The following is a 144,179-nucleotide window of genomic DNA, read 5'->3' as shown; positions in this document are numbered from 1 at the left end:
GAAAATCCCGGCTGACACACCTACGAATACAGAAACGGTCTCTTCTGCGAGGTTCCCACTGATTCTCCTGACGGAACAAAGAATAGAAGATGTTCAGCCTCCCTTCCCATCTTTTCCTCATCCCTCTATCTGGTTCTTTCATATCCTCTCTGTTCATTATTCATGAGCTCATTGCTGTCTCTGCTGCGGTTAATCATATTCTGTAGCATCCAACAAGGAAACGTTTGAGAAAAAGCTTTAGGGGGAGGGAGAAAATTGCAAACTTGCAATATAGAGACACTAAAATATTATGTGGGGTGCCGTGCTGTGTTCTTCATGAACAAACTCATAGAAATACACAAGCGCAACCGGATGAATTGAAGCTGCAATGTCACGACTTCCTCCCACTTTTCAGTCACTTATCTTGATGGACTATTTGGGATACTCAGTCTTCCACTTCTAACTCCTGTTCCCCCTGTTTGTTGGGTTTGTCTCAATTTCTGATCCCATACCTGCTATTCTTTATCTGCCAATGCAGAGTCTGTATCCCACCTGACTAAATTATCTGCATGTACAACTGCATCACATACAACTGGATATTCTCTTGGTCGAGTATTTGAATTTACTTCCTCCATGTAAGGTGGGTTTACCTCTCTGATATACACCTGTTTCTCTATCTACAGATTTGTCATAATTATTATTGATATAAGCTCAACAGTCTGTGCGAGCTAACACCCCGAGACAAGATGCATCAGCTTGGCATGCCTCCATAAGGTGGCGGAGACAGTCATGTGAACAGCAATGCACCGAATACATCCCTCATAAAGCTTATGTTTATTTTACACATACAAAGCAGACAAGCACGCGACTGCCAGACAGGTTAAGCTTCTTCTCTAAACAGTCTGAATACAATTTCTGTCAATATTTCACCAGACTAAACACACTAATGCTGTATGATAATGTGATGCAGTATGTATACATCATATCTGATCTAAAACAAGCCCATTTTGACTTACCTATTAATTCCACGTATCTTGACACAACCAAAATAAGTCTCACTGATAACCTTGCCCCAAAAGGTCCTCCACATGCGGTTTATTGTTGATGTTTAACACAACTCGTGTGAACATGCTAAAACTCTTTATTGCAGCTTTGTGGTGTTGTTTTGGTTCTGCTGCATTTTCCGGCTGTTTTGTTATCGGATCATAGTGTGATATGATGGAGTCTGTGGTTTATGTTATTGACTTGTGTTTCCCGTGGCAGGAAGTATGGAGAATATTGAGTGGAGTGACAGGGATATTGATCGATAGGGGCTACAATAATCCAGCAGTCTGTGCGGTACTTCAGCCGACTGTAGCAGCGTAGATCTGTCAGCTTATGAATATGAATGTAGAATTAAAGTTATTGTACTGTATGCACTGGACATCAACAAATGTAATTTAGCTCTTTATGGAGAGCATAAATCATTTTCTGAGTATGCAACTATATTGTTTACAATACTGTTTGATGATCTCATTCTCCTGCTCTGCTCCACATTCACTGAACCACACAGGGCCTGTGAGTCTCTGTGTGATTGATAGTACCAGCAGGGCCGGTTTTTCTTACTTGTACGGCTCTATAATGCCAGCCGACTTACAGATACACACCTGCATGTTCACAGATGAGTTAACTGCACTGGGGAAAAATTTATTTATAGGATGAAGCCTACAAGGAGATGATAAATGGCTATAATTACTGCACATGGGTCTCTGGATGCCTTTTCATCTGTTGTACGAGCTCACAGAAACACCATTACTTTTTTTGCTATTTGTGAAAATATCCACTTCGAAACTGAACCTATATCTGTCTGTGATGTTGATTATAATTATCTTTCTCCTCCTCCCAGGTTTCCTCCCTTCCTCACCTCACTGACCCATGAAAGAAGCCATGCCGGTTCTCACAGCTGAAGCGGGTGAGATAAGTGGGCACAGATGCTCAACACATACTGTCCCATACAGCTTGAAGCTTGCTGTGCTCCATCTGCTAATAGTAATATACATACTGGTTTTTCCCCATTCCTCTCCTCCGTAGGGTTACATGAGACGTTGGCCCTGCTGACCTCTCAGCTTCGGCCCGATGCCAATCACAAAGAGGACATGGTCTTCCTCAAAGACGTCTTCAGCGAGCGGAGTTTGGGATATCTCATGAAGGTGAGGTATTGATCACATGATAAGTCTGATTCCACAAGATATTTACATGTAGATGTAATATTTCAGCTATGTGCCACTGAATGTATGTACATGATTTCAGAATGTTTCTTTATTATTTTAGGATAATATGCTGAATGGAACAAAGGAACTTTCTATCAAAGAAGTGTGTTTATGTCCTCTTTGTTTATTTTCTTTCTATTCAGATAGCAGGAATATCTTCAACATAAGAGATGATTTCAGAGATGTTGCCCAAGGAGAATTCAGCTCTTGGTGCAGATCTCAACATTTTTTAAAGGATTGTTTATATTTTCTCATCCAGTCTTTATTTGAATGAATTAAAATAGGAGAGAAAAACAATAATACTTTGCAAGGATTGGGCCATTTTAATAGACACAAAAAAAGTTAAATTAATGAAAGTGCCTATGGTTTAATTCCAGATGTGCTAGGGAGCAGCAGTTTTCTAGATGAGCTGGTCCCTGTTTTGTCTCTTGCATGCGCATCAGGACACATATTCCTGCTAATGGATTCATATTATTCCACTAAACTGTCGATGGCCTGAGGGCACCAAGCCACGCAGCAGTACCCCAGGGATAAAGACTGTTTGCTAGTGAACATGGATGTGAACAATGCACGATTGGTTAGACCTCAGGGATTCCCACAATGCATTTTGATGAGTAACACTGAATCTAAGCTCAACCTTTGTTTGTTTACAAGCAAACTCCAGGAGGCCAATCTAACCTTCAGCTTGTCCTGTCCATTCCCTCTTCTCTAATAAACTGTGTGTGTGTGTGTGTTACAGATTCATGAAAAGCTGAGACAGTATGAGAGACAGAGCCCAGCACCTGTCCTCCACAGTGCCTCTTCTCTGGCAGAGGAAGTAAGTTCATCACCCCCCCCCCACACACACACACTAGTTCATCACCCCCCCCCCCCACACACACACAAGTTCATCACCCGCCCCCCCCCCCCCACACACAACCTAAATTACTTTTCCACTTGGGCACAGCAGTCAATAACAATGAGTTAGCTCCGACAGAGAAGCAATGCAGGTATCAAAAGTGAATTTTAATGTTCTCAAAGTGCTGAATCATCCCGATGCTTTTTTAATGAAACTCCACATCCTGCTGCTCACCAGTTATCAGCGAGGAAACTGCTGAGCTTAGCTGCTCGCTACTTATTTTCTCCTGTGTGCATGTCTGCTGTGGATCCATCTGCAGTAAAATGCAGCTTGCAGTACCGGTGATGTGCTCATGTTCATCCCAGGGCGGGGCTCATGTGTGTTCTGTGACAGGTGGCAGAGGAGCTGCAGAGTGGACCAATGAGCACCGAGGAGAAAGAGCTGCTGCACCTGCTGACGTCACCACACCTCAAGGTAAACACCCGTCTACTTGTTTTGGGCCTTACAATAGTGAGATCATGAGGAGATGACGCACTGGTGTGCATTCATTCGGCCAATTTTCCTGTCCGGCATTATAATATAATTTAATTTGCCTTGAAATTCATCTTTGAAGCTGGTAGACCGTCAGCTCAACATCAGCACTGAATTTCAGCTCGTGTGTTTTCTGTGACACCAGGCCGTCCTCTCGGTGCACGACACCGTGGCGCAGAAGAACTTTGATCCCGTGCTGCCGCCGCTGCCGGATGACTTTGAGGATGAGCTGGACGAAGAGTCGGTAAAGATTGTCAGGCTCGTGAAGAACAAGGAGCCTCTGGTGGGTTGTGAAGGATGCGAGTGAAAGGAAAACTGAATGAAAGAGGAAGAGATTATATGAGACCTCGTGTTCTTCTCTCTTAATGATTTTGTATTGTCTATCCTCACTCCAGGGAGCCACTATCAGGCGGGATGAAGCCACTGGGATGGTGATCGTGGCTCGAATCATGAGAGGAGGTGCAGCCGACCGAAGCGGTACATTGTGCTTCTTCTCCTTTTGTCCCTCTAGGCTTTCTTTAAGCTGTGTCAGACTACTAAACTACAAGTACCTGCAGTTCCCAGCCTTGGGGTGGTACACCGATGAAGGGCACTGAAATTAAAGTCATAATCTGAGCAGAGAAAATCATTTTTTGATTAAACTCCTCCCATTCGGGGCTGTAGCCATCCATTTTTATAAATATTAAGGTTGTGAGTTAAATATTTTTCTTTGCTGAAGAGTTCATATAATAGGAAAGACTCGAGGATGACATGAAACAAAGGTTGCTGTATGGAAGGCAGCCAGGGCTTTGCAGTAATGTAGCACAGCCCTCAGGAAACTGAGCTCCAGGAGGCTCCTGGTTTTTACTGCGGTTTGACGGCATTTGTCTTCTTGCAAGAAGATTGAAGATTGGTGACACTGTTTCACACAGAAGATATGCAGATATGCAACAAATCAAACCGGATACTGTGGTGAGTGATATCAAAGCCACAGTGATAGAGATGCAGCAGCCGCAACAGCAGGAGGGATAGTGCGGTTGTTGCTGAAACCTAAAGCTCACCACAAGCCTCCAGAGACTCAATCACACAATAGATACTCAACGAAGATCCTTTCATGGGCGTTGCCATGGAAATATCATCCCCATGCAGGTGTATGCGTGTGTGTGTGTGTGTGTGTGTGTGTGTCATCATTGGAAACACGCATGCTGGCAAAGTAAACCAATCAGTGTTTGCATCTGTTAATCTTTGAGCTCAGGCTCCGTTTTCTTGTTGCAAGTGATGAAAAAAATGTAGACAGAAGCTGAAGAGAGAGTTCAGAATAAGCCCCAGTTTCTCTTGGTGAATTCATACATTATATGAGTATAATTCTCAATTGTGTCTCTGCTATATGTGCTTCTTGGTCCTAAGGGGAAAGTATTGACCCGGCTGCTATCCGCCTTTTATATAATTGTTGCGGCTGCAGCAGAAAAGATCACATCTGATGATAGACGCGACTCGTATCTGTAGATTTGACAACAATGCTGATGTTAAGATGTGAATCAAATACCCCGAATACCCAGTCTAGACTCTGTCCTTGATGTTTTTGCCCACTCGACAGGTTTGGTCCATGTAGGAGATGAACTCAGGGAGGTCAATGGAGTCTCTGTGATCCAAAAGAGGCCCGATGAGATCAGTCAGCTGCTGGTAAGACACACAGTTCAGCTGCAGATTCGGAGAAATACTCATTAAAAAAAGTCAAAGTGTTTTCTTAAATACTTTCAAACCGCATGGAGAAACTTGCTCCGGCTTTTTTTACCAGAGACGTATTGGAATAGAACATATAATGTTGGGTAAGCAGAAGTTAGGGACCAGCATGAGGTATCCAAATAATAACTTGTTGCACCCAAAAAGAAATCTCTTTAAAGAAATATAACCTAATAAATCAATTACATATTATTTGCTTTGATCCAGTATTTTTAACTGAACTAAATTAAATGTGTTGATTTATGTTTTTTTCTTTGGGATAAGAGTGCGAAAATGCTCTTGCCATGTTTTGCTTCACTGTATTTGCCCCAGACAGAAGCAGTGCTAATTGTAGTGTTTTTTAAACTAGAAACTCTTTAGGATCCAAAGCCTTTAGGGATCACGATAGAGGGGATTCGTCAGCTACAATGTTCTTTCCATCTTTTATTTATTTAGAAACAGGGTACACTGATAGTCCAGTAGAATCAGAAACGAGAGTGTTTGTCTTTAATCTCACTCTCTCCCCTTCTCCCTCTATCCATTTGTGATCTAGTCCCAGTCCCAGGGCTCCATCACTCTCAAGATAATCCCCGCCATTAAAGAAGAGGATCGACTGAAGGACAGCAAGGTGAGATGAAGCGTGAGTGACTGAGCATAAAACGAGGAAAGGAGATAGTGTTAGTCTTATTTTCAGCATTTTTGCTGTTACATTTCAGATGAATTGTTCCTTAAATGATGAAAAAAACACTGATTAAAATGTTTTTTTCTTCTTCAGATAAAAAGTTGTGTCCATGTTTATATGCAATGATACATGTCTAAATATGGAGCTCCTTGTTTTGGACTTCAGGTGTACATGAGAGCCTTGTTTGAATACATCCCGTTGGAAGACAAGGCGACGCCTTGCCAGGAGGCGGGACTTCCCTTCAAGCGGGGAGACATCCTGCAGGTCGTGACCCAAGACGACCACACGTGGTGGCAGGCCAAGCGCGTGGGAGACAGTAATCTGCGGGCTGGACTCATCCCATCCAAACTGTTCCAGGAGAGGTAAGAGCACCCATGGGTGGGCGGTTGTCACATCATGTCTCCCGTAGTGTAAACTGATTAGTGGCAGCACTGCACTAGTCACGCATATTTATTTCATCCAGCTATTTGTAATCTGTCAAATCCACATTCGTGTGTTCCACTTTAAAAGGTCACTGTGATTAGATGGAGCATCAAAGCAGTGTGGAAAAACATAAATGGAAACACAGCCATGAATAGACGCATGCTGATACTGTGAGTGTCATAATCCGTCAGGAGGATGATCTCAGCTGGCTGGGAGATCCCTGATGAACACCGCAGCGTCTGTTAGATTAATAACCACGGTTTAAACACAGAGAAATATGCATGGCACAGCAGTGTCTGACCTCTGGAAAGCTGGCATGCTCTATTTTGTAGGTTTAATTAATGTTTAGTACGATATATCATTTCTGCTGCTGCACTCCGGGTTAAAACAATGAAGAATTAAAAAAGGATCTTTAACTGCATCGCTCCGACTTTATTAACGGCGCCAAAGACACATAATACTACAATGGGCACTCGGTAGAGCGCATACCTTCGCATATCACAAGATTGGGCATTGAATTATGAACATTTTGGCATTAGTTGCATGCCAATTGGATACAAATTGACCGAGCTATGGTAAAAAGAAGATTTTGACCTTTTCATGACCTTGACCTTTGACCCGATCGATCCCAAAATCTAATCAAATGGTCCCCGGATAATAACCAATCATCCCACCAAATTTCATGCGATTCGGTTAAAAATGTTTTTGTTACGCGAATAACACGCATACAAATAAATTAATAAATTAATTAATAAATACACGGCGATCAAAACATAACCTTCCGCATTTTCAATGCGAAGGTAAACAACTCCAGAGCGATGCAACACTTCCTCAGATTGATAGAAAATGACACAAAATGACCACAATGCAGACATAAAATATATTACAAATAGATGGAGATGACACCAAATAGACACAAAAGAAGACAAAACATCCACAAAGAGACATTTAAAGACCTCGCAGAGATGAAAGAAGAAAGGATCACAAATAGATAAAGACAACAACGATGGCACACAACAATATCCCAGAGCCTACGAGAAGACATCGATGGTGTGGAGGTATTTTATAACAAAGAAAAAAGTGAAAGAGACGCGTTGTTTGTAATTGTTTTGTAGTTGTTTTGTGTCTCTCAGCTTGGGTTTCTTCTTATGGAGGAGGGATGGCGGCTCAGTTGGTTCCCGTTGTCTCATGATCTCATAATGTCTCATCTTCAAGGGTTTTATGTCCCTCTCCATGTTTAAATCTTCTGTTCCACCGCTCTGACATGACCTCCTCACCTTTTGCTTACTGTGTATTACTGACTTGATGATTCTCCTCCTGCCTCCATCCTCTCTGGCTCTTTGTTTGCTGCTCCTTTCTCCAGGCGACTGGCCTACAGGATGAAAATGGGAACTCTTCCGAATCCAAAATCCCCTCAAAATCCCATCTGTAAGTTTCTGCTTCCCAGGATTCCTCTGCATCTTCAGCATTATGTCATCATCACAGTTACTTGCAGCATCTCTCCATATCACCTCCTCTTTCACTCCTAATGTAATTGGTCGCTGTCATTATCGGACAATAATATCCCTGCTGGATGTTTTCATTGATATTTATTGACCTTTTTATGCTGGTAATTGGCATTTTCAGAGGCATTAGTATTTCATGTCTGTCCTCTCCATGCCACGATGTAGAAATGTTTTTCAGAAGGGATGAGAGAGATGGAGGGGCACAGAGACGGAGGGAGGGATCACAGATATGAATTAATCTCTTTCATGTCCATCTGGCCAGCGGGCAGCTTAAGTACATGCAGACAGCGTGACAAGCTGCACCCACTGAGCAACACAGCATCAACAACACAATACACTTCCCCCTTCCTCACTTGAGGCCGGAGACGCGGCGCGTAAGCGGCCAGGTGAGTGGATAATGGGAGGGGTGGCACTTCGTGGCGCGACGGCTGCAGGCGATCCGATTATGCCTGAGCCGCGGGGCGAAAACAAAGCTTAGCGGGACGGCAGCGAGCTCTGTTACAGGACGCCACGCAGCGGCAAGCCTGCGGGGACTCTTCGGTGTCGGCCTCCCTCCACGCTCCTCCAACCCTCGGATTAATTCCCCTAAATCCCAGCAGAGGTCCTTTTTTGCCAACACATCTCTTCAAATGTCAAATCCTCATTTCGTCATTCTGTTCAGTGCCATCTACAGCACAATGACCTTAAGCATGACCTCTTTGGCACTACCTCCTCTAATGTTTTACGCTCTCCTCCGTTTCTTCTTGTTGCAAACTCTAGCTGATGAGCCAGGATGTGATAAAGGTGGGTCCGTGTGCAGAAACAAACACGATTCAGAGAGAACACATCCTCAAACAGAGCAAATGTTCATAGAGGCCTCAAAGCCTCAACATGTGTGTGTGTGTATGTGTGTGTGTGTGTGTGTGCTTAATTCCCCCCCTCCTGCTTTTAGTGCACCAGACTATGGTGGAGATTGTTTGCCGAGCGTGTGTGTGCGTTTGCACCAGGTGATGCAGAACAGCGTCCCTAGAGACCGGCCCGGCCATGCAGAGCTTGTTAAAGATAACAATAGCTCCTCTTTTCTTTTGTGTCATCCTCAGGCTCTGTTGTCTTTTGTTCCGTTTCCCCTCGTTATCTTTCAGTCTGCTGCAGCTTCAGCTGCACTTTTCAATGTGGTTTTCTCCTGTTTTTATTCAAATTTGACAGAAATCGGTGTTAGGTCTGATGAAGTAACCGGATCAAGTCAATATAAATCTTGTTCTTTCGTTTTGGAATTGCGGCTTTGTAGTTTTTACCTGAGCTGGGAATCTTTGCGGAGGCGTGTGTGTGTGTGTGTGTGTCTATGTGTGTGTGTGTGGGTCACAGAGACTCTGCTCACAGCCGGCTCCTTACCAGAGGAAGGAGAGCCATCTTTCTCCTCTCTTATCTTCTGCTCTCCTCTCTTCATGAAGCCTTTGTTAGTGTCCGTTACCTCCAACAACGTTTCTTCGATATCTCTGCCCGTCCACCCTCGCCTCTTGCTGTCTGCCTGCCTGCTGCCTGTCTGCCCCGCCCGCCCTCTTTAACGCCCCATGGCCCGCCCCCACCCTGTAACTCTTCCAGCTCCCCTTCCTCCTTGACTCTTCCAGGTCTCTTACCCTGTGCTTACCCCCTCTCTTCCCCGCTTGCCTCCCTACAGAGGACTGTGACTGTGAGAGCTATTTCAATGGACAGTACATAGGTGAGAGGTGTACATCTTTCTCCACCTCCTTCTCCCTATCTGCTTTTTGCCTGCTGCAGCCTGGCTGTGCGCTGGTTCCCCGGATGCTTCTGCGCTTGGGGGTCAACATGACTGCTTGTGTCGGGTTGACTTGCCCATGACCGGGGTGTTGAGGGATAAAAGGAAGGGGCCAAGGGTCCAGAGACGGATGCCAGAGGAGGAAGATGGATGAGGGGAGACGTGTGCAGATGTAGAACAAACATTACAAGTGTTTTGTTTCAAATGTGAATGGAAATAATGAAGACATAAATGTGTAGGAAGTATGGACTCACACTTCTGAAGGTGCCAGGAACAGATCTCCCTCTTCATACAGTAATGAGAGATGACGGTGTCCGATATCACAGTACAAAAGAAAAACAAACATAGAGTCTATGACATCAAAAGCAAGCAATGGTGGATTTAAAGAACTGAAGTTTCACTGGTTTATGAATCAAATTATTTCTCAGGAAGGTTCCTGATATTAACTGTCTTTTGGTGCTATTTGGGGTAAAGTGTTTAATTGGTACACTTCATTTGTACACTTAATGCAATACATTCAAAATAGTTGCTAGCACATGGAGTCTTTTAGTAAGTGCACTGCATGAATATGAATCTGTGAAAATGTCCTTGGGTTGAAATAGAGCTGTTCTTTCAAGATAATTCCTAATTTAGTAAAACATAATAATTAATCCAGGGTACTGTATTGCAAATTATGATGGTACCCGATTTTCTCTTGCCGTAACATGCTTTAAATGAAATTGGGTATAGCCCTTTTATTCTCCTCCCCTTCCACTGGCCTCCCCTCCCTCACTCCTCATGAGCCCATCCTGACTCCCCATTTACTCCCCACACGTCCTGTGAGCTGCTGGAATGATGACGAGCACAAGGAGTGAAAAAAGCTGATCGGCACCTTCTCCCTGTAACACAACATCCATTATTAAGAGTATCTGTGCTTTCCATCATGCACTCTGCTTGGAGCTGTACAACCCTCACCCCCATGCCTCCCCCCCCCCCCCTCCACCTTGCAGTGTTCGGATCCTCGTCAACCTCCCTTGCCTCCGGCCCTGCATCTAACTAATTGCCCCGGCTGTTGTGCTGTGGCCAGTGCATTGCTTCTCTTTCCAAAATGCCCCCCCCCCCCCACGAGGGCCCTGCTGCGTTGGGCGCACTGCACACTCAACCAGGCACGCTCGCTGCTCGCTCACCCTGTGTGGAGGTGTGAGGCTGGGCTGTGTGATTCTCTAACGCCAGTTATAGTCTCTCCTAAGTGTAAAGAAGTGGCGCCCTCCTGTGGCCAGGTGTTTTCCTGGGAATTTTATTCAGGTACAGTGGCCAGCTCATTCCCTCGGGTACACACCACTGAGGGGGGGGGGGGGGGATGCACAGTCCTGGCCATGGGAGACCCTGATTTGCTGTCACTCTCTGCTGATGTGGTGTTTCTCAGGGCCGGGCTGTCCTGTGTGTCCCGCCTCAGCTCTGTAGCCTCTTTCAGAGCAGCATGCCTTGTTTGGACCGTATTGTTGGAAACAACATGTCTGTGTCTTCTTTGGAGCTTTGAGGATCTGTTTGAATCCCTTTGAAACAATTTGCTTAATAAATGGTTTGGTTAAAACAGCTTCACCTGTCAGCTGCATGTGTTTCTATTTTTAGTAGAAGCATGACGTCTAAAGGTTCAGCTAATATCTCACACTATCAAGTATTTACACTTCAGATAAGGGGGAGCTATTTTCATCCCTGCGCACTATTTAAAAAGGCTTTTAATGCATGATTATCAGCGGTTGGTTTTGACTTAAAGCGTTTGCTCACTGCACAGATCTAATAACAGTTTTTTTTTTTAGAGAAGAACAAATATATCCTTATCATGGCAGTGAGATAGTGAACTTATTTTCGTGTCTGGCTCATGTCACCTCACGAAACACCCTTTTCTTTCTGCTCCTTTCCCCCTTGTATCCCCGGCCTCGCTGCAGCGAGTCTACGGAGGAGTTTCCGGCTGAGTCGCAAGGACAGGCAAGGATCCTCCGGAGAGGGTTCTGACCTCGGGGACTCCGACTACCTGACCTATGAAGAGGTCACCCGCTACCAGCAGAGGTCAAATGAAAGGCCCCGGCTGGTTGTTCTGATCGGTGAGACTGAGCCGCTGAAAGACAGACATGTTCTCTGTGATGACGGGGACCCCTTGTGGTTCAAAGCGTGTGTTACAACCTACCGATGCCCCATTTCCTGAAGCTTTTCGATGATGCGCGTGCAGTTAATTATTTTCTTCTCCCTTTAAATACACAATCCCACGAAGGATCTCTCGGAGCACGAATCAACGAACTCAAACAGCGGGTCATTGCTGAAAACGTAAATCGCTTTGCAGTGGCCGTACCACGTGAGTCCCGACGCACACACACTGAGCCAACACAACTCTATAGGCTACATACAAGTAAACTCCTCCTTTGGGTTTTCCCAGATACTACCAGGCCCAAGAAGCCTCAAGAGAAGGAGGGTGTGGAGTACCACTTTGTTACCAAACAGCAATTTGATGCAGATGTTCTGAACAACAAGTATGTTTACACGTGCAGATGCTAGTGTAAACACACACGATTTACTTCCCCGCTCATTTAAAAGTGTTGTCGTCTCCCCACAGGTTCATAGAGCACGGGGAATACAAGGAAAACCAGTACGGCACAAGTATAGAGGCCATCCGCTCTGTACAGGCCAAGAACAAGATGTGCGTGGTGGACGTGCAGCCCGAGGTAGGCGTCACGGCACAACGACGACGATCAAAACGCATCGCACATCCGTATCGTGTTGCGTAACACAGACGCTGCAGGCGGCAGAGTGAGGATGAGGGCAGCCAGTCACATCCCATCTGATCGCCGCGTGGAGTGTCTAACGTATCAGTGTTGAGCCTCTCCCATCACGTCTGATTTGTGGCCTCTGTTTTTGCTCGGTTCTGCGTTCACCCGCCGTCCCTCCAGGCCCTGAAGAGGCTGCGGACAGCGGAGTTCAAGCCGTACGTCATATTTGTCAAACCTCGCGTTCCTGAGAGCAGACGTCGTCGCAGTGCTGCAACTTCTCCAGGAGGGGCGGAGCACGGCCGCGTTACAGTGAGTCCGACTTATTCTCTATACTGTTTAAGGGGGCAATTGATTCAGAATAAGCATAATTAGTCAAGTATGTACATATGCAAGGAATTTGACTTCAGTGTTACGATGCTATTCATTAAAGAATTAAAATTTTTCTTCCATCACTTAATTGCTTTTGAAAGATTTGCTGGTTTTCTGTCTTGCATTCTGTATCCATCATTTTGCTTTCCACGACAGGACGAAGACCTCCAAGAGATGCGTCAGTCTGCGGTTCAGATTGATCAGCAGTACGGACACCTGGTGGACCGGGTCCTAATCAAGGAGGACTCGGCCAGCGCCTGTGCAGAACTTCGAAGTATCTTGGAAAGGCTGGAGCGAGAATCATTCTGGGTTCCTCTCAACTGGGTGCGGACCTAAACTTTCCTCCCTGCATCTTCCAGAAGAACTTCACCACCACCAACAACCCACCCAAATCCTGCCCCAATCCATCACCCCATACCCCCCTTCCTCCCCCTCTTCAGAGCTGGTAAGACAGCCATGAGCTGAGGTCCGCAATGGAAGAGGATGGTGTCGGAGGAACACCTCGTCTTACTGACTTAAGTCATTGGTTTCATTTATTTACTGACTTAAAAACAAGCGTCAGAGGCCAGTTTGTGGTGAAAGGAGTGTATTATATTTCTCACACTGCCACAGCTGCATCGTTCTTGAGAGGTTTGGGATCCCACTCGGAGGATCAGCTTTATTGTGGAGTACCTTTTAGGACCACGTTTGGTTTTAGGTTTACAGTTATATTCAACTCAAATCCAATCTCGGAATGTTTCCTGATAATTCGTACTGCTCATGCATCCTGTACAAATTTAGAACCAATCATCCATTAAGCTGAACAGGAGAAATAGATATGTAAAGTTGAAGTGAATACCATTTTAAACTGTGTTCTTTTTGCTAAATCTAGTTTACAAATACGGACAGAAACTAAACGATATGGAAAGTGAGAATTTTATTTTCGACTAAACTATTTGTTTTTATGAAACGCATGACAACTCATGATTTAATCTCAGATGTACATATTGTAAATGTTAACTCCTCATGTGCCAACGAAAGATCTCGAAGCACTTCAACGCAACCTGTTTACCCTTTATCCCTGGGAACCCACATCTGTTTGTATGTGTAAAAATGCGGCGCACAAAGTACGTGTGGATGGACGTCACAGTGTGTGTTCGATTACAACGACCTGCGACGCTCCTTTAAGTACAGGAATGGGTTTCGTACAGTTTCCTTGCACATATCTGTACTTTTGATTACAGAAGAAGAGGCGGGTACTAGATGTTTTCTTTGATAATAATGGTTTTGCTTTGTTGTTTTCACAAACAGTGATGAGGTGGGAGATATAAAACATTAAATTAGAATTGAAAGAAAATTTTAGAAAATAAGTCGGCAAATCTCGGCTAATATTTTGTGATTGAGTAACATGTTTATTTATTTATCAAGCAAAAATGTCAAACATTCTCTGGTTACCGCTTTTCAATAGCAAAGATTTCTACTTCTGTGTTGGCAAACTGCACATTAATACAGAGACAAGTATTTGCATTTGAGTATCATATCAAGATAGACTTGATACATATAGATAGATAAACGATCACCTCCACACTGACATTTTCTTGTGTGTGGTTAAAATGAAGCGGCTTCCAAATCACTTTCAAACATGCATTTTAAATATGGATCTCTTCTTGTTCTGTATGAAGCCAGGATGTTGAGTGTGTCATGTGACCTGTTCAAAGTGCCATAATAAAAAGCTAGCTGAGTCAAATGTTTGATCTCGGTGTTTGCTTTACAACGTTTGCCCTCCTCCTCGGCAAGCCTGCACGTCAACAACATATTATTGTCTCCATGTCTCATGCTTGTGTTTTTACCCCTCAGCGGTTCCCGGCCTCAGTGCAGTTCATTTAAATGCTTCTAAAACGTGGCTCGGGTACTCTGACTGCGTGTACACAAGCTCTGCACTCGGCACATCTCGATCAACATTGTTCAGCGGAGGGTCTGCACCGGGGAGAGATTATTGTCCCGCTTATGGATTAGTTGAGAACAAATCGAAGCTCTGGAAATAATTGAAATACTCTTCAGAAAAAAACCAATGCTTAACTTCAAACTACATCCTTTTTTTCATTAGTTTTAGTAAAACAACTGAATTATTGCTCTTCAATGCAATCTAGCTTAATAACACATGAGTAATAAACAATCACAATCTTAGAGTGTACTTTCACTTTTTTTAATCACACATTTTCTTTAAAATACATCTTAATATGTATTATTTAAAAATAAAAGATAATACACATGAGAACACACTCCCTGTTCATAGATGGATGTTGTGATTACAGTAAATCTCTGTTGAGTCTAAAAACACATTGCCTCTTTGCTGTAGTGAACATCTATTTAGACTGCGGGAATTCTTCATCACTGCCCACATTCAGTTTCTGTAATTGAAAAAGATAGGAAGCCCATTATTCTTTGGCGAGCAGGTTTTCGTTGTGTTTTTTGAGGCAATTACCTCCCGCGACTCCTGAGACTGCCGCTGACAGACAATTACACTGGGTAACAATCATTCTAATTAGTGATGCTGCTCCACTGAGCAAAATCAAATAAGTTAGTGGGAAGGTGTGCGGCGGCAGCTGATCCTCTGACAATCATTATGACCCAAATGCTCACGCACACTTAATAATAGAAGCATGCTGGTAAGTATCAGCTTTGTTTAAAGTGGCAATCAAAATTTGAATACATTTCTGTTCGGTCATTATCGTTTGCCGACGGAGGTAATACTATTGCAATATGCTCAATACTTATGTATGTGTAATATTACAATGTGGATTCTGAGCTGGGTCTGTGGCAACATTATTGGGGGAAAAAAGCTTTATTACAGTTTTTCAAATTGAATAGATGAAAAAAATAATGATGCACACAGTTCTGTAAAAGAGCTAAATAGCAAATAGTTAGTACAGCCTTTCAGACTCAGCCCAAGACATCAGACTACTCAACTCATTCCATTGTTTTCACTCCAAGATTAATCATATCCATCAGGACTGAAATCTTAGTTCCTAATACTGAAAACAAACTATTGTTATGGTTTTTACCAGTAGCTACAACACGTTGAGCCAGAGTGCCGAGAGCAGGCAGAAGGGAAACTGAATCACTTCAGCTTTAATGTTCATTATCTTTTTAGATGTGAAATCTAAATCCACAATTATGTTTCAAATTGGGGTTTTAACTTAAGAAAAAATTAAAAATGACTTATAATAAAGATATTAGATAAGTACAAATGTGTCAAACAGAACATTTTCCTGAATGTCAAAACAAAACAAGACAAGAGAAGACAAATAGCAAACAAATATAGCAAAGAGTGGAATCATATGTGTAATATGTTGTGTACTTATTTTAACTCAATGATTAAAGGCATTTTCAAAGTTTCAGATTGGCTAATTGGACAGACTCTTAAAGAGGCCTTGTTGAACATTTTTGATTACGGCAATCAAATGGTGGTTTAAGATGTCAACATTACTTAATACAGAGAGTAAAGTAGTGAGAGAGTGTGTTTGAGGCAGGGACAGATGAATAATGAACAAAGATCAACATTACCCTCTGAGGTAAGTCTTTGAACTCATCTAGGCCATGGAGGCAGCAATATGATGATGATATATTGAGCTATAATTGAATCACAAATTCAATTACTGCTATATAGTGTTTGGCAAAGCAGCCCTCTGAATGAGTTCGGCCGGATGTAATTCAGCTTTAGGACACGGGCAAAAGATATAGTGGAATTCATTGGCTCTCGTCTGAAGACTTTTGATGAGAGTTGAATGGATGACCTTCAAGATTAAATACTGAACTTCTCTCTCATTGGTTGAATTATGGGGTCGAGATGAAAATCCCTTCAGAATGAAACAGTTTGTAAATTTAAGAGAGTTCTGTAGAGTAAAGGAAAATAATCTCTTTGAACATCTGGTGAATATTGACCTCTATAAATGGATGCACAACAAACTAAAAGGTGATTTATGAACTTTTAAAGACAAAAAAGTCTTACCTTACCGGATATATTTGTGTGGGTATTTGATTATTATTTTTTTACACTTTATTTTTTTCACCACAGGCAGAACATATGTATACAGAAGTTAAAAATTAATAATAAAAACAACAACAAAAGCAAAAGCATGATACATCCTGTGTTCTTATCTTGCGTTATCGTTGACGTGTAAACATCGTCCATTTCTCCCACTTCTCATGACATCGCTCCTCTTCCATTTCATATACTGTATATCCGTCACGATGCTCAACCATCCATCTTGTGATGGTGGTTCCATTTCTTCGTAGCAGTTGTTTTATTAGCTGCTAGCAGAATTTTCAGCAGACAGCTGTCTTCCCCTCACACATATGACCAACGTAGAGAAACATAGAGGACTTAGGTGTGTCATTGCCCCGATTTTTGACAATAATCATCAGATTTTGATTTAGAGTTGTAAGCATCTATTATGGTTTTAATGATCCCATTGTTTCCCAAGTTCACCTCATGCTTTATTCCTCTGTCCAAAAAGTCTCTTAATTGTATTTGAAGTGGTCCTGGTTATTTAGTGAATATTTGTCTTTCAGTTCCTGGAAACTCACAACACTTCCTTCTTTAATAACTGCATATTGCTGTTATTCCAGATGGGATCCATTGTTTAAACTTCTGATAAAGAGTACCTGGAATAAATTGTCTGTCATAGGCTATCCACCGTAGAAGCCTGAGCTCTTCTTCTAATTGCACCAATTTGAAGAAGAGCGTAAATGACACAATCCATCTGTTCAAATAGACCTTTTACTATATTTCTGTCCCCAAAAAGGCTTTCAATTTCCCTTCCTTCTACATATCGTTCAAGGTTTTTCTATTTTGCTTCATAATCATTGGCACACAGTAGATTTCTGGTCTAATTTGAGCTGCATGCCCTACGGTTTGATAATGACATACCCGCGTTATTCATCTTTGGCCGTTCCATATAAATCTTGAAATGATTTAATCCCAGGCTCTGAATTGTTTCTTGGGGTTCTCGATTGGTAGCAATTGAAAGAAATAGAGGAGTCTTGGAAGTATGCTCATTTTTATAATATCTATCCGTGAACTGAAATCTAGTGGGAGACCATCCCGTCTCTCCATATCTCTCCTAATGTCCTGATCTACTTTAGTATAATTGACTTTATATAGATTCTCAACTCTTTTGGTTATAGTTACCTTGAGGTATGTCATTATTTTCAAACTCCAATTTCGATTGAAATTTTTAAAAATAATTTCGGATGGTTTATATCATTTGAAAATGTCCCCCTACGCCAATAGGCGAAGAGATAATATAAAACAGTAAAACAACATGCTCAGAGCATTGCAGTATACACCAAACGGTTTGAAACGTCACATTTGTGGACGTAAAATAAATCACGCTTTAACTTCCAACAATGTCCCATTAAAGAAATTACAGATCAGCAACATGAACTAAAATATTGCTTACGGCTTCATACCTTTCTGCAGTTTTGGTCCTTTGTTTGTGCTTCGTTCCAATTAAAGAAAATGTAAAGAAATAATCTGATGATTTTTATCATATAAAGCCACATTTTGGATACTAATTAGAAAAGAGGCATTGTGTCTGTTTAGCCATTAACTGTCTTTACAATCATTACCTCTTTCAAAATACATCTGATTTCAGTATGTCTGCCATTCCTGCAATGGAATGGCATGGTGTACCACACACAAGGGACTTGTTGACTGTTTCAGACAGAAACCAGGCCTGGATGTGACAGCAGCACAATAGATTTGGCATAAAATGCTCAACAATCATCGGATGAGGGAATACATACTTTTATCTGTGTACAATAACCAAAAATCAATCTGGGACACACTTCAGCTGAAGTTTAGTGGCCGTTACATAAAAGACATTGTCAGAGAGAACTGAGCGAGCTGCTCCAGCGCCACTAGATGGCACAAGCAGAACACGAGGGAGCACATATGTGAGGAGATGATGTTAAAGAAGTTTTCACCCCAAAATAGTTTTCTTATGATAATGTCAACATCCTTATTCTAATTGCCGCCAGACACCGAGAGCCACCGCGTCCCATTCCATTTAGTTTACTCGCTTTTGCTTCCGTGAGATATGAGATGTAATAAACACCGACTCATTTCTCAGGAGCAATACTGGTAAAGTCCACTTGTTATTGAATCAGAACTCAACACCTGGTCATGCTGACACGGTGCGCCTCTCCACCATCAGCCAATCACATGTAATCTTTCTGCCTCTTGGGTAGAGTAAGGCCTCGAGGACACGCAGTAATCTCCCCAGATGACTACTTTTCATAACGTAACCTGCACTAAGTAGATTTTCTCAGTGATGGATGAGTCGGAGAACAAATGGCTGCCCTGGTGGAGGCTCCTGTCGAAAGGTTTCCCCCATGGCCTTGATTTCATTGCCTTGGCCCAGATCTCCCCTCGCAGGCAGCATTATCTATCACTAAAGCTTTTACTGAAGAGCGTGCACACACACAATATAATACACATCTGCTCACCCGTTGTGAATGTGATGGCATTGGGTATTGCGATTTAGTTTATTATTCATTCGGCTAATTTACATTTTTAATCAAAATCACAATTTTCACACAGCCTTTTTTGTTAGCACTGGCAAGATTGAGGACGTTTTTGTTTATCACGTAGTTTAAGTTGAATAATGTGCAAGTTCTGTGAAGATGTGGGAGTCATTTCTTCACTTATTATCCATTTTAAGGAAAAGAAATGAGGAATCTATTCCCCACAGATCTTTGTCTTCAGTTAAATAACATTTCAAATTGTTTTTTCATCCCGATCATGTACGTAGGCTGACAGACCCACACACACACACACACACACACACACACACACACACACACACACACACACACACACACACACACACACACACACACACACACACACACACACACACACACACGAATGGAAGTTTCGGTCCATTGGTCCTCCTCTGAAATATCTCAATAACAAGCCTATTATACGGACTGCCAAAACATTTTGGACAGACACCCTTTGACAATCAGAGGATGAAGTCGATTGCCCCTTATTTATTTTATATCCTCATTAATCATGTCATGACCTCTCAGGTTTCATCCTTGAATCAAATCAAGCCTCAAATCCCAAAACACAAAGATCTGAAGCGTTCATCACAAATTCAGCGTTACAACTACATGCCAAGTTTAATCTTTAATGATGGAATATGCAGCTCTTCAGGCTATGGCTTTTTGATGTTTGCATTGTTGTTTCAGTTATTGTTATTATTATTAATATTATTATTATGATAGCACAGAGAGATTCTCCTGGAGGTTCTCTGGATTGTTGACATACCAACATCGGTCAGGTGTTGTTTCATGAGCCACGTTCACTATTACAAAGCCACTGATTTCAACAGGTAATTCAATATGATTCAGCCCCCAGTAACAGTCAGCGAGCAAACACAGGATATAATATCACACAGGAACATCATTTCATCTGTTATATCAGCCTGGTTGAATATTTTAAAGGCACCTATTCACATATGTATTAGAGGAGCACACTATTTTCTAATTTAATTTAGTAATATACTCTGTCAGTGCTGCTACGGATCATATTCAGAAAGATAAAGTCAGCAGCTCTCCACCTTTGCTGTCTGTTTGGAGTTGAGAATTAAATTATGTTGCTAATTGTGCTTTTCTGACATCAAATTAGCAGGATTAATAATAATAGACATTCAAGTTAACGGCACAGTTCTTTGTGTGGCTGACTGAGATGAAGATTTCCCAGAGATCATGCTGGAAATAACTTCCGTAGGATTGTATTAGAGGATGGAGAATTTAATGGAAAATCTAGCGTGTCAATGGTGAACAAGAGGAAATGAAGCTGCTGGGTAATAAGTCTTTCTCCCTGACATGCTCTATATTTTCTTCATTCAGCTCTCCAGCGTCCGTCTTACTCTCAATGTACAATGTTCTCTTTGTTCAGACTATTATCTCCGATGTTCTCTTTATTCTTCTCACTGGCTGTATTTATCTCTCTGACACGACGGAAGAGTTATACGCACGTGATGATTAACCGCAAATGTTGTGAAGATGAAATCAAACTGGACGTTCGACTCTGTTACCGGTGAACGTGTTGTCGGTATTCATGGAGGGAACTCATTGAGAGATGCGATAAGAAACCGTAATGCAGAAATTAGTGGTTAATGTAATAAACATAATTAAAAACTCATGATTTTAATAACGACACACACTAAAGAGCCTTTAGAGAGCAAATATCACGTTGCTTTAGAACTACTGAGAACAATTTAAAATGCCAAATATAATTTATAATTGAGGAGATCTTGGAGTAGATCACATGCAGCTGTCATGTGACTTTGGTTGAAGTTGCACAGTCTGTCCTAGAGTAATAGAGTAATATATAAACAATATATTTAGACAGAAGGAATGGAACCGATTAAACTTTCAACCAATAAAGACAGGAAATAAATGATGTGCTTCTGTCATTTTCTTTCCTGCTTATTCCTTTAAAATCTGTTACGGATTCTTTTTAACCTGCCAACCAACAAATATCCGTATCTGAAAGAAAATGTTGTTGCACTCATATTTAAATAGTGTTAGATTGATTTAAATTCCTTTGCACTGGAGCTGCAGTGAGTTGGTCGATTGACAGAACATCAATGAACTATTTAAATAAGTTATTTTCAAGGAAAACATATACTGCTACTGACATGTGACTCTTTGCTAGTTGTTTATGCTCCTCTATGATATTCACATATATTTCTGAGTTTAAAAGTTTTGAAGATAAAAACTTTTGACATTTTATGGATCAAACAATATGTTTATTAATGGAGACGAATACCTGACAGATTAATTGGAAATGAAAATATTAATTAGTTTCAGCTTTGATTTTATATTATAATGTGACATTTTTTATGAAGCATTTTTTAAAATAGATATTGTGCTGATTAGATGTTTGTTTCCATGGGAACACAGAGGGTTTTGGGCTTCTTCAGCATTGAACTTCCAGGCTGACTGTTGAACTTGACACACCTCCTCTTAATCTTCTTAAAATAAACCCATCTCCCATTTGTTTGAGCGCAATGCTCTGCAATATGTGTTTTTTTATCCACCCCCAAAGCATAAATTACCAACCGAAAGGATCTTTTTCAGACAAAAGCTCGACCATTTATAAAGAGAAAACATCTCTTTTGTGTTAATAAATCCATAAAGCCAGATTCTGGAGTAGCACGAGTTAAACCCTCGAAAGTCTAAAAGTAAAAGGTTATAAACACTGACACTAAACAACACATATTTAATAGAGAATCCTGATGGATTTTGATGCAGAAACTCTTGCTGGCCGAACTTTGATATTAGTTATGAAGCTCCTGTCTTATGCTGAGCATTTTTTCTCCTCTTGATTCATTGTTTTTGATCTCATTGTTTCTTCAATGCTCTTTGAAGTACTTGTGAAGCTTCGGTTGAGCACTCTACCAAAGCAACCAGTACATTTATAACGAGTTGCTGATGCACTTTGGCTGACCTGCAGCCGATTTCCTAAATATCTACGAAGTGAACTGAGGCTGAATTTCCTGAGTCTCTGGCGATGTTTAGAACATTTATATAAATAGACCTAAACCCAGGGATACTTTTCAACAATGGTTAACTACAATACATTTCACTGTTGCTCTGAAGTTAAACTTAACCACGAGTCCAGATGAGGACAATCTCCACATTCTTTATACATAGCTATTAAACATAATCAGTTTTACTTATATTTTTCTAATAGATTTTTGGGATTAGAATGTAATCCATGAACATCTCCTCTCCAGCCTTTTGTGGAACGCTGTACGAGGCCAACAGTAAATAATGAATCTAAAAACTTATCATGGACCCCCTGGCAGAATATGGTGTGCATTTTTGAGCGAGAGGTGAATTAATAAAACAAATCTGTTGCCAAGGAGGTTGGACAGAAATAGCGCTCTCTGAGTGCCCAGTGCTGCTATTGGAAAGCAGATTTTTCAGCTGATGTTGCCCCCATGTTGCCCAAGCTGCTGCAATCATTTTATGCTGAATGGGGGAACACTTCAACCAATATGAAGTGCACGCAGCGCGGATGTCAGAGTGAAATTGCACCTCGCTTCATTTGACCCAGCGTGGCTTGTTATTCTCCAGGTCTTTTCTCATTCTTTTGCAGGGGTTGTTATTCTCTGTAAAGTTGAAAATGTCCGTGCGTCAGTTCAGGGGGCAAACCTCCCAAGAAATTACACTTTATCAGAGGAAGACTACACACTCACTGCTACACACTCACTCACTCTGACTCTTGGTTTTCCTAAATTGAGGCATAACACTCTCCAGTTTACCGACGCATTTTGTGAGAATAAATTTGCAGCTATTCACACCTCTCACTGCAGTTGTGCTATTTAATTGTTCTGTTTATTCAATTTGATTTAATACTAGCTTATTCATAGCTTCCGTCTTACTTTTAGTTATTTCTATTTTGCCACGCTAGCGACGAGGTTCTCTGAGTTTGGTCCAGACTGAACTATCTCAACAGCTATTGGATGGATTATCATGACATTTTGGACATACATTCATGGTCCCCAAAAGTTGAATCCTGCTGGAGATCAGCTGACTCTTCCTGTAGCATCATGACGCTTCATGAGGAATTTGTTTTTGACAAAATACCAACAAAATGTATTTAATTGCCACCAGTCTCACCTGTATTTGTGTCGATTGTGAATTATAATATATTGTCATGCTGACACTAAGGTGGTGAACATGGTAAACATGTCAGCTGCTAGCATAGCTGTAGACTCTTTGGGTTATTATATTGTTTCTTTGTCCTACGTGAAGCAGTTTGAATCCTCTTCTTTTGTAAAGGTGCGATACAAATGAACTGGCCTCGCTCGGCCTTGCCACAACAGGACGCCAGCGCTGCAAAACAACTTTTTAATTTAATCGTTTCACATTAAAAACACACACTGTATGCTGCATCACAAAATGAGAAAACGCTGTCCTGCGGAAACAATTGAAGCCAAAGTAGAGACGAGAATCGGTCGTTCCCACCAAGAGACGCGAGACGCGTCCGTCTCATACCCCTGCAGGTCGGCTGAAGAGCGTGTCCGTCTGAAGCCACGACATAAGACAGTACACACAGGCAGCAGGTTGAGCCACAGATGGGAAATCATAATTCAAATAGTCTCACAAAGCACTTGAATTCATTCCTACCTGTAATGCATATTACCAGGTTGACAGAGACCAAGCGAGCATGATCACGGACTCTTATGCACTACATTTTCCACATCATCTAACACAAGCTTTTGGTGTGAAGCCGTATCTGTAACTCTTGTTTTCTGAGGACACTGAAGGTTCAGAGAGACCTGTATTGAAGAGGAAGTCTGGTGCTCATACAAAAGTGTTTCCTTTATGGCAAGCATGACATTCAACTTCCCTCGTAATGCGACTGCCTCCTGTTACGTCACATTTTCACCTAAAGAGTAACATTATGGAAAAACAAATTTCACAAATATGAAGTCACTTCTGCACCTGGAGTGAATGTTTTACTGAATTTCTTTTAGATTAAATCTGATTCAGATATGCGTGGTACCCGTTTCTACGACAACCCCATCCCCCCCACAGATATTTACACCACATCGTAGCAGACCATGTACTCCAAAAACAAATCCAAGATGAACCCTCCTCATGGTGCTTTGTTATCATTTATATGACCATGAAAATTGTTTTAAATTTTTGTGTTTTTTTGTTTGTTGGTGAATGACGAAATGATGCCACTTTTAATAAAGTGGTAATGACATTCTCTAAATGAAATAATGGGTTGACAACAGTCTGGGCATATTCATTTGTAGCAGTGTTTTGTACATGGCTGTCTGACAAGCAAATAAATTCACATTTACCTCTCAGCTGTGTGCTGGGTTGAGGTGCAGCAGCTAGAAGCAATTTATTCATATAAATTGACAGTAGGAGTATGACATCCCTTTAAAGATGTCTGTAGGGAACAGCTTAACACTCCTGAATTCACATCGCAAACATGCCTTTTAGTAAACCGACTAAACCGAAACTGATGCAAAATTCATCCTGCAAAATATTAAAATGTCCCGGTTTTTAGTGATTACATTGAATTGTTTTCCCCTCAATGATGGTCATACATCATCAACCCTCTTCCCCTTAAAGGACAACAAACGAAGAAATCATGAATTGCTCTTCAGAATAAATTTTCATCTGCTTTTGTATCTGAACTATGATTTTAAACAACCATAAATTCAATCTGTACATTCGAAGTTTGACATCTCACCTGGGCCTTCGTCACAGGCCTGCCCTGCAGATAGAGATAGACACATTGCACACGTGTACAGTAAAGCAACACTGCAGTCCAGCATATGCATCAGCAAAGAGAGCAAAATAGATTGACGCATGCAGTTCAAAACCAAGTTTGTACAGTTCATTTGGCAGTGAGCGACATATTAATGTGTTTGTTACATAGATATGCTGCACAGGGGATGGTCCCCCTCATAGCTGTCCCGCACAGTCTCTGATTTTCTATGAGTGTGAATGTGGAGACACAGACCCCACTGCACTGGTCTGGCACAATGGAGGCCACCCTCCCACCACAGTACAGTGCAGGCTGACCGAGAAGGCAGATAAGTCCAGCTGACAGCTCCTTAATCCCCATTAGTGCCTCAGACAGGGCGGGTTGACAGAGTGCATGGCTGTCCCGAGGCCAGTCCCTGTTCTTGTCCTCCCCTCCCCTGTTAGGGACCTGCAGGATGCCCTAACAGAGGATGTGGCGCCACCACGTGGAGGCAGCCTCTGGTTGTGCGTGGCTCTGAGGGACAAAGGGGGGAGGGCCTCAGCAGGCAATCTCCTCCAAGGTGCCCAGCGTTGTCTGCAGGGGGACTGTCACCGTGTGGCTGATCGACTCCGAGTGGTTTGCTACCGGGTCACAGGAACTCTGGGAAAAAAACACAGTGAAAGAGTCTGAGTGCTTGTTCAGACTAGAGCGTGGCAAAGGAATATTCATTTGGACATCCTTGTTAAATAGGTGTTTCTGGTACTTGTGGAGCTAATTGCATCCTACTTTGGCTGGAGAGCGAGCCACTAACACACGAGTGCATCATGCCAGCACAACCCAGTCACAATAGACAACAAGTTAACACGATTTATTCAAAAGATGTGACTATGACCATCGAGTTCTGTACTGGAGCAGTTTATACGAATATGCTTCAATATGATTCATAACTTCCAGCAAATTTATTTCTTTATTCATGCTTGTTCAGGAGTGTGCAGGGTGCTGTCGCCGCCGCCCCCCCATTGAGAATCCTCGTCGTTGTTTGGAAGTCCTTCAAAGAGCTGAGCACTTGTTGCCAAATTGGCTCCTGTCGGTGTGAACAGTCTCAGGTTTGCTCGGGTCCTCTTTCTCCCCGCTCGTGTGGAGGGGTAATGATCGGGCAAGGTTTGATATGCATGGTTAGAGTGCGTGAAATTGCACTCTGAGGAAAATTGACATGTGGGAGGTTAAAGGCCACACTTACCACATCCTCTCCATGACTCTCCTCTTCCTCTTCTCTGCTCAGTAAATCCAGTAGTCTGTCTTTCACTACCTGCAGAGTGGTAAATAAAAGAAAGAAAAGCATCAATTAATAATTACAAGAAGAGAGCTTATATGACAGTTGTGGAACATTTGACTTCAAAGCAGAAACAAACTATTTGGTGGCATACGGCAACAAACTACACCATTATTTGAGCCTGCGTACTGTTAACGGTAGCTTTAGAGGTGCTTATGTCAGCGACATGAGGGGGACATTACTCTGTTATGGCTATTAAAATAAAATACAATGTATTTCGACACCCCTCGGGGAGACAAAGACTACTTTGCCAGAACCCTGCACAGCTGAAAGCAGCATAAGAAGCTCTAAAGAGAGACACACAGTAAAGCAAAGGTAATGGAAAAGCACCAGCACACAGACATTCATCTCAGGCTGGTTATAAAGTAATTATATCTATTTGTATGACATCTGCTTTTTGTATGAGGAACATCGCTTTTGTTGACAGCTTTCATGGTCAACAGATGCTCTGATCTAATATAATCTACTCTTCACTGAAAACCCCCAAATGAGAGCCATCGGTGTTTATCGCATGGAGTGAGACCCATTAGAGGAGTGATGTGTTGCTGTATTTAGATGTTTCAACAGTAACGTCAGAACTAAAGTGTGAAATCAGCATCTTAGGACCGACCTCATAAGCATAGTCAAACAGCTCTAGGATGGTGAGGATGCTGGCTCCAATGAACAGACCCATCTGGCCTCCAATGTCACCTGCAGACGAAGGCCACAGTTACTCAGAGGGAAGCAGAATAAATTACAGGAATACAACGTTAAACCTGAATCCGGTCCAAAGAAACAGCTTTCCAAAGATTATTGCTGTTGTCAACGGGTCTATACTGAAACAAATGACAGCAAAACACTAAGAGATGAAAACAAGCAAGTGCAATGACCGCGTTTTGTTCAGTCAAAGATTGTAAAGAGGCACATTTCAACTCTTCATCTGTCGAGGCTGTGGCTTGACTGACAATATAGTAAACAGATATCTCTCTGCCAGGAAACATCATGCATCACAGTGCTGACATGTTGTCATCATGACCTTCTCATCAGACATCTTTGATTTCTATCTTCCGCCTTCACTCAGTGAGCCATTTTCCATGAATTAAAAACACATATTCAAAAGTAGCAGTAGACTAGGACTAATGTAGACTGGATCCAGGTTTGGAAAATGAAGTTAATATTGAATAAAACTTACCCAGCAAGCCCGCCACCTCGTAAGCTTTCTTTTGCTCGATGGTCTCATAGTTTAAAGCCTCAAAGAACACGTCCAGCACTAAGATGTTGTCTCTGCAAAAAGAACAATTGGGCGTTAGTCCTGAAGAATCCAGCACCAGACGACCACTTGGCAAGCAACAGTCATCCAGATGCTAAACATGTAGTGGTAAAAAGGCCTAAAAATGATCAGCTGCACTCATTAGAGGTTCATTCACGATGGTTTCTAAATGAGATTTCTTTTCATACTTAGTAAAACATGTAAAGACATCAGAGGAAACTAGAACACACTCGTGTGTGTGATTTGTCTTTAATTGACCTGCATAGAATTAGGATTGTTCTTACATTGGACAATCATTATCTTTCATTAAGAAGAAGGATTAAAAGAGCCAATGTTTTCCCCCCCTCTCTGATTCATGGTCTATGACACATGACAAACCAGATTAACAATTGGTGTGATCAGTTGGTCCCAACTGATCATTTCTATCCACAACCATTCATGTAAAATGAAAGCATTGATTAATACCAATACAAATTGTGTAAGCATACAGTAAATGTCTCTAAAGCTATGTTTGTTGATTCCAGTCATCATCCTAACATTGCTAACAATACCAGAGCATCACTCTGTGGTGATGATACTCACGTGATGTACTTCTCCGACTTGTTGAACTTCTTCTGCAGGTAGCGGGCGGACGTCTTGCTGGGGATCTTGACCATGGACAGCTCTTTGTTGTAGCGGGTCATGTTGCACGGCGTCCTGCACATGCAGTTACTGCTCTCCACGGCCGACAGTTTAGCTTCACACAGTAGGGGGCAATGGAGGGGGGGGGGGGTTGAGGATGATGAGCACGAAGAAGAAATGCTCTTTTAGACACAAACTGAGAGCGTTCCTTATATAATCCCAGATATACTATATAACATATCCAGTGAGCAGTATGACTGCTACACATATTTTGGCCTCCACCCCGATGTTATATCCGACTGGCAGACCAAAGTATTGCTGTCTATTTGGAGAACTTCTGCCCAGACTGAGCTCGTCACATATTAATGCTATGCAAGGAAAAGAGGAGCGCTATTAGCACAAATTAATCAATCTCTATATTATTGTAATACTTCATGTGTAAATCAGTTTACTGACCACGAACTATTTACTGTATGTTTTTCAAGAACTATGAGATATCCACAAATATTGAATTTGATCAAATCAGCAGGTGCAAATTACTAAAATACTAAACGACAGACAAACATCACACAAGACAAACATTATAAAGTATTCTTAAAACATGAAGGTCACTGTACAATTACTACAAGCGTCGAAATAGATAGAACAATGTTCGCTGATCTCAACTCATCAAATGTGAGGATTTGAGATTTTTCTATAATTGGAATATAGAAAAGATTCTTCATTTTTTGGGACAATATAATCAAAACATAATTTTCTGATAAAGTAATCATGACATGGAGCGGAAATAATACATTTATCAAGGATTTGAGTAATTAAGAGTTTTAAATAATGTTATTTTTCCTTGTATCCATCTTTTTTCGGTATTTAAAATGCAAACCTTACAAATGGGAAATAACATTATGTTAAATTGTGCTCGTGGGCACCACAGCCTGATACTTCTAATTAACCACATACAGTATGTGTGGTGCGTTGGTGCCAGCTGTACATCAACGCTTCATTACAGAGAATAAATATCAAACTAAGACCTGGAGCGTCTGCAGCTTTGTACACAACGTATCGCACCACAGGAAAAAACGGGAGGGGGTCAGATTTCCGATGATGAAAACACAAACTACTGTACTTACAAACACAGGCAAACCCAATATCACACGCAATAGCACACACGGCCCCATTACTACCATACTGCGCCTTGAGCCGTGCGGATGTTTACTCCATAAAAGCCTGAACGACAGTATCAGTCAATGTCACTGTCAAAGTCACAATATATAAAACACAAACACGGCCTCGAGCAGCATCCGTGAAAACAGCCTTCACCCTGACAGAGACAAAGTCCTGATGCAAGAACGCGAGGCTCTATTCGCGTCTCTGCTTTGGCAGATTGACTCAGGGAGAGAGAGAGAAAAAACCCCGCATTGTATGATTTCGTGTTCAGCCCACAGCCAACACCAACTCTCTCCCGGTGACTGTAATGTCAGGCGACACAGGCTTTTCAAATATAGCTCCATCAAAAGTTTTCTCCGGCACAGAGGCTGCTCACACTCCCCATTAATCACTCACATAAAATGAATTTATGATGTTGCAAAGTTTAAATCGAGCTCTAATGAGTCGTTTCTCTCGACCGAAAACTTCTTTCTCTGGATTTAAAAAATCCCCAAACCCCTAATTCTCTGAATGGAAAGAAGAAGTTAGTGTCATCAGAATTATTTCTCACTGCGGCAGACCCACAGATCACGGAGCACCTGGCAGCTTTTTCCCCCACGGCGCTCTGATAGCCGGTAGGACCACACAGTCACGTAATTGCAAGAGAAATTCAATATGGCTTACTCTGTGGTCTCCTATTTTTATTCAAATGAGATATTATTGGATACAAAGGGGCAAGGCCTTGTGCATTCAAATGATTGATTTATTTTCTCTAAACCCCTCACCTTCGTCCACCGGCCTCTCTCGTTTTCTCTCACATGCATTAAAATCTAAAAAGGTCAAATGACCAGAATACATTTGTTCATAATAACTTTAAGTTCTTTTTCTCAATATTAAAACAATAACACGTATTTAAGACAGTTTTGGTTATCTTCTGTTTGGAAGCGATGACAACAATTGGAAATACCAGTTTTGAAGATAAAGTCCGAAGCAAATGACAAGATGATTAAGTCTGTGATCACACAGTGCTTTCAGAGCCATCTCCAAACCCCCAGTGACACAGTTAAGGAGGAAGAAAAACCCCAATCAAACACGGTAGGGTCAAATGTATTTTGACGTGTAGAGCAAATTGGCACTGCCTTTAAAACAAGAAATTGCAATCAATAATCCACACTGTGTGTTTGTGTGTGTGTGTTTCAGGATTGTGTTTAACATTTCTAGTGTTCAAAAATCATTTCCCCTCGCAGCAGGAGAGAGCAGAGGGACTGGAGTGGGAGGAGAAAAGTTCCTCTGATGTTGCTGTAACTCCCACTCGCCAACAGCTGAGAATCATATGACTAAGTATGTTTTTTAATGAACTAATCAGTTGTGTATAATTCATGTTTTCACTGACTCGTATCCATCAAAAATTTAGATTTTATGAGAGTTAATATTACCAACGGTGCTTTTAGTTGAGAATATGTTATAGCATGCTATAATTTCTTTATGGCTATGGAAGAAAATTCATTAATCTTGAGGGGCGCTTTCATACCTTTACGTTGCCTCATAAGGGTATAGCTTTTAAATTGTCAGTGCCCCCATATTACAAAAGTGTCTTTATTTTTTATAATATCATCTCACTTACCTCACTATCATTCATCAGTTGCAGACATAATTTCGGCCTCCACAACAATATACAAATTGATAAATAGAGCTCTTTGAAAAGGGACACAATCTAAAAAAGAAATTTCTGATTTGTAGTAGAGCATCAGATATAATCTGTTGATATCACTATGGCAACACTAAAAGCATGCCTCACAGATAATCAGGACATATCATGGTGTAATGATGTTCCCCCACTGCGTCTCTGTTCTCTGCGCTGTGGCTTTGTTAGCCTGACTGAAAAGGAGAAGAATACTCAGAGTCTTAATTGAAGGGGAAATTCACACCTTTTATGTGGATGTCCAATCTTTTAATGGTAAAAGCTTTGAATTCCTCAGTGCTTGTTATATTCACAGAGATAGCTGCAACATCTGTTGTTCTTCCTGCATCCAGCATCGCCGTGTCACGTGACCGGACTCAAAAGAAGAACAGAACTGCCCTAACAGAAATACATTATGTTCATATTCCAGTGCCCTGACCTTTTATGTGTGACTGAAAGGTGAATATGTGCTTTCATGTCTTTTAATAAGCTGGCAACATGCCAGACATGCACCCCAATGCATGCTGGGACAGGCTCTATAGCCTTCCCTGCGACCCACGAAAGACCTCATCGGAAACAGATAAGAAACCGCTCTCTCTCTCTCTCTCCATGATGTTGCTGCTTTGGAAGACTCAACCCAGTACCTCCCAGTACCTTTAAATACTTTTAAATTAATCTAATTTGGATCAAATCTAAAAGAAACTTTCTCATCTGAATTTCATGAGTCTGCGACGAGTCTATGGCTTTTTCAAAAGGGACATTAGAGAATTTTCCTCAAAACAAAAAGAATCAATTCAATATCTTTAAACGGCTGAACATCAAATAAAACTGACAAAGTTAATATAACATTTTTTATGAGAAAGGATGGAGAAAAGGTTGCCAACAATCTCTTTCACGGCGACTGAATTCACCTCAATGCAGGAAATATGTCACGATTATCCATCTGACCACCATCCATAAATTGTCTGCTCTGTTGATGACAGGATTGATCTCAATATTTCCCGATGTGTCTGAAGAGGTGATGAGCTCTTCACACACTATCAATCCTGTTCTCTTGATGAATCAGAAAGTTAAGTACAGACACAATCCTCCTTTTATGGGATGTACTGGAGGAGCGTTGGCCAGTTGTGTCACAGAGTTATTCCTTAACTGTGAAATTGTGTTTTTAACAGACAGTCTGCCGGTGGCTATCACTCGTTCCCAAAGTAGACTTGTTATTCACTCCAGTGCTTTGGCATTCACCGTGAGATACTTAAGTGTCTCTTAAGTTGAGCCGACTCAAGCTTCACATTCTCTGCGGTGTTGCTCATCTTTAAAGCAGGTTTAGCATTAAAGCTCTGTATCAACAGGGAAAAAAGATAATTATAATCCTTTGCAGAGGCAAATAACAATATGTAAATCAGAGGGGAATGCATGCGTGTGTGTGTGTGTGTGTGTGTGTCATCGTGTTTGTGAGGTTGTGTTTCTATGCAGACTTACCAAGGGCTGGCTCGGCGCAGTCTTTGTACTGCTCAGGCGTGCAGTAAGAAGCCTCGCCTAAGAACAGTTTCAAAAAGGAGGAATTTGTCAATAGTAGTCTTTACAATAAGTTATTGAAAGACGGTTAGAATACAGAAACAATATGTGAGCCGCAGCACTATTTTCCTGCCAGACACATAATCCCAGTTTTTTTTCATCGTGTCTTGAATTATGATATCCACATGAGGCCCTCCAATGCAATCTAATCGTACATAAATTACCACAAACTGGTCAATGCGTCCCCAAAAGTGTCTTTTTGTGTGTGCTCAGACCAGCAGTGGTGCTTACCAGGCATGTGCACCATCCTGCAGTTGCAGTTCTCGACGATGTAGCGCGTCTCACAGTCGATCCTGCAGGCGGTCACACTGTAGACCTGGAAGAAGCCCGACTCCAGAGCCTTCGATTCGCACTCTCCCCACGGGGGAGGAAGGTAGGTCAGCTGCAGGTGAGAACACATGGTGTGGGGAGGCCGGGGGAGGGGGGGGGGGTAGTTAGGAGTTTCTGTTAAACACACACACACTAGAGACTAAAAACAACAGAACACCAGATAGAATGCATTTCAATGTCTTTTTCACAGTCATACTGGTCAAAGAATGTGGAAAACCAATAGATACAGGAGCGCTTTAATCAGGCTTCCATGTGTCCCCCTCCCCACGATGTTTCTAGTCCTCGCTCAGCGTTTCTCAATATGCGTTCTTTTCTGTACTTCTCTGTACTTGTGTTCTCGTGGACTCGTGAAACGTCATCAGTCGCAGCCCGAGTACATGTTCCAATTCAAAGTCCGCTTCTCGCAAAGCACGGTCAAAATACCCGGATGTGACTTGATCCTCCCACTTTCCCGGAGAATGCATCAGAGGAGACTTGTGCGTACTCTGGCCAGCCGATATCCCAGAATGCATTTCACAACCAGCAACGGAAACAATAGCGGAGGAGAAAATAAACAACTGACAGTTCAGTTTTTCTAAATACTGCTGTTGTCGAGTCACGGAATGCAATAATTTAATTATATTTAAAGGATAACGAAAAGAGCAGGGTTATCATATTTTGTTTGACTGTCAAAAATAATTTAAAGTAAACAATTGGAGTAAACTCATGAGCAAGAACAGCCGATGTGGTGACGTCATCAAGTGAGCTGCTGTTCCAATCGCAGAAAGACCGTCCTCCCGTCCCTTGGAGTCTGGACACCCAAGACCAAACTCCAAAAGAACCCAAGTCTGTACTCAGTGTACTTGGAATTGATAAACGCCTTCTGTCTGTGTGTGTGTCTCTGTCCGTGTGTGTGTGTCGCTGTGGCTTCTCCACTAACTCTCCGGGCTCCCTGATTGCTGCCAAGCTTTTTTACCTGCCTCAAGCATCACACCTGGAACACATCAACTCATCAGCCCAGCAGTATACTCCCACACTGGCGGTCCGCCCGGCCCTCGTTAGATCGCTCTGTCGGCTATTTGTTAGTCTCAGGTTCATGGCTGCTCCGTGTGTTCCTGCTTTAGTGTGTTATCTCCCTGTGTGTTTGCTTTGTTTCCCTTGTGCCTCAGTAACACACACCTGCCAGCCTGCTTCCAACCTCACCCTCATTCACTTTGTTCCTCTTCACCCTCCTGCCCTCATCACTGGTCCTGGTTTATTGAGCACTTCCAATACACCAGTTAAACTTCATCCGTCGCCTAGTTGTGTTCTGCGCTTAATACTTAATAACAGCACATGGACCCAGATACACTGGAGGAAATTGATCAACGGATTAGCCAATTAAAAAAGTTAATCCAGCTGGAACGGACGACCCACGAGTCGATTGAGTTTTGCAGCTACTGTGGCCAGCTGCAGCAACAGTGCTTGTTCTCGATGGTGCTGACTGGAACTCTCCCTTTGAAATAATTAAACAGCCTGATAAATGCGGTTAATCCTGTATTAGCTGCTCTGCACTGGGATCCCTGTAAAATCAAGAATCACATTTAAAGTCCTTCTCCTCACCTACAAAGCCTTGATTGGTGATGCTCCATCATATCTTAAGGAGTGTGTAGTACCTATTGCCCCACTAGAGAGCTGCGCTCACTAAATGTGGGGCTACTTGTAGTTCCTAGAGTCTTAAAAAGTAGAATGGGAGCCAGAGCCTTTAGTTATCAAGCTCCTCTTTTATGGAACCAGCTTCCACCTTCAGTCCGGGAGGCAGACACAGTCACCTCGTTTAAGAGTAGACTTAAGACTTTCCTCTTTGACAGAGCTTATAGTTCGGGCTGAATCAGGTTCACCTGGTCCAGCCCCTTGATATGCTGCTATAGGCTTATAGGCTGCTGGGAGACGTTTTAGGATACACTGAGCACCGCTCTCCTCCTCTCTCTCTACTTATGGATCAATTGACATCTCTCCATCACACATTATTAACTCTGCTTCCTCCCTAGAGTCTTTGTGACTTCATGTCTCATAGGACCTGGCTGTGTCTGGTGACATGGCCCTGCTGATGCCCCCCCCCCCTCCCCCTCCACTCCTCCTCTCTATCTCCATCTGCCTGATGGATTCTGGAGGTCTGGATCGTGGTCCATGCCTACTACTAATTATTCATACAATCTGTCATACTCATTGAATATGTTGTAACTCTGTAATGATTCCTTCTCTACACATGACATATATTGCTTCTGTCCATCCTGGAGAGGGATCCTCCTCTGTTTCTTCCCTTTTTTCCCCGTTAAAGGTTTTTTTCTATTTTTGGGGGATTTTTTCCTGATCCGATGTGAGGTCCTGGGACAGGGATATCATATGTGTACAGATCGTTAAGCCCTCTGAGGCAAATTTGTAATTTGTGACATTGGGTTTTATAAAATAAACTGAATTGAATTATATGTGCAATGTCTCCCAGCAGCTGGCCACCACAAACAAATGAAAGATCAAAATAATTTGACTGTATACATCAAGCAAGAAAGAAAATGAAAGGACTTCTATCATGAGGTAAAATTAAAAAGATGTATACTTCTTATAATTATATATATATATGGATATATATATATATATATGGATTCAAGGCCGGCCACTCGACAGAGACGGCCCTCCTTGCTGTCTCTGAGCAGCTTCACACTGCTAGAGCAGCCTCTCTCTCCTCTGTCCTTATCCTTCTCGACCTTTCTGCAGCATTTGACACCGTGAACCACCAGATCCTGATCTCTTCTCTTCAGGACCTGGGGATCTCAGGCACTGCACTCGCTCTTTTCTCTTCCTACCTTAAAGACCGCACCTACGGGTATCTTGGAGAGGATCTGTGTCTGATCCTTGTCCTCTCACTACTGGGGTTCCTCAAGGCTCCGTCCTGGGTCCCTCCTCTTCTCTCTGTACACAAATTCTCTCAGCTCTGTCATTCGCATGGCTTCTCCTACCATAGCTATGCTGATGACACCCAACTGATCTTCTCGTTTCCACCGTCCGAAACACGGGGGGCGGCACGAATCTCTGCCTGTCTGACTGACATCTCTCAGTGGATGTCTGCTCACCACCTGAAGATCAACCCTGACAAGACTGGGCTACTATTCCTTCCAGGAAAGGCTCCCCACCCACGACCTGACTATCACCTTCAACAGCTCTGTGTTGGCCCCTACCCGGACTGCCAGGAACCTCGGGGTGACACTCGACAGTCAACTCTCCTGACGGCCAACATCGCTGCGACGCGTTCCTGTAGGTACATGCTGCACAACATCAGGAGAATACGTCCTCTTCTTACTCAGAAGGCGGCGCAGGTTCTGATCCAGGCTCTGGTCATTTCACGCCTCGACTACTGCAACTCCTCCTGGCTGGTCTACCTGCTAAGGCCATCCGACCCCTGCAGCTCATCCAGAATGCAGCAGCTCGACTGGTCTTCAGCCTCCCGTCACCCACACCACTCCGCTCCTCCGCTCTCTCGACTGGTAACCGTGGCTGCTCGCATCCGCTTCAAAACACTGGTCCTGGCATACCGTGCTCTAGACGGATCGGGCCCGTCTACATCCGGGATATGGTCACACCGGCACGTTCGCTCCGCTCGCCTCGCAACAGCCAATCGACTTGTGCCTCCTGCACCTCGAGCTAATCACTCGAAATCCAGACTGTTTGCTGTCCTGGCTCCTCAGTGGTGGAACGAGCTCCCCACTGACATCAGGACAGCAGAAAGTCTCTACATCTTCCGTCGGAGACTGAAAACACACCTTTTCCGACTATATCTGGATTAAAACACAGATTAGCACTTCAGTGGCACTTAGATAGCACTTACTTATGGTACTTTTGTAGTTCGACTATGTTGAGGAAATGTTACTTCCTGTATTCTTGTTGTTCTTAGTTTGTACTCTAGGTTGAAATGCACTTATTGTAAGTCGCTTTGGATAAAAGCGTCTGCTAAATGACATGTAATGTAATGTAATGTAATATATATAAATATTTTCTTTTGGGATATTCTACCCAGTATTTTTTACAAATTGAATTTTATGGATCTGTCCATATATAATGTGGACAGATCCGTACAACAGCCCTCCAAATTCAATTCAATTCAATTCAGTTTATTTGTATAGCCCAATTTCACAAATTACAAATTTGTCTCGGAGTGCTTTACAATCTGTACACATAGACATCCCTGCCCCAAAACCTCGCATCGGACCAGGAAAAACTCCCAAATAACCCTTCAGGGGAAAAAAAAAGGGAAGAAACCTTCAGGAGAGCAACAGAGGAGGATCCCTCTCCAGGATGGACAGATGCAATAGATGTCATGTGTACAGAAGGACAGATTTAGAGTTAAAATACATTCAATGAATGTGACAGAGTGACAAATGCGTTCCTTAGTCCTTGAAAACCATCCAATGGAGAGCAGCAGAAGAGAAACACAACAAACCAGGTGGTGCGGAAAACTATTCAACAGATAGCCAGACTCTGTCAGAAAAATCCCATGCCGCCTGGCAATGGGAGCACAACAACTCCAAATGTTCTCCTCCTGCTCCTGTGCCTCTAAGGACTGAGACAGCAGATGAAGGAGGGACACCGGGCCGAGCCGTGTGGAGGCCCATCTGCTCCAAAACACAGGCAGCGAGCTCTAGCTCGACATCCGTCACCCATCACCCTCTTTCCCCCAGTTCCCTTCATTGTCATCTCATTGCGTCCTAACTGAAGCTTCTTCTGCCAAAAGAGCAATTTTTTTTCACATGAGGCAAAACACAACATCCTGCCAGGTGAAATTTGGCCGCAGTTTGCTTGTTAGTAGTGACAGGATTTGAAACCCTGCCTCCTCTTTCAGGCGACGTTGTATGTGTGCTTCTAGGGCGGTTGATGCTTCAGATCTTTAGATCACTTCACCCACACACAGGACTATAAATTAAAACACAATCCAAACCGCAATCTAGCCCCGAGTCATTTCTGGACACAGCCACTATGTCTACGGTGATAATTAAACATGCCCTCCCTGAAGCCAGCAACAAGCACATGCAATGCAGACTGCCATCCAGATGCTATTCATTATATTAGGGACTAAAGAAAGGTGCTCTGCAGCATCCTAAACCTTTAAAACCACCATCACACCTTAGCTAATCTTCACTTCTTAGCTAATTAGTCAGATGTGGCTGATGGGAGAGCTGATTATTTCTCTGTAATCAGATAATCCAATGAGCTCAATATCACTTTTTTTCCCTCCCTAAATTGACCTGATAATGATCTATCCAACAAGGCCTGTGGCACACTCAGGGTATTATTAATCAATGATCCGTTCCCCTGTTGCAGCTGAGCAATGCTTCAATTAGGCTTTACAAGTTTGTCAGCAGGGAACATTGCTAAAAAAGTTGGATTTGTGAACAGTGGGTTTTTTATAAGGTCGTTGTATTAGTGCTGGTTGGGTGAGCTGGAATGGAAACTATAGAGCACTGGTTTAGGTAAAACATTGTACCTCAAGCAGTCTGTGCAAAATATCTGAAATTAATAATGACATATTTTATACTATTGGCCATGTGTGGGAAGTTGTTAATTAGCTAATTAATCCCATGAGTTGTGGCAAAAAAACCAGATTTTTTCAAATCACATTGACCTTTGACGACATCATTTTAACCTGAAGTGCAAGTGGGTGTAGTATAATGAAGAGTTTTGATTAATCCGTTTGAGGAATGGCTTTCTCAACTAAGGGAACACCGTGCTCTTTTAACTTTAGTCAAACGCAATTTCTATGTCTGGAGAGCTTTAATGAGGACACATTCAAACCCTCACTGTAGGCTGTGCACTTTGTACTTATCGCTCACTTAATTGCGCTGCTTTGATCGAGGCTCAACGTCATTAGCCAAAACAAGTCACTTTCACAGAAAGACTGATTGGTATCCATGACAAAGATCAACCAATCATCAAGGCTTTTAAAATGTGTTCCATAAGTCCCCAACACAAGTCTGTGACCCAGATACTCTACCCAATCATCATTATCAGATTGTTTTTGAACATTGCTAACAGTGCCCTCTGGGTTTCTGCAGAAGAAGAAGCTTAACAAGACAGGTGGGAACATCTAGCAGCAGGAGATGTTTTCCCAGACGTCTGATACAAAGTGCAATTGTGCATTAATTAGCTGGAGCTAAATGTGCTGTGTTCCCCACTGTGCGGGCTCGTGGCTAGGGGCAGTGTTTTCATAGCAGGCAGAGGAGGAACTGCCATCACCCCTGCCAGTCATAGCACTGGGCTGAAAGATGACATTAGCCCTAAAGGCTCATTACCCAGGAGGCCTAAACATCACTGGATAGATCTCTTCTGCTTCCTTCCTGCTGAGGCCAATCTCTGAGCTGTAATGTTTAGTAGTGGGACAAAGTTTCAACTGAATCTTGCTTCAGAAATGTTCTCAAAACTGAATATTCTTTTTATGTAATATCCCTCACATTCAGTATGTTGGTGTGCACTTGATAAGCTGGTTAGGGCAAAATGTTTTACTGGTGGAAATGAATTTTCAGAGACTACTTTGTGTTTGAACTCCGGATGTAATCATTTTAATTAGGATGCACCATATGTAATGATTTGTCCTTTTATCCTCAAACTCTGCTGTCACTGATACACTTTCTCCATCTGAAGCGTGGTCTCAAGTCTTTGTCATGCTCATACATATTGTAACAAGCACAAATACAGTTCATGAGTTATAAAAGGGGGCATAGATATACAATAAGGAGTAGGGCTAAACCACACCAATATAATAGGAGCTCTCTGCTGAGTACATGAACAACAAACGGTTCATGGGTTTGGCCGTGGTATTTGAGTGTGCCTTTTTGTTGCAAGCCACTCACACTGCCACACCCCCTTTTTGCCAATTGGTATGAATACACACATCTTATCATCTACACACTTGACCTCAATGTTAAATATCAGCCTCCCATGACATAAACTGTGGCTGCCACAGGGTTGGACAAGGTTTAGGGACGGCTCTACGCACAGAGCTGCTGGTCGCAATCCTTTAGAGGCCTGTGTTCACGGTCAAGAAATCAGGCTTTTCTACTCCCCGATCCTAATTATAGCAAATTGGTTTCACTTTTTCATGATGATTAAGAAAAAAAACTACAGGAAAAAGAACTTTAAGTGGCTATCAATAGGTTTGTGATACCAACACATCACTTGTTTAGTGGTATGTGAAAGGGGTCTCTTATAGTGATCACCCCACATATAACTATCTCATCTCTACAAAGCTTTTTAGCGCCTTTACAGCTCATTGTTTTTTATTTTACGTCTATTTGCATTCACTATCCTTGGGTGTATCGGTGAGAGCTGCAGCCTTTAATGTTGTCCATGTGTGATGGAACAAAGCTTCAGTATGATTGAGTGGGTGTGAGTTGGAGTGAAGCACCTCGCTACCAACAAGGACAAAGCCACTGACAGTGTGTGGGGGGGGGGTTATCATTTGTCAGTTAACAAACCCCATGAGGCGACTGAGGACGATTTAGGGTGTAGAGCAGGGCTATTCAACTTCAGTAGCAAGTGGGCCGGATAAGAAAATCACGGGGGGTGTGAGGGCCGCACAGAATATTGATCAAATAATGGCTCAAAATTAAAAACAGTAATGTATATTTCCACAGGTAAACAGTCACACACGAAAATGCGTCGGTATTGTGTGGCAAAAGTGTTGCGAACAAGCATCACTATAAACATGTTTCAAAGTGTAAATATCCGCTCAAGGCAACCAGTTGTTTCAGATCCCAAACCAAACTGTTCCCATGAAAACATAAGAAATGTGACTTCATGGATCAATATATAAATTACTTGGAATGACACTAATATCTGGTGGCGCAGCGCACAGACTGCATGTCTTTGAGTGCAGACTCCTTTTGTGAAGGGATCGAAACCAGGTCGGGCGATCTTTTTATTTTTATTTTTTCGAAAATGTATTTCTTCCTCCGTGGCTGCGATGCACTGCTCACTTATACAATCGTAACCAATGACATGGATAGACGGCGGCGAAGATTCAAAGCAATATGTTTTGTTGTGTGTGACAATCTGGTGCTGAGCAGACACCCCCCGCAGAGACGAGAAGAGAACACAACGCGCACGCGCAGGAAACCAGTAGGTCTGAAAACCAGTAGGGTACAACGGCAACCAACACGGGTGCGTAACATAAAGATGTAACCATACAGGTTTGGTTGAGGCAATAGTGAAACTCAATGGCTCTGGGTTAAATGTCTCAATGTATAAAAGAGGCGTGTCCGTCAGTTTTATTTTTCTTTACTTTATACTGATTACTTGCAGGGGCAGTCTGCGGGCGTGATTAAACTCAAACGGGCCGCATCCGGCCCGCGGGCCGCTAGTTGAATAGGCCTGGTGTAGAGGGTACTGGGACGCATATTCAGCTCTTTTCTGCTCTTTTAATGGTAACAAAGCTGAAATGCTGCAATCAGAGAGTTTTTAAATAGAATATTCATCTATCCATCTCTCTCACAATTCAATTTCATTCAATACAATTCAATTTCATTAGATTAAATTAAATTCAGTTCAATTCAATGTGACTTTACTGACATTAAAGTTTCTCTAAACAATGTGGCCAATGCATCACAACACACAAGTACACAGACACATTTACTGCAATGTTTTTATCAATGTGCACTGTCCCTTATTAAATAAACCATTTAAATAACATATCAATATGAAAAGTAACATAACAATAACACAACATTATGACTGTTATATTAATATTATATTTTTATTTATTTTTTGAGAGGTTGTTAAACTCTTTGAAATTTTGGATTACATAGTTGAATCAGACACAATAAATGTTCGTTATTTCATTGAATGTTTTACATTTTAGGATCTCTCACACACACACACACACACACACACACACACACACACACACACACACACACACACACACACGTAGGTACTTAAAAGCTTTTTCAAAAGTGCATTTTTGCAAGTTTTATTTCAGAGCGACTGCATTGGGCGTGTCTACTGTTGTGAGTGGTGTGCCACTTGGGACATTTTTTATCCGCGTGGTGACACAAGTCCCCGTGGGGCGGTGTGCACTCAGGTAAAAGTCCCCGATGGGATAGAAGTACAAGAACCCACACACACATGCTTGCACACCATCCCATCATACCTGTTATGGCAAGCAATAAATCACAGAGGTTTTTTAAAAGGTATTTATTTTTTGTTATCTCTGAGTGATAAACTGAACATGTGGATTAGAAGTGAAACGCAACACAAGGAGGAGAAAAGCTATGAACTGTGTAGGAGTGGAAGAGAGGCACACCTACCCTCTGCTCCTGTGTGGCTACAAAAGTCTGGAAGCCAGGAGCCACGCCGAAGCCCAGCTCGTGAACGAACGGGGGCTCTGCCTGGCTATGGATCTGCACACGCACACCTGCCTCGAAGGCTGTGTCCTCTGGAAATGGAGACAGATGGTAAGACTAGGTTAGATGATTTATTCAGGCAATAAACAAACCAATATGTGAAGAAAAGAATTTAAATGTCTTTGGCTTTTTTGACTGGTTCAGATAAATTGCTCAGGGAATAAAGGAGCAACAGATGCGGCAGAGAGTCAAAAACTGAATTTCCTGTATGAAACATTGAGCAGATGTGTTTCTTTCGACTCAAAGCTACAAGGTTTTAAGATTATTTATTATAACACAAACTCTCGGTGACCTGCCGGCCCATTAGTGAAAACACCAGTGAGGAGAAGGAGGCTCGGTGCTGACTAGATGAAAGGACCTTTACTCTGCAATTTACATCATTCGTACACACACACACACACACACACACACACACACACACACACACACACACACACACACACACACACACACACACACACACACACACACACACACACACACACACACACACAGCATATAGCATTATCTCTCTCAGCGATACACTCATCAATCAAACACCGGCAGTAACGGATGTGGCGACAGCTCGAATGAATTCATCCTAAATAATAGATGAAGGAATCAAACAGGCCTTTTTTCGGGCACTGGGAGTTTGAAAAACAATCATTCTCAAAGAGGACAGTATAGTGTGTGTGTGTATGTTGTCCATGTGTGGACAAATAGTATGAAAGAAAAATTGGCTGTTTGAGGGAGATAATCAGAGAGTGTGTGTGTGTGTCCTGTAAAATATAGTCCTGCGTAATGAAGGTCTCGTACTTGTCTGTGGCTGACAGGTTTTATGTCCTTTATGTCTCCTGCTACTCTGTCCAGCGCTGTGACTTGTCCTTGTGTTCGCCGTACAATTAAGAAGCTCTTAGCGCTCTGTGTATTTAGCACAAACATTTAATTAAATCGACTTCATTTACTGCACTCCCTGGGAAAGGATTGTGTTTCCGGAGGAGTATACTGAATATGAAAAAACAACACCTGCACAATTCTCCCATATAGATAGATAGATAGATAGATAGATATATACTTTATTAATCCCCAAGGGGAAATTTGTCGAGTCAGTAGCAGCAACACACAAGAATAAAGAAGTTAAAAACACAATATATAAGAAGGGTTAGGGTGATCTGGCAAGAGGTGAACTGTTGTAGAGCCTCTCACCGTCGGCAGAAATGTTCCCCTGTATCTCTCTTTGTGGGTGCGGAGCGTGAGGAGACTGGGAGAGAAACTCCTCTGACCCCTAGGAGGTGGTGGGAGGGGGGTCGGGTTGTCCAATATGGACACCAGTTTCTTCAACCCTCCTCTCTCCCACCCCTTCCCAGTGCTCCAGCTGGCAGCCGATGATGGAGCCAGCCTTCCTAACCAGTTTGTTAAGGCGGCTGGTGTCACGGCTCGATGCTGCTCCCCAGCAGACAATGGCAAAAGCACACTGGCGACAACCGACTGGTAGAATAACTCCAGCATCTTGCTGCACTTGAAGGAAGGGCTTTCTTCAGGAAAAAAGGCGACTCATCCCCTTCTTGTACACAGCGTTGATGTTGGCCTTCCAGTTCAGTCGGCTGTCGATGGAGACGCCCAGGTACTTGCTCCTCCACCATGTCCACGTCCACTCCCAGGACACTCAGAGGTGTAGGAGCTGTCGCCTTCCTCCTGAAGTCCACCACCATCTCTCTGGTCTTGGCCACGTTCAGCCGCAGGTGGTTCTCATCGGCCCACTTTACAAAGTCACTCACCACTGCCCTGTACTCCTCCTCCCGTCCATCCCTATGACTCCCGAGCACTGCAGAATCATCAGAGTACTTCTGCAGATGGCATGACTCCGTGTTGTACTGGAAGTCACTGGTGTACAGGGTGAAGAGGAAGGAGACAGAACAGTTCCTGTGGGGCTCAACATCACTGACCACCGTTCCAGACAGCACACGGCCCATTCTGACAAACTGTGGTCTGCCTGTGAGGTAGTCAGTGATCCAGGAGATGGCCACCCGCAGCTTCTCACTCAGCAGCAGTGGCTGGATGGTGTTAAATGCACTGGAGAAGTCAAAGTGACTCTCACAGAGACATCGGTTCCATCCAGGTGCGACTGAGCTCGTTGCAGCAGGTAGATGATGGCGCCGTCCACTCCCACATGAGGCTGGTAAGCAAATTGCAGAGGGTCCAACGATGATTTCACCTGCGGCGGAGGTGGGCAAGACCCAGCCTCCAGCACCTTCATCACATGGGAGGTGAGGGACCCGGTCGGTAGTCGTTGAGGCCAGATGGTGCTGACTTCTTTGGGACAGGGACCAGGCACGGCGTCTTCCACAGCACCGGGACTTCCCCCAGCCTCAGGCTGAGGTTGAAGAGGTGCTGCAGGACACCAGACAGCTGGGTGGCGCAGGTCTTTAGGACCCTGGGGCTGATGCCATCAGGACCTTCAGCTCTGCGCTGGTGTAGTTTCTCCAGCTGTCTTCTCACCTGGTCAGTCGTCACAGAGAGGTGGAGGAGCCCAGGAGCCCATTGTTATTGAGGGCTCGGTGGATGTGCAGCTCAGCAGGGGGGACAGAGGGGGAGGAGGTGTGACCGCTGACTAAACAACATTAACATGCATAACGCTCTGCACTCAGCTGGTTTCAGGCTTTCCACCAGATGTTCAAACCCAGCTGTTGGGATCTAGCCACAAGAGCCTGAGATCCAACACCGATGGTGGGGCGATGAGGTCTGGTTTGCAGTCGGAGTTCAAGTTCACCACACCGATGTCTACATTATTTTGGCCATATAGTGTTATCTAGTCCTCTTGGGGCAAATCAGACTAAATCTCATGGGAGGTTTTGAGGCTTAATTCAGGTTTAAACCAGACAATTTGCTACGACTAAACCAGGTCAAAATACTCTCAACCAAGGTAAACGAGACAAAGTTGTGTTTGGATTAGGATGCCCCCGTTTTTCATTTCACGACTTAAAACCTTCATTTCATCATACATTACCATATATTTTAGTTAGTGTTATGTCAAATGAAAACATGATATTAGACAAATGCTCCAATAGTGGTCCAAAGACAATCAAAAACACATAAAAAAGCCACGCTGTTGCACCGGGTGACATATGCCTTCATTATAAAGAACAGTTAACAGCAACTGATGTCTGCACAACACACAGATACAGGCACTAACTGCACCACCTGTTAATTGTGATAGAGGAATATGACATCCAGTTTGGCTCTTGAATGTGTTTTTAATGGTATATGTATTACAATGGATTTCTATAAGAGGTATTCGCTATCAGGCTGTCACTGCCTGGGCAATAGATTAGCAGCAAACATTGTTGGTTATGGTCTGTGTTAGAGGAATGTGTTAATAATAATAGTAAAGTTAAAACAACATCAATGTTATCCTGTAACATAAAAACTAAGCAGATGTTCAATAAGATGCACTTTTCTGCTGTCAGATTGTTGTAAACATAGCTGTGTTGCTCTTCGTAAACAATTAGCTGCACTAACATGATGTAGTGCACAACAATATATATATATATCAATAGTCATGTGTTCAGCTGTTGTTTGTCGCGCTGTAAGACAGAGATGGAATATTCAAATATATTGGATTTATATATTTTGGGCTTGAAGTCAGATCTTTGCAGTGAGTGCTGGGTACAATTATACGGGTGAGAAGATCTTCTCAGTAACTGAATTTGAAAAGTGTTTCGCTTTAATCAGATATTAATTTGAATCCACAATGATGAAAAGAAAATGTTATTTGAAAATGCATTTTGAAAATGTCATAAGTTCTGAGTATGAATAACATATCCAGACTCAGAACACCATGAAACAACAGTGGAAAAGAAACGGCACGAACAAAAGAACAAACATGACTGAGGACCACTCAGGTGATGTTTAGTCTGACAATACGTACAAAAAACAGAGATTTTCTGAAAAGTAGCAGATCTTCTCAACCGAGAAGCTTCATCTATGACTCCATTTTTCACATTCTTTTGAAACATTATGTGTAAGGACACGATCTCTTTCAGTGAAAATTACATATTTATATTTGCACAAAAATGAGTGTGTGTGTGTGTGTGTGAGTTAGCGATCAGAGCACACAGGGCTGAGCTTGTTTTTGCTCCACTCTGTTCTGCTTTTTATATTAAAAGATGATCAAGATTAATTAGAACGTGATAAGAAATGTTATTTCTGACCTTGAGCTTCAGCAACATCCAGTACGCAAAATACTTACATATCGTAAGACTTTAGCTTAACACTGGTGCACTCAGTGGGCGGGACTCTGTATACAAATATGTAATATAATAACATATGTATCTATTGCAACCATAACTACTCTAGATGATTCGAGGTGGTTGTGACACGCAAACTACGTATCCACTGTTTTTCAGCTGCAACAGAGGGATGAGGGATTAGGCAATAGTGGAGCCTATGACTCGAGTTTAACTAACTTGTTTGTGATTGGCCAGTGAGCCCGCACGCAGCATGCTCTCCTGACAGGCTCACAGAGTGTACTTGTATTAATTTTTTTCCCACTGACCCATCAAGGCGGAAGCCCCACGGGATTTCTCCCAGGTGTTGAGTGCACCACTGGCTGAATAAAAGATTACAAAGATTTGGAGTTACAATGTATTTCATCACCACTATCATGCACATTTGACTTCATATGACGAGTTGGGGTAAATGATGGCGCTATCTGCTGCTGCTACAATCATAACTTAGGTCTTGGTGCTTTGTATGACAGTGAATACACTTAGGTGGTTCAAGTGTTTGGGCTGGAGAGAGGATGAGAGGTACAGGAGAGGAGCAATGGGCTGAATGAGGAACTTGTTCTGTGAAATACTTGAGTGTTTATGAATATATGTTTAAAATACAACAACATGTCACATTGTATATTGTCTAAGGATTTAAGTTCATATATTCACTTCTTTTAAATTTACATTAGGCACATTTAAAAAATAAACCAATCTCAGTTCACACACTCAGGCTGCTGCCACAGAGAAACTGTCACATTTTATTGCCCCGGTTTGCAAAAATGTCTAATTTTGCTGTTGGGTGCAAATGTAGCTTCTGCGTCCGCAGAGACAACTCCCAATTTACAATAAGGTTGAAAATGAAATAAATGTCCTCCAAACAGAAGAAAATGAGCGCCACAGAGACCACTTGTGCCACTTATGATAACACAGTTGAATTTCAGCAACACTACCATTAATTAAAGATGCCTTTTAAAAATGAGTAACTTCTTTCCGCCATGTGTCCTCACCAATGTCTGGTGCACTTCAAGAAGACTACGTCTCCAACCAGCGTCAGTAATAGTTTGACACACACAAGGTTGCACAGACGCAAACATTCCACTGAGCAATCGCCTCCAAGGGGAAAAGAGACCCACGCAGTGAAGTTCAAAGGATCAAGGTGTTTTCAGCTTTGCACTTGGTTTAACCTGTTGCTGAACAAACATTCCTCAGCTCCTTCAGGTGCTCCTCAAGAGTGTTTTTCCCCATCGCTTTGATTTAATAACAACAGACACAACGAGTGCAGAGGCAAAGCAAGATCTTAGCTCTGCATTCAAATTCATCTCAGGCTTTACTCGCAGCTTTTCCACACAGTGTAAGAGCCAAGATCTGAGATGATGGAAGGCACTTAGACGGAAACAGAAGGAGACCTAAAGCGCAGACTGGTGATGTGATACAACAGCAAAACGGGAGAGATTAAAGAACTTGATGTGGCAGGCCTCTTTCTAATGCCTCCACTTGGAGAGGAGATCAAACAGTGTTCGATAAATCAATAACTTTTTTTGTTGCATCACTTCATCACTGATGCTGTTAAAAATAGACAAAGTGGGGAAGCGTAACGCCGCTGGTTGATACGGAACTCTGACATGTTCGGTCTTCAAGTTTAACTTCCTGACATGTTGGTCTCTGACGTTTCATCTGAGAAGTTTCATCACAGTTTCATCACAGTCTCCCAGGCTGTGATGTTTTTAAAGGTCTGGTATCCGCACTGCAAACATTTGGTAGGTGTCCCGCTGAAGGCAGACATGTGGTGGGTGCTGAGTGTGTAAACTGACTACTTTGATCAAGACTGCTTGACAAATCTAATATCCAAGCCTGCCTGACGTTGCAAACTGCAAATTACTTTTCAAAAAAGGTCAGTGTAAGATTGGAAACTTGAGAGTTCACGGATGCAAACCTATATATATATATATATATATATATATACACTACCGTTCAAAAGTTTGGGGTCACCCAGACAATTTCGTGTCTTCCATGAAAACTCACACTTTTATTTATCAAATGAATTGAACATTTCATAGAACAAATAGTCAAGACATTGACAAGGTTAGAAATAACGATTAATATTTGAAGTATTCATTTTGTTCTTCAAATTTCAAGCTCAAAGGAAGGCCAGTTGTATAGCTTATATCACCAGCATAACTGTTTTCAGCTGTGCTAACATAATTCCACAAGGGTTTTCTAATCAGATATTAGTCTTCTAAGGTGATTAGCAAACACAATGTACCATTAGAACACTGGAGTGATAGTTGATGGAAATGGGCCTCTATACACATATGGAGATATTTCATTAGAAACCAGACACTTCTTACTTGAATATTAATTTACCACATTAACAATGTATAGAGTGTATTTTTGATTAATTTAATGTTATCTTTATTGAAAAAACAGTGCTTTTCTTTGAAAAATAAAGACATTTCTCAGTGACCCCAAACTTTTGAACGGTAGTGTATATATACTGTATATATATAGGTTTGCATCCGTATATATATATATATGTTTTTTTTCTTGTAATCATGGTGCATGTTGTGGGACATATTTCTAACTCATTTGAAGTTACTTTTCTCTAGATTTGTTTATTACATCATTCTTAAAAACAAGAAACTTGTCAACATGTAGCATCTGTGGAACCAAAAGCTTAATTTTGTTCTCTCTCTCATCTCCGTCTCAGATGTCATGCATACAATACAAACTGAAGGACACTACAATACAACACAGTTGTGTTTAGAGTCCTAGTTAATTAAAATGAACTCCTGGTGCCCTTCATGTGATAATTTAAGGTTTTATGTGAGAGCAGCATGGATGGAAATAACTGAAGGACACAGCCAATCCCTTTATTGCGACCACTGAGCCGTCTGGTCAGCAACACGATCAGGAGGATGCTGGGTATCCAGGCAACAGGCCGTTTGTTTTCTCCCAACATTCAAACTTATATCAGTCTTGTTCCTTTTTCACACGATGAAACATTATTTTGTGATATTTTTGTTCACCACGATGAAGTGAGGAGGAGTATCATGGCTGCCCTGGAGAGAGCAGTGTGCTAATAGAACCCCAGAGACCGACTGCTAGCCTCTAGATGATGAACGATAAGAGAACCCAGGAGGGGTAGAAGGTATTGGATGGAGAAAAAGAAAAAGCTAATTGGTGGGAGGAGATGCGGGATAATCCCTGAGCAGTGTGTGTCCATCATGTCTGCACAGCAATGGGATCTGGCTCAGTTCAGGAAACACTGCGGCCCCTGCTGAGGCTGACTCGGCTCATCTGGGTTAATTAAACCACAAAGCGATAAACAAGGACATTGGGAACTGTTCGCCTACTAGGAGAAGAAGCTCCACATGTTGTCAGCGGGGTGGCTGGAGTAGTCTGATTGAACCGAAATACAACCAAGAGGAGTTCAGGACCGGGGGCTGAGGGACCTGTTGTCCACAGGATTGATGGGATTTTTTGATGATGGATCTTCTTTAAGTTGAGCCTAAAGTAAATCACGCCTATCTGCCGGGCTCCTCAGAGCTTGGCTCGCTGCTCTGGGAACTCCTCCGTCTGAACTTCCACCGGTTCAGACGTGAGCCGCTCATTCAATGAGCTTCACTGTGCAGACATTCAGGGAGCAAGCCTCCAGAAAATACTCAATCTGAGCCACTAACAATATATCCGGTATGCACATCAGGATTGTGAATAATCTTTGTAATAAAGATTATCAAAGAGGCTTCTGTGTTTGACTTGAAAGGGTTTTTAATATGTATTACGATAACTGACAAGTTAGCAAGGACAACTATTGGCATAGCCATTCAGAACCGGAGCTGCAGTGACTGACAATGCACTGAGATTAGAGTCAGAGTGAATCCAGTGAATACAGCAGCAGAACAAGTGTGAGGTATGTGTAACAACAAGCGCTCCAGAAAAGGTGCTCGTACTCTACAAATCAGCTTCTTTTTTTGTGATTTTGTGAGCAAATCCTTTAGTATTTGAGTGCAATGCAACACTTTATAAACCCAAGTCAACACTACAACATTAAAGAAAACAGAATTATTACTGTTAACAATAGCAATTGCAATAATTTCACATGTATTTGTATAATGTTTAAGAACATATTTGTGTCTGTGTTATGGCCTTTACATGAAAAAGCAGATAAAGGCCATCTCACGCTTTCTGAAGTGATTTCATCAAAAGGAACCTAAATCTTTTCTGTGTTAATTATGGCTGATTTTAATCATGTGAATATAAAACTACTTGTGGCCCAAAGGCTTAATCGGGAAAGTTTAAAATACTTAATTTACTTAATTGTTTATTTCTTTAATTGACTTCAGTTTGGATATATTTCCATCGCATGACACAATACTAAATAGAGGGGGAAAGACAGAAAAAAGGCAGGAAAACAAGATCCTGTATAGAAGGTTTTGTATCCCGTGTAAAAATGTCTTTTGGGTCATATTTCATGAAAAGCGAGAGCTTGCTTGAACCTCATTTATGACAACATGATAAAGGAATATTTGTACCACCACATTATTGGTGGAGGGATTGAGACATACATAGTCGGGAGAAAGAAGATAAGAAGGAGAACATATTGTGATGTTTTCTCTGATCTGGTGCTGTCATACATACATCATTACTAAATATTCTTGGAAGCAAAACAAGGTAATTTGTATTGTACGTTACCTGGCAATAGTGATTTTATCTCTTTAACAACACATCAAACAAATGACCTATTAGTTATCCTTGAATGCAGCACGCGGTGATGAAACAAACAAACATTTTCTTTAGACTTGCCTTTTTCACTCTAATCTGTTCACATTAAGCAGGACGGGTGAGCAAGGTGGTCATGCGTACCTGTGTCCCCCCACACCGGCAGGTACTCATCCTGCTGGATGTCCAGCATGATCTCCAGGCCGTTTCCTGTCCCTCCCTTCATGGTGGTGCGGAGTGTCTTGCCTTCCTCGACAGCATTGAACATGTAGCACTTCCCGTACCTGGTGAACACCTGAGAGGAGACGGAGAGAAAGAAAGGACTGATGAGTGATGATGAACCCTCTGTCACAGACACACCGTAAAGAAAGACGCTCTCGCAGTAGATGCTGATTAAACATTGATGGAGCCAATGTATCACCATCTCCTTGGCCAATTTACAATCAAAAGTACTTCAGATGAACTATAATATATTTTCTCATAAAAGGTTTTAAGAGGGTTTTACTCTGTTTCTTTATTTTGTATTTGTCCCTTTCAACACGGCAATGTGTATAAACCATTTTTATGCATTTACAAGCTTTGTTACTAAATGTCTGAGCTATTATTTTTAGTCTTGCTACTTAAAAATGCCTTTATGTTCCAAAGAATATCACAAACATTTGTATATGAATGGATTATCAATGTTACAAGGTCTTAGTGTTGTCAAAAAGTTAAATAACAGAACACAAACATATTTATATGCATATTTTAATGGGCTCTCCCAAAGTTCAACAGTTATTCATCTCTGTGTTAAGTGTGGTTGAATCCTCTCTATTCATCAGCACACTAAAAACTAGAACGGGCACTCGGTAGAGCGCATACCTTCGCATATCACAAGATTGGGCATTGAATTATGAACATTTTGGCATTAGTTGCATTTGGGCGGGCTGCTAGCTCAGGGGGGGGGAGGGCCTGCAATGCAAGGGCAAGGTGTTCGGGTTCTCTCCCTCCTCTCATGCAAGTCAAAGTGTTGTGTCCTTGACTGAACCACCCCCCCCAGTGCTTCGCTCACCGCAGCAGCCCACTGCTATATATATAAAAAGGATGGGTTAAATGCAGAGAACTAATTTCCCCTTGGGGATTAATAAAAGTGTATATTCTATATTCAATTGGATAAAAATTGCCCGTGCTATGGTAAAAAGAAGATTTTGACCTTTTCATGACCTTGACATTGACCTTTGACCTGATCGATCCCAAAATCTAATCAAATGGTCCCCGGATAATAACCAATCATCCCACCAAATGTCATGCGATTCAACACAATGTTGACCTTTTCATGACCTTGACCTTGACCTTTGACCCGATCGATCCCAAAATCTAATCAAATGGTCCCCGGATAATCACCAATCATCCCACCAAATTGTATGCGATTCGGTTTAATACTTTTTGAGTTATGCGAGTAATATGCATACAAATAAATAAATAAATACACAGAGATCAAAACATTACCTTCCGCATTTTCAATGCGAAGGTAATAAAATCAGGTCTAAGTAGATAATCTAATTCCCACCTTTGGATCATCAAACGGGGTTATTGGAATATCTTGTCAGGGCTGCCACGCTCAAGTACTAGAATTCTTCAAATAATTGTGAAAGCTGCTGAAAGAATTAACTAAAACTAGAAAATGTGACACCAGTTCCACTCCTGTTAGCCTTCAGAATTATAAATGGCCTCGGCTCTTCCTGCCTGCCTGATCTCCAATGTCTTATAATCCGACCAGCACTAAGGCCTTCTCCAATCATGCCCCCTTCCTCTAGAATAACCTACCTATGGACATTAGACAGTTTGATTCTGTTGAGGCCATAACATCTCCAAACGTTACATTTTATTCATATTCTTAATTTTTTTGGCTTATGAGTCGGTTTGTGTGTGTGTGTGTGTGTGTGTGTTTGGGCTTCAAGATAAACCTTGAATGCTGAGTATTTTATTAATTTTGAGAGGTTATTACGGTCATTGAAATCAGAAAGTACAGAGTTTAGTTGAATTTTACATTGTAGGAGGAAGAGGCTGGTTCACATGGTGGAGAGGAGGTCGTGTGGCTCAAGCTGCTTGACTTCCTCCTGCGTCTATCTCTTTCACACAGTCGCTGTATCATTTTGTCTGTAATGTTATTATGTTGCTCGTGGTAGAGGGATCCCTCCTGTGGTGCTCCTTGACGTCTACAGGTGTTATTATGAAGTGTGCATCTGTGAAGGACATGTTCTGGTAATAAATGCTGGCTGGTAGAGAGCCGCTGTCTTTATCACATTATCAACGTTTCTTTTTGCACATTTTGAGGGAAAGTGAAGAAGTCTTTGCAATCAGTGATTGAGATTACTTTATTTATAATCTATGACGTGCTGTATGCCCTGACTGACTGCATGCTCATTGCTCATAGAGTAAATATTAACTTTAACTTTTAAGCAGTATGGTACAAAAAACTGCAGACAAGTCTTTCTCCTGCAATGGAGTCTGTGCAGCAGCATTCAGGTGTTCACCGAACTGAATAAATAGCAACGTTCGCCTTTTGGCAATCTGTCTCTCACCATGCGCCCTTTGTCTCGCCCGTGACAGCATCCCCCCAGAGGATCCCACAACGCCTCCGTATCCCACATCGCCTCCGCGTTTGTTAAAAAGTCAGCCAGCTCGACATCCCTCATTTGCATACAATGATCAGATTACAATTCGGGCCGAATTGAAATAACAAGAACCCTCTTTAATATCAGATGCAATGAAAAGCAATATTTACATCATACCTAGATGAAGTCTGTTGCGTTCCTACATTTTCCCAGAATCAAACGCCCAAAAAATCATGCAACAGAGGTGCATGAAATATTATTGTTGAATGCAAATTCATTGGATATAGTTACATATCCAGCAACATTCTCACATGAGACTCTAAAATCATAACTTTCTTGATGACCAATGATGCAAACGTTGAACAGTTGTAAACATGAGCATTTTTCCCGTCACTACCTCCCATACCACATGATTTAAACACAACAGTCTAAACAGCTGTTTGTCTTGTACGTCGATGGAGAAAGAAATATTGATTTCGAGCATTACAAAACATGTCTTTATTAAGATCAAGAGGAATGTGACTGCACTCCATTATGTTCAATAAAGGCTAATAGTAGTTATTGTTAATATCTGATTGTAGCTTTGCTGAAAAAGACAACAAAATGGAAGGTAATAGTTGTTTTTCAGTGCAACATCGTGTTTTTACGATGGATTTTTTATTTCATGCTCCTCCTCCATTATTGACACCGGCCTTCTCATGGATGGTTTATCCACATGATTGATCGACTATCTAATGCCATACTGCCACAGAGGTGGTGCAAATCGGAAGAATATGAAGTGTCACATTACAGGTTCATTCACCTCTGCAAAACAGAGATGCTCCCCACAGATATGTACCTGCACAAAATAAATGACATACTGGGAGCTGCTGGAGCGGAGTAAAGAGGACAGCGGATACATATTCATGACACCATCACTCCATGTTTGGAGGAACAATGTGAAGATGTGGCTGTTGTTACCTTCGCATTGAAAATGCGGAAGGTTATGTTTTGATCGCCGTGTATTTATTTATTTATTTATTTGTATGCGTGTTATTCGCAGAACTCAAAAAGTATTGAACCGAATCGTATGAAATTTGGTGGGATGATTGGTTATTATCCGGGGACCATTTGATTAGATTTTGGGATCGATCGGCTCAAGGTCAAGGTCATGGAAAGGTCAAATTTTTTTTTTTACCATAGCACGATACATTGTTGTCCAATTGGCATGCAACTAATGCCAAAATGTTCATAATTCAATGCCCAATCTTGTGATATGCGAAGGTATGCGCTCTACCGAGTGCCCGTTCTAGTTTCTTTTTGTTTTATCACTTATTTATCTGATCCACATACATCTCACTGCAGAGCAGAGAGGCACCAAAGAGGTCCCACGTGGTGGTGGTCCAACATCCAACACTCATTTCTCAGAATTTCATGCCTGCTGAAGATTGGCGACGTAAACACAACTTTTCCAAATACAGCTAAGGTTAATACGATACACATTGTACAACACAATATAACAAATATACAGTATACAAACTACAATAAATCTGCGCATAATTGGCAGGTGGCAAATGAGGTATATGGATAATATAATAGCATATCTTATAGAACAAGTGTTCCCTGATTGCAGTCATTCATGTGTGTTTTAATGCCTGATTGGCAAAGGGAATACAAAACGTATTTTGTGTCTTTGGGAGCCAAAATCAAAAGCCAGATGGGATCATCTCATCCCTCGCCATTTTCAACTGCATTTACACCTGTGATGCTAGTTATACTATATATATTTGAGTTTTCTTTTTTACTGTTATGTCATCTCTCTTGTTTATATTGGAATTGCTTTTATTGTTTCTATTGTTACCATGTAAAATGCCTTGATTACCTCTTAAATGTATTATTAAATCTGCTAACAGTCATTTCCCATTCTGTTATATATATATATATGTGTGTGTGTGGATTTATTATTCTTCCTCATATTCTTTCTAAGCCATGGGCTCCCAAATGTCTACTGTCAACATGTCTCTCCCTCTGCCTTTGTTATATGGGTTGAATTGCTTTCAGGGGGACACTGTGCTACCCTATGTCACTCCTTTTGTCAAGACTGATGATGTTTGACAGACAGGACCAGGGGCGGGTCAACATCCCATTAGACCTCAGCCAGACACAAAGGCTCCTCCTCAGCCTCTGGGTGACACAGACACTAACACAACCTTGATCGTGGGCTTCTGGTACTTTGCATGTCCTTGCCACTGACCCTGTCTCTGCCCCCTTCTCTTCTCACTTCCTTCCTTATCTGCCACCTGAAGTCTAGCTGTCAGATGGGAGAAGGTAATGAGTTCCCAAACCTGTCGTGAAATGCAGAAAAGCTTTCTCTGCCTGAACAATGTGGAAGGGTACAGAGACATATCATTTCTCATTTCTCAGTGCATTTCAATGGTGAAAAGTTGAATAGACATTATTTGTCAGCGTTAAGAAGTTTGTCCCAGTTATCTCTATCAATAGAGGAAGACGTTGCCTGAAATAAACAAGGCCATGATAACCTGCCCGTGTCCACAGAAAATATTCTAATATAATGTGTAATCTCTTCTGTTGTGGAAATCAAATATTCCGATGTAAACAAATGTCTCGTTCATTGTGTGACATCTCCACAAACAATTATCACCCAATTCTGCAGTTTCTCTGAGCTACAGAATGTTTCAGCATCTCTCAGCTCATTATTTAGGGATGCTGTTCTCGATTTTGATTATTTACCCAAATGTGCAACCCAATGGAGTCCCGGGGGGAGTCCATTACTGACACTTGTGGTTACAAGGTGAACCTGAAAATGTGTGTACTTTGTTTTCTGCTTCAATATCAAGGTGACACTCGGTTTCACATTCTTTGACTCAATATGCATGAAATAATGGAAATATGTCAAAGAGGAAGCCCATTTCATTACTCATAGTCCCCTCTTTTTCAAGTTACAGTTTTTCTCAATTGACTACACACAAAAACTGGAACTTATAACACAATGGCCACAACCTGTAATTCATGTGCCAACTCCCTAAATTCTGCTAAACTATAAGCACAATTATCTGCTTTAGACAGATTTCAATTGTTAACCACACTTTCTTCAAAACACTAAACACCATCCTCTCTACTTTGCACACTTCATCAATGCCACACCTCCTTGTGTTCAGACAGAACACACTGCTATTCAATTTCCCAAACTTTCATTTCCACGGCTTCTGTGCAATTTGGAATCAAGGCTTTAGCAATATAAGGGCCACAGGTGACCTCCTGATTTGAAGAAGAATGGATGAAAACATGGAAGGTAGAGGAGACGAGAGAGGCAGAGGAGTATTTTTGCTGTCCTTTTTTATTTACACTTTTCTTTCTTTTTTTGTTGACTGTAGTGGTCTATTTTCTATTGTTTGTTCTGTGAAAAAATTAGAAAAAAGAAAGAAACATTTTTGTTATATATTTGTGTGTTTTATATTTTGAGTTAAAACATTATACATTTACAATATTTTACAACAGGAGAAAGCGTACAGTAACACTGGACATAATGCTAATAAAGGCATAATGCTCCTGATAAGGCCTTCATACTGGTGTTTTCCCATTTCATAGTGTTTTCCATTGAGCACATCAGTGTTCAATCGATGCTCAGAATGTCGACTCATATAATGGGCTGTGTTTGTCATTTGAAAACAAAATACCCTTTTGAGGTGTCATAACACTGTTTTGAAAGCAAAGTTGCATTTTTCAGGAGATATAAAGGGTTTTGCATTTTGTGTGAGTGGTTTTGGGATTTGTGTTTAGAGTTTTGAGAAAACGAGGCATGCTTTCAAAAAATGTGTTTCAGCAATCGAGAAAAACTGTATAATTCAATATTTTTCAATCACTATATTTGCTGTGACTGAACTGTGAGGGCCCTTGTGTGTGTGAGGTGAAAGGTTGTACAGCGACACATAAGTGTAGTGTGTGTGTGTGGGTCAGGTTCAAGTGTGTGCGTTATGCTGCGTTCACACCAAAAGCGTTGAGAATTAGCAGTAGATCCCATGCAAAGTCAATGCACAGACGAGAATGGATTTCAATGGATGTGAATAGATGTGAATAGATGAGAATATATGTGAATGGATGTGAATGGATGTGAATAGATGGAAATGGATGTGAATGGATGTGAATATATGTGAATAGATATGAATGGATGTGAATATATGTGAATGGATGTGAATAGATGGAAATAGATGTGAATGGATATGAATGGATGTGAATATATGTGAATGGATGTGAATAGATGTGAATGGATGTGATTAAATGGAAATAGATGTGAATGTGAATGGATGTGATTAGATGGAAATAGATGTGAATGGATGTGAATGGATGATAATACATGTGAATAGATGTGAATGGATGTGAAAAGATGGAAATATATGTGAATGGATGAGAATAGATGTGAATGGATGTGAATGCATGTGAATGGATGGAAATGGATGTGATTAGATGTGAATGGCGCGGCACAAATGGCAATCAGTGTTGAGATGCTCCCGCCGAAATCATTGACGTCATGCCGTTGGTGAATCTAACTGGATCTAACCTAATATTCGCAACGCTTTTGTTGTGAACGCAGCATAAGTGTGCTTTGTAGATTCGGTTGCGTGTTACGTGGTTGTGTTGTGTGTGTGGCCTTAATATTTGTTTAAGATATTAACCTTTGTTATGTGTGTATGCAATGCGTGGATAGCCCTGTTGATTTCCTTTGCTTGCATTTATGCAGTCTTATATTTTGCACTAGAGTTCAACATTACACTGGGGCACTACTATAGCTAGTGTTAAACCTCCAGATTGCTCCCACATATTTTGCAACTCCATTTCCAACAGCAGCAGGCAGCTATTTTCAGCAAAAAGTCCTACTCTAGCTTTGAAAAATTGACAAAGTTAGCAACTAATCCTTGTAAATCTAGTAGGGTATTTAGAAACTAAGGCACTAAAGATATTTCCTTTAGAAGCTGGTTGACACAACAACAGATTTAATGGGTAAATGAATATTGGACTTGTGGCAAGACACTTGACTCTAACTGAATGCTAATTTGTTTCCATGTCTGCTGGTTGTATGAATTGACTCATGATTATACTTCAGCACACAATTGTTTAATGTATCAATGTTCAAATGGCCAAAAGTGAAATTAATAACAAAGCAATGTTGCTTTAACTTTTCATTCCTTGTGTGAAAAAGTCCCAAGACGTCATGACTTTAGGACTATTATGTGCTGCTCGTGTCGGTTCTTGTTAAGTTTAGATATTAATTTATTCGGGGTTCAGTATAAAATGTCAGTAGTCCAACTCAGTTGTTGCCAATATCATGCTCGCGCTGCGAGCCGGAGGTCTGAGGGTGAAGCAGCAAGGGAGGGCACGCACGGCTCTGCTGCCAACTCGAAGGCCTTTTGACCAACATAACATGGCTCATTAGTATTCTCAGCTGCAGGTGTGAATGTCTGGAAGCACAGAGCTGCAAACATGCCACGACCTCGCCTGTTTACCATGTAGTGCCAAAGAGTAGAAGTCAACATTGACAAGGCCATTAGGGTATGTTCCTGTCATGAAGAAAGGTCACTTGTTAGCAGCACCAACCACAGACCAGACTTTTAAACATAGCGCTGGGTAAGGCAAAGAAAATATGTGTGCAAAATAGTTTAAATTGCGGTACCTCCATACATCTGACCTTGTCTGAGGTCTTCCTGTCGGACTCTCACAGACTCTCATCATTCTGAATTCATCTTGGTTTCTTGCATATTTTACGATTTCTTATCACTTCTTCAAAAATGGCTTATTGATGTGATGCCAACACACTGGCAGCATATTGCTCCAGAGATGGGATGCTATCTTTTCTTTATTTAATGCTCCCACTCCCAGCAGCCCTGTCTTTATCTCATTCTGTCCATGTAACGTCCAAGCCATCAAAATGCCCTGAAGTGGGACGCCGTATTTATAAATCCTACTTTCAATGTTACTGACACAGAAAACGCTCTGACATATCTGGCATGTTGGCTCCTGTTCAAACATATTTTTCCATTATTTGAGCTCATTCAGTGATGCATGCATGCCATTATCTGTTAAAAAGTTGATAACAGGAATGGCCAGATGATGAGTACTTTGCATCGGTGATATTACAGCCAGTTTAAATTGAAAGTAGGTTATTTGTCCATTAGGTACAGGATACTGACTTTGTTATTACCTTGTGTCAGTGGCGTGATGCACCATCACCAAACAGACATTCCTTTCCTCAAAGCTACAGGAGGAGACGGAATAACAGAATAAGCAGGTAATAAGACAATTCCTCATCTCATTTGCTTTTCTGGCAGGCGGGACATTAACTGAAAAGCACTAAAGAGTGAATTTAAATGTTCAACATAACCGTCAAGCAAGCAGCTTTGTCGCTTCTCATGAAGAGCCTCCACGTTTTACGGCTACACTCCTTTTGCGTGAGCTTTCTGCTGTTATTGTTTTACAAATCGACATCCATGATGGGAGAATTTAGCATGCGTTTTGTCATAACAAATAACAGCTCAGGGTTTTTGAGGGTAAGGAGAGAAAGGAAAGAGAGCTGCCTTTATATCCTCCAGGCTTACTGAGAGAAGAAGAGAGGAGTTAAGTTTAAGAAAAAGGTCTTTGAGTTGCGAGGTGTGCAATTTTTTCGCCGCCCGAGAAGTGGTTGAACCGCTGGGGAGATAAATAATGCAGAGGGCTGCTGCGTTAGCGACAGGGTTGGCAACGAGTACAGGAAACGCACACACACACACACACACACACACACACACACACACACATCCACCTCACTCATCATTATGGCTTCACGCACGCCACTCCGCGACCTGCACGCCACGATGGCTGCCCCTGCCTCTTAAACACCGTCACATCCCGAACATATTTCATGTCACATTAATCAAATTCCGCCATTTATGTGACGTGTTTGGAGTTTTATGGAACGTATTTATCATTGCACCCTGATGTACTTTCACCATGCCAGTCAATAATATTTGATTTCACAGGACAGTACAAAAGTGAGCCAGGGCTGCGGTAGGACACAAAGGATTGCGGACGCTGCTGCCGGCATGATATTTATGCTCTTGGAGAGCAGGGAACAGATAAGCATAATAACTACAAGGAGAGCAAAAGGGAAACAAAAGCGAGGGAAATAGAGAAACTAATAAACAATCAAAAGACAAACCCTCTTGATCCCTGCGTCTGAACTCTGACCAGATTATTCAGTTTGCTTTGTGTGTTTGGCTTAATGAAGGTTACACCGCGGGTCGTTGCAGAGAGAAACAGGCTTTCAGCTCTGCTGTTCGAGCCGGATCAATAACTCTGCCGGTTCTGGATGGACAGTTGTTCTGTCCGGCGATGCTTTCCATTCTGATTTCCCGTCTGACTCACCAGTGTCTCTTGTTTTAAGCCACTGGTAAAAACACTCAGATGACATGCCAGAAGAGCAGCAGTGGATTTACAGCAGTAATTTGCAGCACATCCAAAATGACCCAAAACGGTGAATTGCTTCATTTGTTGTTTTGGGCTCTGCATCAATTTGGAACTCTGCCATCCACCCGTTTAACCATTAAATGGGCCGGTTAAAGCGACAAAAGAGGAGGATATCACATCACAGAGGGGAGATACAGAGTCCAGTACGCGTGAATCAAACCTTTCCCCTCCGGCAAGGGAAGCAGTCTCCCTGACGAGGGACAAACAGTTACAGTCTCAAATCAAGCTTGCAAAAGTCTCAGGCTGGTGGGAAGAAAAGCTATGTTTTTAGAAGTTACAGGTTGGAATTCTTTCTTCAAGAATTCCGTTCAGGCAATCTCACAGTGACCACGAAACTGAGAAGTCCTTGTTTTGGGCTGAGAAGAAATGGTTCCACTGTACGAGTCCTTCTAATTCTGTTTAAGAATATATTGAACAAATCAGATAAAAGTAGAGATGACCAATCGTTTGGCATTTTGTCTACGTCATGTTTACAATCTGCATCGGCGACCTATCTGCTGCACTGTAAAGATGTAACCACTTAAAAGATAGATTGACCATTGTTTGTACTTTTAAAACACAAACGTGTGTTTTATTGTGATCTTTACTGACACAATATAGCCCACGGAAAGGAGATGGTATGTGATGCTTTTCAGCAATTCTCTAAACAATACTATTAATAAGTCAACTTTAAAGGCATTGGTAGGTGAGTTTTAAAAAATTTGATATTAATCTTCTCATCTTCCTCACGGTAAGAAAGCAAATAACAATATTTCAAAAAAATGTTTGAACTCTTATTAAATCTCTATAGCTTCAAAAGCTTCCCTTTGGTTTCAATCTTCTCTCCATTCAGTCTTTCAAAGTAGATGATAAAGGTTTGCTCAATAAGCTTCTAAGACACCTTATCTCTATTGAAAACAGAAAAGATGTGTTATATAATATACTCTTTGCCTTGTACTACGATATTCCTCTCCTTTTTATTATATGTACTCCTCGCGGTCCTAAGGTTCAGACGGCGCTTCAGAAAGATATCAAATAAAAGTGAAGAACATCTTGTACTCCCTAAATAATAATTTAATTGCTATCCTTTTCTTGAACCACATTTTCTTCTTGTAAGTGCGGAACAATTTTATGAAAAAATATATAAAAAAGTGTACTTTCCATCTCAGCCAGTCATGGCAACGTGCAGAAGGTCTACATATATAGCTCCAGACTGCCATCTTCCATGACTCATCATATACATCACACACACCAAGTCATTATTTTTATTAAGTCACCTAAGTCACCTCTTGCTGGTGGCCAGTGGGACTCTATCTCACCTGTCACAATCTGTCCGTCTCTGCCGGAGCGGATGTAAAGCTGAGTAATGGGCCTGTGGTGGGGGACCTGTGGCAGGAAACCAGCTGAGTGGATGACATGTTTTGTCTTCCTCACATTTCATGCGGAGAGGATGTCAGCATGTCTGTCATGCTGCTAAGATGTCGCTGATGCACTGCCGAGATTATAGCCATTGTTAGTCGTGTCCTTCTTTTCCAGTCGGCCTTCTTGTAGAAGGCAGAGACTTTCTGACATGTCAGGAATTTCAAGAACCATCATCTCACAATAAAGGCTCTTGTGGTACGTGTGACTTTTCTTCACATCGGCTCTTGTGTTCAACAAACACCATTGATTTACAAGACCCGACAACACGTTGGACTTCCTCACACCCTGATACGATCAATACCGGCGGCACAGCCTCATTATCCCTGAACAGTTAATGATGCTTGCAGTTGAGTTTCTAAATGAAGAAAAAAAGATTCAAATACCCGTTAGCTCATCAAATGTGTTAACAACGGTGGCTCCGGTCACATGTGTTCTACAACCAGACACATGTTTCTGAAAATGTTCAGTGTCAAATCTAGATGCACATTTATACTGTAGTGTGTGTCCGGTCATAATTTCTGTTGGCCATGCTAACAAAGGGGCTATAGAGTCCACCACGTTGGGCCTGACCGTAAAAGCGGCCGACATTTTAGAGTGTATTTTTCAATGAAATCTTATAAAGGCATTCATGGTCCCCAGAGAATAATTTCCAGCATTTTGATTGACTTTTCCTCTATTTATACCAGCAGGTTGGCATGTATAATTATGAGGGAAATTCCTTAACACGTTTTGGATGGATAGCCATGAAATCTGGTACAGACATTCCTGCCACATTCCTGAGGATGTACTGTAATCACTTTGGTGACTTTCTTTATGTGCATACATACACTGTACATTTGAAGTCAGTTTGAAGTCCATATGGCTCGTTTGTAAAAGTAACACCAGTATAGAAAACAGTCCCAGACCTACGTTTTCCCAATAAGGTGAACAGTTGAACTTGAATTGTGCACTGATTCATTGGCTTAGTTCTTTTTACGTCGGAAAAATTATTTTCCTCTTTAATTTGTGGTGGAACAGAGATACAGCAGACACATGGTTTATTTCTTATTGAAACAAAACAATAATAATACAATAACAGTGGATCAACTGAGGATACAAAAGTATTTGGAATGTTTCTTTGGGAAGTGTGTCTTCCAGCATCCACTCAACTCAGTAAGTCCCCCTTCGTGGATGAGGTAATATGGCTCAGTTTTATTGAACAAGAAAACTCTTGGAAAATAATGCACTGCAATATATGTGACCTGACAGCAGCTTGCATTATTGCAAGAGCAGCATTTCTTATAAGCAGTGCAGCAGAGCAACTGGTCCATGAAATAATAGAGACAGAAATGAAATAACCACTGATCAAGGAGATTACTAATGATTTTGGAGCTTAAATTGAAAAGCTTCTGTATGTGTACAACAGTAATCAAGAGAGAGAAGGCAAGAGTTTGTGTAACAGCAAATGCGTCTTTGGCTTTTTGTTTATTGTCTGTCAAGAAAAGACTATTTAAAGATCAAACAATGATCAGGAAAATATAAAAATCCTTTTTTGACTACCTTACTTTTGGCCTTTTAGTTTTAGTATAATTAATAAACAAAAAGAGGACAACACATGTGAAGTAGTGTGCTGAGTTGAGCACCAACAGTGCAATCATTGCCATTTTATAGGAGACAATGCCTGCTATTGTGTGAAACTATAATTACCACTACATTAGAAAAATTAATAATATACTGGTTGCCAACGCCATCTACTAGCAAGTTAACAACCAAACAAATGCGGCATTTTCCCAAAGACATCTAATGTGTAGCATTTAGGAGCTCTATTGGCCAGATATAGAATATAATAACAAGTGTGTTTTATTTTTTATATATTATCACATTAAAATAACCCGTTCACATTTGCATGTTTTTGCATCGCACTTTATAGTCCTACATGCTTGGCACAAGGGAGAAGTTTCAGTTCCCTGTTAGATGCCACCGTATCTCACACACTGCACCTTTCATCAATGTGTGAATTAATATAAAACTGTCCAGAGCAAAGAAGGATACTTCCAATAAGTCTGGACAAAAAGAGGTAGTTCTCTGTCAGACTCCAAGACTGTCACATAAAGCCTGGAAGGTATTGTTATTCTGCCAAACATTTTAACTCTGGGTTTATTTTGTGATCAATACAACACGGCCTGACCATCAACTACATGCCTCTGGAAATGAGCGCTCCAAATATACAGACACACTCATTTTATCAGTGGCGGGCCGTCAGGGCCAGCAAGGCCTTCTCTGCTGGCCTAAACATCATCAGAATATATATTTTTTTCTAAATATATTTCCCCACAAATATGTATTCAATTATTTCCCAGAGTAAGAGTTATTCTCTTAATTTCATAGCGTTCCTCTTGGTTGCGCTGCTGCCAGAGCCAGGTTGAGATTTGGAGGGCTGGTCTTTATGTTAGATCTTTTATCCAATCATATTCAGCCATCGTGTGTTGCCAGGGGGCTAACATCTGCCCTTAGGCCTTCAGAATCAACATTGCAGGCGCTGGTAGCTTCAAGTGAATGGGAATGACGATGTTGTGTCAACCAATCAGCTTTAGAGTTGGCTCCTCTAGGCCTTCTCGAAGGCCCCGGAAGCGGCACAGGAGCCAGCTAGCAGGCGGAGTGCTGCAGGTCTTTTGATTGGATTACCAATATTGAGAGGCGGGTCCTATGGGCAGGTAGATGCAAAACCTCAGAACTAGGAAACTGAATTTGATAAAGGAATTAATTCGCGGACTACAAAGCTGTTTTTTCAACCCACAATGGCGGAAGGAGGAGAAGATGTCGATTTGGTCGAGCATATACTTGAAATCTGCTTTGGGTGCGACAATGCCCTGTTTAGTGAACAAACGAGTGCAAGTGACTTTTTTTCTTCTTTTTCTCCGTCCCGATGCGCGCATTCTGCAGCGGGCGAGACGGAGAGCCGAGAGAAATGACATGCTGTTGTGTAGATACGATCAACATCAGACGGCTGTTTAGTTTAATAAATGAACAAAGACGTGCTATAGAGAAAATGACGGGGGCGGGCCAATTTTTTTTTATGTCATGCGATCTACCAATACTACGCCGTGATCGACGTATTGAGCCCTGGTCAAGAGCCATGGCATCATAATGATAGTAATAAGAGGTGGATTAATTCGGGTGGGACTGTGTAGGACCTCACTGAAGGCCCAGGCCCCAGGCCCACGGCCCGCCACTGCATTTTATACAACATTACAAATTCCACACCTTGTTCGAATGCACACGACCTGACTCTGAATCTCGTAAATATCTTCCTCTGAAGATGAACCACTCAACTCAGACACGGCGTACTCTTTGATTCACAGCCATCCTCAGAAACATCAAAGAGCAGGATGCTCGGTTATGATGTGTTAGGATCTGGAGTTTGTGTGTAGTTTATGTTTAGTTTGTGTTTAGTTTTGTGTCTTGTTTTGGATTCCTTGTGTCGTCTGTCTCCCTGTGATTGTCTGCCTTGGTCCTGATTGTTTCCTTCTGTGTGATTGCTGGTCCCGCCCTCATTGTGTCCACCTGTGTCTCGTTCCCCGTTGTCCAATCCTCTCACCTTGCCTGTGTATGTAAACCCTGTTCGTCTCATTCCCAGTGTGGCTTCGTACTGTTTGGTCCGCGTGTTTGTCGTCCTGTTCTGGTCTGGTCTGTGATTTGTGAAAATAAATATAGTTGTGCAGTAATGTCGGCATTTGGGTCCTCTCTCGCTGCGACAACCCGGACTACCCATGACAGAACGAAGCCACCAATAATGGACCCAGCCTTCAGTTTCCGCTGCACCGTTCCTGCCTGGCCAGCTAACGCTCATGTTTTGCTTGAGGAGATGTGGGAGTCCCTCCGGGCAATGCAGTCAGTGTTGGCGGTCCCAGTCCCCGGAGTTCCGGTTCCAGTCCCGGAGTTCCGTCACAGGCTCCAGACCTGAGGTCCCAGTCCCGGAGTTCCATCACGGTTCCAGTCCACGATGTTCCGGTTCCAGTCCCCGGTGTTCCGTCACAGGCTCCAGACCCCAAGGTTCCAGTCCACGATGTTCCGGTTCCAGTCCCCAATGTTCCAGTCCCCGGAGTTCCATCACCGGTTCCAGTCCACGATGTTCTGGTTCCAGTCCCCGGAGTTCCATCACCGGTTCCAGTCCACGATGTTCCGGTTCCAGTCCACAAGGTTCCGGTTCCTGTCCCCGGTGTTCCGTCGCCGCCTCCAGCCCCCGATGTTTTGGTTCCAGTACCCGGTATTCCGCCTCCGTTCCGCCCGGCCCCGGTTCTCCCCAACCCGCCTCCGTCCCGGTCAGTCACAGTTCCCCGTGAACCGTCCCGTCCAGCCCCGGTTCCCCATGTCTCGTCGCCTGGTACCAGTCCCACAGAGCCCCCATCCCCAGACCCCGGTACCCCGGGGACTTCCTCTCCTGAGCCCGGTCCCCTAGCTCCCCGCTCTTGTCCTCCGGCCCACCCTCCAGAGCGCGCCCCTCGGCCTGGTTATCGTCCTGCGGCCCGCCCCCCGGACTGCTTCTGCAGCCTTGGACCCTCCTCCGGCTCCCCTCCACCCACCCTTGTGGAACGCTTGGCCGTCTGGAATTCGTCCCTTGAGGGGGGGGTACTGTTAGGATCTGGAGTTTGTGTGTAGTTTATGTTTAGTTTGTGTTTAGTTTTGTGTCTTGTTTTGGATTCCTTGTGTCATCTGTCTCCCTGTGATTGTCTGCCTTGGTCCTGATTGTTTCCTTCTGTGTGATTGCTGGTCCCGCCCTCATTGTGTCCACCTGTGTCTCGTTCCCCGTTGTCCAATCCTCTCACCTTGCCTGTGTATGTAAACCCTGTTCGTCTCATTCCCAGTGTGGCTTCGTACTGTTTGGTCCGCGTGTTTGTCGTTCTGGTCTGTGATTTGTGAAAATAAATATAGTTGTGCAGTAATGTCGGCATTTGGGTCCTCTCTCGCTGTGACAACCCGGACTACCCATGACATGATGAAACTCAAAGTGGTATTACACAACAAGTTCCTGCTACTGAGCTTCAAAAGAGGACTTTCAGAAAAAAGGGTATTCATCCATGTTTTTGTGACATTTGTACTGTTTTTAACATATTGACGGACAGTGGCAGTGTTTTTACCTTCGATCTGGGAAACATTAAGTTAACTGCCCTTTAAAACAAGCACGACAGTTTACGAGCCAATCAACATTCGACAGAACGGATATGTCACCGACAACTGGTTGATGGAATACGAGAAAAATACAAACACAAAGCAAGATTTACTGATAAAAATAACCCGTCAATTCTGCCCGTTTATTGGGTAAAGAGTCGGGGTTATGCTCAATTGTAACTAGTTTGTCAGATTAATTGTCTGACCATGTCAGAATTTTACAAATTTCCTAGCTGTCCCGAAATGCCACTCTCGAAGGCAGAGAGCAAGCCGACATGGAGGGAGTGTGGGAGTCAATTCTATGGTTTTGGGATATACTCAACGCTATTTTTTAGTTTTACTGCACCTACCAGATGTAAATGTAATAATAAACAATAATTTGGGTGAGAGGGAGGGGCTTTCCAAAGCTATTTAACTGTCTTCACTTCCAACAGAGTATGCTGGCATAAAGATGGCCACAGCCTCTGCTCTCCACTGCAGAGCTTTTTTTCATATCCAGACGAGTGATTTTAGGTGGGGTTTTATTTTAAGGCCGGGCTCTTGTCTGTTACATAAGCCTTGGATAATCCAAAGTAATTTCCTGCATTAACTGTCATAGAGAAACTGTTTGATATTCATAAGATCAAAGAAGAAGGACTCTGCGAGCTCCATGTCTGTCGATGAGGTTGGTGCTCTTACTTATTGATGCCCTCATAATAATGGGGATCTGTGTTTGGAGCAAACACAGATCCATGTTGTCAAGGGCAGGCGTGGTTGTGCAAGAGGAGCAGAAGATTTGCATAGGAGGGAAAAGGAATACTAATAATATGGCAATAGGTCCCTGTTGCTGTACAGATCATATTACAGCAGTAGTGAGATGACAAGTGACATGGGCAGCTAAATGTAATTGGGGAGCCATCTGCAGAAATGAATACAGCTGATCTTGCATTTCCAATATGTCAAAACTGTTCGTTGTCTCCCTGTATCATAATCCATCACATGGGAGTTCTCACGATGGAATCCTTATGCCTCCCCATGAAATCATGAACATAGCACAGGGAAAAAAAGGATAATGTCTCCATGTTCCCTTTCATCTGCATGAAATTGGATACAGTGATGGGAAATATATGCACAGTCACACTGGGAATTGCTAGGAACAGATATGTTAACTATATAACAAGACATTTAGTTTGTCATATTCAAACAGGGGGATGTAGAGAGTGGGTGGAGGGACACAGTCCGGAATTATTGGCAGTAGTCCGGACGTGATGTATCTACATGTGTGTGTGTGTGTTATATGGAGAAGATCCAGCCACAGAAAAATAAACAAATTGTATTTGCAGTAAAAGCCTCAAATGTAACACCCTGTTCTGTTTCTCCTGTGTTCCGTGTCTCCTATGTCTCCTCTGTGTCTTCTCTCTCTTAATTGTTTAATTCCCTTCACCTGCCCTCAGCCCCTCTTGTCTCGTTACTGTCTGATGTCGTACACCTGTTTCCCCCCCTATATATTGTGTCAGTCTTTCCCTTGTCTGCTGTCGGATTGTCGTCTATGGTTCCGTGTCCTTTTCCCGTCGTCCTGTCCGTGTTCCTGATCCTGCCTGCTTCGATCCTGCCTGCCTGCCTGCCTGCCCCTTTTGGACCTTGTTTATTTTGCAACTGTTTTGCCTCATTAAAGAGTGCCTTTTGTTTTTTATATTGAGTCCGGCCTGTCTCTCTGCGCCTGAGCCTCACCCCGTCAACAGATTATCAGTCATCTTCTGTTGTTCAATGCGTATTGGTGTGCTTTTTGCGCAAGAGTCTGTGAATGTTTTTAAAGCAATCTCATGAGTAGATTAAGATTGATCTTTTTTGGAGTTAGAGAAAAGTGCTTTTTTTTAAACTTACAACTTCATGATCCAACCTGACATTGCCTTCTTGTTGTGGTATAAATGACAGTGAAGTTTAGTTTAGTGAACAGTTTGTATACAGGCCAACACATACTGACACTCATTGTTTTCTATGTTAGCACACCAGCAGCATCGTGGCCCACTTTAACAGTATAATACGCTGTTGTCCCATCGTCAAGAGTAGCGGCGTGACAAAGCTTCAGAAAAGCAACAATTCCCTCCATGGAGCGGCCACCACACCTTGACGACTACTTCCGTCCGTATAGTGCTGCCAGTGTGTGTTATGGGTACCTTTTGGTATCCAATAAATTATTTAATGTGTGAAGTTAAGCAAGTTTGCAGGTAACAACCATCGAGTATATTGGTTTTGCAAAGAAAATGTGCTTGTTAGACAATCAATAATAGAGGCTTGTCCTCATGAAATGATTCATCAATTAAAAATTACATTTATATACTACTAAATAGTTTTCCCTGTTACATTGTCTTGAAAATGTATTAAATTAATAAAAATAATTATTAATCAAAACAAGTGCTGCCATTTCCTTAACATAACCACTGTATTGCATTGTAATGTATTAAGTTACATATAAAGCATATTTATGTTTATTTACTTATACCTGTTTAACAATAAGATGCAGAAAATCCCTTATTATTTAAGATAGATCTACAGATTATGACAACCATATTTGTTGCATCTCTGTCTGCTGTTTTTCCCCAGGTTTATCTCAAGGAATGCTAGACATTAAACTAAAGATTAGTTGTGAAGATCTGTTTTTACTCGCCACACCCAGGTCAAAAACAAGGTTTTTATTTACAGTACCAGTCTGTAGTTGAGATTTGATGGTCTGAAACCAGGCTGAACTCTCCACATGTCATGACATAAATATTGAGGGAGATAACTAACCAATGCATCACGAAGCAGCTCCATCTGGATCAATCACACCATAATGAAAAATATTGTCTCATTCCACTCCAATGTGATTCATCAGGCTCTACTGGAAAAGCATTGGCTGTAAAATAATTTAAAACAGTTAAAAGTACATAGATTATGATAACAATGTTCCTATGCCTGCCTGTGCCTTCACAGCCTAACCCTAGAAAGCTAAAGGTTTGGACTTTAGAGCCTTTGGTAACATTAATCTGTCATGTGACATTAGGATTACATCAATATATCCAAGCGTCTCCCCTGACATTAACAGCTGTTGGACAGAAAATGCCCCTCACGTTCCCCATTTTATGAAAAAAATTCTATCAGCCACAGAAAATGTCAACAGCAGGGCAAGTACTCCCTTGGCTTCCACCTCCGACAGAGGAAACGGACAAATGCCATGCCTTCAATCACGGGCTGCTGGCATTTCCAAAAGTGAGAGAGCCAGAAACATTGGTTTCACTTCCAAAGAGAAAGGTAGAAGTAGAGAAGATCACATCTTGTCACCTTCAGTAAATCAACATCACTAAATAAAGGACGCGCCACAAGGTATTACCTCGCTGTAACCAAAGACAAACACTGAATTTGAAATGAATGATTATAAATGATCTTCCGAACCCCATCCCGCCCTCATACACAAATATCAACTCTGCTCTTTTTTGTTCTTGTTGGCTGAACTTGAGTTTATTGGCTGACTCCATGCAGAATGCAAAAAAAGTCACAAGGCTTCTCTCCAAAAGACATGTGAATGCTTAGAGGTCGAGAGCAAGTCCATCTGTTCATGAACAAGTCCATCTGTTCCACAGAACCATCCTTTCCTTCGACATTACCATCTACGCCCGGCCTGTTCCTATGACTAAGTAACTGACTTTTATATTACATGCTATGAATAATCTCTAATCAATTTACTGAAATAGTCTGCTCACACCTTCTGAAAAGGTGAAAACCTAGAATTGAGTTTAAGATACTTTGTAAGCATAACATCAAATATTTAGGTCCCAAAATGTAGAGCTTCTTGCTGGTCATTGATCATGGCTATTTGTAATTCTATTTTCTGGATGAGTCTTCCCAGCAGACATTTTGTCAGTCGATGCTGATGTTGTACATTGACCTGTGTACAACTTTAAATACATTGATAAATAGAAGTGAATGATGAATGTGAGGACTGTGCCTCTGGAGGTTATTGATCAGACAGGTTTTCACTCAATATGATGCCATTAAATGTGAATGAGCCGATATCAGTTTGCATTGTTAAGAAAGACAGTATTTGCTGTTTGGGGTTTAACTGCTAATCATTTTCATTATCAAATTAACTACCTTATTGTTATAAGCAATGTATCAATTGCTAAGTCAAAACATGAATAGAAATAATAAAAATGGTTGACAGTGAAATAAAAGAAAGGAAAACTGCAAAGCATCCTATGTGAGAAGCTGGTGGAAGAACATTTTATTTCTAATTTGTAAAATCACAAAAAGAAATAGCATTATTGGCAGTTAATCAGCATAGTTTTTTTAACAGTACTTTAAAAAGCAGTTTGATATTAAATTAAAATATAGATAAAACATGATTCAAATAGACAGAATCACATATATATATATAGTCACAATAAAAAGCCATAAAATGAGTCTTAAGGTGTCACGTTTTGGGTTTTTTGTTTCTGGTTTCCTGTTTCAAGTTTTGTGTCTCTTGTTCATCGATTCCTTTCACTTCCTGTCCCTGTGATTGTCTTTCCTGTGCCTGATTGTTTCCTCTTGTGTCTAATCACCTTCCCAGTGTGTTTAAACCCTGTTTGTCGCCTGCCCCAGTGTTGGTTTGTTCTGTCCGGGCGTGTAACAAAAGAGTGGACCGAAATGCCAAACAACGGTTTAAGGCAATTTATTCTTACACAACAAAAGGGGAGATCAAGAAGAACAAAGATTATTCACTATAAACAGGATTCACGATAACAAACAAACCGACACTGGGGCACGAAGTGAAGGGAACCGAGGAACAAGAGACAGAGAACTTTAAACTGAAACAAAAACCCAACACTGTGACATAAGGTGCATCTTAAAAGCATCGACTGTCTCAATTTGTCTAATGGCCTCCGGCGGGCTATTCTAGAGCCGAGAAGCAACTTCAGAAAAAGCCCTGTCTTCCTTGAACCGGGCACCGCTAACAAGGCATGGTGGGCGGATCTGAGGAGTCTGGTGAAGCTGTAAGGAATAAAAAGCACTGAATATATACAGGACTGTCTCAGAAAATTAGAATATTGTGATAAAGTTCTTTATTTTCTGTTAATGCAATAATAAAAACAAAAATGTCATGCATTCTGGATTCATTACAAATCAACTGAAATATTGCAAGCCTTTTATTCTTTTAATATTGCTGATTATGGCTTACAGCTTAAGAAAACTCTAAAATCCTATCTCATAAAATTTGAATATTTCCTCAGACCAAGTTAAAAAAAAGATTTATAACAGCAAAACAAAATCAAACATTTGAAAATGTGTTTCCAGGTGTTTCGAGTTAATTAGACGATTCAAGTGATTTGTTTAATACCCTACTAGTATACTTTTTCATGATATTCTAATATTTAGAGATAGGATATTTGAGTTTTCTTAAGCTGTAAGCCATAATCAGCAATATTAAAAGAATAAAAGGCTTGCAATATTTCAGTTGATTTGTAATGAATCCAGAATGCATGACATTTTTGTTTTTTTAATTGCATTACAGAAAATAAAGAACTTTATCACAATATTCTAATTTTCTGAGACAGTCCTGTATATATATATATCGGGGTGAGAAAATTCAGAGATTTTGAGAAAATTGGAAGGATTTTGAACGAGTATAAAAATGCAGGGGGGTTGACGCATTCTCGTTTCTTGGACCTTTTAAAGAAAGAAAGAAATGTACACTTTTATTTATACCTGTGTGGAAATTCTCTACATTTGACCCATCTTTAGTTATTAAGGAGTAGTGACTGCAGTGAAGCACACAGGGAGCAACTTGGGGTTCAGTGTCTTGCTCAAGGACACTTTGACATGCAACTAATGGGGAGAGCAGGGATCAAACCGGGTACCTTGTGGCTACGGGATGATCACGCTCCCCAGAAGCTACAGTCTATGTGTTGTCCTCCTTTAACTGGAGGTCATTATGAGCCAATCAGTCTGAGTCGTGTTGGCGACGGTTTTTAAATCAAGTTACAATGGGTAAGCAGATCTGAGTGTCACCTGTGTTGCAGTTAAAAGATATATTATGAGTTTCGATAATTTTTCACAATGGGAAAACGTAAAGACAAGAGAAGGAGACCCAAAACCAAACCCAGTAGAACCCCCCATCTTGGGGTGAAACTAGGCCCGTACGGCCCGCTACTCTTTACTACTAAAAGTTTCGGTGCCGTTGAGAGGGGGCCTCAACTGTCCGCCAAATCCCAAAATACAGCAACCCATCACAACACATCTACGGATATTAGTAACCCCCGCCCCACCAAGGTGGTTATGTTTCCGGATTGTTTTCTATCTTTTTCAATTTGAATGTTTCAACTTCATTAGCATTGTGAGACAGGATGTTTGCTGCATTCATGTGGTGTTGGACTGATTGGAAAAATTTGCTCCTGAATAGAAAAATAAACTACAAAATAGCTAACATGTTGTTTAACACATCTTCATTGTTGCATCCTTGTTGTTTACACATTACAACGATCAAAAACACTATTTCCTAGCTCAGGAAATGGGACAAATCCGAGGAACACTTGTATGCACCATTGCTTGTGCCACAGTTTTCTTATGAATCACTTCTAAATTGGCCCGATGCCAGTGTGTTTGTGGCCAGACCTGAAGATGATGTGAACAATGAACCTTCTGTTTGAAATGGGAGTAGAGCCAATCAAGGACGGAACCAGAAATGCCCCCCAACGTACAAGTGATCTCGGAGAATCGCGTGCTCGACAGTGTGAAAAGCGGCAATGAGTTCGAGAAGAATGAAGATTCATTTACCAGCATCCGCAGCACAGAGGAAGTCATTTGTCAATCTTCGAGTAGCTGTCTCTGTTTCTGGTAAACCAGAACCATGAGTGGAATTTCTCAAAAACTGTCTTCTGCTTTGAGAATAGACAGAAAGAAAACACAGCCATTTTTTTTCGCCAAAAATTTTAGATAAGAAAGAAAGCGGAGAAATGGAATAGCAATGCAACGACCAGGCTTCTTAAGGAGTGGCTTAACGTTTGCATGCTTCCAAATGGGACTGTATTCAAAATTGTCACTCGTATGCATATTAGCATATAGATACAGTATTACATCCTTCAAATTTCTTTATTTATTATACAATATTAGTATTGCCTTTATTTCTTATTCATGTATTTCCAACTTACAGTTTTTCTGGACTTGATTCACTGTCATTGTGCTGCTGCAACACCTACACCCTCCTTGGATAAAAGCTGATGTAATCTTATCTTTATTGTAAAGGTCAAATAATCAATCTACTAAAACAGAAAAATCCAAATATTCCGTCGTCGATGAGGTTCTATGAATACAACAAAACCACACAGTGATATCAATAAAAGATAAGACCATGTGCCAAATGACAATACATGTATATTTTCCCATTGAAACTGTTGAACTTGTTGAAACTGCAGGCGAGTCATAATTACCTTCGCATTGAAAATGCGGAAGGTAATGTTTTGATCGCCGTGTATTTATTTATTTATTTGTATGCGTGTTATTCGCATAAGTAAAAAAGTATTAAACCGAATCGCATGAAATTTGGTGGGATGATTGGTTATTATCCGGGGACCATGTGATTAGATTTTGGGATCGATCGGGTCAAAGGTCATGGTCAAGGTCATGAAAAGGTCAACATCTTCTTTTTACCATAGCGCGGTCAATTTATATCCAATTGGCATGCAACTAATGCCAAAATGTTCATAATTCAATGCCCAATCTTGTGATCTGCGAAGGTATGCGCTCTACCGAGTGCCCATTCTAGTTCCTCATGCAATATACAGCAGCAACATTTTAAAATGTTAAGTCCTGGGTAAATATGTCGGCACAGGGGTTCTCTTTTATTTGGTGGACCAAATCATTTTGATTTGGATCATGAATTGGCCAATGCAGCCTTTGTCATTGGTATCGCTGAACATATCTGCTCTCCACTGAGCCTTTATCATCATCAGCAGGTGTGCCCGTGGGACTCCTCACTCAAGGCTCAAGCAAAGAAAGAAAAATGATTGCCCATGGGAAATACTTGTGATGCATAACAACATGGGAGAGAATCTGGCTGATATTGACATTTACATTGTTGTCTCATGCATGCGGGCAGGGCAGCGCCTCGGTGTGATGAATAATGATCTTTAGTGGAAAAGAGAATGATTAATGAGCTTTCCACTGCTGACACAAAGTCGTGCAGCACAACTGGGGTTGCCTGCTTACATTCCATATGGGATTTAAAGGGTACTTGCTGCTGTGTGGGATGAGGGTGCTTGTTGAATATTTAGTATTGTGTGACTGTGCGATTGGATGCAACAAGTTCAGTCTGTGTGCATGTTATCTGAGAATATTAATCCAAAACAAGCATTCACGGAGACTCACAAATAACTGAGAACAAGATGTTTGCTCATAGAGCAGCCTCTCCTTTGTAAAAAATACACAGAAATAATTTGAAAACATCCGTGAACAAATTATTTTCACGAGTGGATTGAGTATTCAAACTGTTGAGCCAAGTCTAGTACAGGTCTTAGAGAAAAAGTCAAGTCATTATTCTCTCTGTTGTTATTCTCTCAGTCCATTTCATTATGCATTTCATTTCTTAGATGCTGGCTCATAAATAACACCAACTACCTGATGGTATAAGAAAGGAATCGAGCGTGGGTGGTGTAGTAGATGATGACAAATACAAGTTGTTGACAATGTGGTAACAAAAAAAATCACATTACAGTAAATGACCACTGTTCTGTGTACCATAATGCAAATTGGGTTGTTTAGCGGTTTTTTAAACATGTTAATAAAAACAAGTCATTAAATTCAGAGAAAAATTCATGAATACATCAATTTTAGGTAGAGGGGCATACAAATGAGACCAGAACAGTGTTAGAATAACAATAATAATGGAAACCAACTGGTATGCACATCGATTTGGCTAACAAGGTATTCAATTAAGTTGAGCTTGTTTGCTTAGCATACACAGTATATATATATATTTTTTTCAACAACTCTGTCTCCTGCAAAATAAATGTCTGACAATGTGGAGCTAGAAACGAATGAGCTTACCAGAACTCTGTAGCCCGCTCCTCATTGCAGCTTCGCGCTAGTAGCTGAGCTGGAGGCTAAATTAGCCGCTACCAGCACAACACGTAAACATCCTCGACAGAACTATCCGCGGTGGAGTTGCATACTTATGAGTTATTTATTTCTCTTAACATATACACTAAATAATTTAATGTTTAATAGTTTGAAAACTCCAGGTATTCATGCAAACAGAAAAGCAAAATAATACTATTCCAGCATGTAATATTAATATAAAGAACAATGTCTATCTCCTTGAGAACACCTTGTACGATGCCAGCAACACCTTAAGCCTTCTGGATAAATCTTCAATAATAAAGACAATGCCAGCTAGCCATATTTGCCTCTTTCTGGGCCGTCATTTTTAGTCACTCTCACACTGAAATGGCCCGAAGAGGAAGTGTTTGATGAAGCAAAAAGCCAGAAAATGTCATGGAGCCGCATCCGAGGAAGAGAGGTGCACTGAACGCCTCTTCACAACCTTTTCAGGCGCTCTCCTCTGACAGTTGTTATGCCTAAAGAAAGCACTCCTCAGTAAATGTTCCATCTTTTTCGAATGCGGAAAGTGAAATCCTGAAGGGGTTGAGAACCGCTGATCTACTTCTCATTTCTTTTGCTTGGGACTCTTTGGGGAGTTCATCCTGTTATCTCTGTGGGGAACCACACTAAGAGCTTGCTTTCAGCCTCTGGCGTTGGTAATAGGGAACTCTTATTGGTTGATTGGCATTATTGGAACATGGGCGTTACAAGTAGGTGCAAACCCTCACTCTCGTCAGGGGTGGCTGTAGGTCAGTGGTTAGCAGCCCGTCTTTCAATTAGGGGGTTGGCGGTTCAATCCCAGTCCTAGTCGATGAGCAAGACACTTAACCCTGAATTGCTCCCCGTAGCTGTGTTTACAGTGTCTGCATGTACCATGATTGGGAGTCCCTTTGGATGATGGCGTGAGCTAAATGACATGTGATTTAATGGTCAGCACTAGGGCACAAAGCACACTCGCATGTCGTTCAACCTAGCATATTTGCCCTTTTATGAACCATAATAACTGATTTGCACAATTTTATTTCTCACAAATGGAGCGGCTTCGTATTTCCACCCTGTCAAATCCCATAAGACACACGATTTTTCAATATGATTTCCATATTTTTCATTCTTTCACCCTTGAAAATATATTGAAAGTCGGAATTATAGAAGGCTACCGTTTTATCACGCCATCATTGGTGAAGAATAACTGAACATTAATGAGAAAACATCATCTCAAAGATCCAATTACTACCACCCATGCAATCAAACCAATTCTGTTTCATACTTCTACAGTGTTTGTTTTCTATGTTTGGTAAATGTCAAAGGAGGACACGAAGCTTAGAGCAAAAACAAAAAAACTAATTAAAGCCAATAAGTTAAAGACATGAATATGCAAGGTGGATTCATTATTGTTCTATCTAGAACAGAAACATTATTTTTTAATCAACCTCCCCCCATGTTGACAACATATTGTCCATTGACCTACTATTATTTTAATGCTTTCATAACATTTCGTTGCACCATATGAATGAAAATAAACAAAAACGTTTATCAACTCCTGTATATTGCTAATATTCAGAGCTCTAAAGTGCACTCAGGCGAGATGCATTAGACATGTTTGTTAAGAAACAAACAATAAAGTTCAGATTGTTGGAAAAGAGACTGGAGCAGAACATACCAGCATACATTATTGGATGTTTAAAGTACCTTTACTAAGGAACAGTACAAGTACGTGGTAGACTTGTCTCTCTCTCTCTCTCATGCCAGGAAATATCTGTTGAAATGAAACAAGCAACAGGTGGCAAATCCAATAGAAGGTGGTATAATGTGACAACCTCATTTCAACAGAGGAAAAAAAATATTATTCCGGATGAAAGTGATAGCGCTGGGAGGAGGTGTAAAGATTCCCCCGTCAGTGTGGCTGCAGAGCAGAGCAGCGTTCGGTCTTTGAGACCTGGTGGACACATTGCTTCTCCCCAAAAGGAGAATCTGCCGTAACCTCGGGACGGTCACCTTTCTCATGACGGAGAGAGATAAAAAATGAAATCTAAACATTCTCCTAGCGTTTGAGTACAGCCCCGCTCAAAAAGGACTATCCAATGTTTGATGTTTTGCTTCTTATCTTTAAATATAAAGCATCGCTGACCAGACAGGTTGTAAAAGTTAAGAGTTGAGAACATGTCTATTCTACCGCCGGCCATGCTAGGTGCATCGGTGCAAGTGCATGGGACACTCTTACATGTATCATACTTCTGGGCCCAGACTTCAAGATTAAAGAGGGTCAGATTGTTGAGCTTCGGATCCTGCAGAAACCATCCAGCAACACTTTCTGGACCACTTCCACTACAACAGTCGATAATGACTTACATTGGAAGATAAATTGCAGTATTAAGTAGTATTAGTGGTCGATGACAGAGAGGGTTTTCTATATTGATCCCGTTATTTTAACAAAATAAATCAACTACTAAATCCAAGCAGGGGACATTCAGTCAATCAATCCGCCATCGATTTTTTACACAAGAAAAGATGTGCTGCTGGTTTTGAAGGCAAGGAGAAAAAACAGCATGAAAGAGTCCAATTCACCAACACAGACCGAATAACAAAGGCACTTTCTGTGCCATATTTAGAGGAAATTAAGGTTTAGAATAGCCATGTGGTGACGGTCAGCTGCTCCAGATTAGGTTTCCCTCCCGTGTGTGCATCAGCGGTGATTGTGGTCGAGGCGTTTAACACGTGGAGTAATGAAGCTGACGAAGAGACAGATGCAAGCAGGTGGACAGACAGTAGGAGCTCGCGGTAAATAGAAGGCGCAGGACGGTGTCACGGCATATAATGAGCTTTGGGAGCTTTTCACATCCCTGATCCTTTCCCGTGTTTAGGGAGGTCAGTCACCCACTGGGCCGGCGGCTAATTGACTTTTAATTAGAGTCTGATCAAACACACATGCGGCCAGGCCGATGCACGCACAAGCACCGCTGCCTGTATGCTGAGGGCTGTAATAGGTTGTCAAAAAATGTCCTTCACCATCAAATGTGTGAGTTACCGTATTGCATGCTCACAGAATTCAGCTCTTTTATACTGAAGAGGCATTGAGTTACACTCACAACGTGATGTGGCCTGGTCTATAAAACTTTGTGGAAAATAAATCCTTTTGTGAAGTCATACTTTTAATGGCCACGCATCGTGTTCAAGGAGTGCCGGAGAACATATGCACAGGGCCTTGAACCTGAATAAAAGCTGTCACTTTTCCTCGGACCGTGAATGCAATGAAAACAGACAATAGATTTTTGGAAGGGCAAGATGAATCATGTATTGTTCATAAATGTTTGAATACAGGCCTACTTAATAACATAGTTTGTGTTATAAAGGAACTGATCTCTCCATCTCTAATTATTTTTTCACGTATTTCAAAGCCTTTGCTTGTAAAACATAATAAAAAATGTAAAAGTCATATTGCACCTGAATGGCAAAGGTCACTGAACAAAAACGCACATCACTTTGAGATGCCTTGAACTTTAATGTTGCTAACTTATGTCAGTGCTTTATGCCTTACAGTCTATAATTGTGTAATTCCCATGTTTCAATGACAAGTTTGACTGTACAAACCTAACTTTATCGCTGAATTTAAATCTTACTTTGATAGATATAGGCCCAAAGGTGATGTCAATCGTGAGCGCCAAGTGAATCCAAATTCCTCACTCTTGTTTCTGACGGCTTGACAGTTTTCAGCTCTGGTTCTGTAAATTAGCCCCAATATTCAAAGTCTTCTACCAAACTGGCGAATCAGATTTTAACTGGAGATTTCTAATTTATTTACAAACCTATCTTAGTCAGCGAGATGGGTAAAATGAAATCTTGGTCGCCAAAATCAATAAAAGAAAACATTCATCTTGACCTCATTTAGGAAGTATGAGGTACAAAATATGAACACTCTCCCATTCACTCCCAAATCATTGAGCTCACAAAGGGCTTTACCGCGATAATCCTCAGTGTCCTGTCACGCCTACTGAGGCCTGAACATGGCTTCAGTCAGACGAAAAGAGAACGAGAAGTAGAACGGACCAAAATACAGTGGAGAGGGTACGATTAACATCCTTTGAAATAAGGGTTAGGGTTAATCCGCCCTGAATAAGACAAAACAGCTCGTATTAAAATTGTCTGAGTCAAAAACACTCCTGTAAAGGGAGAACAGGAATACGATGAGAGTTTAAAGCTCTTTTCTGTGTCTCCCACACAGACAATGAGGGAAGATGACATTGTCTAGTCTCTGTCACTGCAAGGTGGTCCGTGTGGGCGTGGATGACTCGGAGTCTGCTTGTACTTTGAGCTGAATGTTAGACTCAGTGGCCTCACAGAGCGCTGCACCTTGGCTGTGTCATTAACATTTAACCCTGAGGGATAAGAAATAAACCGTCTGCGCGGCGATTGATGATACCATCTAGTCCTGAGGACTCCATCGTACTCTACGTCGCCATGACGATACGTAGAGGGAAATCTGGACTCATTGTGTAACCGGCCAATCCAGTGACAGAGCAGTGGGGAGAGCAGCAGCAAATGGTATCCAAATTAATATCTGCTGCGCCACTGAGTCACAGTCAACGAATTAATGTGCCGTCCACGGTCTGCAGCTTCCCAGAACTGTGGTGTCCATTAATGGTCCGTGTTAAGAGCTTTTATTGAGAAAGCACCTCCCCCACTGGGTGGATCCTCTCCCGCTAAAGGACTCTGATATCATGAAAGATCAAGATCAAACACATCACGGATCACTGTGCCAGGGGGCATCCAAGGCATCATTTCCACTGGAGACATCCCTCATCTGGATGCTGTGTGCGAACAGCATATAATTCAACAGTGGGATGAGTCGTCGTGTATCCAGCTGTCCAGAATTAAAACTCCTGCTAAGCCTCAACCCTCCAGGGGCATTCATACCCAACATGTTGTTGATTGTTGTTGGTCTTAAAAATGGCACCGCTAGCTGTGAGTGAAGAAACCAAATAACACATCATTCAAATTTTGATCCAAATTGCAACAATGGAGCATGATGCCCATACTGAAGCTTTAATTTGTGACTCGGACTTGCTTCTTCTCCACAGCAATGGTCTGAAGCTCATGTGTATCATGGCATTGAGTCATCACCATGAACCAAACAGGAGAACACACACATTCATCTCTCAGGCACCATGCTGGCATTGTATAAAAAAAATGCATCCAAACATTTTAATTCCATTTGTCTTGAAGGGGAGTTTGCATGTTCCCCCCTTTGTCATCGTGGGTTCCTGCAGGTTCTCTGGCTTCCTCCCACAGTCTAAATATATGCAGGTTATGGAATGGAAAGGTGTCTTTAAGGAATTAAAATACTGAACAATAAACACATGTATGAGTACTGGTGTACATTACACCGCTTTGCTTCCAAACTACATTCAAAAGTTCTACACGACTTTCATCATGGAAACTGTCTTTCTTGGGTACTGTGAAGGGATTCCAGAAGTATTATCTAAATTTCCACAAACGCTATGTTCTAGTATCAAACTGTCTGTCCACAAGGTGAGGTGGGGATTGAGACGAGGCACGTGACAAACTCAGGAGGAGGGAGTGAGAACAAAATCAAGCAGACTTTGTATTTCCTTGAGGAGGTGCGAGGTCGTTTAAGGAGGAAGTAAAGATGCTCGGGGGGGAGTCGTCGGAATGTGCTACAAAGCCAGAACAAACTCTATTGAGCTATCCCAGTCTGGAAACGTGGAATATTTAACGTGCAACATGAAAAGTGTTCCGGGGCAAGTGCAGGGTAAACACAGTAGGAGCCTGGTGTGAGGAAAGAGGTCCTTCTGAATATCTTCCAGCAATAAAATGGCGGCCTCATATCTTTTAGATCGCCGCCGAGGCTCCCAATGGGATGAATCCTTTGAATGGCCCGTTAAATCATTAAAACAACCTCCCATTCAGAGACCCCTGCTGCATGCGTTAATAAGTACACTCGCTCTCACTCAACACACAGCCTCTCTCACAGGCACACTCGAAATGCATAACAACAAAATATGAAAAGATAAAAGTGAAAGCGCTCGGAAAAATAACAATAAAATAATAAAAATATAACACAAAATTACAAATTCTGATGAAACCGTATTGCCTCTTTCCTGCATTACCCTGATCCGTCGATGACGAGCCCATCTTTTGATTTTTCTGAAACAGAAGCCAGACTGCAAGCAGCTCTGACATAAACTCAGCTGTTGTTTGTGAAGTTACCGAGCACATGAAAGCTTGTGTTACGGGTTGTGTCCACCTGTTTGATTGGATGACACACTGTCAAAGGGGGAAAGTACTGCACTCCACTTTTCTCTGTCTATGCTGGATCAACCCGAAGCTTGTGTATTTCTATGTGCGTGTGCTAGCAGATGGATGGTCAGAGCCCACGCGGCAGCATTTTGTTGCTGCTTTTTCCTCTATAGCCTCACATCTGTTCATTTTATCCCTGAGCTTATTGCATTTCTGTTTAGGTTCAGTGCTAACATTTTATAGTGGACCACAACTCTAAACTGCATGATTAGATGGTGAAGTACTACAACCTTTATGTTTGTATGTGTTTCAAACAGGGGGAATTGTAACCTAATGTACTGCTTTTTCTTTTTGGCACACGCTGCTCCTCTGCCACCGCTTCCCTCCTCATGCTTGCTGTCACAAGCGCTGTGTACTAAGTCACATAAATAAATGATACATAAAATATATTCGTTCCCTCCTCAAACGTCTCCGGATGCGTGTGCGTATTTCTCTAGCGTCCGGGTGTCTGAGCCTTTCCCTCTACAAACGACTCAGCCTGCCTCGCTGCACAACCGAGCAGTCACAAATTGTTCTTCAAGTTGCGCGTGACAGCAGCCTGTCGGCCGCCGGCGACAAGCTGCAGAGTTTTGCATCCTTCTAACATTAGGACACATAAGGGCCAGAGATGTACTGGGCATAGAGGAGAGCTAAATCGTTCAGATTTTTTAAATTTGGGATTCCGATGAGAAATGAAGCTTGCATGAGTCCTTTAAGCCTTTCTTTGAACGGAGCAAGAGACATTAAAAACAAATAATGTCATGAACTTGATTTCCAATCCACTTAATTTGAAAAGATCCCAATCAAGCTGGTCAGCGCTGTACTCATTGAGCAACATTATTATGACTCGTATTAATTGCTTTTAATGGTTCTTATTACTTACTTCTGACAGTGTGTATTACTTACCTTTAATGGTTTTTATTACTTGCTTTTAATGGTGTGTGTTATTCAATTTTAATGTTTTTTAATACTTACTTTTAAATAGTATGTTAAATTTAAAATGCTGTACTGTAACGTTGCATTGTGTGTGATTATCCTGTACTGTTTGTTATTGTTTTATATTTTATGTTATAAGGTCTTTCAAGGGACTATAGATGCAAATTAGCTGGTACAGTGCATCAAATGGTGACATTTATGTTTTAACTGTACATGGTCCCTTTTAAATAACGATAATAGTAATAAACTAAGAAGACATTTAATGTTTCTGTGTTGATAACAACTCAAATCTGAGGATTTACAACAAAAATGACTTAATTTTAATTAAGATTAAAACACTTTTACGGTATTCATGTGAATATTGTCGAGAACGTTCCAGATACAGAATGTGGTCGAAACACCAAGTGTCCTCTTTTAAGTGCAGCGCGTGTTAGTCCAAGTGTTTCCGGGTTCAACCCAGAGGGTTGGACTGACAGCTTGAACTGCAAATTTGAGGACACCGTGTCAGGCAGCTCAGTGCTTGAACCAGCACAACTCTGCTTGATACCCCAGCCGCTTGGGGCTACTGTCAATGCTGCCATCCACTCCTCCGCTGTCCTCCGCACTACATGCTGCATCTCTCCTCTCTTTTGTTTGGAAGGATTTACATGAAAAGGTTTGAGAACTCAGTCCGATTTGACATTTTTGAGAATTGTGAATAAGAAACAGCCGAAGATGTAAAGCCGAGGAAGCTAAGAACAGCTGAGTATCACAGTTGCACATATGAAAACATACAGCCATTGAGTCATACTTGTATAATTACTCCAGGGGTTTATGTATAGATAGATAGATAGATAGATATATACCTTATTAATCCCCAAGGGGAAATTTGTCGTAGCAGTAGCAGCACCAATAGACCAAACACACATGACTAAAAAATAAAAAATAAAATATAAAAACAGGGATGAAAGATATAGAAGCATACAAAGCAAAATATAAAATAAAATATATATGTATATATACAACATATATGCATACACAAATGCAAAGTGTGTGTATGTGTGTAGTGCAAATGAAATGTGTGTGTATGTGTGTAGTGTAAATAAAATAGATGAAATGTGTGACGTGCAGATCAACATCGTGTGGATATGAAGTTATTATTGTAGTTATTGCACTATGATCTGGCAAGAGGTGATCTGTTGTAGAGCCTCATAGCCGTTGGCAGGAATGTTCTCCTGTATCTGTCCTTGTGGCAGCGGAGCGTGAGGAGACGTCTGGAGAAAGTACTCCTCTGTCCCTGTAGGAGGTGGTGGAGAGGGTGGTCCGGGTTGTCCAATATGGACACAAGTTTCTTCAACGTCCTCCTCTCCACCACCTGTTCCAGGTGCTCCAGCTGGCACCCGATGATGGAGCCAGCCTTCCTAACCAGTTTGTTGAGACGGCTGGTGTCACCGGCTCCGATGCTGCTCCCCCAGCAGACAATGGCGAAGTGCAGTACACTGGCGACAACCGACTAGTAGAATAACTCCAGCATCTTGCTGCACACGTTGAAGGATCGAAGCTTTCTCAGGAAAAAGAGTCGACTCATCCCCTTCTTGTACACAGCGTTGATGTTGGCCTTCCAGTTCAGTCGGCTGTCGATGGAGACGCCCAGGTACTTGTACTCCTCCACCATGTCCACGTCCACTCCCAGGACACTCAGAGGTGGAGGAGCTGTCGCCTTCCTCCTGAAGTCCACCACCATCTCTCTGGTCTTGGCCATGTTCAGTCGCAGGTGATTCTCATCGGCCCACTTTACAAAGTCACTCACCACTGCCCTGTACTCCTCCTCCCGTCCATCCCTAATACACCCGACCATTGCAGAGTCATCAGAGTACTTCTGCAGATGGCATGACTCCGTGTTGTACTGGAAGTCACTGGTGTACAGGGTGAAGAGGAAGGGAGACAGAACAGTTCCCTGTGGGGCTCCAACATCACTGACCACCATTCCAGACAGCACACAGCCCATTCTGACAAACTGTGGTCTGCCTGTGAGGTAGTCAGTGATCCAGGAGATGGTGGACGCGTCCACACCGACCACCCGCAGCTTCTCACTCAGCAGCAGTGGCTGGATGGTGTTAAATGCACTGGAGAAGTCAAAGAAAGTGACTCTCACAGAGACACCGGTTCCATCCAGGTGCGACTGAGCTCGTTGCAGCAGGTAGATGATGGCGTCGTCCACTCCCACATGAGGCTGGTAAGCAAATTGCAGAGGGTCCAGCGATGATTTCACCTGCGCCGGAGGTGGGCCAAGACCAGCACCTTCATCACATGGGAGGTGAGGGCAACCGGTCGGTAGTCGTTGAGGCCAGATGGTGTTGACTTCTTTGGGACAGGGACCAGGCACGATGTCTTCCACAGCACCGGGACCTCCTCCTGCCTCAGGCTGAGGTTGAAGAGGTGCTGCAGGACACCAGACAGCTGGGTGGCGCAGGTCTTTAGGACCCTGGGGCTGATGCCATCAGGACCTTCCGCCTTGCGCTGGTGTAGTTTCTCCAGCTGTCTTCTCACCTGGTCGGTAGTCACAGAGAGGGGGGGAGGGAGGAAGAGCCCATTGATGTTGAGGGCTCGGTGAATGTGCAGCTCAACAGGGGGGACAGAGGGGGAGGTGTTTGGGAGGTGTGATGTGTGGAGGAGACAGGAGAGGGCTGTGAACTGAACCTGTTGAAGAAACAGTTCAGCTGGTTGGCCCTCTCCAGGGAGCCCCCTGGCTGTCTACCTCCCACCTTGAAGCCAGTTATTTGCTTCATCCCAGACCACACCTCCCTTGTGTTGTTCAGCTGGAGTTTGGCCTCCAGCTTCCTCCTGTAGGAGTCCTTGTCCTCCCTGAGCTTCACTTTCAGGTTGCGCTGGGCTCTCCTCAGCTCATCCCTGTCCCCAGACCTGAAAGCAGCTTTCTTCATGTTGAGAAGCGCCTTCAGGTCCCTGGTGATCCAGGGCTTGTTGTTGGGGAAGCAGCGCACAGTCCGTGATGGGATGGTGGTGTGTTCACAGAACTTGATGTATTCCGTGATGCCGTCTGTCATCCTGTTGATGTCCTCCCCATGCGGTCCACACAACACATCCCAGTCCGTTGACTCAAAGCAGTCCTGTAGAGCGTCGTTAGCCTCCAGAGACCACCTCCTCACAGTCCTGGTGGTCACCGGCAGCCTCTTCACCAGAGGAACATACCTGGGTGTCAGCCGGACCAGGTCATAATCAGACCTGCCGAGGGGGGGAAGGGCAGTGGCACTGTATGCATCCTTTGTATTAGCATAGAGCAAGTCCAGAGTTTTATTGTTCCTTGTTGGGCAGTCTATATATTGATGGAAGGTTGGCAGAGCTTTATCCAATGTGGTGTGGTTAAAGTCACCAGTAATAGTCATGAATGCTCCAGGCTGTTGATTCAGCAGTGCAGACACAGTGGAGTGGATGGTGTCCACTGCTTCCTCAGCGTCAGCTGATGGTGGCACGTACACGACAACCACAATGGCGGACGTGAACTCCCTCGGCAAGTAATAGGGGCACATCCCCGCGGCCAGTAGTTCAATATTCGGGCTACAGAAGCGCTCCTTCACACACACATGGTCGGGATTACACCATCGTTCATTCACATAAACAGCGATCCCGCCCCGTCTTTTTTTACCGCTCTGTATAGCGTCTCTGTCCGCCCGAACAGTCCTGAAGCCGGGCACAGACGCGCTGTGATCCGGATAGTCCGCGTGCAGCCACGTCTCAGTAAAACACAAGAGGCTGCTCTCACGGAAGATCCTCTCAGTCATTACCAGCGCGCCGAGCTCATCCGTCTTATTCGCCAAAGACCTCACGTTCCCCGTTATGATCGCCGGTACCGAGGGTTTGTATCTCCTCGTTTTAGCCCTCCTCTTGGCACCCGCCCTGCAGCCCCGAGCCCTTCTCCGTAGCTCCACCGGGATCACAGGTCTGTCTCCAGGCAGAAGCTGAGCACGCGAGTAGACCTTAACGGTCCCAGTCATTGTTTGTAGTGGCCCTCTGATACACACGACAAAGTGAACAAAAACCACGGGAAAAGTTGCGAAAAAAGTAGTTGTAGTCCATAGTCCGACCGTAACTTAGACCAACGTGAAAGAAAAGGAAAAGAAAAAGAGAGGAAAAGTGGAGAAAAAGACAATAAAATAAAAAGCGACTGGGCAGCTACTGCGACAGGCAGCCGTTGGCACGGCGCCATCTTACTATAAAGGGGCTTTGATATGCTGGCTGTATAAGTTAAAACATCTGCAAGATTTGGACTATTATAACACAATAAACATTTCTTGTGGGACACAGAATTATAAAAAAATTGTACAAGATTTCAAGGCAACTTATGACAAACTATTGGTTGTTTGGGAGCCTTGACGTCACTTTCCACTGCACTGGGTAGACCAGTGAGTTAATATCCCGCAACTATGGTCGCAGAAAGCACGCAGTTACCCTCATGAATTCAAACAAAGCCTCTTGCTGCGGTGAAGGCCAGGGGTCGGCAACCTGCAGCTCTTTAACCCCTCTGCCGTGGCTCCCTGCAGCTTTACCAAAACAAACTACACGAGGGGCCGCAATGGATGCACATTTGCGCTACCATGAGGCGCCCGCTAGACTCTGAGTCAGCCTACTCTGCCTCACGACCCGCCCTACTCTACTCTACCCTACTCTGCCTCTGATTGGTCACTATTCAGTGAGTTCAGAAAGGAAAAAAACACATTATCCTTCCCCGTCACACTCCTGGACATCGGCCCATCCATGCTGAACATGTCAGCATTCACTTTCGTAAGTCAACAAGATTTTGAAATTGAACTGGCTGACATAGCCGATAAAGAGTTCTGGGTGTCCAAGTTCAAAAGCCTGACAGCTGATCTGAAAGACGGCGCCCGTCAGAAGGCTATTCTCGCTTGGGTACACAAATAGAGCGAGAGAAAAAACCCAACAAACGTGTGTTTGAAACATGGAATACCATTCCCGAAACATATCAGAACATGAAGAAGTATGGATTTGGAGTCCTGTCCATCTTTTGATCCATATACTTATGCGAGCAGATTTTCACAAACATGAACTACGTAAAATATAAATATAAGCTCAGCAGTGATGTTCAGAAATGGGAATGAAAAAGTTTGCAGCTCCAAATTGGGCCAAAATGGCTCTTTTGATACAAAAAGTTGCCGACCCCTGGTTTAGGCAAAGTACTTAGTTGGGTGTGGCAGCTGTCTCCAATCTGGCCTCGGCTGCTGACTGATTACCAACCAGCCAGCAGCCGAGGCCAGATTGGAGACAGCTGCCACATTGGATTTATAAATTGAGTTTAAAATAAGCAAAAGTAGAATGTTGACAACATAACATGAGTACAGAATAAGCTTGTACACCACCTGCTCAGCACCGCAGACAGGCAGAGTAAGGTATTAGCTGATGAACATCGTGATGTATTGGCAGCAAAAAGATACGGCTATATGTATTTGCTGGTTCAGTTGTAAAGCTGCAGAAGAACAATCTAAGCTTAGCTTTAAGTAAATAACTTTGTGAATCTCTTACGCCAGTAGCCGCCTGTGCAATAAGCATGGACATGAAGATAATTCCCCCTCTATCCAGTTACCAGGCCCGAATGCCTGCGGGATGCTTTCTATTCATGACAAAGTATGTGCACATTTCGGGTTGATTGAGGCTTTATTTTTTATTGCGTTTACCTCATAAAAGTGGTTTAGAAAATGGTGTGCAAGAAATATGTTGGGCATTTGTTTGAGATGGACTGACAACTAGCCTTAGCCAGCACCATGCAACAGTACATTGCTGTGTTTCTTGTTCATGGTAAAGTTTGGAATGGAAATTATTGAATAATTTCTGTCTGGACTGCAGCACTTTACTGTTGAGTAAAGTCAAAAAAGAATATCTGTCAGCAATCTAACTTTGCTCCCAGACAGGAGCTTTGAGACATGCGTCATGCTGCACAAGTTCACCTTCATTCCCTTTTATGTTGATTTTGCCTTTCGTCTTTCGTTTTATCTGTTCTTGTTCTCCTCTTTCCCGTAAGACTTCCTTTGACCTCATGCCTGGTCCCCGTGTCCCTCCATCTCGTCTCAATGTTTCAGGTAACAACGGGAAAACACTCAGTGTGAGAAACGGTGTGTTCATACAAAGTTAGTGTCATTTAAATGAAAGGGAATCATGTGGATGACAAGCGAGCGATGATGTCTCGAGAGCGTGAAGACTGAGATGAGCAGCTTATGGAAAAGTGATGGAAAATTCATATTCGTACCCGAGTGATTCAGAATTCAGAAACCTTGGCAGAGAGATGAAGGGAAGTGGAGCTAAATATAGGTTCATGAATAAGAGAAGTCCTGTGACAAAGATTTAAATTAAAAGTATGGAATGACAGGAGAAAGTAATCATCTGGTATGAATGCAAAGAGAGGCTGGTCAATGGGGGTATAACGCCGTCACCACGTTCCCAAACCTTCCACGACTTCCATCTTCTCTGGGTGAATCAAGGAATACAAAAAATGGACGACTAAAGGGACCGAACCGTTTCCAGTAACTTTTGAGAGCCTCTTTGTTTCTAATAATCAAAAGCAAAAATCACTGCAATGAGTTTAACAAATGGGATGAGTAAATGCATGTTCTTCAGCAAAACATTATTTTCGGTAAATTATCCGTAAATCAAAGGAAGAAAAAACATTTTAAATATTGACAGAGAAATTTCAGAACCAAGGTATCCCGCTGAGTTACCTCTGTGTCCCGCCCCTTGAGGAAACTGAAGGTTTCAAGTACTGAATTGTGTACTTTGGAGTTTGGACTCCAGGGACGGGAGGACGCAGTACGGTCTTTCTGTAATTGGACCAGCAACTGACTTGATGATGTCACCACCTCGACTGTTCACTCTGGTTCTTCAATGTAAAGTATGTTTGACAATCAAACCAAATATGACAACCCCATATATTGTGTGTACACATATGTATGTACACATTGTGGCATCACAAGGGGACATGTAGTGGAGGGGCGCTACATTTCCACTCATGATCGGCAGCCACACCACAAAATGGCCGCCGTGGCTGACACTACATCTCCCAGACTGCCTCATTACTCACCCAGCTGCAGGTGCTTAATGAACCTAATTGAGGCAGAGGGGGGGACGCACATGGAGAGGAGGAGCGGGACGAGCAGGATGAGAACGGACATCTATGTTGAGGAAAATAATAAAAAGGACTGTGACCTGGACTTTGCTGTCTTGACTTTTTGATTTTTCATTTAAAGGAAGTACCTGAAGGCTAGAAAAAATATTTGTATGAACTAAATATGTAAATATTAAACTTCAAGAGAACAGCAAAGCAAGAACAGTGTAGCCTTAATTTACCTTCCTGTGTTCTTACAATGTTGTCATCTTAAAACCACGACCACAATCTTTCTCTAACCTTAACGACGCTGCTTTGGTACATTACTAAATCGTAGGAAGGTTATCAAAGAGAACAACAAAATAATACTTTCTGTGTTAGTTGCTTGTCATGGTTTTGGATGTCTTTCAGCAACTGCAGCTCATTTGGGTTATTTTTTTTATGGCCATGAAAAGCACATACCGTATTTCATTGTTTACTTTGGAAGAGTTGCTGTAAAAACTAAATATATTACACATACTTTATTTCCCCAATTTAATTATGAAGAATATTTACAATGCATTTTTAAATCCCGTTGTTTTCTCCACTGGGTTCATGGCAGTTAAAATGTTATGCTACTGAAACATAATCACACTTGTTCCTGGAGATTGCACCTCCTCTCCTCGAGTGTCCTTCACTTCCCTCCATGGCACCTCCAATAGGAAAGGTGTGCTGCAATAAAACAGTCAAAACTTTTCTGGCACTTATTCCCTCCCAGCCTTTCATCTTCCTTATCTGTCCAATTTAATTATAGGTTGTCTTTTGTGTTCCTTTCTGCCCTGACCCTTTCATCTCCTGGCCAACACAGATCAATTCTTCATGGCGAACATCCTGGATCCCTGTTGATGCCGTCAGTCTTTTTTCAAGACACGGAGGACTGGTGAGCTCACACATCCCACAACACCACGGGAACTTGTGAAAACCATAGTGATCGATCAGTCCTCGGAAATGTTTTTTTTTTCAAACTCTGCTTTCTCATGTTGTTGTTTTTTTGTTATAACTTTGACACAGTTGCAACTTAGGAGACAGGAATGGCATGTTCTTTCCAAGATGGATTATTTCTAAACAATATGATGCAGTAGTAGTTTACTTTAGAGGATGTATAATGCTGCTATGGAGCTTGAACAGTGATAGTAAAGTTTTAGCATCGGAAAAAGGTTCCATTGACAAATTAAACACAAACGTTACAAATTACTTAATTCGGATATTTCTTTCTTTTTTCATTTTGTATTTTTTTCCCAGTCTTTTAGAGTATATTTTTCATTATTTTGGCGTGGAGGGGCGGGGCTACCAAGGAGGCGGACAATCAGCGGGAGGATGAGGGTCCCGACCGAGAGATACGAGTCGAAAAGAAATGAATATGAGTTGAAGAGAACGGGAATAGAAAGCCCAGAAAAGAGCAAGCAGGAGATTGCACCATGTATGAATGTAACCCTCCACCCTCGAGATAATTCAATCCTTTTGTAAAAAGTGTTCTTTTTTATTTGATTAGAATTTGTATGATTCATGAGCGGAGGAATCCCACAGGTATGATGGTAATTAGTATGAGACAAGCACTTTTAGATCAGGGTGCGGAAGTGTCCATTTCAACCATTGCATGGATACTTAATTAGGGCACATTCATGGTATCACAGCCCCGGGGCTAACAACGCAGCACACATTGTATAATTGCGGTAATCCTTACATCGTTTCCCTGAATTAACGTAATGTGTTTTAATGCAAAGATGAGGATATATTGAATGCTGTCAGTGGAGTGGAAGAGTATACCCTCCTGTTACCTTTACATTTACTAACATATTTTACCGGGGTCAATTTGACCCCAGCAATTAAAAGAAAATTATTAGAATTAATATTGTTTCTTAAACATTCTGTTTAGGATGAAGATGTATTAATGTTCCATATGGAAGAAAAATAACTGCTGAGTTGCAGCACCATTGTATAGAAGAATGTATAAATGTATATATCTGTCTTTTAGTTTTAATGCAAATTACTGACTATCATCAGAGGAGATAGAACTGTACAAAGTAGGAAAAGTGCAAACACAAAAGTAGATGATAACAATACCAATGACATGAATGTACAATGCCATAATGAAGTTAATAGTACAGATAATACAATAGAAACGGATTAGGAATCATTCAAGGTGGGTTGGATATGCATGTTTTCCGTTTCTACTGGAACGTACTGCATACTCTATGCAGTAAATCGGAAATAAACATGCAGATGGATGCTCAGTGTGAAAGCTTTGTACACGTAGTCATGCTCGCAAAGTGGTTCCCGATTAAATCCTTCCTTCCCTTGACAGCCCAGTCTGTCCCATCCAGCCTCCAGAGAGGAAAGCAAAGCGCTGGTATCTATCAATTCATTGTGTCTATCTATGGTGGAGCCAGCTGCTGAGCTGCGACTCCAGCTGCAGGGGACGTTGAGAAGGCTTCACAGTGGAAAAGCACAGGCAGCAGCAACCAAGGAGTAAGTGACCCTGAGAGGCGTGAGGATAATTTTGTGTGGGGGTGTGAGAGAGGGTGGAGAACTGGCATCTATGCTGGATTAACATCTGACCCACAGCACCTTCGGATCCACCGTCAAAATAAAAGGGGCCTCCAGCGGAAGCAGAAATGACCGTGACATAAAGTCCAGCCGTCATCGACACACACACATACACACACACTTACAGGCATGGAAAGAAATGACAGGAAAACCTGAGGGCCCAAAGTGCCATTCCCTACCCTCCACACGGTGACAGCAGAGTGTGTGTGTGTGTGTGTGTGTGTGTGTAGTTTCGGTGTGTGCTTTTGTCAGCCGGAGAAAGCAGATCTCAGCTGCCCAGAACACAGGATGTAAAAACTAATGATGTCTCAGTAAAACTAAACCCTAATCCCTAATCCCCAATGACATTTCTGAGTGGGATTGTTTTTGAAGTCCATCTTTAATGAAAGTATTGAAGGAGAGAATATTATTTCTTTGTGGGGTTCAGTTACAAGCACGAGGGCAGAGAACAAAGGTTAGAGCTCATCTGTGAGATCATGCCATTTCACGGTAAGAGACGACTAAAGCGGTCGGTGAAAACTCGCTCCTCCTTCCTGTGATTACAGCGATCATTAAAAGAAGAAATATGGACTATCCACAGAAAACTACCGCCTCATAAATTACCATACGGCTCAATCAATGCCTCCATAAAACATTCTTTTCAAACACATGATAGGCTTCACAGAGGCAGCGTTGATTGAGCCAGGTATAGGACATGAATATGTTATCATTATTTATTTGTCTTGATGTGAAACTACTGTCATATGAGACTTTGGTCATTTTCACATCGTGATAAAAGTCATTCCCAAAGTACGACCTCATTGGATTTATATAAACCGTATGTACTGTATATACATATAATGTGATATTAATGTATGCATTTTTGATGTTGGTGTGTCAATAATAAATCTTCATCCATCAATGTTCTTGCAAATCGTACATGAAACACAGGTTTGTTTGCATGTTGCTGCGGTTCATGCTCCTTCCAGCTGTTCACACCATCTGTCACATCTCTAACACTTTTCTATTTATATTTTATATTTATACATATCATGAACAAATACGGGACGTCAAAGAGAATCCATAACTGTGATGGATGTTTACAATAAATCCCTCTTTATTCTTTCTTCCGAACAAGCTGCGGCTAAGCCCGAGGTTTGTTTACAACCTCTCTGATTGTCTGACTGCTCAGGTTTATTTTCCTCCTTATTTTCCTTTATTTTAGCAAGTTCAGCATAAACTGCATGCACTGAGGTTTTTCCATTTCAGCGCTTCTATTTAAAAACATGGAGTTGACTGCTTGCAGAAAAACAGCACCATTTTTGTTGCTCATGAATTATGGGTCTTCTTAAGACCTTTTCACGCGCAAAATACATTTTGAGGAGAGAACCATCTGTTTTTTAAATATTGATTAATGAATTTTAACAAGCCAGATTTTATTCCTGTGTGGTAGTGAAGAAATTTGGAATGGAAGTCTTTTCATATTAAAAGTCGTCCGCTCCCCGCAGCTTCAAAGCTCTTCTTTGAACCTCAGACTCATGATTGTAGCTTCTGGGCTCATTTTTTTCCTCCTACCTCTCTTAACTCCTCTCCATAAGTGTGCCTTGCACTCTCTGCTTTGCATCACAAACTCTTAACCCACGAATATAATTAATAATTCTGCACGTAAACAATGAAATGGAAATCCCTCATCAGTAATGGCACCACTAATGTCTAACCTTTCACACGACTGCAAATACAAAACAGAAACTAATGGGATGAACTGTTGTGAACTGAATGCAGAGAAACAACAATAGACAAATATAAAAACACGTCAACAATAAGATTGGATACACACAGTGGCTTTGTTTGCACAGAAGATAAAATACCTAACAGAGCTAGTGACTCTTTTTACTGTCCATGAAGTAGGGGCAGAATTGAAGTCAATTTAAGGGCAGGAATAACTTTGATTGTCATTAAATTGCTGTAAAAATAAGAGCAAAAAAAGAGGGACACAAACAATTCAATAATTTAACTCTAATACTGTATATTCCTGCATACTTATGATGACTGCCCCCCTGGACCAACATCAATGTTTTTGTGGAACCATGTGACCTCTGATACTACAGACAGCTGCCGCTCAGTGGGAAATGACTGAGCTTTTTTTCCCCATCGGGCACACAGCCTGAAATGGTATGAAAATACTGGCAGCAGCAACAAACTTGACTTCAATGTCTTTCTCTTGCTATTGTCAACAAATGTATGAAACGGTCTTTTTCAATTGTGAGCTGTGGCATTTATTATTATCTGAACAGATGTCTTTTTGGATTCAGTGTCTCTTACACTATCCAAGAATATAGTTCAACTATACCTCCCTTTCAAGTTGCAGTGCTGTATTGTGTTTGCATTCAGTCTTCATTTAGTTTTGCCTCCAGCTAACATTGTTATCTCATCATGATGTCGTCAATAAACGTGCCAATATGGGATTTGATTTAATTGAATAATGGCAGAACATTGCAGACATCCAGAGAATATGTGATGTTGTTGTCTACATTGAGCTCTGTTAATGCTGTACACATAAAATGATCTTGAGATCTAGAATTTAAGCCGTAGAATTGCCTTCTCTAGCTTTCTCTTTGCAGTTGAGGAGGTTAAAAGACGAGAGAATCCTCTGCGATATACTGTACATCAGAGGAAAAAGAGAGGTACATGATTCTAGCTGGAAGGCAGCAGGGAAGAGAAAAAGAATTGAAACACATGAAGGCTGAGTTCCCGCCTCGCTCACAGAGCACATAGAGGTCTGTTCACAGGCCGTACATCTTTTTTTTCCTGTGAATCCTGACTGAATAAATTCACATTTGACTTGCATGTCAAAAAAGACCTGAACTCAATACTTTCTACTGTTCATTCATTTCAGCAGCATGAGTACAACACACGGCTGAGATGTACTAATGCAATATTTCTAACTGCAATCGAATCAGTTCAATAGCAACGATGCTCAAGTTATTCTCTTGTTGCTAAAATGAAGCTGAATCACCCAATTTCTGCTCAGACACTAATCAAGACGGAGAGGTGAAGCATTGTTGCCTGATTTGACTTACTACATTTTGACAAGAGAAGCCTTTAAATGACAGTTATTAGATGGTTCTCTGGCTGTGCGAATGTGCTGCTTCTTTTTTCTTCTATTTTGAAAACATCACCTTGGAGTCTAGGAATTAGCGATGGCCAATTTGTTTCGACATTCTAAACACCAAATGATTATTGAAATGATTTGTAAGATAAATGTTAAACTAATTAATTGATAAGAACTACATTAGTGGCAGATCTAAACATCAACCCAGGCAGCAGGATGATATGTAACAGATTAACCCAACATGCAACCATATGAGCGATAACATGTTCCCCTTCACGGTCTTTCTTTTTAAAAAATGCACACATTTCTAATGCAGAGATGATGATGCACCATGTGATGAGAGCTGACAGCATAGGGAGTCTTTTTAAAAGTTGTGTATATAAAAATATATGGCACCAAAAGTAACATCAGGGCGACTGACACAGATAATTTAGACGCTCTGTCTAATTGCCAGGGTCAGTTCAAAACTCTCTCTCCTAATTATGTGGGGAGACCTGCACTGTGACCTGACCCAGCATCTGAAGGCTGCATCTGAAGGCGGTTGTGTTTATTTAGACACGCTGCTTTAGGATTGTAAAATGTATTGTTTCAGCTTGGAGCGAGGCGAGAGGACACATTTCTTTATCTCTTAACATTTTCTCTTGTTGTTTTTGTGAAGCCATTTGGGATTATATTTCACTGCTGCAACTTCCAACTTTCTTTCCTCTGTATTAATGACTCAAAACAACTATTTTCATTTTTTATATTGTATCAGTTTTCTACCAACTTCATTTTATTTCTTTGCATAAATGAAATAACTCACTTTTAATATCTTGGTTTTTCCCTGAAAAAAAATCTAATTTCAAGTTTTGCCATTTTCTATATTACTATTGCATCGGTCATTATGGAACTCATATCACCATTATAATGGTTCAGAAGCAGTATATGCGGTCCATTAAGCATAAATATTTCTACATGCTTGTTGGAAATGACACCCATAGAGAGAGAAACTTTATCTCCCCTCGACTCAGATTCACATTACTGTGCTCGTATACAAAGATGAAACGGAAACAGTCAGTTTAATTATCAACTAGCCAGAAGCTTGTCATGGCTTTTTTGTTATATAAATGTGGAGGTGTGAAGAGGAGGCGCTGAAGAGAATCTCCTGACATGGATGAGGCCTTGTGAAATTTGTGCGGCCTTGATTTGGAGAGATTGTCTTATCATCTTCGTATGGATAACAGAGGAGCATTTTCTGAAAACAGTAAAAAAAAATGTGAGCATAGGGAGTTTTAGAAGTAAAGTTTGTTAAATCGTCTTCACAGTCCAGGCAGGGATGAGAGCAATCGCTGGCTGGAGAACATAAGTCCAGCAGCAGGGGAAAGTTCCTGACTGGAGCTGGAATGGTGGGCACTGGGCACACAGGGGGCAATCGACTCAACACTAGTCCTGTCTTAGGCCTAGAAGAACTGGGACAACTCAACTCTGACACGTGTTAAAAAGACACAGGGAATGGACACTGTTACTTCAAACAGATAAATCCATATTAGTAAATCCAAATTGAACAAATAACACAAATCTAACTGTTCACTTTGAGACCATTAACATGTGGAGGCATTTGAAAATGAAATTGTCTCGGTCCTTTGAATCAAATCAAAAGAAAAACTCTCTGAATAAAAGCATTTTTTTTAATTGACTACTTGTTACATTCAAATCCAGCTAAAAATAAGATGATATTAGGATTTCATTATCTAACTTCATATTTTCACGACAAGGAGACTGTAGATAAATGCACCTTTAGATCTGCTCTGCTCTCGATTCAGATTTTCAATCAGTGACTGATTGGAAACCCAACTGAAATATGATTTTTGATATGTTTTATGTGAATAATTGTAGCGCTGGAGAGACTACATTATGGTGTTGCAGTGTTGTGTGGCCTAATAATGTTATATTTGATGATGGTGACAGAAAGTCAGACACCGCTGAGCGTTACCTTGCAACATTTTAATAGAGCGAGTGAAAACACTGATCTCTGAGACAAGTTCAGTGACTTGTGGCTGACGTGGAAACTGTGTCAATCTTTAATTCAATTATCTCATGACATATTTTTCCGAATGATGGATTGTTTCCGGTGCCCTATAAAGTCGGGTGAAGCTAAGTATCACTTTTAACAACGAGTGCATTGAATAAAATGACAATACTGACATCCAATTTTGACAGTTAAATCGTATAAATATCCTTGGGTGTATGCTTGACTTTTTTTGCCTTTCGACAGATGGAAAAGTAGAATTGGGGGCGAGGAAGAGACGGATATGACATGATATGACATATGACATGCAACAAGGGTCCCAAGGCCATGCTGCGGCTACATGGCACACAGTCAACACTCGGCTACCTCTGGTTCTTCGTTCATGACATGCTTTTGTATAAGTATATATGTGTATACATTAGTTTGATTTACATTGCTTTATATAGTTTCTAGATGTGCAAAAAGATTAAAACTCCAAACAACATAGTGAGCAGCATAAATATATACACTTCATACTATTTTCCTAACAATCAGAGGAGATAATTACATATAAATTATTAAAAAGAGGCCATATTTAGCATTTTTTGTTTTTCTGGAAACTTTAATAATGCAAAAACATCCTCCAGTTTAACTCCCCCCCCACCCCCGCCTAAAAAACGTCAAAAGAATTCAACAGAAACTAACTTTATTTAAATAGAATTTGTTCTTAATTTTACAAGTAAAAGTCACATGTAACGATAACGACGCAAAAGTATTTCAGAATTTCTGTCATTGTTGTTTTTTGTTTGTTTCTGAAATTTGTATGTAGAAAAAGAATACTGCTTGAACTGTAGAACCTATAAAGCCCGAAATACTATGCAGAAAATAGCACTAAGCAAATACGAACCTGATAAAAATCTGCATCTGGAAAAAAAGCAAATGAAAATGTCTGCAGTAAAAAAAAACAAAAGAATACAAAATGGGAATCATGAATATTTTGGGAATTGAGGAATTGAGGAACTGTGGCCACAGCAGCCACAACAGTCCTGTTTGAAACCTGTGATGCTCCTCCACTCCTGCCTCCCTGGGAGTCCCTGGCCTGTTTAGTGGCTGGCCTGATTAGGTGGCAGTCAGCAGTTTGGTTGGGCAGGAGCAGTTGGGTCCCGGAGGATCGTGGTTTTGTAAATGGATAAAAAAAATAAAAATAAAAACCAAACAGCTGCTGGGGAGGCCTGCTGCTGGCTGAACCTTTGCACACCATTAAAAGGCAACTTACAAAAAAAAACCAGCAAACAAAATGAGCAGCAAATAGAAAGTGAAGATCAGATCACCGACGTCACATTCTCACCTCATGCTCGGAATGGGAATATCGAATCAGCCTTGCCGTTCCTCAGTTTTTTGCTTTTTTTTAAAACAGACAAAAAAAACTAAAAAAAAAACTTTTAAAGGCTTTTTGAGATTAAAAGAGAATAACCGAGTAGTCCCGAAGTTGACGGAAGAATTTGGAGCAGAATTCCAAATCAGCTTTTTCAGCTTTCTGATTCCTTTCCACTGTTCCTCTGTCTGACACCATGTGATGAGAGAGAAGAGAGATAAGATAGACATTTACATATATACATTATTAATATTTTATTATTTAGCTGCTCCTCCAGCTAGCTGCTCCTCCTCTGGCCCACCAGTAACCTCTCCTGACCTCCGCTGTCAACTGAGCGCTGTCTGCGCTGTGCTGGCTGTGAGGAGGAGGAGTCAAGTCAAAAAAAAGACTCTCATACATACTGAACACACCAGGAAGGTCCAATAAACAACAAGCACACACATAAAATCTCTAAAATATTGGACTAATCATTATTTTCCTAAAACTGTATCTAGCTATCTACATATATTGTAATGGGAATTTAGTTTAGTTTAGTTTATTTCGATCAGCAATAATATACAAAAATCAAAATTTAAACAAAAGAAGAAGAAGAAAGTGGCTAACCGAAAGGGTCAAGGCTGAAGCTATCAAGCTTATCAGTGCCCTAACCTATGATTTCACGAAAAAAATTATTTCAGAGAACCATATATATAGATATATATAAATATATACATATACACATGCACATACATATACATACATAATTTGATATATTCTTAGTTATATCGTATCTTGCTTTTTGTGAAGTGGCTTAAAACCATGTATAGAAATCCTCTTCTCTCCTGCAGAAGTACAAAGCAAAGAGCATACCATCCCCCGTACCTGTTGCCAATTAATCAATCACTTGTAGGGACAGGTGATACAATGAGGACAGGACAAAGATCCTGAGATGTTTTAATTCCCACAAGTCTTTTGTTCTCATCACACACCTGAAATCAAGTGTCCCCTCCACAACCCCTACTCTCTTATAGACATGCCATGTGACATCCTTGGGCAGACTTATAGTGTCTCTGTGTAACGGTCCCTCTTCTCTGCACAATATCCATATACAATTTAGCAAAATACCTTTGTGCTTGCTAAATCTATACAGCAAGCACATACGAGCAAGCATCATTTTTTATGATAAGCCCATACGGCACTGTTGTATGATGCCTAATAAATAAAAAAGAAGGTACATTTCTACCCTTCTAGATTTCTACGCTTCAACTTTTATGACTACTGTGAGAACCTGAAACGCCTCGGGGCGACAGCAACTGAGCCATGAATCCTTAGACTGCACAAGCACACATGATGGGATTGCAGAGTTCAGAAGCATACAGCGTGTCCAAAGTAATGTGTCCTTGGTTGCAACCCTTACAGCGATGCTCCAAACTGCCTCAAGAAGCAACATCAGCACAACAACTGACTGTGGGGATCTTCGTGACATGCGTTTCCATGGCAAGAGACCAGCCATGTGCACCATGTGCAAGATCAACATGTATCGTCTTGTATTCACGGACAATCTGACTCTGGGTTTAATACCTGAATGCAACTGTAACGTTTGGAGGAGGAAGAACAGTGGAACACTGGTGCTGCTTTAAACGGTTTGTATTAGTGGATGTCGCGTTCAATTTATTTCGGCCCAAATCCGAGTCCTTTGAAATTTGATTTATCCGTCGTTCGGATAATGAACCTCCAAATACGGAAGACTAGAAAGTTGCTAAGCTTAAATTATTTATATGATTAATGATAAATAAGTGAACGTTTTGGGGTTTAAAATAAGAAGCTGGTAGCTAAATGTTTTGATTACAACTCTCTGGTAATACAATATAATACCTTTGTTGACGTAATACCTGTTTTTTGCAGGTCCCTGGTGTGTTACCTTTCCAAACAAACAGTTTTTTACCTTCACATTTCTCATTTTCAATGACTTTTGCAGTGACTAACATCACTGTTGAGCAAGTTGTTATTACAGAGGACAGCTGTGCACCATGAGCAGGTGGAGGTGGGCGTAACGCAGTACAATAAAGAAAGGATCAGATTGTGCTGTGCTTTACTGAAGCTGTTACAAATCGGTTCAAATACGCCTGGATCAGCCTTGATACAGATCCTTAAATTTCAACGAGACTGTGAACAAGTCCCGATTTAAAAAGTAATGGTCTTCTGACTGGCCGGTACAAAGCCCTGATCTCAACCCCAATCAACACGTTAGCATTGAACGACAAGGTCGACTGCCAGCCAGACCTTATCACCACACTGGTGGATAAATGGGAACAAAACCTTCAGCAAGGTTATGAAATGTGGAAGTGGAAATCATTTTCAGAAGGCGGTCGTAGCAGCAGATTATTGTCCATGTCTCAGGAATGACAGCTATCACCCAGGATCATGGAAGGTTGTGAAACAGTTATGAAATGCAAACTCTTGGTTGTGTGTACATGGACACACATAGTTTTGTGTGTGCTGCTCAGGACGAGAACAATGACAACGGTAAGTCAATCAGGATCCTTTTTTTTAATGGACACACAAATTAAACACATTCACTTGGCAATGCAATTTAAAAGCTAGTAACGTCGTATTTAATACAGCGAAAGATCACTTGAGGTGGATTGGTCCAACAAACAGGGTATTGACTTTCAACCACGAGTGTGTTCCAGGTTGATTATGTTGCGGTTTTGTTGCCTCAACCTAACTGTACATAGCTATTTTAAGCACAACAATGGTGTTTTCCCCTCAACCTAATGAAGTGCTTTTGTTGCCTTAACCTTACATTCCTTATGTTGTGTGATACGAAACCAACAGATTGCCTTTTGTGAAAATGTGTTGTATAGACTGTTATATAATGGGTTTAATATCAAGGTGTCCACATACTTTTGCCCATATGTTTTCCATTTTGTTATCCATAAACAGATGTCCGAAAAATAAGCATTATTATTTAAATCCATATGTTGATCTTAATCATCTGGCCCAGCCTAACATACAGGACTGTCTCAGAAAATTAGAATATTGTGATAAAGTTCTTTATTTTCTGTAATGCAATTAAAAAAACAAAAATGTCATGCATTCTGGATTCATTACAAATCAACTGAAATATTGCAAGCCTTTTATTCTTTTAATATTGCTGATTATGGCTTACAGCTTAAGAAAACTCAAATATCCTATCTCTAAATATTAGAATATCATGAAAAAGTATACTAGTAGGGTATTAAACAAATCACTTGAATCGTCTAATTAACTCGAAACACCTGGAAACACATTTTCAAATGTTTGATTTTGTTTTGCTGTTATAAATCTTTTTTTTACTTGGTCTGAGGAAATATTCAAATTTTATGAGATAGGATTTTAGAGTTTTCTTAAGCTGTAAGCCATAATCAGCAATATTAAAAGAATAAAAGGCTTGCAATATTTCAGTTGATTTGTAATGAATCCAGAATGCATGACATTTTTGTTTTTTTAATTGCATTACAGAAAATAAAGAACTTTATCACAATATTCTAATTTTCTGAGACAGTCCTGTACAGCATGAGCGGACTTTTCTACATTCCCTTCATTCTAGCTTGCGCCATCAGCCAGCACACTGTCCCCTGGGAGTGTTCCTTCAGAAACAAGGAAGCACCCAATGAGGGAGACGTGAACGAGGTGCAACCGACATGGAGAAGAAAGAGATAAGGTGTCCTCAGAGAAAATGGAGTAAATTGCAGACTATTAATAAAGAGGTGGAGTTTTCTTTTTTACGTTGTGTCCTCACCGAACGTGCTCTATATATCTGACGCGGCCACTGAAACACACATAGAAAAAAGAAAAAACAATAAATAGACCTCCCAGGAGATTAGCGGTTGCCATGTGGTTACATTAGCACGTCACCGTATGTAGCTAACGGGGTCTTTGATGTTTCTGCTGCATTGGTGCTTAACATGACCTCAATCCACATCCCCTTGCCTTCGTCTTTTTATCCAAAACTACCAAGACAACCCTGGTGGAAAAGTGTGAGCAGCATGATGAATCATCACCTGCGCACATTGAAAAAAGAAGTTGAGATGCACCCGAGAGTCCTCAAAGTAAGCCCATGGTCTCAGCGTCTAGCCAGGAGATATTTTTTCTACCATTCTGTTTTCTTCACATAAAAAGCATTCAATTGGATGACAAGAACTGCCAAGGCAGTTTCAACTCGATTGCCTCTTTTAGTCAAAGAATCTCTTTCCCTCTCATTCCTAACTTTTTTCTTCTTTTTTTGTAATATATACTCCAGTCTGGAACGAGGACAGCTGCAAAGAAAAGACAGGAAAAAAAATCACTCCCTCACAGATGTATAGCTGCTCATGAAAAGGTGATCCGGGATATTATTTATTTCATATTTGCTAGCTGTCAACACTGTCATTTAACTACTACTGCGTAAGCTCATTTTGAAACATCTTAAGATGTTTTAATGCTTCTCTGACAACTGCAACGTTTTAACCAAAATGAAAGGAAACAACATAGACATGACTTAACATGGTGGAGATGAGGGTAGAACTACCTGGCGTCCTTCGACAGGGTATCCATACAGGTTTCTTTTCTGGAAATAAAGGCCAGGTGTGTTTTCTCGAGACAGACGCATTTGTTCGTCTTTGTGGAACAAATGCAAAAAGATAAATAATATAATGCTTTCTGGACTCAAGCTTAGCCGCCACTCTGCTTGAGGGATTCCCTGACCTTGATTCCCATCTTGTCGAGTGTAGCCTCGTATAAATTGCCTGATTCCAGCAAAAACTTGGTTGAATAGTCAATTTTCATTGCATTTGCACTTCGCGGAGCACTATTAGGACTTTGGAAAAAACGATTTAAGACATTTTAATGCCCATTAAGGCCTTATTAGCAGATCAATAAATTGAATACATTTTAATATTTCTAAGTATCCGCAGAAACCCTGTCAATATACACAAACCTCATACTCTAACAAATGCACACTGCATGGCTCATTCTTTTTTCTTTCTTTACAAATATTTGCCTCGATCTGCTTGAATAATAAAATACCTAACGGAGAACATTGTACTGGAGGGTATGAATAAATAAATCATCAGGAAAACAGAAAGAGAATATAAAGAGTGAGGGAATGGGACAGTGGGAGGAGGCAGCAGCTCAGAGTCATTGAGGGAAGAGATGATAATGATGAGACCTGAGACGATTTTAAGACTTCCTAAAAGTGAAACGGACGCTTCAACAGACCAGAATATGATCAGTTTTACATGAGCACGTGCACAGTTCAACTCGTTGGTCTGCTGCACACTGGATGATGCATGAAACGCCTGAATTCAGTTCGTTAATATAGATAGTGCATGTTCGTTGGGCAGATAATGATTGTTTAATCTTCTGATTAGTCCCTTGATTTATCGTGAAGCCAATACAATGTCAGATAGAGGTGATAAATCATGAACTCTTTCAACACAAGGTGGTGTCTTCAAATTGCAGTCCAAACATAAAGATACTCAGTTTTTCATCACATAAGACAAATACAATTATAGAAATTTGTTTAAATTACTGTACTGATTGAATCATGATCAAAATAGTTTCTGTTTAAATTGATTTATCTTGATTTAGTAAACAACTACTGTAGTCTGAGCCGTATATTTATTCTTGGAGTCCGGTTCACATTTTTTCTTTTTTTTATACTGTAATTTTAACTTCACCCCTCTTCTGGTTAAGGCTTTCCGCTAGATTTTGGACCCTCACTGTAGGGATTTGCTCCCATGTGTGAGGTCCAAAACTGATGCTGAGCGATAAGGCCTGGCTTACAGTCGACCTTCCAGTTCATCCCGAGTGTGTTCCATGGGTTTGAGGTCACGGCTCTTTGCAGGCATGTCAATTTCTTCCACAGCAAACTGGGGGAAACAATATTCATTTCACAAAGCTGTTTTCTATGTGTAAGCTGCAGCTATCAAACGTCCCTTTATTAGAACAGCAGCAGGACCCAAGTACAGGAAAATATGTGGGTATCCACATTCGTTTGGCCATAGAGTGCAGACCAACCGACGAGTTCAGAGTAGATTTGGAAGGATGGATAAATTGTTGTCTCGTATATGAATCTATGAGAGTAGCTTGTCTCGTAAAAAGCATGCTCTGCACATTTGAAATCGTTAGCCTCGTTTCTCCAGTGGACGTCACACTTTATGTAATGTGTTCTGACAGGAGCGTCACATCCTCTGTATTCGCACACTATTCACCACTGAGAGGCACACCAAGCTCCCAATATAGACACTCACACACACACATACACACATATTCCCACCACCACCAGCAAATCTGACAATCAGATCGTCGCAGCCCACCACGGAGATATGAGCTGAGACACACTGAGAATCACAAACAGGCGGTAAAACAGTTTTGTCCAGAAAATCGGACGAGAAGAGATCTGTCCCAGATCCTTCAGCACCAAAAGGCAGCAAGCTGAGACTGAGGATGTGGCAGCAACGTTCTTCACAATGTGCCTCTCATTCACGCACACACACACATTCACACTGTACACTGATGTGTCGCTGAAGGCACTGGCCTGACCATCGGGAGCAACTTTAGTTTCAGAGGTTCAGTGTCTTGCTCAAGGACACTTTGACTTTTGGAGAACGGGATCAAACTGCCAACCCAGAAATAAACACAATGTGACTTTTTTCTGTTTGCTTGATCACACAGCCCTCTGAGCAGAGAAGCGTGCCGACGCAACGACTGGAACTCCGAGTGGGAGAAGAGTCTTTAGACCGGGTGGCTGCCTGCTCTCCAACCCTGTTTATCTGGTTTCTGTCATCTGAACACGTTATTCTCAGAAGTGTTTAGAGGAGGCAGTCTTTGTTACTTCAGATATCCAGGAGCAGAGCATCGACACCACTTGACCTGCGTTTCAACCTGACAAAAGGATGCCACTCTTGATGTCTCGATAAACCACCAAGCTTATCACAGTAAAGCGACTTCTGAGACTTGATGAGAGGCTTTCTTTAGAAAGAATCCTTCACATCATTTTTACTTTACTCAGATGGATTCTCAGCTGCAACTACACCCAATGCCCGGCCTTGATGGCATCAATTATATTGATTATATATAATACAATTGCCACAGCTCTAAATGAACCATGTTGCCAGTCGTAAACACTTCAGTTTAAAGTCAAGCAAAACTTTGAATTGAATACATTTTTTCTATCAGGACTTATGCTAGGGACACTATACTGTACAGCCTACAAACACTGATAAGAGCCGTGATGCCCACTAGACGTACTTTTTTGCTGCATTTGATAAAAGAGGGGTCTTGCTATCACCAATAGCCTTTTTTCCCCATGCGAACAAGTGTGATGATGGCAATTGACCTGACTGTGAAAAGACAGTCACATAGTAACAACTATAGAATCAGGACAACTCAGCAACCGTTAACACTGTTTCTCTTCTGGCTAGTTAACCTCCCTTGAATCTGTTGTAATTGAAGTGATAAAAGTAACTATTTGAAGTGTCTGCACAAACAGATTGGACAGCAATCTAATTTGAAGTAGGCTACCGACATTGTCAGTGGCATTTAAGTCAAGCTTCCCTGGAAAACACTATTACACAGTAGGGGATGCTGTCAGTGCAGACATATTGTTTACCTTTTATTACAATATGAATACATTCTCACAATTAAAACAAAATATTAAGCATTTACAGTATACAGTATGTTGATGTTTTGCAGTTCATTTTTAAAATATAGCTGCTGAAATATATTATAAAAGAGGACAACAGGAAATGTTGCACCTAAATGTTATCCACGTTTTTATTTATTTTTTATATGATGGCATGTGTGGGGCTACTGAGTAAATTAAACCTCTGAAAATAAAACCCAGAAGGTTACCATATATACTCTGTATGTATGGCTATACCTTCTGGGTTTCTGGGGATATCCGTATTATTTTAATCTCACAAAACCACTCTCTGCTTACTTTTAGCACCAGGTGCAGAATGAGACTCCTATAGAACCCGCCTGAGGCAGCCTTTCTGGGCGGGGTCATTAAACACTGACAAATCACCAATATGACAGCATGGGTAATACACTCATCTGCAACTGCTTCTTATTTCCATACCTTAATTATGTATAGGTATGCCATGTGTGTGTGTGTGTGTGTGTGTGTGTGTGTGTGTGTGTGTGGGTGGCAGCGAGCTGCATGGGCTCAGTCAACATTACCAGTCTAGTTAAGAGCAATGGTCTTCTCTTGGCAAGCGGCATGATCATACACTCTCATCAACATTAAAGCAGCTGACATAAGGTATAGTTTGACGCAAGTTCTGGTGTATCATCTGTACTCTGCTCTTTTTGTCTCCATGACGTCCAACTCAATCTCTTTGGGTGGTGTTGGTGTAGCGCAGGTCAGGCTGAGCCAGTTCCTATCTGCGTATGTGTGCGTGCTTGTGCCAACAACCACAGCAGGAGGTGGTTCTGTAGTGCAAGCGGACAAGCTGAGAGGAGATGTATGAGTCACAAGGGTGTTGGTGAGCTCTGGCCTGTCACCAGAGAATCAGCCAGACACCCGGTCTGAAGCCTCCTGAGAGGAGGACTGTCCTCCACCGTCACACATCACCGCCCCTTTGGCTCGGTGGACGTCACTGGCAGCTTAACTATGACTGAAGAATGAACGAGGCAATTTATTAGCTAATTTGGCTTTTTAGTGGTTGCTTAAGCTAAAAAGCCATGAACATGATTTCGCATAAGGATGAATAGATATGTAAATATGCATTCAAGAAGCTGAAATTAATTGTGAAGTGACTGAAAGACGATTCAAGGGACTCAGGAGGAACTCCAGAAATATCCGCTGCAGGGAAAATCACATTGGGAAGGTTTTTTGCCTGATCTCATTCTGTGGGCAGCAAACTACGTATAAAAACACTTGCATTTAAATTTGAACCTAAATTCAGTCGTGGGTACCAACAATATGCCGATGAACTCAGAATGACTGCCAACGATGGAAACATATGCAAGTCTGCCTCCTACTCGCTCATTACTTACTGGTTTCCCTTCTTCTCAATCTATAGCTCACGAAGCTAAAGTATTCCCCACATATTCCATCATTCTTATTCTTCCCCCGTGTGGCTTGTTTTTATCCGCCTCCTGACTTATTGCAATCGCAGTTGTTATTTTATCAATTTTGATCTTGGCACTTGTTAATTATTATCCTTGATTAATATTTGAGAGCTACTCGCAGAACCGTGCTTGTTCTATGTGTTTTTTGAAGTGTCATGACTCATGAGCGGATCGAAAAATAGGCAGCAACAAGAGAGGGCAAGTGCAAAAGAGAAAAATTCACAGGGCTGAAAAATGTATTTGTATGGCTCAGTGGCTCCATCTTCCCATCCGTCTGGAAGAGAGCACTAAAAGCCCGGCTGTGATTGAGACCGAGGCTGGTGCTCTGCAGGTTCGGATGAGGTCGCTGGTCAGGGTAGAAAAGGGCAGAGTGGGAGAACGAAGGAGGCTGCTGTGAGCAAAGCTCTCCGCCGCAGGTGGAAGGCGGCAGTAAAAGCTGCTTCGGGGTGTGTCTGCAGTGGGCTCATCGCCGGAGACCACGCTGGGGTTTCTGGTCAATCTACTTGATCTCATCTGGCCTCATTTACTCATTGCGGCCATCTAATGGCAGTTTTGGCATGTTGCCTTTATCTGACGGTGGAGAGATACAGACTGGAAATGGAGAGAGCGATGGGGGAAAAATAAAATGCAACAAAGGTCCGGTCCCAAGGCTGGAATCAAACCCTTCACGTTGCAGTAATAAGACATGTTCTGTAATCAAACGGCTATAAAAGTGCTCCTTACCACCAGACTTTATATAGTACCTGTAGTTAGAGCTACAGATTCATCACACACTAAGCAGATGATCACAAATGGAAAAGGTATTTGGTTTGAATGGGTTCATAATGTATACGATTCAAAATGACTGCTGTGTGAAGCTCTTGGAGGTTTACCAGATAATCCAGGAAAATACGGAAACAATAACAAGACTGACAGCCAAAGCAGAAATATCATGCAAGCGATATAAATGCTCTGAAGTCTTTTTAAATACTTTAGATTCATAAAGTAAAATTCTAAGATGCATAGATGAAGGGGAAAACTTTTAAAGCCACTTAACTTCATGGAGGCAGAGAACTAAATCTTACATTGCACCTGAAAGAGGTAAAATGAAAGAGTCAATGTGCCAATATTATGATAACATCAGTCGAATATATGCTAGATAGTCAGTGGTTAGAACCTCTGTTGCTCATGATGTGCTGTGAACTCCTTTCCCAAATTTAAATAGAAAGACAATCGTTATAGCACCGCTAATCACCTTTATTATTTTGATTACAAAAGCCCACTTTTGTAAATAAGAAGGTCTCAATTGCTTTTCCTTTATCAAATAAAAGTTAATGAATATTTACTAATCAAGTTAATGTAGCTTGTTTAATTTAATCAGTGTAATTGCCCCAGACATTCCAATCATCGCATGGATGCAAGTCGTGAATGTTATTGGGAAGGTCAGAAGCGATTTTCATGCCATGTCATTCTGACAGTTTTTGACCCGTGGGTGTGTTTACAAGAACATCTGCAAAATAGCACGCGCGATAAGACGACGTGTTACGTTCCCTTGTTCTCTGGCCCGGCGTTCATATTGTATTGTTGTTTATCAGCTCGCAAAGCTAGACACGATGCACACTGCAAATTATCAGAGGAGCCCTGATGAATTCTAAAGATAGGATCACATCAGACACAATGCTGCATGCATAACAATGACTGTGGCTGTATCGGCGCGGGCTATCGACTCAACCTTGAAGCAGCTCATCTGCTTTCTGTAAACAAGGATACAAATGCATTTCCATGAAGTCCCGCTGATTGGCCGAATTGGTCGGCATATTTATGCGAGGGCCCTCTGGAGTTCTGCCGGTCAACAACTGCAGTGCTGTGTGGTTGAGGGTGTATTTAATCTCTATGTGAGATTTATGCGTTTCATTTATGAGCTTTAAAACAAGATTCATGGTCTCTGCTGTGTTAAAGCCAATAAATGTGATTGGGAAATGGCAGGTGGCTGAATAGGAGGTTTGCTGCTCGATGACTCGCCAACTGCCAGGACAACACACAGGCCACCGTTCATAAAGGGGAAACATAATGCCTGCAAGTTCCCCGGCTGAATAAAAGGAATTATCCGGGCCATTCAGCTTCAAACTGCTTTCTCTGGGCTGAGAAGTAGCGTGTGTCCGTTGAGTTACAGCTCTGCATCTGCAACAGTGGGTAGAAGTTCCAGCAGTAATCAACACATAGAGGGGGGTTGTTTACTGTGATGAACGTCTCAACACGTGCCACCGAGTCGGCATGACTTCCATGTGCCTCGATAATGAGGGTGCGGCGAGACGAGGCGGCAGCCTTCACCCGGAGCAATGGAGATGGATTTCCCAACTCTTCTACATTAACGATTATTTCAAAAATAACACTCTCCAGAAAGGATTACCTTGCTACGCATATCACCGTGGGGGATACATTCTGCAGGTACAGATAGTCATTGTGAGCACATTCAACATCTATCTCTGCTCAAGGTCTTTCTCAAATGTAATCATTTTGAAAATGTATATAATTTTATAATTTTTTTAATTTTATGCAATTCTATCCAAGATGGAAATCAGTGATGCAAAATCTCACTCCCATATTTTTATGAAATGCATGTCTATTGCTTAAAGGAGTTAGTGATGACGTTAAATTAAACGTTAAATTATTGGTGTCTAATGGGGGGTGAATGTGTACACGCCCCAACTTCTGTATCAACTAGCTGTTGTGTGTGTGTGTCTGTGTGTGTTACACTCACATTGTTGGTGTATTTATTTGAATGTTTCCACTTTAATTGTACAGGCCAGGCAATGTTTTCCCACATTGTCCTCTATGAAGTTTGCTGGTGATCTATTTGAGCCACCGTGTTGTTTATTTGTTGATCACTGTGCTCACAAATAGTCCTTTAAATACTACATTGCTTGTCAGAACATTTTTATATGGCTTCCAGGGCAATTTGACCTTGTGTGCTTGGATTACTTTGACATTCAGTTAACACACCAGTCATCATTTTGTTTTCATGAAAACTCGACCGCTGGCAATTTCTCCTGTTCTTCATTCACTGTTTTGACGAAGGAAATAACATAACAAGGCGGAGAGTAAAAATATAAAAAACATTTGGAAAAGGATTTTTACAAATGCTTCATGTGTTTGTTTTCCGATAAATATTCAAGCCATCAATTTTCTGTGGGAAAACTTTGCAATTTACTGTGATGGTTTTTCTATTCTTTTGCTATCTCAATCTCCTTTTTGATATGATTAGAATAACAGAGGAAGATGGGATAGTATAATATATATAATGTTTGATCTGGGCTGTACGGAGGTGTGTTGGCTAGCACAGTCACCAAAAATAAAGGACTGCACTTTGGCCACAGGGATAAATGACTGGAAACTCATATGACCGTATTCACCAGTGGGCTTATCATAGTATATTATCTAATAGTATTTAACATCTTCTTAGTATTGAATTATAACATTTTAATACATAAGGTCGGTCCTGAGGCATTTATACACTGCTCAACCCGTGACGTATATAAAAGATGAGTGAACCTTGTCAACTACTGACAGCTTCCAAATGTATTTACCATGACTGAATGAGTTACGGAAATAAATTAGCACTTAGAAATGGTAAGCTCTTTTAAAATAATTTAAATATGATACTCTGCCCTTGAGTTTAATTCTAAAGATGGTGTTTTTTGTTTGTTTGTTTTTTAACAGATGAAGAGTATCCTGCACTCTAAAAAAAAAAAAGTTGAGTCAACTTAATAAAGTGAGGCAACCAGCTGCAAAGTCTTTTTGAGTTCACTCAACTAAGGGCTAATGTGTTGTGTCAACTTATGATAAGAAGTTCACTCAAAGTGATATCTTAAGTTTGTCAAACATAACATTACTATTCAGACGTACTTATGTATTTAAGTTAACACTACTTAAAATATTGCATTTGATAGTTACATCTACTCGTGTTCAGAACACTTAAAATATTAAATTGGAGAAACTTTAAATTGTGTGTTCTTGTAGATTAAAAACATACATCAACAGCACTTAACATTTTTTTTTGAGATATGTTTTGTTGAGAGAACTTACTTTTAACTTAAAATGTTTTGTTGAGAGAACTTACTATTAACTTAAAATGTTTTGTTACTAAATTTCACTGCCCATTATTTGAGTACACTCAACATTCTTTGCAACGTTTCCTTCATTTAAATTAATTAAAAATGTACACCGTTTTCTTTGAAAAAGTCAACAGTTAAAGAAAACAAACTTCTTCAAACACAAAATGTTTATTAACAATAACTAAACATTTGTTTGCATAACTATATGAATTCCAGGTGTCAACACTTGAACATAGACAGCAGAGGGTCAACATCCTTAAAAATAAAAATGGCTGCATAAAGAAAAAAAAAGAAAAAATTATGTTTTGTGAATCCAAAATCAAGGCCTTGAAACAAGCTTTGGAACATGGTTGTGACACGTGTGTAGCCGTCACAAGTACGTTCCCCCCCCCCTAAAGCACCAATAAGCAACAAGTAGCCAGAGGGATATTCAGTAATAAGGTTTATTCCGACAGCAGACTGTGTCTCTGCTCTCCACGCTCCTCTCCTGTCTGTCCAGCTCCTTTATGGAGACAGACTCAGATAACCAACACAGATCGTCATCAGCTGGACTGATTACCAATCTGATTACCAATCAGTCCAGCTGATGACAATCAGACACCGTTCCCTGAACCACACCCCCGCTCCACCCACTCTGCAGTATTCCCAGTTCAACTCCTTTCACATAAGATTCCTCCGTGTCTGTATTCTACACAAAAACAAGCATACAGAGACTATAATAAATATTCACCGCCTCTTTTAAATTGTAATTTTTTTTCTTCCCATTCTGTAACAATACAATTTAAAAGTCAAAAGACATTTTTATGCAGATAAAAAAATATATATATATATACCACTTTCATACAAGAGTCACCTCCTACACATTAGTATTATAGTATTTCAATCGTCATAGTCTGTTAAATTAAATAAATAAATTGAGCAAAATACAGGGAAACATTTGCTCTCACGGTACAGGCTACCTTTAATTCAATAAGTGACAAAAACCTGAACTGGAGCAAATCTGCCATTAAACAATGGACAATATCCTTCCAAATCTAATCCATATCTAAATATAATAAACAAACAATGGTATCAAAAACCAATGTATTTTAAACAGGGGCTAAAGAAAATATTTTAATATTATTTTATTATTTAAAATATAAGATTAAAGTAATATATATGTATTTACATATATATATGTATTTATATATGTATTTGTATATATATATATATATATATATATATGTGTGTGTGTTTACTGACATACATGCGCAGTGGCCTTAGTTACCTCAGCAGATGCCCAAACCACTATATTAAGTTTTCTCAACTTAACATTTTAAGTGGATTCCACTCTTTATTAATGAAATTGACATTTTGAGTTTGTTCAACTTTTTTCAAAGGCATTTGTTGACTCAACTTAAAAAATGTGTTAGGACAACAAATTTGAAGTTGGGCTTTTTAGAGTGTGGCATACTATAGAAATCGGGAGGTAGAGAGTCTGATATGCAACAAAGATCCCACTGTTGGTATCGAACCTGGGGATTTGACATGAACGTGACATGCACAGTTTCCATTTAAAGGCCTTTCCCCCTCTGAATTAAATAAGAAAATAGATCATTGAAGTTTCACAATATGCCTCAAGGCCGGAGCAAGCCACCATTCTCTTCACGTCCCCTTATCTTCCATTGTAGCCCATTTGTTTGATGACTTGCTTTGTTAAATCCCACTTTGATCTGCGAGTTTTCAGGATGAACTAATTGAAACAAAGTTGTCTTGATGAGTCTCTAGATTGATTCTATACGTGTTAGGTGCAATCCAACACTGCAGGATCGCTGTGCTCAGTATGTCTTGATTAGCTACCAATAGAGCAAAGATACAACATGCTGTTTCTGAGCAGACAGGGAAAAATGTGTCTAAAGTGTGTAAAATCCCCTGTTGAGTAAGCTGCATTTATTCCACCTCAAAGGTTCCGTGGCTCAATTGTGTTTGCATTTAACATTACAATACTTACATGAATAAAACCCTCCAAAATGACCATGCACTTGAACTATACATCTTCTTATTTGACTCCGTCAGAAAGCAATACATTTTTCCTAAAATGTTTAACTATTTGTTTAAGGTTAGGAAAGGTCACTGTTATGGCTAACAAGGGACATGGGCCCTTATCTGAAAAGCTACTGCCCACCAACGCGACCTCGTACTTACATCGCCAATGGGCGAACGTATTACTGTAACCGTGCAGGTAAATCATCAAGTGCAGAATCATTCAACATGGAAATAATTGTGGGTTTCTAAAAAAAAATGGAAGGCACAAACGTGAAAACCCACGGCTGCATCCAGCCATCCACCCTGACACATATATCTATATCTCCATCCTTCCCACACAAATTGGATCGGCTGAGCCTGCCGGGAGGAGAAGGAGATGCCCTGCCCCACAGCTCCAGGCACGACGGGGACACCCCCGGGGGGACACTGTGATGTGTGGACACGACTGACAAAATACGACCCGTCATTCAATGCTCAGAAACACGCGGACCATTTGTGACGCTGATTTCAGGTGGCAGACCGAGGGGAAGTGACAGAGGTGGCAAATGAGAAAGAAAATCACAACACAGAAATGAAACCAAAGAGGACAAAGGTTTAGCTTTAATCGAGTGGCAACAGGAACCTTAATGGATGCTTCTACCAGCCTGGCTACAAAGAAATGTGCTTTTATACTGAAGAAAACATGGTGCTTATTTTCTTGAAAGCAGTGACTTTCAGAGACAGATGACAGCTTCAATTAGAGCGTCTGTTTTAATCGCATCATTAAGGAAGGGAGGGCAAGCTTTCTGACTTCCCCCTTAATTGTTCCCTCATTATTTTATATTTTTCATCTGCGTCATTACCGACTTCGGTTAATGTGTCATTTCTTCTACGATAATTACAATAACTTCCAACGCAGCCTGTGTCAGCACATTATACAATGAAACAACACTTTTAAACACCTTAATTCATCAGCAGCTGATGAACACACGCAGGATAACTCAATGAGTACTTTGAGTTGCCAGGCAGAAATGGACATCGACTTCAAGCTCCGAAAAAGTTATAACCATACATAGTTTTTAATAAAAATTTAACTATTTGTCTCCTACATTTTTGGCAGAGATTTCCAATCTTAAATTTGAAATGATGTCCTAATGCTGCACAACTCAAGTGTTATTATCCTGTAATGAACAGATGCGGGGGAAACACAGGCGATTCCAAAGTATCAATCTCAAACACTTGAATTAAATATTCTCTTTGTGTTCAACAATAACATATGTTTACGTTTCTCTACTTTCAGCAGTGAAACAAGTACGTTTTGACTCCAGTATCATTAATAAAACATCATCTGCTTAGTCTTTTGTTATATAGTCAGACAGCATCAGCTCTCTGTGCACAGGTGTAATCAGTATACAATACAATCACGACCTCGGCAAATGATGGAACGTCAAAGACACTTTGAGCTGTCGTCTGCGAAAGGAGCTTTGAAATCAAGCCAATGTGTGACCATGCTGTGCTCTATTAGCTCTGGTTTACAATTCATGCAGGCAACCCTTTTAATCCTTCACCCAGAAACATTTATTTCAAAGACGGATGAAGTGAAATATGAAGAGTTGGGCAATGTGTAATACATTCTCTTTAAAAAAGATCTCTTGTCATTTCCCATTGTAAGACATCAACCTGCTCCCAGTGAAACAACGAGCCACAAGGGCAGCTGATAAGCCATCACTCTTTGGCAACTGGCAGAAGGGTGACGTCAGCAGAATATTTTAAGAGGCCGAGCTGGGGAGAGAATTACTAGTTCTCAGGGGGAGACCACTCACCACTCACCTGGACCCTCATAGGCCAGTGCATCACTCAGCAACGTGGACAAAACAATAACATGAAAACATTGAGGTTTTACATGTTGCCTACATGGAAACATGGCAGAGGGAGATTTTTATTTGGCATGATTAACTTTGAAAAGGTGCATATGTCCTCTGGTCTTCGATGACTATGGCAGACTTTTTTTAAATGGCCGGGTTCAGTCAGAAGAGGCTTTGGTCAGTCCTCCCTTACTAACCTTTCCTCCGGGGTGTTCCACTCTTTCTGCCATTTAGTGTGTTTGGTGAAAGCGTTTAAAAAGCTGTCACCATCAGTCAGGACGGCTCCAGCATGTCCTCTCCTCGTCCTCTGTCTAAGCCAGTCCCCCAGGGCCCAAAAGCACCTCTCCTTCAGAGGACCGGTCAGGCCTCGGCTTAACACTGCAAATCACAGCGCCTCTAGGGAAGAGGAGATGTGACGAGGACGAAGCAGTGAAGAAAGGGGAAGGTGGTGCACACAGTCCTCATGCTACAGAAACCAAGGCAACAACCCTGGCCTCGAAAAGCGGTCCAAACTTTTCAGTGAAGTGAAGCTTTAGAAGTGACATGTTAGCATGTGTGATACTTTGTGGAAATAGCCAACTTGCCACTTACTGCGAACTAAATATCGTATGTTGTCTGAAATACGTTGTACAGTACAGGCGACTATGTTGTATCCGTATACCTGAATGGATAAACCAGTTTAAACCCTTACACATGTGTTCTTTAATCTTAAATATTCATTTTTAAATTAGCTAGAATGATATAATTAGATGTTAAATATTAAATGACAATGTGAAGAAAATACGACAATATTTTCTATGTATTATATGTGAACTTGACCAACCTATTGATAATTATTTCCATTTACACAGCTTTAAATCTGATAGATTAGCTGTGTGGCCACAACTGTTTTGGTTCACTCTCACTAGCAGCTGTGTTCATTGTAAAAGCTATAAAATACCACCGTAACCTACAGCAGACACAGTTAGAAACTAGCTGGTGAAAATAGTGGAAAAGCCCGATATTTCCCTCAGTGATAGCTTGAGACGAAAACAGAGCTAAAAGAGAGTTATTATTGGACTTACTTGCGTTACAAGTTAGCCACATTAATATAAAACATGTCAACAATGCATTCGCAGCTTCTTTCTGCCGACCCCAAAGTGGGGGATCAAAGGTACAGTTGGGTATCCTGATGAGTCAACGGGCAACACACCACACCCCAATTGGACACACTGTTGTGTTTCCTTTCAATGTACTTTTAATTTAGTTTGGGACATAATGGACGTCTTGAATTATTTAGAGACACAAACTCACAGTGCACACAGTTTGGCTTAGTGTCCTGATTAGTTATTTCTTGCTGGGCTCAAGTCTCCGTGTAGGTTTTACAGACTTGAGAAACCAAAACGGACATTTATGCAGCTCTCAGTGAGTGAAACAAGGGAGATGAAGTCTTTGAATTAAAAATGTTGGCGTTTCTTGCCGATGTGAATGTTCAAATCAAATGTCCGGTTTTAAAGCTGATGTGTGTCCCTGTGTTACCAGTTAATACGTTGGTAACATGGTGTGTTCCGTTCCTGCTACTGATGAAGATTTAATGCTTTTCAGAGACCATAGAATCAAAGTGCTCACGTCTGAAACTGAAAGGATTCAACCAGTGCCATCTGGAAGGTAATGCTATAAGCACTGCATTCACTGCCCTGGTGGTGGATGAAGCTTGAGTAAAGAGAATATTGCAATATGTGCTGGCAACACGTGGATTATATAGCATACAGCAGAGAATAGTTGCAACCTGACATCCAAGAAACCTTAATGAGCCGGGGCCACCTGTACCCATGATGTCAGGATATTGTGGACTACGAGGCTGATGAGCTTCGGCGGGCCAATATGCCACTGTGCTCCGTTGTTCCCCCTCTTCAAATTTCTATTCATCTTGGAAATGTGCTTTGTGTCTCCCACTTCGCTCGTTTGAATCAAAAGCTTTGCCGGAAGACTGTAGGGAAAACTGCATTTCAAAAAAAAAAGGGCCGTGAGGAAGTACATTTAGTGTACTGCAATGCTAATGTGGGCTTTCTCGTAAAGATGTTCAGTCTGTGATTGAATGAAAAAAATTTTTTTTTAATTGATGTGCTAGGGGGGCAGCTATTGACTTTCAGAGACTGCCGCAACTGACAATTTCAGCATTAAATACTAAACAACCAAATGCAAAGAACGGCAGCAGCGCTGAAGGAGCTAGCACAGTTCACCTCAGGGGAACCAGACAGTGACAATATGCTCCCACGCTGACATCGTTGTCAGCTGTAACCGCATCGTGGCTTTACCCCTACATTTATCAACATCCATCCCCAAAAATATGTATTTTTTCATTCCACTATTTCACAATAAGTGAAATAAACTACAGCCAAATATTTTTATAATTCATGTTAATTAGCTTGCACAATATTGTACAATATTCTATGGATATAACCAAGTAGCAGAACACATACATTAAACTTCAGTTTTCAAAATTCTGCTGGAAAAAACAAAAAAATATTTGCATGGCAATACATGTACTACTACACCAATCTCTCTAGTCTGTTCTTCTTCTGTGGTAGCATGTTAGCTACGCCATAGAACTGCCCTGTACTGACTACACAACAAATCATTTTCTAAGATGTAAATTCAATCGGCGTAAAAATAAATAAATAATACTGTTTAGCTTATTCCTTCATTGCCATGTATTGTTGTTACTTTTATTTCATTAAAAGACACAATTGATCAATACTTTTGTGCACACATACATTCAATTTATTTTGAGTTAATTCCACTACATAAATATATCTAATATCAGAAATACTCCCTAAGAGACCAAGTGAGCACAGCTTAAAATATTCCAAAACAAATGAAATATTAACTCTTGTTTGAGTGAGTTTGTTGAAAACTACAGCGTCCTGCTGTTGGAGAAAAGAGAAAAAGGACAACTTGGATTTATTAGTGAACAAAAATAAATTGACCAAAGCTGAAAAACATTGAGATAAAGACGCTTAACATGTTGTTGGATTCTTTTGCTTATGCTCAACACATATTTTAATTTGGTCCGTAACTAATTAAAGGCATTGTTTTATCTCCTCGTCCCAGATATTTTCCATATATCAGCTGTAGTAGGAATAATGACTAAGCCACCAACAATATCCTTCAGATATATATATAAATGTACATAAAGACACTCACAAACACACACAACACAGTATATGAGAAGGTAAAGCTGAATTGTTTGCTGTCAGCTAAATTGCTGCGATGGCTCCACGTGTTTCCGTTATTCATGAAGGAATTCACATCTGAAGGAGAGGCCGAACAACAAGACATTGAGTGTTTTAAATTATTGACGGAACCTCAAGATCTCGAGAGGTTTCTCTTTTTGATATTGTTCAGGTTTGATCTGGCGAGCCGCTCTGTTCTATGCCTGCTCCTCTTCCTGGTTGTTTACCTATTTTCCTTTTGAATAACAAAACCATCTCCACTTCCTCTTCTCCGAGCCTTCCCCCAGAAAATAGCTGACTACTCTAAAAAAAATATTACCCGAGAGGGTAAACGCGGGACGAGAATCACATTCCGCTTCATTTAAGTGACTCTAATCTGCTGGTGTGTGAAATGATTAAATTCACACTTGTAGCCAACTTCACTTCGCAACACATTCTGTATTGCACCTAATTTTTCAAGCTGCTACAGCTGACGGCTCCAATGGGCCAGATGAGAATCCAATACTGAGCCAGTGACACGTGGAGAAGTTTTTACATACGGAGGAAGTCTATGTGGGAAACGATGTGAATGCCCAGTCGAGAGAATCAGTGGAAGCAGGTTTCATCAAAGATGCACAGCCTTGAAACAGAATGTCGGGAGAATATGCTCCTTTCTTTTTGTGGAGTCTTCTCTCAAACCAGTTTTGGGAGACTGAAGCGAGAACAAACACTAACTTTCCATTTGAAGTCTGTTTACATTTGATTCTGCTGTTGTCCTTCACTCCAAACCAAAACCCCGATTTTGGGACGTGTGATCTACAGCAGCAGTTGAAAGTTGGAGGAAGTCACACGCACACACACACACACACACACACACACGCACACTTGTGTCTCCTGATGTCGAGCTGCATTTCGACCTGAGCATCCTCAGAGCTGCAGACTTCAACCAACACATCACCACGCACCATGCCGGTCAAAGAGGAAGGTAGCAACCCTGAAAAGGTTGAAAGCATGCAAAGTCAAATGTTCACATGCCAGGTGAGCTGTATTAACCACAGGGGGCTGCAATACCCTCACAATCTCATGTAATAAAGTGTGTAAGCACAACACTACAAAGTGTGGCTGATGTAATGAATTGGAGAAATGTTCTTGGCATATTTCCAATGTGTTAGAAAATAGAATATATAACTTTTTCCTGTGGCAAATTAATTCCTGTATGTGTGCCTCAGCTTTTTTACACAAGACAGCAGATTAAAGTTAAAGTTGAGTCTGCCATCGGGCTCCTGTGAGTAAGACATTTTGTGGTGCAGAAGATGCCATTTTCTTCCCACACTAATAGCATCTTATGTGTGTGTGTGTGTGTGTTTATAGCTGTGGGCTGATTGCTGCTCTGTTAACTGATAAGGGAAACCTGAGGAGAGGAAGACAGAGCCACACGCTGAGAATCGCATATTGGTGCCAGCGCCACGCCCCGTGATTGATCCGCCAAACGAGTCCCGTGGACACAGCCGGCTCGGTTCCCCGTCCCCTTTCCTTCAAGCACTCACAGGTTGTTTATGTGGAGGTGCAGTATTTCTCACGCGGAGGCTTTAAACGGCCGTCCAAGTCCATTTTGACCAGTTTGAACAAAAGCACAGGTTCATGAATATGGACGCTTTGGGTCGACACTTGTCTCCTCTTGTTCATATCAACTGAATGATCGCATTGTTTTTTTCTGAGCAAGGCTCAACTAAACAGGACGGTACGCTGTGGAAATGTTGTTTCAATATAAAATGTGAATATGAGCCTTGACAGCAAAACTGATGTTGCATTCAGAGAGCTGCACATTTTGAAGTATTGTTAGCAGAATGCTTCACATAAGGATCGGTACTGATCCATCATTATGATACCTGTTGTTGACGCGCTATATAAAGAAAGACAATCTACTGCAGCTTCATCAGCGTTTGCTTTGATTTTGAGCAGAGAAATGGAAATTTAACCCATCTGAGACATCCATAAAATCTTAATCTCAATTTTTCTGACAGCTTCGATATATCCCTGCTGACTCTTTGCAACTGCTTGAAAATCAATCAAATGTGGACGCCTCACATCACGGTTGTTTCATGTTATTTAACCCACCTCCAATGCACAATTTCTGAATAGAAAAGAGTTGCCATTGTCATGATTCATTGTATTCCTTGATTTGCAGGGTTGAAAATGCAATTATTTTTCTGGCGAAGATAAAAAAACTCCATTCTTCCATAAATCTTCCAACTGTATTGATGATGTGAATGTTTCTAACTTTTTAAAAGAGAGAATGCTGTGAACTTTAAAAATAAAAAAACTTTTTTGTGAATATTTTGTTGTTAAATTATACTAAATGATACATTGCTATTGTGCCCATTACCATTTACATACTCCCCCCTCTCACCAACACACACACAGACAATTGTGTCGGTGGCTTTATGTTGAAGGTCACTGTTGTCAAAGGTCCAGAGAGTTAAAATTGATTTGAATCGTGGGCGTAGTGGGATGCATATTACTAGTATTGGTTTGTTTGTTTGGTGAGAAGAGATGAGCCGCAAGGAAAAACTGAGTGGGAGACTTCAAGTCAAGCAAACAGTACGTACACACTTTTCAAATACTAAAAAACAATGCATCTGTCAGCTGCTCTCACTTGTCTTCCCATAAATACTTGACAACCCATAAATGTGTGTTTCATTTCTACACAACAAACATCGAGAGCACGTGAAGCTCACCTGGCATAACGTATTCCCTCATAAAGTGCACTGGAGATTGGATGCAGCTTCAACTAATTATATTCATGGTAGAGAGAAGGATTCATTAGTTTTTCTATTTCAAACATTAACCTTTTACAAGTCCTATGGTTTATGCATTAGTGTGGCCTTGTGAATACTAACCACGGATAATCTTTTTATCTACATTCAAGTCTTGCATTACACTGCGAGATTAAGGTGCCTGTTTGCTAAGGGCTATGGCTTCCTGTCAAAAAGCTATTGGAAGCTGGCTGCATCCAGTGGCTGCGGCAATTTTATGACCAGCGCCGTGGCTATTCCTATAAAGACCCAGTTCTGTTCTGGTTTTTAATGTGAGCTGGAAGTAGGAACTCATGAAACCACTCAAACCATTTGTTCTAAAGAGGGAAATGTGTTAATGAGATGGCTGTGGTTGGAGCTGCTGCTTCCGCTACAGCTAAGGTGCCCACCAACCATTTATAATTTTGCAATGAAATAAAATTAATCACATTCTGACTTTTTTGTGTGTACTTTGAATCCACATAAGGTTCCAGAGTGCATGACACATAAAAATAGACTTGCATATTTAAAAAAAAATTAAGTGCCATGGAAGGTTCCCCAGTCCTGAATGTCCATTATATCTTTATTAACTGGCCCATGGCGTCCTGTAAGCAAGGCTTATGGTCTTCTTTACAGAATCCTACTGGAAAGGTCACTGACAAAGAGGTGGAACTAGATTATTACCTGGATGTGCCTAAAACTCAATCAGCAGCCCCTTCAGACTCAGTGGTGATTGACTAGGCTTTGTGGATGGCTTCATGGGGCCTTCTGCCAATACGCCTCAGTCTCCTCATTCTCTATATATGGTTCATGCTGAAGGTAAGACGGGGAAAGTCCACATATGACCACAGATCACTGAAAATATAACAGCACATAATTAGAACTGGAGAAAGAAAATAGAAGGTGAAAAAGAGTCAACGAGATGTATCTCCTGACTGAACAATGCAAGTATAAATCCATGATGTACACATTCCTTCCTTTTTCAGCTTTTAAAACAAATTATTGAATCAATGAACCTTTGTTCAGTTGAATTGCAAAGATTCTTATAGCCGGGCTTTCTGTCAAAAGGCTAACAATCGTTAAGCAACATAATTACATTGGAGACAAAAGAACATCCATGGCCCTGATAACCCGCCGCAGCAATATGATGCTGTGAATAAAAGACACGAGCAGAACTGAGCAGCGTATTGCTAATACACAATGAATGAAATGATGTGAAATTCAAGACCAAAAAAAAGTCAAATATGAAGTTAAACTGAAACAATCGCTTGATGGATTACATAATATACATAATAATCAGATGTTGTGATTGGAAATTCCACAGTAGAGCAAAGTATTTGTTTCTAAATAAGCACTGTTCCATGAGCAAGTTTACTTTGCATTTATTAAACGTCTTTAGTTCATAAAAAAATGGCTGCACAGAAGATTATAGTTAAACCTGCATGAACTGAACTTTGGCAACTTGCGAGCAGCAGAAACAAGCTGTGAACACAACAGGAGCAGACGGTACCATCGGCTGGATGACAAGTTCCGTATTTATTTATCCAGCAGACACAGCGCAACATTACTGCTCATGTGGCTCCGTGTTTCTGGCCTCCTAATAAGTCATAAGTCCAAATTACATTATCCTTTTCACTCCTGACAGCTATTAAATGCTCCATTGTTTGTTTGCCATTTGGGCTTTAGAGCAATCCTATGTACCATAAAACCAAAACAATGAGATGAAAGACACAACAACTATTTGTAGAGCAGTGGGGAGACGTGAAGTCAGGTGACCATTCTCTATGGGTTCACTACAAGCGATCGCTTTCACATTTTATCCATTGATAGTATAAGACAAAGGTTCTGGCAGCGTCAATAAAAAAGCCCATCTAAACCCACGATAGTGTCCACACATAACTCACGATTCAAAAATACATACAAATACAAAAACACTTAAAGATTGGAGTGCAGAGCCGATACATTACACGGGCCGGGCAGAGAGCTTTACCTTTATTCTCACCCTGCCGACAGTGTGATTAGGGGATGCTCTCCAACTCTGAGCACTGTTTAATTTGTCATTTCAGATGAGGGGGAACTCGGCCTGGAGAAAGCCGCGCGAGAGGGAGATCTGTATCTGCCCCCGAGAGAGGCTTAGGCAGCTTGATAAGGTATCATTTACATTTTATTGTGGAGGGTTGGAACCGTTTGCCTTTGGCGCCTCATTCCAGCTCCAGTATCCCTCGCTGTTAGATTGGGTCTTACTATGGGTAGCTGAGAGAATTGGAGGCGTGGGAGCAAAATAGACCATGGTAAACTACAGCACGTAGCTAACAGATTTATTGATTAGCCCGCCTTCTTGTTCACATTCACTGATACCGTGGATGCAGCACATGGAATCCTGCTGCTGCGAGAGGTTGGCCAGAGTTATGGGACACATTTCTATTCCCAACCAGATGCCTTTTCTCTATATCATCTCTCACTCGCAACCCCGCACTGTACCACCCCCCCCCCCCCCCCCCCGCAACCCCACTTGGCAGTTCAAAGCATCCTCCGTACTCTTAATCCTGTAATAACCAACCTCAATTAAAACTGGATATCTCACTGGTTCCCCAAGCCAGTTGAGCACGCAGGTATGCAAATGTGTAGTAACACGACGTGTACTCGCAAGTCCCGTGTGCATTTGTGCCCTTTTCCATGTTTAGTCAGGTTGTCGCCTCCACTCTGGCTTTAGAGTGACAGTGCTCTAAACACAGTGAAAATGAATAGGCCTGGGGGAGTCTTTGCTGACTTGCAGCATCAGGCTAATAACATTAGTAAAACCACGAGGGCCCCGTAAACGGCCCGAGGCCCTTATGAGGTAACACCAAGATGAAGAACTAGGCAGGTCTGGGGCTGTGATCTGCAAAGTAAAGCTGACAATATCCAACACATTGCGCTTCTACGACCAACATGTAACTCACTTTAAATGTGCATGTTCCTATCCTTATCATTACTGGTCTCAGTGAGTCTGGGATCAAAAAAAGGGTGACTGTCCAGTGGCATTGTGTTTTGGATGTACTCATACTTATATGATTGTACAGATTGGTAGTCTTACATTTCCACAGAAGCCGTTATCAAGGACAATGTTCTCCTCATTCACAGCATCTTAATCCATTCTTACACATATTGAGACATATTTATTGCCAGAAAACCATTCAGTTAGTAAGAACTGATGCTGCAAAAAAGGGTTTGCATTCTCAATTAATTTCACATTACAGGTTCCTCCACGGTGAACGCATTGACCTTCATAGGAAAACTGATGTATTAACATTGAGGGAACAATGCAGGCACATCAACAAACCTACAAAAACATTCTCTGCCCCGACCTCTACATTTAGCAAAGAAGGAAAATGTGTCCGCACTCATAATAATGTGGTTGTTTCAAAACTGTGCTAATGGATACTGGCTTGAGGGCATGTTTTATAAAGCACTTTATTTGTATGGCACTGGGGTGATGCACCAGGTAAAACACCAGAGATGGAAAAACTTATGAAAATCATTGAGTTTGATGATATCATCCACTCACAAATTCAACTACTGACCATGAGCCTATATCAGACAATTACAAAATGTGAGCACATGACTGTACCGCATTTTTGTGAAATGAAAGGGCGAATCCACTGCGTCACATGCTTGACATTCAAGAAGTTGAATGTGTTTCTTAACCCTCCTGTTATGTTGCGGGTCAAATTGACCCGTTTCAAAGTTTGAAAATCTAGGAAAAATACTTCTAAGTACTTTTTCTGTATAAAACTTCTTCTGCTTACCTTATTTAGTGTAATCAACGTAAAAAAAAAATACTAAAAAAATATCATGTATTTTCAACCCCCCCCTGCAGGTTTATATAACAGAGATGATGTTCCCGGGTCAATTTGACCCGGCTGTGAAAGTGAAGGCTAAAAGTCACCAAAAGAGTCACGTTTAGACTATTTCTTTCTTTGTAAATGTAGGACAGTCTTTCTTACTCCCTCCCACCAAGTTTCAACACACACACTCACACCAACACACACACTAACACACGCGCGCACAGACACCAACACACACACACACTTTACAGACCATGTTTATCATCTCCTAACTTTCCCCCTAAATACACCTTTATTGGACATGGGACACTAATGTGAGGGTTTCTTTCATGTCTCAACTAATAAATATGTAGTATAGTACTTATAATATACTTTCTGTCTGACTGGGAGAGACACACACCCTGTCTCATCCCAATCTCAGACCCACACACATTCTCTTTCTAACGACCGCACCTGTGCGAGAAATACAGAAACTATTTTGACGGGAACCTTTATTTTTCCCTGCGTGAAAACTCCACTCACACGTATCAGGGGAGGGGCCAAACATACAAAATGGTTGCTGAGCAGTCCTACAACATTACACTCTGCAGATACATACGACTGCACCAAGAGGATGACTGTGTGCTGGCCTTTGGTCATCTTTTATCATATAATGTATGCATCTTAACACTATAAATAAACATAACTAACGTTTACTTTCAATACAAATCCTTTATGACTCATTTGGCTTGATTTTTAGTGGGCGGGTCATTATGACCCTGAACAGCACAGGTGTCTCATCTCTATTTATCTACATCACCCCATGAAAAAAAAAACTTACAAAATGCAAATAAAATTTAGGAGAAAATACATGTTATGGTAGAATAATGCAATTTAGATTTAGATTTTTTCAATGTACCTAAAAAATAGTTTGAACATGTATTTTTCATTAAAAACGAGTGAGTGATCCTGATTGAACTCTGATCTATGGAGGGGCAAATAACTCAATTCCACTAAAAACTGATTTAATTGTTAGTAATGTTGTTGGTGATGAGGTACAAACTATAGTTTTTAGAATGTTTTGGTTTCTGATCACTTTTGGATGATTCAACATTAACCGGGTCAAATTGACCCGGGAACATCACGGCTGTATGTAAGAAACGAACATAACAGGAGGGTTAAAAGGTTTTCAATGCCAAAACATTTCAACTACGAACATTAATCTTCTCCATTATGAAGACATGAATACATCAATCATGAGGGAGTAGAATGGATTTTTCCTTCCTTTCATGTCGTTACACATCTCCAGATGAAGACCTTCCCAGTCTAATACTAGTTATAAAGGAGGCTTATAATGAGAAAATCATTATTTCAGTAATATATTTGGGTATCTGAAGTACCTACCAATTTGTTACAGTTTCACTAACTGTGAAATAATATGCAAAATAAATAAATGTTTTTTCATCCCCAAAAGCCAATCAGTGCAGAATGGGCTCTTTTAGGAGAGAACCTTGAAGAGACAGGTACTAACACAACGATTTTCAGAAAGGTATATTAAGCGACACTATGAGAAAAATAATGTTTTTTAAACATTACATCTTGTAAACATGTTCTAGTACAAACCCAAAGTATGAACCTGGAAATAAGAATGATGTGTTCCTTGAGCAGCGGACAAAGAAGATCTGATGTTTCTGTTAACGGCCAACAACAAACTGTTCATGGATCACGTGGTTGACAGAAAGAGGACGAAAGAAGACACGATTGTCCGACAACGTAGTACTGAGTGTATGATCAAATGCTGTATTCTTCATTAAGAGAGTACTTCGCTCATCCGGCGTTGCATTGTAACTTTGTGAATGTAGATAGATAGAAAAAAACGAAGATTGTAATGGATGATGCAAAGCCAAAGGTACCGGGTGTTTCTCCAAGTCAAGGAAAGATGGTTAAATGTGCAGATGCTGCTTCATCGAATCCCACCGACGGACTGTTCAAATGTCGAAGATCTTTAAAAGTTTACTGAGGAATATCCCATGTATCCTCCAGGGTTCTAATAGAATACTTATATACGTTTAGTCATGCACCAACATACGTTTCTGAAGAAATTTTAGGACAGAAATAGCAAATCCAGTTGCTGAATCTTTACTCACATTCTGTCATGATCTGGAGTTTGTGTCTCGTTGTGTGTCTTCTTTTGAAGTCCTTGTGTTGTCTGTCTCCCTGTGATTGTCTGCCCTGGTCCTGATTGTTTCCTTCTGTGTGATTGCTGGCCCCGCCCTCATTGTGTTCACATGTGTCTCGTTCCCCGTTGTCCAATCACCTCCACCTGCCTGTGTATGTAAACCGTGTTCGTCTCATTCGCTGTGTGGCTTCGTACTGTTTGGTCCGCGTGTTTGTCGTCCTGTTAGTAAATTTGAGATTAAATATTGTTTTTTGTAGTTATGTCGGCATTTGGGTCCTCTCTCTCTGCGACATCCGTGACCAGTCATGACAGAACGAAGCCACCAATAATGGACCCAGCCTTCAGTTTCCGCTGCACGGTTCCTTCCTGGCCAGCTTGCGCTAAGGTTCTTCTCGAGGAGATGTGGGAGTCCCTCCGGGCCCTGGAGTCAATGACGCCGGCTCCAGTCCCTGATGTTCCGTCGCTGGTTCCAGTTCCTGGTGTTCCATCATCAGTTCCAGTCCCCGATGTTCCTGTCCCTGATGTTCCCATCCCTGATGTTCCTGTCCCCGGTGTTCTGGTTCCAGTCCCCGAGGTTCAAGTCCCTGGTGTTCTCTCCTCCAGTCCAGTGTGTTTCGTTCCAGTGTTCCAGTCGTTCCAATCCCCGGCCGGTTCCAATCCCTGGTGTTCCAGTCCCCGGTGTTTCGTCACCGGTTCCAGTCACCGGTTCCAGTCCCTGGTGTTCCAGTCCCCGGGTTCCAGTCCCCGGTGTTCCAGTCCCCGGGTTCCAGTCCCCGGTGTTCCAGTCCCCGGGTTCCAGTCCCCGGTATTCCGCCGCCGGCTCCAGCCCCCGATGTTCCAGTCCCCGATGTTCCGGTTCCAGTTCCCGGTGTTCCGCCTCCGTCCCGCCCGGCCCCGGTTCTCCCCATCCCGCCTCCGTCCCGGTCAGTCGCAGTTCCCCGCCTCCCGTCCAGCCCCGGTTCCCTATGTCTCGTCGCCTGATACCGGTCCCACAGAGACCCCGGTACCCCTGTGACTTCCCTTCCTGAGCTCGCTCCCCGCTCCTGTCCTCCGGCCCGCCCTCGGCCTGGTTATCGTCCTGCGGCCCGCCCCCCGGACTACTTCTGCAGCCTTGGACCCGGCTCCCCTCCACCCACCCGTGTGGAACGCTTGGCCGTCTGGAATTCGTCCCTTGAGGGGGGGGTACTGTCATGATCTGGAGTTTGTGTCTTGTTTTGAATTCCTTGTGTCATCTGTCTCCCTGTGATTGTCTGCCCTGGTCCTGATTGTTTCCTTCTGTGTGATTGCTGGCCCCGCCCTCATTGTGTTCACCTGTGTTTCGTTCCCCGTTGTCCAATCACCTCCACCTGCCTGTGTATGTAAACCCTGTCCGTCTCATTCCCAGTGGGGCTTCGTACTGTTTGGTCCGTGTGTTTGTCGTCCTGTTAGTAAGTTTGAGATTAAATATTGTTTTTTGTAGTTATGTCGGTATTTGGGTCCTCTCTCTCTGCGACATCCGTGACTAGTCATGACACATTCAGCCTACAAGGCCTGATTTAAAAGTTTGGGAAGTCACAGTTACTGAATTGTTCAGCAAGCTATTAATAGCACTGAGACGGGCAACTAGAGACACCAGGACAGAGCCAGGACGATTCCACATCTAACCATGAATTAGAGCTTGATTTCCACCAACCCAGAGTTGGTGATTGTTGGAATAGAAAAGAGCTATTTTGTTTTGAAGGAGGTCTGCCTGGTCTCTCCCTTGTCCTTCTCCGACATAATCCAAATTGCAACTTGACCACCAACAGGTCGGTCCGGGCTTTGTGTGTGTAGTTTGTGGTGGCAGATGTGCCCTCAAGCTGCTAGTCTCAAGGAAAAGTCTACCGGGTTCTGGTTTACTCACTTAGTTCTAACTGCACACTACAAGACATTTTTTCTTCAAACTTTATCTCCCACCGATGCGTCAAAATTATATCACTTTAGGCAATTGTTCAGAACTTCCACAGCTCCCTTTGGAGTCAAAATAGAGCCCAAACATTTTCAATATTTGCAGTAGTACCTCCCAACCCCTGTGAACGGACATTGACGTGTACGGTTGGTGTTCAGTACTATGTGGTTATGATGGAGGCGTTCTATATGTACCTCTTTCTAGCCTCAAGGTCATACGTAATCAATTTCCTCCATTATAGTATATTACAATGGCTACAGTTTTATTCTGCAAAATCTCAATTAATTTGTTATCTTTGTTGCACATGCATTCATTTAATTAGCGCTCTCGTGGTGATTTAATAAGTGTCATGTTCAGTAACAGATTTGCTAATTTATTTGTCTGACCCAGAAAGCTATAACCAGCTATAACAGGAAGTTACGACAGCTTGTATTCTGTGTTTTATCAAGTGTTTCCACAGCCTTATAACGTTGCTGTTAACGCAGGTACGACACATGAGAATATCCACCTAAATGATAATAAAATGAAGCAATATGTTTAACACTGCAACTGATGTTTAAACCGGAATAACAGTAAAGACAACGGCAGTAAAGACAACATGTATGGAGATGAAAGCAGAAGAGCGTGTTTTTGACGCTGACGTAACACTTTCAGAATACAGAAAAATTTACTCACTGAGGAGAAGTTGTGAGCGCCACACGGCTCGCCTCTGTATTTGCACGAGAGGAGCATGTCATCCAGTTGGTGGCTCAGTCTGTCCATGAACTCCAGGTTGGTTCCTTCAAAGTTTCTGGGTGGCAGAAAGAGCCTGAAGTCGGACAGCTTCCCGAACCAGGCCCGACGGTCCTCCTGAAGCAAGTCCAGAATCATGGGCCTCACGGTCCGGTTGGCCAGCAGTAGGCCCAGCCAGTGGCCGGCGAAATACAGGTCACTCTTGGTTAGCTTGTAGATACGGATGGGGTTGTTGTTGCAAATAGTGACTGTAGGGAAGGCCAGTTCTTTGGCCCACTCTGTGTGAATCCGTGTGTACGTGGGGAAGGAAAGCCAGTGCAGGAGGCGGTTTGAGGACCAGGATAAAAACAGCCCCAGGGAGGTGCAGAGGGCCAGCAGCCAAAAGACCCTGTGGCCAACAGACCCACCAGGGACGCAAACATGCCTCAGGCCGTGCAGGCGTGTCCTTGATAGCAGAGTGGAAGTGACCCGAGCCAGACTTGACTTTGTAGGACGCCGCTGACGACCTTTTCTGACCATAGCAGGGGATCCCCGCCGGAAACAGCGCCCTTCCAGGGCCATCGCTGCCCAGCACGCTCCTACAGCCGCAGGAAAGGCTTCATTTCCCAGCCAGGCCCCAGGGGCTGGAGCCCACATGTAGCTCCAGGATAAATCCACTACTTTAATCCACACTTGGATATGTGTTTGGTCTTATGAATAGTGTACTAATGATCCCTGCAGTCTTAACTGAAGCAATACTAAATGCAAATGAAGTACCCACAAGAACCCTGAAGGAAATCAGTGTGTCATCCTTCCTCTACCGGGAGGGCTCGGAGAAACTCAGCCGCTACTTGTTGGTCATCTCTCCGTGTTCTCTCAATCCCAGAGTGCTGCAATCATCCCACACAGCAGGGGATGGGGGACATTTTCGGCGAGGCAAATGTGCTCCAAGCAAGGTGGCTTCTACATGACTGATGACAGCATCCACCGCAGTTAGTGTGACAGTGAACAAGAAAGGATGAGACAGGAGGGGAGGGGTGAGGCAGAGAGGAGGATGGAATACAAAATACCGAGGGTTAAGCAGAGAGGGGGGAAAAACAAAAAATATAAAAGAGAAGGTAATTATAATAATGAGACGACAGCGAAGGGAATGGGTCGGTGTGGTGCAGTCTGTGAGAGGAGAGCTTGCCTTGTTCCAGCGCTGTAGTTTCTCTTCTTCTGATACTTGAGTGTGTTCTTTTCGGCAGCACCGGCTCAAAGAAGCGCTCCGGAGCCAAAGGCGGCAATCACTTCCTTGCCACTGTGATTTAATTTATTTCACAAAGGTCTCCGGTGCTCATTGGTTTTCTGTCCCACTTTGCGGTCTCACTTTTGATGCCTCGACTTCTTCGTGATGTCACTGGTCTGCTCCTTGTCTCACCCCCCAGTTAGCCAGGTAACCACAGGGCAGCTTCATCTCGGAGCTGCTGCTCAGTCACAGTGAGAGACACGCTCGCACACTCTCACATGGAGAAGGAGATACTCGGGCGCACACACGGACACGCACTCACAGCGGTTTCCTGCAGGACATCAAAGCAGAGATGATCGGTTCTGTCACACTCTGAGCTCAACATCTTCTTCTTCTTCTTCTTCTTTTTCTTCAGTTGTTTTTCCTCCACTCAAAGACTGTACATCTAATATAAACATCCCCCTTGTGTCTCCGCTCCTCCTTTTAAAAATACTCTTCCAATATCAAATCCATCAACTTGCCCTCATGCTCCTCCTTCTCCTCCTCCTCCGCTCCGCTTTCGTGTCAGTCAAGTCCTGCAAACTCGACCTCCGTTCGGTCTCCTCCTCCTCCTCCTCTTCTTCTTTTCCACTTTATGCACGCACTCCTTCACTTCTCAACGTCGTCAGGGAAGGCTTCTGTGTGTATTTTGCTCCCTCAGTGTCCTTGTCAGCTTCATCCAGCTCCGAATGACTTCTCTCCCCTCAGTGATATCTCCTCCCCCTCCCTCTCTCTTTCTCTGCTCCTCTTCTCTTCTCTTTTTGTTTTTTTTACGCTGGTTTTCAGGCAGCGTGTCCTCCCGTTGCACCTCTCCTCCTCCTCCTCCTGCGCCACAGCTCTGTCCACGGAGTCACTGATGAGAGTGCGTGTCTCTCTCTGCGCTACCCCGCGCCGTCCTTCGCCCTCTGTGCTGAGCCACAAAGCTCCCGCGTAACGAGAGACTGCCGTGTGCGTGTGTGCGCGCGCGCGTGGGAAGCCGAGGAGGAGGACAGCTCAACACGAGCGCTCCATTACGCGTCCGGCTAATTTGTGTCTGCTTTTACCGGAAATGTGTTTGGCAGCCAAGTGGAAGTAGTGGAGGGATATGAGGTATGTCGTCATACGTCACCAATCTCTGAGTTCTTAAGTGCTCCACTTTGTTTGAGACAATTTAATTATACATCGTTATAGCTTGTTGGCAAGCATGTCGCGTGTGTCGAAGATGTCATTTTTCTCTTTGACATTTTTTTTTGTCAACAACATTGTTCTTGTTGCCAGTGAAATACAATACATTTTGCCAGACTCGTTTAATGTTCTTATTGTGAATTGTGACCATACGTATTTTGAGGCAGCTACAGCTACAGCGGTTACAGTAGTTGTTCCCGTCTTTAGTGAGGTTGGAGTTTTAAAAAAAATTGCGTTTGCATTTAGTATTTTTGATGGTCAACTAAATTAAATTAACACACGTAAGGAACCTTTTGGTAAATATAGACCAGAGATTTATTTCCCCTAATTTGTTTACATTTTATTTCACTGTTGAAATATCTTGGAATTCCATCTCTTTGCTAATACCATCTTTATCGCGAGGCCGACATTAGCGGCTGACTTGCTATTACATTGTTTTGCCCACCAGGGAGCACTGATAACTTAAATGTGTTTAACTGTAAAGTCTCCCACTCTATAAATAATGTTGGTCACAATTATTATGGGATCCCGACCCAGACCAGCTATGGTCTGCCAACTCCGTCCAACAGATTTTAGTTAAAAAGGCCTAATCAATGCAAGCAAGCAATCTACTGAGCCAATCCAACTCTAGTGCTCTTGTTTACTCACTGCTTTAACACATTGTTTAATACATTTCAAGGGTTTACTCATTAGCATTCTTCTTCAAATTACAAAGAACATGTTCTCCCTGTGTGATTAAAAAGGGTATTTTTTATTTAATTTCTACCTTTCTTGGTTGCTGTGAACTTCTGAGTGAGAATAAACCAGACAAATACAATTAAAATCCAGAATATAGGTCCTTTCTTTCTTTGTATAAAGTCATACCACACAACATGGGATAATTTTGTCATGGTCTTCGACACTTACCAAATTATGATAACATCAGCATTGTAACCGACGTTGAGAATAATATCTAATTTGCTGCAAGATCAACCAAGCGTGGGGGCTTGATATTGTTTGGATTTGAGCACCCATTGCTTTTCATTGTTTTGCCGAATGTTCGGGGACACCATTGTGATCTCATGTTTGAACATGAGATATAAAGAAGTTTTTAACACAAAGAGAAACGTCGTTCCAAAACGGCAGAACGAGGAATATGAAAATGTTGAAAGGGTCACGTCCATGTATAATGAGTTACTGGACAAAATACAAAGAACAGGGATGTGGTATTGACATTTTAAATGCATGCATGCACACTTATTGTCTCTAACACCTACTTTATGTTACAGAGGCATGTGTACACGTACACACACACACACACACACACACACACACACGTACACAAGCGCATACTAGAGTCAGGGGCATCCTTCCAGAGCCAGAACCACAAGCTAAGTAATTAGCTTGGAGACATAAAAAGGGGTTTTAAGTCCAACGATGCAGTCAGTATAAAGAACATATCCAATTTGCGATTCTAAAACAGAAGGGAAATCACGGATTAATTAGGGAGACAACCAACCCATGAGTCAGATACAATTACACAGCAGGCTATGGCTCCGATGCCATGACTTGCATTACATCTTACAATATTTCTGTACGCTTTCGTCAATAACAGTATCACAGATCAAAGGACACATCGCTGTAATCTGGTGGTAAGAGTGCAGCCTGTAAATAAAAACCATAGTTAAGCATTCATAGATTCATGTTGATGAGGCCTGGAATGATTTGGAGGATGCTGTGTGAAAAGCGCTCACTGGAACAACAGCGGCTTTGCAACACTCTGGTCTGGCGTGAGGAAGGCATCAGTTGTCTGATTCCTGTTGGCCGTGTGTGTGAAAGCCCAGGCGAGGCCGTGACACTGGCCATTAGATGAAACATGAGGGAAGTGAATAAAAACGGTGTATGTTGTGGTGGATTGCCATTCATCAAAAAATGTGTTCGATTTTAAATGACAGTGATGGCAGGCAAAGAAATCAATGGATTTTGTATGTTATTTTTCTAATCTAAATGCAGTTACTGGAAAAAAGTGGGAACAAACAGGCTAGGTTGCTTTACCTTCAGCCATCTCCCTGACATGGGTTTTAAAATGAACCCAAAGGATGATTCACTGGGTAGCCACTGATTAAGCCTTGAGATTGATGGTCTTGTTGGACCTCTTCGTGTAATCGTCATTGCATCTAATAATGGTCACAGTTCACAAAATCATTTAGAAATGGCTGCTTTTGTGATGAGGCAGCGAGGGTGTGGCTGGGGCCACTACCATCTATGAATCACTAACTCAAAGTGTTACCCCGCTATACCAGGGTATTTAGAAATCCCTACAATATTCAATAGCGTCCTAAATCCTATGCTGTATTTGGGTGATGTATAGTAGTGCACAACATGCATCACAAGAAGTTAGTCTCTATACTGTGCAACAGGTTGAGAATGATGGCGACTATGAGTATTGGATAAGATTAATACAATAAAAATGCCTCTGCCCCTGTTTGGTCTTCTTACAACTACAAAATACGTTTTTAGCTTCACAATTTTTTCAAACTGCATACTGTGAACATGGGCTGCACGGTGGTGTAGTGGCTAGCACTGTCGCCTCACAGCAAGAGGGCCGTGGGTTCAATTCCCGGTCGAGGCGGTCCTTCTGTGTGGAGTTTGCATGTTCTCCCCGTGGCAGCGTGGGTTCCCTCCGGGTTCTCCGGCTTCCTCCCACAGTCCAAAGACATGCAGCAGGTTAATTGATCTCTAAATTGCCCATAGGTGTGAATGTGAGAGTGAATGGTTGTGTGTCTCTATGTGTGCCCTGAGATGGACTGGCGGCCTGTCCAGGGTGTCCCCTGCCTTCGCCCTATGTCAGCTGGGATCGGCTCCAGCGCCCCCGCGACCCTAATGAGGATAAGCGGTATTGATAATGGATGGATGGATACTGTGAACATAGCAGTGCAGTGTGTGTTGAGTTACTTCAACCCGGTCCCTTAAGGTGGACTGACTTTTTAGGTGGATCAGCGTGAGAAGCATTTTCTTATACCACTATCTGGAAATCATAAAAAATCTATTCAGAAAATTATTACATTTTTTTGCCAACATGAAGGGTGAATCAAGTCCCGCATGGAAATCACAATAAGAGTTATTGCAGGTAAAGTAAAACATTTAAATGCATAATGGAGATAGTGGCTGAGCTGTAATGTTGCCTTGGGCAGGAAGAAAAAACAATTCTTCAGCGAGCTCGGCAGAAACCACAGAGCATGTTCTTAGAAGGAGCACTTTAATGTCTAATTTTAATTAGAGCAGGTGAATGGAGATTCCTTTCGTCTGTAAATGACCTCAGCCTGAAGGGTCAAGTTTGAATTAAATGTCAACTTCTTGAGAAAATGAATAAAAAAAACTAATGAAACGTCACTGTAATTCTTTACCTTACAAGCCCATTATCGTCATAATGTTACACAATAATTAGAGAAAAAAGATGAACTATAATGAATAGTAGATTTACTGCAACTAAATCAAAAGATGTTAAAGGGAATGGAGTGCAGCCCTGCTGGTTTGATTTAAAGTACTGATGAACCACTTTAGCCTGCGACCCCATTGGCTGAGATGATTCATCCTGACAAACAAGAGCCTCGAAGCCACAAAGACGAAACATCACTGTCCGGATACTAGCGTGTTGATTATAGACTGTATAAAAGAAGACAATGTCGTCACTATGAAGTCCCACATTAATGTATGAAGAGTTGTTATGAAACCTCCATTGCAGTGTTTTGTTTGTCTCTAACTGCCAATAAATTGAAGTAATGTGGTCTGTGGAGAAGTGACATGGATATGTCATAGGGCTCTGGTAGCGATAGCGACCTGTCAATCACAAGGTAGCTCGCCCTAAATCATACCCTGCTTTAAATGGGACCATCGTTTACTAAATGAACATTGTGCTGTACTAATGAAGACTTGAAACTCGCGATTGAGACCATAAACTTAAAATTTCCAATGTTTACTCATAAATGAAGTGATAAGTAGGGTTATTTTCTCTTAGACTTCGGTACAATTGGACAGAACCAGAGGTGTCGCCCTCTGCTGGCCATTTAAAAGAATGCACGTTCCAGACACTTGTGTATTGGCTTCACACTTGAGAACCGGAGGTTGCCGCCTGGTGTTGATAACCAGCTTCATAAATTGGTCTACTAATTATGTCCCCCTTCACCCTTCCCTCTCTCCTGCCTCACTCTTATTGGGTTTCACTGATAAAAAAAATCCCTATCTCACTGAAGAAATGGAAAGCGCCGGTCAATGGTGGCAGTAAATTCGCCGCTCAGCCACTGCCACATCATCTGCCGTGCCCTCGACCGAAAGACGCCACATCATGTAACACCAACCTCGCTGATAACAAAGATGGCAAACAGAGAAGACAGCTCTCTCCTGCCCAGGCTGACGAGGCCAGTGAGCTCACCTACGGTTTTACTCATCAGTCGCCGCCACTCTCCCCTTTTAGGGTTATCTGGAACAAGCTGAGATCAGAGATTGAGGATCTGGACATGAGGTTTACTGAGGCCGCTGAGCTGCACTGCCACTATTTAAATCAACACCAAGACAATGCTGCATGGCATCAATGCAGACAGGAGAGAAGATCCCCGGAAACACAGGGACACATGTTCCAGTTTTGATTACAAAAAGAAAGTGCACAAAATAAACTTCATGAAATCTGCTGATTCATCAAGCTGGATACCAATTACTTTCTATTGTCAAAGAAGGATTCTAAATGTAGCTTCATGAAATGCCAGGTGTTTGGCAAATGAGTCGTTTTTAATTAATGAATTAATGAGCGAGCACAATCTTGATTAAACCAAGTGAAAGTGACGTGCTCCTTATTGAGACCCTCCCAACTTCAGAGGGAGGCTAGAGCTGCCGTTTTGTTTAATAAATCGATCCATTGAAGATGAGTTCTCTGATCTTTACACTGGCTTCCTGTTTGTCAAGGAACCGTGACTTAAAATGATACTGTTGGTTAAGAGACAAATTACAGTCCTGATCTGCAGCTCTGTTATGATCCATCAATCTCTCAGATTGTTGAAATATTAAGAAGCAGCATTCAATTTTATGCCCCACATATTTAGTATTTTATTTCCGTTTATTCTATGTTGCTGTAATTGTCTAATTTTATTTTATTGCAGTCCAAACATGTTTTCCTGGTCAAACTGTATACGTTTTGTTCTGAAGAGTGTTTATTTCTATGATAAAATTAATATCATTCTTGTTATTTGCAGGATTATCATCACATCTTCTCCAACTCTCTTTTAATTTTTTTTATTTGGCCTTAACGGAAAACGTCAGCCTTGAAATAACAATTTGTATATAAATTACTCACGGCATGTTACTATGAATTCTTGAGGAATTCTGGGTGAACAGTGAGTTAAAAAATTTCCGAGAAGGGAAAATAAGTAAATCCTTGAGTAAGTAACTTATTGCTAAGTAAGTAATAAGTAAAATCATTTATTTATTATTATTTTGCCCCAGACATATTTAGAGTCACTTATTTTCCATCTCAGGCAGATCTCACATTCCCATTTGCTGCTTTATTAATATTTTAATAGAGACCCATTCACACAATTGTGATTAGCTTGTTGCTGTCCAAGGCCTCGTGAGTGAGACCTCCGCGCTACACAGAGGAGAATAATCCACTTATTCACCTCTTCAAAACCAACCTGGTATATCTTTTTATTTTGTAGAAGCCACAACTTTCTTTGACAACTATTTGTTCTACAGGTGAATTGTCTGGCTTTAAATGAGTGTGGCTGAATTGGAAATAAAAAAAATAAAAGCAACATAAAATGAATTATTCAAATATTATACCACACTCATCATTATTTGTTTACTGTCTATCTTATTGTAATCATAAACTTTGTTTTAATCCTTTCAAAGTATATGTATTTGTCTGTATGTTGTTTTTATATTGTCTTGTGTTTCTTTTATATTTGTTGATGCCTTAATGTCCGAAGTTAGACTGAAGGCCACACAAAGAGGACCAAGAGCTGTAACTTCAACATTACCTTAACAAACTTGAACGTTTTGTACATATATCTTTTTTTATTATTATGTGATTAACATCTATATCTGTGGTCCAAAAACACAAAAAGAAATACAGTTTCCCAACTGATACTGAGTACGGTTACACCTGCCCTGGTTCACCATGGCAACAGTCACATCACACTTGAGCTGCGGCACCATCGTTGTGCTTCGGTTCGATTCACCCTGCAACATTCAGCTTATGGTCTTTAGGATGCAATTTGTCTCTTTAAACTCGTGTGTAAAAGTTTGGCATTTTCTAGGGTCAGATTTATCTGAATTGAATTGAAGTTCCTTGAGAACTTTCAAACTAGAATGATTCAAAATGCTTCAAAAATAACGGTTTTGAGTCTCGTGGTGTTGATACCATTTCATGGATGGCTGAGCATTTGTTTATGCTGCTCACTCTTTTCTTCTCAAAGCACCGAGCAATAGAGAGCACACAGTTGTTTTGGATCAGGCCTACACCTGCGGCTCATGTTTTCGACGAGGCAGAAGGCTTTTTAAAGTTTTAAGAGCAATATGTCTGAACAAAGACCTGGTGGGTACGAGCAGGACTGAATTCATTCTTCATTTAAAATGTGTGTTTAAAGTGTGTCTTTGTTAGGATAACCTACAGATTGGTAGTTTATTTATCGAGCTGTATTCCCATCCCTATGAGTAGGCCACAATATCAGCTCTGGTTAAACTAATCATCTCCCCAGCTGACACTACCCAAACGCTCTTTGACAGTCTGGCAGCATCCCGGCCGCTCTGACACGTTGCTGCCCTTTGCAGCTCCCCTCGGCCAGCTGCTATCTTTGCACATCCAGGTCACGATTCAGTCAGCAGATCAACCTTTGAAAAGCAACCCAGTCCACCTTTTACAAAGGAACCACACATTACACCTCGGTAGCTTTAATTATGTATACCACTATCCAACCGTTTCAATATAGGTGCTTCAGGTCAACACATATAGCAAGCCAGAAGCAATGAGCTCTGACCTGATGTACAGGAAGGAGTACATCCTTTGAAAGTAATAAAAGATGTATCAAAAATCAACAAATGGTTCTGGATCTCTGCTGCATAATGTTATGCAAATAAAACCCTACTTTTGTGTAAAATCAACATGCTTTTAGCATGTGGATTAAAATGTTTTTTTAAATTACTGACATCTTTGTGACATCTATGTTTATTGTTGAACATATTTATAAATCTCATAAACTCGTAAACAAATGAAAACCGATATAATTACAAACTAAGCTGTATGAGAACAAAGAGATGTTCCAATGTTTGCAAGTGTATTAATAAACGGTACATACATTTGATGTCTGTGTGGGTTTTAGCAGTATTAAGGTCTCAAAGTTATCGAGAAACTTATTAAATGATACAAAAAAGTGACAAACTTCTAAAATCAATTACTTCCAGTCGATGGAAAAAGCCACAGAGAAAGTTCCCATTAACGCTAAAGGAAATATCCTGAAGTAGGCTACAGCAAGTAAACGTATTTGAAACAGTGGCACGATTGAGTAGCCAGGTATGAGAAATCATAAAACAAGTTGCCCCCTTTGTATGTAAATATATTGCTTATTTTTTGAGTGCAACTTGAATCAATGTATGTAATCATGACCTCACAGCAGCAGCGTGTCAACACAAACAGGCCTCACTAATCCCAGCATGTTCAAAGCTTCTTGTGCTTGGCAGACTGTGACTCACAACTTATCAGCTGCATTCTTCTTGTATGAATGTAACAGTTGGTGAGGGGCAGCATGTCGATGCTGTTGGCTCAGACGTCTCACTCATGCGAGACAGCGAGCTACTGTCGACTCTACCGTGAACATTGTTGCGTCTGAAGATCATCAGGGAGGTGCCGCTCCACCTCCTAATGGAATGTAAAGACACTGCATGGGTGTAGAGGGTTTTGTTCAGTAAATGGAAACATAAAGTTATTGCTTCATCATAACCACGACATCACAACAAGATCTATAAGAAACAATCAGAACCCAGGTGCTCATGCACCTTCCTGCAGCGATGCTTGGCATCTTTCTGTTTCGACTTCTCTTTGCGAGGCATTTGTCACACGAGGTTTCCAAGGTAACAGAACCTGCAGCTGGACGGACATGGATGGGTGCGACAGCAGTGGGACGAATGAGAAACCTTTATCGTTTTTTTATTAGAATTTTACTTTCGTCTTTACCGAGTATCAATTCAATTAGATTCCAAATGAACCCGTCCCTATCTACTTCCAAAATAATAAAAGAAAGGATAAAGAAAGTCTCGGCGAGGTAATGAAAAGCTCAGAGCCGGGACTGCCACAACAGCTCGAGCTAATGATGCTATTAGGGACTCGGAGCAGCACAATCAATCAGTGAAGTGATTAGCATGGGCATGTACAGAGAGCTGGGCCATTAGTCAGACGTGCTGTGTGTAACCTACAGGACTCCGCCAAAGCACAGCACTCATGCCAACACATGCAAGTGTACGTATGTAAAAACGGCATCATTTTGTTGTGCGTGGTTTCAGATTGTGGTACTTAGACAAGAGCAACAGCAGCACACCGAGCTGACCCTAGGCCAGGCCAGACGAGGGTGCTAAGGTGTAGCGAGAAAGAGGACAGTCATGGAGCTATTGTTAAAATGTAGAATTCATCTGTAATTATCCCTCTGATCTATTTCCAACTCAATAATTGTAATGAGCTGGGACCTCTTCGAGGAAAGCATTATCTGGATTTAGAATAAAGCCTCCGAAGGGAACGGAGTCAGGCAGAGGTAGCAGACGTGTTTGACATTTTTTAATCTGAGGGTGAATGTCAAGGAACAGACTTTTACCATTTTGGTCAAAATAAAAATGCATACATTTTAGAATATGAAATGAGATTATAATTGATTATTAATCAACGTCTAATGATGCAAGGATTATAATACTCTGAGAGATGAAGATATGGGGTGTATCAAGACATCCAGTTGCTCAACATCATTTCCGAGGCCTGTTTTCATAGTAACAGGTTGTTAATATTATTGTTGCCAAGTTATAATCATTTGTGAAATTCATGTGAATCCTAAATTGATCCTTCAGCCATTCACATTCATACTCATAGCGCCACAGGTGTATCCATAGAGAGAAAACAGACAAAGATGGAGAGAAAATGACACCGGCTTTGTCTTGTATTCCCATTTCAACACAATTGTTGAATATTTATTCATGTGGGCTGTCACAAATATTTGTTTTTTAGGCTCCAGGTCTCACTACAGTAGAAATCAACAGCAAATATTTAAGCTTCGGCCAAAGGGGGGTGGATCAGAGGGTTTGAGGTGCTGAGCATGCAGTGTTTCCCCCACATAGACCTGACTCAGGACTGACCGAGTTGGATCGGTGCATCCCATGGTAAATACAACAAGTTACATAACATTGTTTTGTCTCCTCCACCGTGCGATGATTATCCGTTGGTACAAGTATGATGTAGGCTGTTATGACTGTGTCTATACAGGCTGTACCAACATCACCTCTGGCCTTGTAAAAAGATGATATTTTCAAGTAAAAACCACTGGCACTCATCAAGTTATTGTTGCATTCATCAAAATGAGGATTTACCTGAAGTACAACTTTTCCAAGTC

At 41.7% G+C, this 144,179-nt stretch overlaps 2 protein-coding genes across 4 annotated transcripts in view; one reads left to right on the top strand and one right to left on the bottom strand.

The window, feature by feature from the left end:
* The window catches only part of mpp3a (MAGUK p55 scaffold protein 3a), a 19,884-nt gene extending 5,381 nt beyond the window's left edge, over positions 1 to 14,503 (top strand). The window contains exons 2-18 of one of the 3 annotated variants that reach the window (XM_056406456.1): positions 1,865 to 1,930; positions 2,050 to 2,168; positions 2,968 to 3,045; positions 3,460 to 3,540; positions 3,743 to 3,880; positions 3,993 to 4,074; positions 5,174 to 5,259; positions 5,852 to 5,926; positions 6,146 to 6,342; positions 7,767 to 7,831; positions 8,668 to 8,691; positions 11,593 to 11,748; positions 11,916 to 11,996; positions 12,078 to 12,171; positions 12,255 to 12,363; positions 12,589 to 12,717; positions 12,934 to 14,503. In XM_056406456.1, coding sequence (XP_056262431.1) covers positions 1,894 to 1,930; positions 2,050 to 2,168; positions 2,968 to 3,045; positions 3,460 to 3,540; positions 3,743 to 3,880; positions 3,993 to 4,074; positions 5,174 to 5,259; positions 5,852 to 5,926; positions 6,146 to 6,342; positions 7,767 to 7,831; positions 8,668 to 8,691; positions 11,593 to 11,748; positions 11,916 to 11,996; positions 12,078 to 12,171; positions 12,255 to 12,363; positions 12,589 to 12,717; positions 12,934 to 13,113 — 1,731 coding nt within the window. In that variant the 5' untranslated portion in view covers positions 1,865 to 1,893 and the 3' untranslated portion in view covers positions 13,114 to 14,503. Of the gene's footprint in view, positions 1 to 1,864; positions 1,931 to 2,049; positions 2,169 to 2,967; positions 3,046 to 3,459; positions 3,541 to 3,742; positions 3,881 to 3,992; positions 4,075 to 5,173; positions 5,260 to 5,851; positions 5,927 to 6,145; positions 6,343 to 7,766; positions 7,832 to 8,667; positions 9,756 to 11,592; positions 11,749 to 11,915; positions 11,997 to 12,077; positions 12,172 to 12,254; positions 12,364 to 12,588; positions 12,718 to 12,933 lie in introns of those variants that run through there. The other 2 variants (XM_056406457.1, XM_056406455.1) reach the window with 2 other exon arrangements.
* A 9,175-nt stretch (positions 14,504 to 23,678) lies between these two features.
* On the bottom strand, positions 23,679 to 134,113 carry asic2 (acid-sensing (proton-gated) ion channel 2). The gene is made up of 10 exons (XM_056406458.1): positions 132,096 to 134,113; positions 51,507 to 51,657; positions 42,298 to 42,425; positions 32,888 to 33,038; positions 32,561 to 32,617; positions 28,219 to 28,372; positions 27,559 to 27,650; positions 26,998 to 27,077; positions 26,295 to 26,363; positions 23,679 to 25,714 (listed from the first exon to the last, which is right to left on the bottom strand). Exons 1-10 carry the CDS (start codon positions 132,786 to 132,788, stop codon positions 25,613 to 25,615), a joined length of 1,677 nt encoding a protein of 558 aa, XP_056262433.1. The 5' UTR covers positions 132,789 to 134,113; the 3' UTR covers positions 23,679 to 25,612.
* Positions 134,114 to 144,179: the final 10,066 nt, after the last annotated feature.

Source organism: Pseudoliparis swirei, chromosome 23 (assembly GCF_029220125.1).
Source record: "Pseudoliparis swirei isolate HS2019 ecotype Mariana Trench chromosome 23, NWPU_hadal_v1, whole genome shotgun sequence".
In the NCBI taxonomy this organism is placed as follows: Eukaryota; Metazoa; Chordata; class Actinopteri; order Perciformes; family Liparidae; genus Pseudoliparis; species Pseudoliparis swirei.
The sequence above is the reverse complement of the archived record's forward strand: the minus strand, read 5'-3'. Positions and strand labels throughout refer to the sequence as shown.

Coding starts and splice junctions, on each gene's coding strand:
- asic2 (XM_056406458.1), bottom strand. CDS start 132,788: ATGTGGGCTCCAGCCCCTGGGGCCTGGCTGGGAAATGAAGCCTTTCCT. Junction 33,039..42,297: donor TAGCCACACAGGAGCAGAGG/GTAGGTGTGCCT, acceptor TCTCACCTGCAG/CTGACCTACCTTCCTCCCCC. Junction 28,373..32,560: donor CTGCGCCGAGCCAGCCCTTG/GTAAGTCTGCAT, acceptor TACTGTGTGAAG/CTAAACTGTCGGCCGTGGAG.